The sequence below is a fragment of the Syngnathus acus genome, chromosome 3 (assembly GCF_901709675.1).
Source record: "Syngnathus acus chromosome 3, fSynAcu1.2, whole genome shotgun sequence".
Taxonomy (NCBI): domain Eukaryota; kingdom Metazoa; phylum Chordata; class Actinopteri; order Syngnathiformes; family Syngnathidae; genus Syngnathus; species Syngnathus acus.
The window spans coordinates 5,933,702-6,068,475 of record NC_051089.1 but is presented as its reverse complement, the minus strand read 5'-3'; the positions used below and the strand labels follow the sequence as shown (position 1 = coordinate 6,068,475).

The 134,774-nt window shown below is 41.4% G+C and overlaps 1 protein-coding gene across 3 annotated transcripts; it reads left to right on the top strand.

Moving 5' to 3' along the window:
- Positions 1-54,867: 54,867 nt before the first annotated feature.
- On the top strand, positions 54,868-132,857 carry LOC119120388 (protein unc-13 homolog C). 3 transcript variants are annotated; one of them, XM_037247231.1, is made up of 34 exons: positions 54,868-55,350; positions 62,806-67,028; positions 72,450-72,472; positions 73,027-73,073; positions 74,592-74,670; positions 77,489-77,494; positions 77,739-77,810; positions 81,651-81,870; positions 82,284-82,511; positions 85,023-85,164; positions 88,328-88,497; positions 90,377-90,492; positions 91,079-91,242; positions 93,222-93,378; positions 93,738-93,806; positions 98,644-98,733; positions 100,116-100,244; positions 103,449-103,582; positions 105,493-105,578; positions 113,741-113,867; positions 115,029-115,125; positions 115,751-115,894; positions 116,336-116,413; positions 118,345-118,422; positions 119,346-119,372; positions 121,541-121,629; positions 122,021-122,158; positions 123,493-123,616; positions 123,755-123,814; positions 125,200-125,280; positions 126,587-126,734; positions 128,357-128,449; positions 129,877-130,036; positions 130,763-132,857. In XM_037247231.1, exons 2-34 carry the CDS (start codon positions 62,975-62,977, stop codon positions 131,046-131,048), a joined length of 7,716 nt encoding a protein of 2,571 aa, XP_037103126.1. In that variant the 5' UTR covers positions 54,868-55,350; positions 62,806-62,974; the 3' UTR covers positions 131,049-132,857. The 3 variants fall into 3 exon arrangements, with proteins under 3 accessions (XP_037103126.1, XP_037103125.1, XP_037103127.1); XM_037247230.1 differs by having other exon boundaries at positions 123,752-123,814; XM_037247232.1 differs by lacking the exon at positions 119,346-119,372 and having other exon boundaries at positions 123,752-123,814.
- The last annotated feature ends 1,917 nt before the right edge of the window (positions 132,858-134,774 follow it).

Genomic DNA, 134,774 nt, shown 5'->3' with positions numbered 1-134,774 from the left:
GACTGACCAAGTAGTGGATCGTTCAAGATGAGTGCTAACACCACAGTAGCACAAGAAAGGACAATTACCCGCAATCTCGCCGACTGCTAGCGGCGCGGTCTTATGCAAGCGTTTGCGAGTGTGTGAGTGTGTTTGCGTGCGAGCACGTGCTCGTCAGCCCTTCGCAAGGCGTCAGGAAGGCCCCCCCCGTCTGCCCGGCCAGTCATCTGTCACCATTACAGGACAAAGGCGGCGGCATCTCAGGGCCATTACCAAGATTGCTGGAGATGATTTGGAGTGTCCTCCTCTGCCCAGAGAAAATCATTTCCTCACAAAAGGGGGCCGCCCTTCGACTCCGAGAACCCCCGAACGAACTAAAGTTCAGCCTCGGGTAGATGGGAGAAGAATGAATGAGGATGCAGAACAGGGAGAGGGAAAATAATTAGTGCAGTCCCTCCTGGGGTGAAGGAAGAAATCAGTACAGAGTAATCAACTCAAAGTGAATCCTGCCAGACGGAAATGTGCGCAAAGTAGGTGAGTAATGAAGTTGAATTAGCCAATTGCTCTGACACCTTTGTGTTTGGCGCACGCACACGGCGATACACACAAACTCACCACATGTACACGATTCTGACACACATAGATCATGATGAATTGTGCTCTTGGCTAGCCTAGATTGTTTTTAAGGTTTAATTCAGTTTCTTCTTGTGCTTGGATGAGCAGCTGTGTGTGAGCATGTGTGTGTGTACCAAAAAGAAAGACAGACAGACAGACAGAAAGCAAGAAAAAAGCAAGAAAGCAAGCAAGAAAGAAAGAAAGGAAAAAAGAAAGAAAGCAAGAAAGCAAGAAAGAAAGAACAAACAGGCATTATGAATTTCAGGTCTAATGTACTGCAGCAGGTCAAAGAGGTAGAGTGAGAGAGAAAGTGTGTATGAGAGCGAGAGAGAAAAGGGAGAGAGAGCCCATGTGTGTGTGAGGGAAAAAAAACAGAGCAAGCAAGCCTTTGGTCACCATGGAAATGACAAAACCTGATCAATACTCAAGGTTACGACCTCTATACCTTCTTCCCCACTTATTGCACTAGCCTAATTTTCCCATCCTACACCTCCTATCCATCCATCCCTCCCATCCCTCCTATCATTTATCCATCCCTCCTATCCCTCCCTCCATCTCTCCATCCTTCCATCCAGCCGTCCGTCTGTCCATCCATCCAACCAGAGATAGCCCCCAAAATCCCCATGCGGCTGCCAATAAGCCTCTAAAAGAGCTGTTGAACTGCAGTCGAGGAGAGAAAAGCAAACGGCAATCTCTTGTCCGTCAAATGCTCTTCTCCAAAAACCGTCAAACCTTTGTGAATGAACGAGCGGCACTAACGTTTGGCGTTGAAAACAAAATGGGAGAGAAAGCAAGGAGCGGGAGGATGACATTAAACCGGTTAAAACCCCTCAGCCGACTGCACCATATATGATTTGACAAAGGCCGGCAAACTATCTAAATTGCACGGTTTTTAGCGGCTCGGCTGCCTCGTGCGCCCACTGAGATGACTAGTGAGGCGTGAGGCTGTCAGCCGGCGTCAAAGCACCTTTCTCTCACCGCTTTCTTCTCCTCCTAGCCGTTATTGTCATCATCATCATCATCATCACTGCAGCCCTTTCAGACGCCAAACTTTGTCCCTTTATCCCCCTCCCACTTGTGCCTCTACCTCCGCACGCCACTGAAATTACCCTTTCATTTTGTTGTGCCATAAAATTACAGACTGGCCAAGATTGGACGCCTGTTTCTGACAAGGGAGGGAGGGGCGAGGAGGAATCAATGTTTTTCTCCTCTGTGTGTGTGTGTGTGTGTGCGTGTGTGTGTATGATCAATGTGGCATTTTCCACGTGTGTGTTGTCACGTCTCAGAGCGATCGCTGAGGATAATAATGGGGCTCTTGGTAATGCCAGGCTGCAGGGGCAAAGAGCCCCGTTTTACTGGAGATGGCAAATTTGTCCAATCAGTAAGTAGGAAAATGACAAAGTGGCGCTGGAGGTGAGTGTGGCAAAGTGCGCAAGTTGATCCCATCACAGCACAACTGCACAGCCTTGAAAGCCTCGAAACTCCAACGTCCCCCAAAGCCGTACAGTACCAGGCCAAAAAATGCACCTTAAAACCCAAACTACTTTTCCTCTTAAAACATAATAATAATAATAATAATAATAATAAAACACTTCTTCTTAATTGAGAAGACTTGCAAGTGGCGTCTTAGTGTCGGCGTTGGTGTTAGCGGAGACGGCGTCTGTCCTTATCAAGACTACAACATCCTTTGATAAGCCCGTCTGGTCAATTAATAACCCGCATCAATATTAGCGTGTTTGAATAAGGTGCGGGAGAGTACGAGCGTAATGCCGCCGTTTCGTTATCGGCCTTCATAGTTGACATTTGGATCCGCTGATACACACTCACTTCCTTGTTGGTTCAGAGTCAAAACAAACAGTGTAGCCTAAATCTGTTCATCCGCCACTCACGACTTTTCTCATGAAAGCTTTCTGGATGCTCGCCAGCTCCTTTTCACCTGCGCACGAGAGCGCTAAGGTGACCTTTCAGCCTCGTGAATGGCGCCGCGCCGCTGACGGACCTCTTCACCTGCCGCGGCGCGCTCTTTGTGGCGGCGCGGCCTGCGACGCTCGGACAAAAGAACAGCACGTGAAACGGGCGCGACTTTTTTTTCTCGCCGAGGTGAGGCGGGGAGAAATGGGAGTGAAAAGGGATGAAAACCTATAAATGAAAATCAATAGGAGAAGGCAGGAAGGCATGGGGACGCAGGGAGGCTTGGTAATGGAATAGACTAAAGATAAATAATGAGGGCAGCGGGGGAGCGGAAGGGAATGAGAGAAGAGCAAAAGGAAAGAGACAAAGAAAAATGACGGGTGGCACAATGCATTCATCCAAAGCGTGTTATGTGGCTATTGGAATTTTCAAACATTCCTTTCAGAATTTTCTCTAATCCGAGAGATATAAACAAAATAGTGATCTGATGCTCTATAGGGTTTAAGTCTGGTAATGAATGGTTCTAGAAAGCTGCTTGTGTAGCTCCGTCTACAAGTGCTGACTCGTGCAAAACATTTTTCAATTTAGACGCAGAAGCTGCTGAGTTCACGTGCTTGAGTCGAAGTGTGATAGAAAATGGATGGATAGATAACTTGGAATGAAGGTTTGTGATTATCAGGGAAGGCGGGTTGAGGGTTTCAATGTCTCCATCTGAACCTGAACCTCCATCCTGGAGTTCCAGTGTGCAACTCTCTGGAGTCTGGACAAGCAGCAATTACAGCCATCCACACGCACGCACACGGACGGACAAACACGAGCGCACACACGTCGGGCGCTCACAAAGCGCAGAGCAGAGGCCGGGCCCACATGCGATCCTTCAAAGAGTTTGGCTGCTATCGATTTTGATGCCAAGGTTAGCGGCTCATTCAGGCACAGAGGAGCTTTCGGGAGCGCGGCGCGGAGACCTTGAGCTCAAACACACGGCCGCAGAGCCACGGCCCGGGCCCTGACGGCGTCTCCGAGCGCAAATCATGGGCGCGCCGCAGAGACAAACAAACGCGGCGTACTGTGCGGACCGTGTGGGCCGTCCCTCCCACCCGTCGACTCCTGCGGGGAACGCGGAGCAGGAAGGAGGGCAGGAGAGTGTGGGAGAGGTGGTTGTTGTGTTGCGGAGGTAACAGAAGATTAGTTGTGTTGTTTTTTCGAGAGTGATTGAGGCTCTTAAATCCCCCTCCGGTGCACCTCCGGGCCGAAGCCGTGTTGTGCAATGCTCGGCGTGCGCTTTGTGCTGAGCTGTGCCGTTTTTCATCGCCGCACCGACTGCGATCCCGCCAATAAAATGTTCATCCAGCGCTGTGCTTAATGTGTGCTTCATCCGTCTAATGAGTCTTCATTATGACAACATCCACCACACGTGAACCGGGCGAGAGCGCCAGAGAGCGAAAATACTCAAACGGCCGGGTTGGGATCATTCGACCAAATCGAGGACTCTCTTCAGTAAATCGTTATCCTTTAACCGGGAGTTGATATATTATCACACTTTAGCACATACTGGACACGCCATCCCGTGCACGCGGATCGACACGCGTCAGCCTTCCTCTGCCGTCATCATTGCACCTTAATCCCCTCACAGACCCCTCGTGTTGCGCTTTGAACGTGGTACAAAGCGTGTCGGGGGGCTTAAAATGGCAGCACAAACACATAAGAAAAAATAGAAAAATAAAACCCTGCTGAGACTTTTGACCTTTCGGCTGGGATAACACTTTTCAAATGGCGCGCGAGGAATTAGGCTCGCGCATCCACTCCAAACGGTCCACGCCTTCCCTTCATCTGACAACTTTAATGGCCTTCACTTTTTTTTCCAACTTTTTTTAATACCGCCACGGCTCAAAAGGAACTGGTTGTTTTTTCATTGTAATTCATCTCCTTGACGAGTGCACTCAGTGATATAATTTTTTTTTCAGAGAATAAAAGCAACTCTGCAGTGAATAGGTCGACTTTCGTGCAAGAATTCAAACATGCTATGTGCAAAAAGTATTAAAAACCTTGAAGCGTATTAACTAAATCACGGCGCCAGTAATACAGCATATGACGTGCGGGATTACATCACAGGCTGCTTGTCTCGAGTGGTATTTCATGATATTGATTCCATCATTGCGCATTGAACGATGTAGGTGAAAATCAGATTGCGGGAACATCTTTGAGGGTTTTAGGGGTTCCGGGTTTGGGTGACAGGAAATCACACTTTTTACAAACACACATGCAAAATAAATGTCATCACTTGGCCAAAATGTGACAATAGTGGACTGTGACGCTTAGTGTGTGTGTGTGTGTGTGTGTCCGCTTCACTTCAACTGCCTTATAGCCCCCCGCCCCCCAAACACACACACACATTTTTCTTCTCACTCCTGCTTGGCCACTGAAGCCTCGGTGGATCAATAGCGGCAATTCTGGAGACATACTGCATCGCCATGGCAACCGCCCCCCGGTCCTTCCCGATGCTACGCTACGCATGAGGGAAATTACAGTCTGGCTCATTGGCGTGCTTGTCGTCTGGTCGTTTTGAATGGTTAGTCGAGAACGTTGCACACAAATGGCAAGTTTGACGTGAATGTCAGAAATTTGAGAATTTTAATTTAATTTAAATGTAATTGGTAAATTATAAACATTCTATGTACTTTATTTTTACTTCACCTCTTTGGGAAAAAAGGTCAGGCCAGCTTTTCAAAACGTATTTCTGTGGAAAATATTTGAGAAAACCTTCATAAAGGAATCACTGCAGGGCGTCTTATGAAATGGCTATGAAAGAATACTTTCATTAAATTTCTCTTGAGCGAAATTCCGACGCAAGTTTTCTTTCAAAGTGTTTAAAGCAGCTACCTGTGGCACATGGCCTCGGGTAACGTCCTTTCTAGCAAAGTCAAAATCAATGGCAGATTCATGAAAGACACTTTCACTGTCATTCAACACTTCAAATATTTCACCTGAGGCCATTTACACCTTCAGGGGATTGCGCAACATGGGGTGGGGATTGGGGCAAACATTTCTGCTCGAATATGTTAATAAATAGAATATCAGCTAAAAAATAGAAAAACCAAACACAGAATTAAAATAATAAAATGTGGATCACAATGATCGAAATAAGTATTGAAGTAATGGCCGCCGCTTGAAAACTAAAACTTTACAGGTCGGGTTGATCAATCTGTGACCTGAATATCATCGCTGTCATGTGGAAATCTCGTACGTCCCAATACGGTCAATTTCACATTTTTCTTCCCAAAAATCAATTCTATTGGTCTGCTCCATTATACAGCATGCATTATTAACCAATCAAGCTCGGGAACAAATTCATTCACCATATTGAAGTGTTGTAAGCCGCCTCTTTGCCCGCCTTGCAGCATTCGACTGAAAATTGAAAGCCAAATTTGTATTTCGGAGTATTAAAGACTTTTTGGGTCAGCATGAGCGCAAGTAAGTCCAAAGTTTCCAAATGATTATTTCCGTCATTATAAGTTGATGGTTTCATACACATCTTAGTGGGGGCTAAAACATGTTTGGATGTACTAGGAAGACATGAGAGCATTCTTATCCACCTGTCCAAACTTGAATCACTTAGCGGCTCATCAAAAGAAAATCAGGCTGGCACTGTGAGGAAAGAAAAAACAAGAAATCAATCAAGGACAAAATCATCTGCCACATTCACGTTGGATGATTCTGTGTGCTGAAAGGAGCCCAAGGAGAAAATAAAGCAAATATACACATCACACTGCACTCCTAATGATCAATACTTTTTTTCACATTTTTTTTTTAGCTGTAATGTGGAACATCTCAGAGCACTTCAAGTACTGAGAGGAGATCTTCTAAGTGTATATCTTCAATAAAAACAAGGCAAGAAGAGGTGAGGCAGTGCAGAAAGGTATGAAGAAAACTCTTTGAAAAGACTTTGTTGAGTTTCTTATTCACAATTTAGCTCCAAAGAACCTATACTACACTATATTGATATTCCGAGTACTACACTTGTCCTGCATGTTCAAAACTGTAAAAAAGCATGACGCCTACTAAAGTTGTAGTAAAAGGAATAAATTACTGCCATCTAGTGGTCAATCATAATATTGCAACGTAAAACTTTACAGTGCAACATGACAATTAAGGGGTATAAGGATCTGGTCGGCCCGAGAATAGACAAATATGAAACATGTTTTTTATTTGCCTCCCACAAAAAAAAGTATTTTTTAAAGTATTCAAGGGGCTACTGAAAGTGTTGTCACGGATTCCTAGTTGCTCACTGCTGATTGAAAGAACAAGCTGGGTAAACAATACCCCAAATTGAGTTTGCGACTGTGCAACATCCTTCATCAACATTTTTTCCCTTTGATTAAGATCCTCACCTGATTGCACCCCATAGAAAGGTGAGCAAACATGGCGTAAATTAGACGCCTTTAATCTTCCTCAATCGCTTAGAGGGCTGTGCATCACTGCATGTCCTCCATCATGCAACACAGACAAATGGCGCATCAGCATTCTGCGCCAAGACAGCCAGACGTGTTCCACCTCTACGGACAACTAAATCCCTCTCAAAAGACTAGCGGCACTCTTAAATGGAACCATTCATTCATTCTTCTGGGGGGTGTCCGCAGGACAGGAAGCACAGCTCCTTGTCAACACAAGCCACGCAGATTCAGGCAAGTGAAGAAAGTGGATGATGGACTTGCACGTGTGCGGCCATGCGCACAAACACCTGCAGCCACGCGCGCTTGCGGAGGTGTCGCTGTCTGGGTAACCTTGGTAACAAGTCACTACAGCACACTGGAGCTTATTACTAAGTGCTTGACCCGCGCCTTGGCCTGCTCTCAGATTGAAGGAGCCATTTTGTGATGGCCAAACCTAATCCCCGATGGAAGGCTTGTTTAATGGATTACTACCTTGTGGCTTCTGCGTGGCTACACTCGGGCGCGAGAAGCCTTGGCGCGACGCAACAGCACACAACACACGACGACGCCTGGAGATTCTCTTACCGAGCACGTTTTATTTTGTGGACCTTTCTATAAGCCTCTGGTATGACATTTCTCCCAGTACAGTATGTTGTTTGAAGTTGGGAACGGTGCAGAATGAAGTCGCGTGTGGAAGAATACACAGCAGACAAGTACGACACATTGAAATTCCAGACTCGTATTTCGCGCCTAAAAAAGTTCTGATTAGCAAACGCGCCGTTTGTACCCCTGGGTTTTCCCTTTTTTTTTAATCTGGTGGAATACCTTCACTGGCACTTAATACGAGCTAGCAGACAGGTTCACTTAGCGGCAGGCAGGCAGACAAAGAGGAGCCCGGTGGAAGCGCCGTTGGAGACGGAGCCCTCCCTTGAGCAAAGCCATTGACAGGACAAACATCAGAAGTCCCTCTCGTTGCCGGGGCCTCTCTTTCGCTCGTCAGTATGTCAAAGCACACCCCCTTGACCTCAACGTCTGAGTCCCCCCCCCTCGTCACACCAAACACGGAAAAAGGGGTGATACAGTCTGTGGTGACATTCATGCACGCTCACACGCAGGACATTTAGCCGAAGCTTGTGCGACAAGACAAACAGAAGAGGTCCGTGTTGAGGGACTCTTTGGGGACCTTCCAGAGTAAAGGGATCATAAAACGGGAAAAAATTAATTTTTAATTACCTGTCCAACACTCAAGTGTGAAATGACACAGCCAAGTATTCTCTTTGTGAGCTTCCTTTTTCTGAAAATGTGTCTGTGAGCCTCACTAACTCAAGAAGATTTTCATTCAACTATTCTGATAGCTTGGCCGGCTTTCAAGTGATAGCTGGAGCAATGCTTGGCTATGCTGAGTTTTGTGATCTGCACAAAAATCTGTAGCTGTCATTGCGGAGGCTGATTTCAGCAAGACGAGAAATAGGGTGCGTAAAGTGAGCGATAAATCTTGATCATTGTTTTATTTTGACAAAAACATGTCACAGACATGTAATGAAGAAATTGTTTTTAAAACACCAAAAATTGTCTCCAAATATGTCTCAGTTCAGGTCATAGGTGTGTTTATTTGTATTTTTTTTAAATAGCTTATACACGTGCGACAAATAACATTGTTTATATGGACCCCGAATTTAGAAACTTGAAAAGTTTGGAACCTGTGCATCTTTTAAAGCACGTTTGGACAGCATGACACTCGCAATGTAATCCTATTGTGAGGGAGCAGCACTTTCCCTGTCATCATTAGTCGAAGTTAAAATTCCAACAGCCTCTCTGAGCACGACGAGGGGAGTGCTCCGGGCGGGGGGAGGTGTGGCGGGAACTGTATCCCACGCCGGACCGGGACAGACGGGGGTGGCGCCTCTGCAATTTAATTTCGTTTAAAAATACTCCCCAAACATTGTTAGGGTTGCATTAAAGGATCCTGTGTTAAAACAGGCGAGAGGGCGCGATCGCTCTGCTCCGCATTATCCAGCCTTGTTGGGTTATGCTAGACGCTACACGCGGCGGGAGACAGCCCATACTAACTACATTAAATCCCCACTGTGTTGTTCGATATATGGCACCTGTGGATACACGTTTGCGAGCCGTTGTCGGTAATTACTGTCTGAACAGCAAAGCAAACAGACGCTGCCAGGAGCCTCGGACACGGTCAATGGGGAAGCTCCCCATCGGCAACCTTCTGAAGGAAGGCCAGGCCGCGTGGAAGTCCGGCAGAACTTCACTAATGTCAAAAGTTGTACTTTGCTGTCCACAATTTTTCCACATGAAAAATTCTACCTTCTGGCATGAATGTAAATGGAAGCAATCTCCACAGCTGCATTAGATGCGTTCCTATCGTTCTCTCAGAAGGAAGCAATTTTGTCGTCAAATAAAGATATACACTACCAACAAAATACAAAATATGAGGGCGGGGATATTTTGTGGTCCAAACATCATAAAGATGCAAAGAGAAACTCACACTGTTGTTCATCTTTCAAGGTTTGAGAGGTCATCCTTCTTCCGAATGCACAAATGTGGAATCCCTCAGCCAACCACACAACACCTTGGAAAAATTCATCTGTATGTGGCAAGTACATTATTGATTTTTTTTTTTTAACCCCCCCATCTCCCGATCCCTGCTGTCGAAACAGCGTGAGCGTGCGAGATCGGGTGGGATGTTTTTGTGCGTCTCTTCTATTTGTCTCTCTGTCATCGCTATTTGAGAAGGCTGCAAGCGCTCTGTCTTGATTTGCATTTGTCTGACTTCAAACCCCCGAACGACCACCGACATACTTTGTAAAATAAAGTTTTCCAATTTTCTCCTAGTAAAAGCTGAATATCGTTCATGATCATGAGGTAGGGCTCCGGACTTGCATTTTGCGCCTAAAAACAGTGCGAGTACATTTTTAATACACTCAAGCAAATCGTGGGTCAAATTGCTTCGACAGGTTAAAAATCTACAAAAAAATAAATAGTTACTGGATAGTTGTGATACCTTATTTGGCCAGGTCACCCTCATAATCAATCAGTGAAGACTAGCTCCAAAGCTATAAGATAACATATACTATGTGCATGTAATACAGCATAATAGAAATTAGGAGATAATGACTGAGAAATTGCAACAGACACACAAAGTATGGCCCACACACCACAGAGGGGTCAGAGGATGAGTCTCAGGGGTCTTTCTTTTTCCTTTTGTGTTGGTCCGTGCGGCCCGTGTCACTTCCGGCTAACAGATGGACATGGACCCTCCCCTTATGGACTCTGATTGACTCCCCAAATCAAGATGGATCTGGGCGCATTCACATTTGCACCCACTGAAAAGGCCCCGCACATTCATCAAAATGACACATGGCAGAAGAGGAATATAAGAAGTCGTCGAAGAAGAATTGATGAGTGTGTGTCTGCAATGCGGACAAACAATATGGCCAAATACAGATTTTCAAGAATGTTACTGTGTTTGGGTTGGTCACTGACAATTGCAAGTAGCCTCCGAAAACCTAGTTAATTGTTGTAGTACAAATATTTACCGACAAGAGGCAGTGTGGTGACACAGACTGCCAGAAAATGCAAAGCAGAAGAAAGAATAGAAGTGGAAGAAGAAATACAGAAGCGAGGCTAACTGTTGCTCATCGATTAGCGTTCTAATAGATGATATTAGATAATAGAGTAACTAGCAGCTTTCTAAGAGTTGCAGGACAAAACAGCAGTTTGATACTCTAATTGAATGACTTGAATGAATTGAATCCCCTTCTGGGATTAATCGTTGAGCTTAACCATGACGAAGCCATTTATCAGCACCTTGGGCTTTTATAAATTTACTTAATCTTCTTATAACTTTTTTGTTTTGGTGTATCATGAGACCCAGGTGGCGAAAACAGTGGCACCGGCGCGACTACGGCCTCTCTCCCTCTTTCGCAAAACGTCGAGTGCATTGCAGGAACAAAACCTTGCCGGATCAGAATGAGTCCTTTTATCAGGCGTTGGGCAGCCCAGTGGGAGACCTTGAGAGCCCAAACTGTGTTTTAAGTGAGACTGCAACTGGTGAGGCCATTATCCTTTCACTCTTGAACCTTCCTCTTGCCTGTATATGCGTGCACATATGTGTACCCATATCTGTGTGTGTGTGTGTGTCCTTCCCCTGCCTTGAAAGCCCCCGAAGCCTCAGGGAGCCGTGGAAAATCAATACTCTTCGGCAGCTCCCCCCTCTTTATTCATTTAATAACTCACTACCATTGCATTACTGTTCCACTGATCTCCCATCACAGAGCCCAGACTGACACCTTTGTGCTCTTTCACCACGCTGGAGTTTGATGTAATCAGTTCAACCTGCACCCTCGTGCCTGACACATGCGTCAACGGCGACCGAATATAAAAAAGGACCCAAGTCAAAGAGGAGCGTGAGAGGGAATGGGCTTACAGGAAGTGGGCTTCAAATGGGTGCGAGGTGAGCGGGGGAAAAAATGCGAGTGATGTGAGGACATCTGCACAATGGACTGTAATCTAGACCAGAAATTCTTTGTTTTTTGTTGTTAACTGATGATTTCAAATATTTTGCATTAAGCTAAATTGAGTAACAGAAATATGAATGTTCTGTAGGAATATTACTACAGTGCAGTTCTACACTACTACAAACTGCAACCAATCGTTGTTAATAACAGGAAATAGTGACTCAATACTATCCCTCAAATCTAAAGTGCTTTTTATGCACTTTGGTGTCTCAATAGATAAATAAAACGATTAACAATGAAAACCAGGCAGTTTTATTATTGTGGACTTCAGAATTGTCTTAAAAATAGACAAATGAAATGGGTTGGACAAAAATCACGCTTTCCTTTAACTGACTATTTTATTGCACGACCTTTAAAGTACGTGGCTGTAGGCAGCAGTGTCAAACAAAGCAAAATAAAACTAAACACAACTTTACACATGTGGTGATTATATACATCATCCCTGACTTTCTAAACGATGACATTAGCATGAATTCCAGTCAATTTCAGTCCAATCGTCACAACGTTGTCCCTGAAGCATTCTGGACTGTCAATACGCATTTAAAACATTTCGTAGCCTCATCATTTTCAAGATATTTCAGCAACGCAGTGTGTAAGCTTAAATAAAGACAACAACCTAATGCACATGACATGAGTTGTTGCATAATGTTCCTTTTCACCAGGTGAGGACTTTAATCTGTGTGAGAGTCACGTTGCTGCAAAATGTGTGTATAAGTGTGTGTGTGTGTGGCAGCGATGTGAGGTAAGGAGGGGTCGGGGGTGGTCGTGGGGGTGTGGTCCCCCTGTGCGGGGCTGTGAGCAGAGAGCAGGTGGGCTCGGGATGGAGCAGAGAATCTGTATTGATTGTTTTTGTGCCTCTGAGCTGTTTAGCCATTGTCGACGCTGCCTCGACCAGCTGAGAGGCAAATTGCAGCGTTTACACCGAGAGGCATTTTCTTCTTTTTTTTTTAATCCATTTATTTATTTTTTCCACCCCTCCCTCCGCCCACACTTCTCTTTTTTTTTTAACAATAGCAGTTGTATCTACTGTCTAGCATGTCTGAGGAATTCTGACCGCTTTATTCAGTTCACAGTCTTTGACGCAAGCATTCAGGAGAAAGTTTTCTTTTTTGTGTCGACCAACAGATCATTCGTTTTAGCACAGCTTTGATGTGCACTATGTGCATCCTGCTTTAATAATGCATACATGTGACACATCTCATTAATGTTTCATGCAATATTTCCCCTCACAAATATGTCAGGAGAGCTTCAATCAAAAGGGACGATATCAACATAATTACTTTGCATGTTCTGCGAGAATCTAATAGTTGTCCTACCTTGTGAAGTTTGGAGGTTTGCGACATTTCTTTTCCACCACCCTTGTATCAAAAGGAGTAGCATGTATTGCTGAATTCCTTGTCCAGTGAGTAGAAGTCATTGTCATTTTCATCATTGCTGAAGCTGTATCAAGAAAAGAGAGGAAAAAAATAGACTATAATTATTAAGTATGAATGAATGGAGACGGTCCCAACTCAAGATAAGTTTGTAAGTCATTTTATGCAGTATAAAATTAATAGATTATCTGTCTATGCGTGTTGCTCCACCATTTGTGTTAAGGTTGGCATTATTAGTTAACCCATCTGTGGCATTTTGCATTGTGTATGAGCATTAAGCTTGGGGACTTTCCCAAGGCAAAGCAAAGGGGGTTAAAAAAGGTATCATTTAGGACTTGTCATATACCCATAATGAAATATTTATCCAAGTAAAACAATTTGCACAACGGTAATCGGCATTCCTAAATAGTAAATTAAATTTTTTGCTCAACACTGCCTCCAAAGGTGAAAGTCTCCACTTTGATCACAAATCCATAATGGCAAGTGAATTTCGGAGATAAAAGATGAAGGAAAGCGCCGCTCCGCTGTGCAGCTGTACAACATCAACAGACAGGATGCAGACAAGCAGACGGCAGAGCAATGGGGCTGATGTTTTATCAGCCTGGAGCACAAAATGACGCCTGCGCCCGTTTACAATGTTGTTCTACCTGATAGCCGACGCCGGGCGGCTAAAGTGTGTGATTTGATGATGGTGCTTGAGCACATTAGGCACACACTGCAGTGTGTTTGCTCATCCAATCACCAGCAGGGAAAGTTAATGGCATGAGGAGCTGCTGTTTGCCAAACCCACCATTGATTGATAGCCCAGAGTGCCTCGATGCCTTCGTATTACTACAGTATGGTATAGTGCAGCAGTGGGCTACCACAGCAAAGACTATAGAGTGTTTGTGTAGTGTAAAATAGTCAAATATGGTCTAGTATTAAAGTCTACGGTGCAAGATAGGAGTTTGTATTACCCCGCTGAACATGACCAGTGACCAAGGACCAGTGTGTGTTGTTGTGTTCCAGCACGGCTCCATGCGGCGAGCCTGACATTAAATCATGAATTGTGCTCGTTTGCATGTGTACGTGTGTGTGTGCGCGGGATTATTGATCGGCTTACGCAGCTTTATAGCACTCTGTTGTAAATGTCATGTTTTTACAGGCTACTGTTTGATATAAGCGCGATATAAGTATTTGCTCGCCGGCGCAAATTGCGAGCACAGTCGCACCATTACTCAGCAATTAAAGAGGCTTCCGAATAGCTACTGTATGTGGCTTCCTGATGCGGCCAAGTAAATAAAATGCGAGCCCTGCACCATCTTTACTGCATGTGACGTTAAGTCCCTTCCTCTTATGTTTGATGTCAGTTTGCATTCATTTTTGTAAGGGGCGGTAATTTATACCTGCAAAATAACTGAAATAACACCAGTAGACAAATATACTCTTCATTCAAATAGATTATTTTCTCCGATCAGGAAAAAACAAAAGAAAGTAACTGAAAGGAAGTCTTATTTCATGAACAACAACTGTTCAAGAGCTGAGCCTATTTTGAATCTGTTGCTAACCAAAACAGCAGCATGTACCAAAGAACATGTTCAGGTGAATTAGACAGTCCTAAATGGTAGATAACGTGTATGTGAAACCTCTTCAGTCAAAGCTGTAAGGTGACACCCTTGATCACATATTGATTAAAAAAAATGGTTACTCACCGAACGAGTAGCACATATTTATAATATTAAGTGGAGTCCAACGCAGGCAAGTCAGACTGGTTTCATAGCCCTTAACGGAGGTAGAGCTCCTCTAAGTGGTTAAACTGTGCAACTGTGACTAGTATCTTATTGCACCAAGAAAAAAGTGTTTACACCTAATCTTATTGCATGTCAACATTGTTAAGAGTAAAAATGCTCATTTTGTCATTATGTTGCAAGGTCCCCATTGTTTCTGTAGACATTATGACCTAAGCCCTAGTAAATGAATATATTAATACATTATTTTTCAAATCTTTATTTCCAATGTTTTGGATTCTTTTTCAACGTTTCGGATTTTTTAAAGTGTTTTTTGAAATTTATTTTGTCTTCATCCTTTTAGAAAGATTTTTCAAGACTGTTTTTCTTCATCTATTTTGTGTGTTTTTATTTTTAACTTTTTTTCTTTAACATTTTTTGTGTTTTAAAATGTTTAAAATGTTTTTAAGTCTTTAATATCTATGTGACTGATGAACCGCGATAAATGTAGTATAGGGATTGTTACCCATAGGCAATGAAGGACGATTGTACACTTGTGAATCATTTGCATGATGTTGAGTATGTCAGACACGTTTTGTTTTAAGCCTAAAAGTGCCTGAGTGATGTCGAGAGCTCCTGGGGAGATCACCAGATGAGAGTGTTGGTTTTGTGAATATGCATGGCTCTCTGCATTAATTCATGCATGAACAAGATGTGCAAATGTCAGCAAACGATGGAAGAATGCATATACTATGACTGCCCGCCTGCAGAATGAAAAGCTGAGACTGATGTGCACCTTCCAGAAGCACGCAAATAAAAGCAGTACAGCACTGGTAAAAAAAATAAAGCAGGTTGTGCTCAATGAAGCAGGAAAAATAACTCATCACTTGTGTTACAGTGCCATCTAAAGATGTCAAGTGGCTTTGCAACTATTTGCAGCCAGAGGTGTTTTTTAATAACAAATATTTTATCACGTGACATTATTAATAAATCACAGTTTATTTCTCATGACAGCATAATCTTTTCACGTAATATGAGGAATACATATTATTATTATTATTATTATTATAGTAATCTTACAAATCATTTGCAACTATTTGATTAATATTAGCATTGGATTTGTAATTGAGATTTCTTTTCCTGAAAAAATATGGTCGTATGTTCGTGACATTGCACTTTCACCCCATTTGTAACCACAATCCTACACCAGTGGCAGCAATCTCATTAAGAGTAACTATGCCACTCCACCTCCTTTGTTGACCTCAATATACTGTAGAAGCAACGGCCCTGAGCCTCCTCTAACGAGCAAAGCATATTGTGTAGCTAAAGTTAAAGCAATTTTTTCTGATAGACAGCACTTGACCTGCGGAAACTCTTTTCCATTAGGGCTTTTCTTTACAGCGACTTCAATTTACTTGCGATTGTATCAGATGGCAAATGATCACTAACGTGACTGTGAAGGTTGTTTGGGTCGTGGCTTACTTTCATTTATACATATACATATATACTAGGGGTGTAACGATTCATCGATACACATCGATTAATCGATATAATGCTCTACGATTTGTTGGCATCGATGCTAAACGTAAACATCGATCTATATCGCCCGTTTTTGACCTCGGACATTAGACACGACTTTATTTTGAAATCCAGTTCATTGTTGCTTGCTTCCTCTTTCCGGGAGCAGTGCGCGGCGTGTTGTGTTGTGAGCAGAGCAGGCACGTGAAAGGGGAGGCGACAACTACGCGGCTCCTGGGCTGGTGCTATGGCTAGTGTCCAAGAAGACGAGGAAATTCGCTCCCCTTTGGGCTTCAAGTCATTCGTTTGGAAGCACTTTGTAATTTCCTAAATAAAGAGTTTGCAGTACCTTGTTGATTTTGCGTATGAATTGTTATAAATCAGGATATTGTTCTATATCGATCGTAGAGCACTATATCGTGATGTATCGTGAATGAATCACAGCAGGCTTTAAGATATCGGCGAATATCGTATCGTGGTTCTTTGTATCGATATGATATCGTATCGTTACAAAACCCGCGATTTACACCCCTAGTTTGTAACCCTAACCTTGATTTAAAACCCTAGTCGGAAACCCTAACCCTAGCTTGAAACCCTAATTAGCAATGGCAAAACTCCTTGGAAACACTGGTCGGAAACCCTAACCCTAGTTTTGAAAGCCTAGTTAGAAACCCTAATCTTAGAAACCCTAAAAGTAGTTTGAAACCCTCGTTGGAAACGCTAACAGCTTTAAAACCTAGTTTGTAACCCTAAGCTTGGTTTAAAACCCTAGTCGGAAACCCTACCCCTTGTTTGAAACTTTAATTAGCGATGGCAAAACTCCTTGGAAACCCTGGTCGGAAACCCTAACCCTAGTTTTGAAAGCCTAGTTAGAAACCCTGATCTTAGAAACCATAAAAGTAGTTTGAAAGCCTCGTTGGAAACCCTAACCCTAGCATTAAAACCTAGTTTGTAACCCTAACCTTTGTTTAAAACCCTAGTCGGAAACCCTAACCCTAGTTTGAAACCCTAAATAGCAATGGCAAAACTCCTTGGAAACCCTGGTCGGAAACCCTAACCCTCGTTTTGAAAGCCTAGTTAGAAATCCTAATCTTAGAAACCCTAAAAGTAGTTTGAAACCCTCGTTGGAAACCCTAACCCTAGCTTTAAAACCTAGTTTGAAACCCTAACCTTGGTTTAAAACCCTAGTCGGAAACCCTGAGCCTAGTTTGAAACCCTAATTAGCGATGGCAAAACTCCTTGGAAACCCTAGTCGGAAACCCTAACCCTAGTTTTGAAAGCCTAGTTAGAAACCCTAACCCTAACCCTAACTCTAGTTTTGAAAGCCTAGTTAGTAACCCTAACCCTAACTCTAACCCTAACCCTAACCCTAGTTTTGAAAGCCTAGTTAGAAACCCTAACCCCAACCCTAATCCTAACACTAACCCGAACTTTGGAAACCCTAGTCGAAAACCCTAACCCTAGTTTTGAAAGCCTAGTTAGAAACCCCAATCTTAGAAACCCTAAAAGTAGTTTGAAACCCTCGTTGGAAACCCTAACCCTAGCTTTAAAACCTAGTTTGAAACCCTAACTTTGGTTTAAAACCCTAGTCGGAAACCCTGAGCCTAGTTTGAAACCCTAATTAGCGATGGCAAAACTCCTTGGAAACCCTAGTCGGAAACCCTAACCCTAGTTTTGAAAGCCTAGTTAGAAACCCTAACCCTAACTCTAGTTTTGAAAGCCTAGTTAGTAACCCTAACCCTAACTCTAACCCTAACCCTAACCCTAGTTTTGAAAGCCTAGTTAGAAACCCTAACCCCAACCCCAACCCTAATCCTAACCCTAACCCTAACTTTGGAAACCCTAGTCGAAAACCCTAACCCTAGTTTTGAAAGCCTAGTTAGAAACCCCAATCTTAGAAACCCTAAAAGTAGTTTGAAACCCTCGTTGGAAACCCTAACCCTAGCTTTAAAACCTAGTTTGAAACCCTAACTTTGGTTTAAAACCCTAGTCGGAAACCCTGAGCCTACTTTGAAACCCTAATTAGCGATGGCAAAACTCCTTGGAAACCCTAGTCGGAAACCCTAACCCTAGTTTTGAAAGCCTAGTTAGAAACCCTAACCCTAACTCTAGTTTTGAAAGCCTAGTTAGAAACCCTAACCCTAACTCTAACCTTAACTCTAACTCTAACTCTAACTCTAACTCTAACTAACTCTAACCCTAACCCTAACCCTAACTCTAGTTTTGAAAGCCTAGTTAGTAACCCTAACCCTAACTCTAACCCTAACCCTAGTTTTGAAAGCCTAGTTAGAAACCCTAACCCCAACCCTAATCCTAACCCTAACTTTGGAAACCCTAGTCGAAAACCCTAACCCTAGTTTTGAAAGCCTAGTTAGAAACCCCAATCTTAGAAACCCTAAAAGTAGTTTGAAACCCTCGTTGGAAACCCTAACCCTAGCTTTAAAACCTAGTTTGAAACCCTAACTTTGGTTTAAAACCCTAGTCGGAAACCCTGAGCCTAGTTTGAAACCCTAATTAGCGATGGCAAAACTCCTTGTAAACCCTAGTCGGAAACCCTAACCCTAGTTTTGAAAGCCTAGTTAGAAACCCTAACCCTAACCCTAACTCTAGTTTTGAAAGCCTAGTTAGTAACCCTAACCCTAACTCTAACCCTAACCCTAGTTTTGAAAGCCTAGTTAGAAACCCTAACCCCAACCCTAATCCTAACCCTAACTTTGGAAACCCTAGTCGAAAACCCTAACCCTAGTTTTGAAAGCCTAGTTAGAAACCCCAATCTTAGAAACCCTAAAAGTAGTTTGAAACCCTCGTTGGAAACCCTAACCCTAGCTTTAAAACCTAGTTTGAAACCCTAACTTTGGTTTAAAACCCTAGTCGGAAACCCTGAGCCTAGTTTGAAACCCTAATTAGCGATGGCAAAACTCCTTGGAAACCCTAGTCGGAAACCCTAACCCTAGTTTTGAAAGCCTAGTTAGAAACCCTAACCCTAACTCTAGTTTTGAAAGCCTAGTTAGTAACCCTAACCCTAACTCTAACCTTAACTCTAACTCTAACCCTAACCCTAACCCTAACCCTAACTCTAGTTTTGAAAGCCTAGTTAGTAACCCTAACCCTAACTCTAACCCTAACCCTAGTTTTGAAAGCCTAGTTAGAAACCCTAACCCCAACCCTAATCCTAACCCTAACTTTGGAAACCCTAGTCGAAAACCCTAACCCTAGTTTTGAAAGCCTAGTTAGAAACCCCAATCTTAGAAACCCTAAAAGTAGTTTGAAACCCTCGTTGGAAACCCTAACCCTAGCTTTAAAACCTAGTTTGAAACCCTAACTTTGGTTTAAAACCCTAGTCGGAAACCCTGAGCCTAGTTTGAAACCCTAATTAGCGATGGCAAAACTCCGTGTAAACCCTAGTCGGAAACCCTAACCCTAGTTTTGAAAGCCTAGTTAGAAACCCTAACCCTAACCCTAACTCTAGTTTTGAAAGCCTAGTTAGTAACCCTAACCCTAACTCTAACCCTAACCCTAGTTTTGAAAGCCTAGTTAGAAACCCTAACCCCAACCCTAATCCTAACCCTAACCCTAACTTTGGAAACCCTAGTCGAAAACCCTAACCCTAGTTTTGAAAGCCTAGTTAGAAACCCCAATCTTAGAAACCCTAAAAGTAGTTTGAAACCCTCGTTGGAAACCCTAACCCTAGCTTTAAAACCTAGTTTGAAACCCTAACTTTGGTTTAAAACCCTAGTCGGAAACCCTGAGCCTACTTTGAAACCCTAATTAGCGATGGCAAAACTCCTTGGAAACCCTAGTCGGAAACCCTAACCCTAGTTTTGAAAGCCTAGTTAGAAACCCTAACCCTAACCCTAACTCTAGTTTTGAAAGCCTAGTTAGTAACCCTAACCCTAACTCTAACCCTAACCCTAACCCTAGTTTTGAAAGCCTAGTTAGAAACCCTAACCCCAACCCTAATCCTAACCCTAACCCTAACCCTAACTTTGGAAACCCTAGTCGAAAACCCTAACCCTAGTTTTGAAAGCCTAGTTAGAAACCCCAATCTTAGAAACCCTAAAAGTAGTTTGAAACCCTCGTTGGAAACCCTAACCCTAGCTTTAAAACCTAGTTTGAAACCCTAACTTTGGTTTAAAACCCTAGTCGGAAACCCTGAGCCTAGTTTGAAACCCTAATTAGCGATGGCAAAACTCCTTGGAAACCCTAGTCGGAAACCCTAACCCTAGTTTTGAAAGCCTAGTTAGAAACCCTAACCCTAACCCCAACCCTAATCCTAACCCTAACCCTAACTTTGGAAACCCTAGTCGAAAACCCTAACCCTAGTTTTGAAAGCCTAGTTAGAAACCCCAATCTTAGAAACCCTAAAAGTAGTTTGAAACCCTCGTTGGAAACCCTAACCCTAGCTTTAAAACCTAGTTTGAAACCCTAACTTTGGTTTAAAACCCTAGTCGGAAACCCTGAGCCTACTTTGAAACCCTAATTAGCGATGGCAAAACTCCTTGGAAACCCTAGTCGGAAACCCTAACCCTAGTTTTGAAAGCCTAGTTAGAAACCCTAACCCTAACCCTAACTCTAGTTTTGAAAGCCTAGTTAGTAACCCTAACTCTAACCCTAACCCTAACCCTAGTTTTGAAAGCCTAGTTAGAAACCCTAACCCCAACCCTAATCCTAACCCTAACCCTAACTTTGGAAACCCTAGTCGAAAACCCTAACCCTAGTTTTGAAAGCCTAGTTAGAAACCCCAATCTTAGAAACCCTAAAAGTAGTTTGAAACCCTCGTTGGAAACCCTAACCCTAGCTTTAAAACCTAGTTTGAAACCCTAACTTTGGTTTAAAACCCTAGTCGGAAACCCTGAGCCTAGTTTGAAACCCTAATTAGCGATGGCAAAACTCCTTGGAAACCCTAGTCGGAAACCCTAACCCTAGTTTTGAAAGCCTAGTTAGAAACCCTAACCCTAACTCTAGTTTTGAAAGCCTAGTTAGTAACCCTAACCCTAACTCTAACCTTAACTCTAACTCTAACTCTAACTCTAACTCTAACTCTAACTCTAACTCTAACTCTAACCCTAACCCTAACCCTAACCCTAACTCTAGTTTTGAAAGCCTAGTTAGTAACCCTAACCCTAACTCTAACCCTAACCCTAGTTTTGAAAGCCTAGTTAGAAACCCTAACCCCAACCCTAACCCTAACCCTAACTTTGGAAACCCTAGTCGAAAACCCTAACCCTAGTTTTGAAAGCCTAGTTAGAAACCCCAATCTTAGAAACCCTAAAAGTAGTTTGAAACCCTCGTTGGAAACCCTAACCCTAGCTTTAAAACCTAGTTTGAAACCCTAACTTTGGTTTAAAACCCTAGTCGGAAACCCTGAGCCTAGTTTGAAACCCTAATTAGCGATGGCAAAACTCCTTGTAAACCCTAGTCGGAAACCCTAACCCTAGTTTTGAAAGCCTAGTTAGAAACCCTAACCCTAACCCTAACTCTAGTTTTGAAAGCCTAGTTAGTAACCCTAACCCTAACTCTAACCCTAACCCTAGTTTTGAAAGCCTAGTTAGAAACCCTAACCCCAACCCCAACCCTAATCCTAACCCTAACCCTAACCCTAACTTTGGAAACCCTAGTCGAAAACCCTAACCCTAGTTTTGAAAGCCTAGTTAGAAACCCCAATCTTAGAAACCCTAAAAGTAGTTTGAAACCCTCGTTGGAAACCCTAACCCTAGCTTTAAAACCTAGTTTGAAACCCTAACTTTGGTTTAAAACCCTAGTCGGAAACCCTGAGCCTAGTTTGAAACCCTAATTAGCGATGGCAAAACTCCTTGGAAACCCTAGTCGGAAACCCTAACCCTAGTTTTGAAAGCCTAGTTAGAAACCCTAACCCTAACTCTAGTTTTGAAAGCCTAGTTAGTAACCCTAACCCTAACTCTAACCTTAACTCTAACTCTAACTCTAACTCTAACCCTAACCCTAACCCTAACCCTAACTCTAGTTTTGAAAGCCTAGTTAGTAACCCTAACCCTAACTCTAACCCTAACCCTAGTTTTGAAAGCCTAGTTAGAAACCCTAACCCCAACCCTAACCCTAACCCTAACTTTGGAAACCCTAGTCGAAAACCCTAACCCTAGTTTTGAAAGCCTAGTTAGAAACCCCAATCTTAGAAACCCTAAAAGTAGTTTGAAACCCTCGTTGGAAACCCTAACCCTAGCTTTAAAACCTAGTTTGAAACCCTAACTTTGGTTTAAAACCCTAGTCGGAAACCCTGAGCCTAGTTTGAAACCCTAATTAGCGATGGCAAAACTCCTTGTAAACCCTAGTCGGAAACCCTAACCCTAGTTTTGAAAGCCTAGTTAGAAACCCTAACCCTAACCCTAACTCTAGTTTTGAAAGCCTAGTTAGTAACCCTAACCCTAACTCTAACCCTAACCCTAGTTTTGAAAGCCTAGTTAGAAACCCTAACCCCAACCCTAATCCTAACCCTAACCCTAACCCTAACTTTGGAAACCCTAGTCGAAAACCCTAACCCTAGTTTTGAAAGCCTAGTTAGAAACCCCAATCTTAGAAACCCTAAAAGTAGTTTGAAACCCTCGTTGGAAACCCTAACCCTAGCTTTAAAACCTAGTTTGAAACCCTAACTTTGGTTTAAAACCCTAGTCGGAAACCCTGAGCCTAGTTTGAAACCCTAATTAGCGATGGCAAAACTCCTTGGAAACCCTAGTCGGAAACCCTAACCCTAGTTTTGAAAGCCTAGTTAGAAACCCTAACCCTAACTCTAGTTTTGAAAGCCTAGTTAGTAACCCTAACCCTAACCCTAACCTTAACCTTAACTCTAACTCTAACTCTAACTCTAACTCTAACTCTAACTCTAACTCTAACTCTAACTCTAACTCTAACTCTAACCCTAACCCTAACCCTAACCCTAACTCTAGTTTTGAAAGCCTAGTTAGTAACCCTAACCCTAACTCTAACCCTAACCCTAGTTTTGAAAGCCTAGTTAGAAACCCTAACCCCAACCCTAACCCTAACCCTAACTTTGGAAACCCTAGTCGAAAACCCTAACCCTAGTTTTGAAAGCCTAGTTAGAAACCCCAATCTTAGAAACCCTAAAAGTAGTTTGAAACCCTCGTTGGAAACCCTAACCCTAGCTTTAAAACCTAGTTTGAAACCCTAACTTTGGTTTAAAACCCTAGTCGGAAACCCTGAGCCTAGTTTGAAACCCTAATTAGCGATGGCAAAACTCCTTGTAAACCCTAGTCGGAAACCCTAACCCTAGTTTTGAAAGCCTAGTTAGAAACCCTAACCCTAACCCTAACTCTAGTTTTGAAAGCCTAGTTAGTAACCCTAACCCTAACTCTAACCCTAACCCTAGTTTTGAAAGCCTAGTTAGAAACCCTAACCCCAACCCTAATCCTAACCCTAACCCTAACCCTAACTTTGGAAACCCTAGTCGAAAACCCTAACCCTAGTTTTGAAAGCCTAGTTAGAAACCCCAATCTTAGAAACCCTAAAAGTAGTTTGAAACCCTCGTTGGAAACCCTAACCCTAGCTTTAAAACCTAGTTTGAAACCCTAACTTTGGTTTAAAACCCTAGTCGGAAACCCTGAGCCTAGTTTGAAACCCTAATTAGCGATGGCAAAACTCCTTGGAAACCCTAGTCGGAAACCCTAACCCTAGTTTTGAAAGCCTAGTTAGAAACCCTAACCCTAACTCTAGTTTTGAAAGCCTAGTTAGTAACCCTAACCCTAACTCTAACCCTAACCCTAACCCTAGTTTTGAAAGCCTAGTTAGAAACCCTAACCCCAACCCCAACCCTAATCCTAACCCTAACCCTAACTTTGGAAACCCTAGTCGAAAACCCTAACCCTAGTTTTGAAAGCCTAGTTAGAAACCCCAATCTTAGAAACCCTAAAAGTAGTTTGAAACCCTCGTTGGAAACCCTAACCCTAGCTTTAAAACCTAGTTTGAAACCCTAACTTTGGTTTAAAACCCTAGTCGGAAACCCTGAGCCTACTTTGAAACCCTAATTAGCGATGGCAAAACTCCTTGGAAACCCTAGTCGGAAACCCTAACCCTAGTTTTGAAAGCCTAGTTAGAAACCCTAACCCTAACCCTAACCCTAACTCTAGTTTTGAAAGCTTTGTTAGTAACCCTAACTCTAACCCTAACCCTAACCCTAGTTTTGAAAGCCTAGTTAGAAACCCTAACCCCAACCCTAATCCTAACCCTAACCCTAACTTTGGAAACCCTAGTCGAAAACCCTAACCCTAGTTTTGAAAGCCTAGTTAGAAACCCCAATCTTAGAAACCCTAAAAGTAGTTTGAAACCCTCGTTGGAAACCCTAACCCTAGCTTTAAAACCTAGTTTGAAACCCTAACTTTGGTTTAAAACCCTAGTCGGAAACCCTGAGCCTAGTTTGAAACCCTAATTAGCGATGGCAAAACTCCTTGGAAACCCTAGTCGGAAACCCTAACCCTAGTTTTGAAAGCCTAGTTAGAAACCCTAACCCTAACTCTAGTTTTGAAAGCCTAGTTAGTAACCCTAACCCTAACCCTAACCCTAACCCTAACCCTAACTCTAACTCTAACTCTAACTCTAACCCTAACCCTAACTCTAGTTTTGAAAGCCTAGTTAGTAACCCTAACCCTAACTCTAACCCTAACCCTAGTTTTGAAAGCCTAGTTAGAAACCCTAACCCCAACCCTAATCCTAACCCTAACTTTGGAAACCCTAGTCGAAAACCCTAACCCTAGTTTTGAAAGCCTAGTTAGAAACCCCATTCTTAGAAACCCTAAAAGTAGTTTGAAACCCTCGTTGGAAACCCTAACCCTAGCTTTAAAACCTAGTTTGAAACCCTAACTTTGGTTTAAAACCCTAGTCGGAAACCCTGAGCCTAGTTTGAAACCCTAATTAGCGATGGCAAAACTCCTTGTAAACCCTAGTCGGAAACCCTAACCCTAGTTTTGAAAGCCTAGTTAGAAACCCTAACCCTAACCCTAACTCTAGTTTTGAAAGCCTAGTTCGTAACCCTAACCCTAACTCTAACCCTAACCCTAGTTTTGAAAGCCTAGTTAGAAACCCTAACCCCAACCCTAATCCTAACCCTAACCCTAACTTTGGAAACCCTAGTCGAAAACCCTAACCCTAGTTTTGAAAGCCTAGTTAGAAACCCCAATCTTAGAAACCCTAAAAGTAGTTTGAAACCCTCGTTGGAAACCCTAACCCTAGCTTTAAAACCTAGTTTGAAACCCTAACTTTGGTTTAAAACCCTAGTCGGAAACCCTGAGCCTAGTTTGAAACCCTAAATAGCGATGGCAAAACTCCTTGGAAACCCTAGTCGGAAACCCTAACCCTAGTTTTGAAAGCCTAGTTAGAAACCCTAACCCTAACTCTAGTTTTGAAAGCCTAGTTAGTAACCCTAACCCTAACCCTAACTCTAACCCTAACCCTAACCCTAACCCTAACCCTAACTCTAACTCTAACTCTAACTCTAACTCTAACTCTAGTTTTGAAAGCCTAGTTAGTAATCCTAACCCTAACTCTAACCCTAACCCTAGTTTTGAAAGCCTAGTTAAAAACCCTAACCCCAACCCTAATCCTAACCCTAACTTTGGAAACCCTAGTCGAAAACCCTAACCCTAGTTTTGAAAGCCTAGTTAGAAACCCTAATCTTAGAAACCCTAAAAGTAGCTTGAAAGCCTCGTTGGAAACCTTAAGCCTAGCTTTAAAACCTAGTTTGTAACCCTAACCTTGGTTTAAAACCCTAGTCGGAAACCCTAACCCTAGTTTGAAACCCTAATTAGTAGGGGTGTAACGATTCATCGATACACATCGATTAATCGATGGCAAATGATCACTAACGTGACTGTGAAGGTTGTTTGGGTCGTGGCTTACTTTCATTTATACATATACATATATACTAGGGGTGTAACGATTCATCGATACACATCGATTAATCGATATAATGCTCTACGATTTATTGGCATCGATGCTAAACGTAAACATCGATTTATATCGCCGTGTTTGACCTCGGACATTAGACGCGACTTTATTTTGAAATCCAGTTCATTGTTGCTTGCTTCCTCTTTCCGGGAGCAGTACGCGGCGTGCTGTGTTGTGAGCAGAGCAGGCACGTGAAAGGGGAGCCGACAACTACGCGGCTCCTGGGCTGGTGCTATGGCTAGTGTCCAAGAAGACGAGGAAATTCGCTCCCCTTTGGGCTTCAAGTCATTCGTTTGGAAGCACTTTGGATTCCAAAGAAAAGATGGCTCAACGGACAATTAAAATTATTGCAAATAAATAGTTCAGTAATGCACTTTAAAGTTAATGGTATTACAAAAAAAGAAAGAATATTCATTTTTCTTTACTTATATGAGAAAAAATATAGGAATTCGATAAAGTTCAGTGTTAAAATAAGCACTTTGTATACTACAATACTCTTGTAATTTCCTAAATAAAGAGTTTGCAGTACCTTGTTGATTTTGCGTATGAATTGTTATAAATCAGGATATTGTTCTATATTTTTTATTTAAAAATAAAAATATAGATCGTGGAGCACTATATCGTGATGTATCGTGAATGAATCACAGCAGGCTTTAAGATATCGGCAATAATCGTATCGTGATCCTTTGTATCGATATGATATCGTATCGTGACAAAACCCGCGATTTACACCCCTAATATATACGTATATACACATACATATACATATATACACGTATACATATATATACATATGTATATATATATATATATACACCTGTATATATACAGGTGTATATATACACATGTGTATTTATATACATATATATATATATACAGGTGTATATATACATATATATACAGGTGTATATATACAGGCGTGTATATATATATATATATATATATATATATATATATATATTTTTTTTTTTTTTCTACTTCGTTCAATTATATATTTTTGTACTTGTTTTTAGTTTCACCTATATGTATGTATTTTATATTCGGGCAGGTTTTCCTGCAATGCAAAAGAAAATGACGGTTATTCAAATGAGGGGGCGCTCCTAATTGTATATTGAGTTTAACTACTAAATGTGGTCCAAATTGAAGCCTTACCAGACCAGTGTGCCTCATATTTGACACCACAGATCTTGATGTAATATGTATATGACTACTAAATTCCTGAAACCAGAAGACTGCGTGTGTCGCTTTTGACCACCAGAGGTTACTGTTATCCTGTCTACTCTACCCTGTTGCCATCACTTGGGGCGTTTCCCCACACATTCCCTCAATGGCTGGGAACATCCTCTCCTTTTTCAGCACACAAAGGCTGACACTAGGGCAGTCTTTTGGAGCAAGGTGATGTTACTCCGAATAAATAAATGACAGTATTGGCGGGGAATGTAGCTACCTGCTGAGTCGACACATTTCTTTTTCTTTGTACTGCAGGGATTCACAAAAACTGGTCGTCAGCTGTTTGTTGATGTCAAACAGACGGGGGAGCGCGTGAGCAAATTGAATCCGGGAGCTAATTTGGGGAAGGGAGTATTGACGAAAAGTGGAATGGATTGAAGGAAGGCTGAGAAGTGAAAAGAATGACAATATTGGTAAATTGCACGTTTGAGTTAAACATTGTGGACAAGCTTAAAGTCATGCGGGGGACGTATTGGATTTTGAGAGGTTGATACGTAGTGCATAGGTGCCATTTTGATAACACGACTTGACATTTTAATTCAGTAGGGATGATGACCGTAATTTACTGAGACTATTGACAGCTACTTCAAATTTGGTTGTAGCCAAGTTTGGCTTTGATCGCAAGTGAAAATTCAGATTATGAGATCCATTGCGGTTGACCACGACTATGCTTTTCTAACTAATACGTAATTCCGAAGACATTTTGTGGCAACTTTGTGGGACAAGTTGGAGAAGTTTGAGGCCATTTTTTGTTTAGAAAACGAGGTACATAAAAAGCATGCTTGGATGAGTTTAGTATAGAAGCACCTGGCCTCTTTTATCCACCCCTGATACCAAAAGGTAAAATATTATGGCATAATAGTACTGCAGATTTGTTTTGTTTTGAATCCAAATAAATGCCTTTCTCTTCATAAGCGCGTGAAAAAAAACTCCAAACAGTTGAGAAAACAAACATAAGAAAAAAAATTATTTACCTTTCTTCTGTAATCTCAAAATTCAAAAACAAGAATTCTTATCCCTACTAATAAATGCAAGCCCTGCATTGGTTTGAGTTTTTTGTTGCACACACAAGCGGAATGGGCTGCAACAGGGTATTTACTTTTTTAGCCTTCAAGCAACAGGGAAAGGTTAATGTCAGCCTTGTCACGAGTTGTTGCAATTGGAACGGATGAGTGGCCCCAGGCTGTTTATTGTGTGTGTCTGTGTGTAGGCTAGTAAAGACTATATACAGTATATACACAAGTGTCCACACACTGCTCTTTAATGCTGGTCACTGTGTCAGAGCAGGCCTGCCCCGGTGGTGTCATAAATTACAGTCTTCGGCGTGAGGCTGGCGCGAGAGCACATGGGCGACCTCGACTTATCCTGATTGGTCGGATGCTCAGCCTGCCGCGGAGGCGGGGTTCGGCAAATCAGAATATTGATCACACAGTATGTACATTAGTTGCTATGTATGGAGGCTCCCGTCAGGTTCAAAAGTATTTGGCCAGTGACGGGGTTTTGGTGGTTTGTATCTGAAATAAAAAATTGAGATTTGCCTTTAACCTGGTTTGAAAATTCTTATAGAGACCGCAAAAACATTTTTACTTTATTATTTTTTGGCGGAATTCTTGTAGTACCGTTTGGCATAAATATAGTTGCAATTTAACCACTCAGAGGAGTCGTACACCAGTTTCCGGACACAAAGCAATAATTAGTACTAACGAACTTAATCAGTTGTGAGCTGATGGCTAATTACGTTTCAAAGACGATGGAATGACCCTTGATTGATTACTCTAATTCATTATACGACTCTGTAGAAGAAATGTCACAAATCCAAGAGGATTCCTGCCACATTCTTCTTACCCCTCACTGCCGCACTCGCACATGTGAGATTTTATGTGTTGCTGCATTCCAGGGAAGCAAGACGCACATGCTCGTGACAGGCAAGACGTTCCTTTGGGGTATTGCGAATTCCAAATAGTGCGGCATTGCTCTTCTTTGACAAGGAGCTCAACATCTGCTGGTGAGGGCACCACTGGGTCCAATTCAGATGAAATGAAAATATATAATATCGTCTCCGTTTTGTATGTAATTCAATATGGAAAATGAATAGAGTATAAAAAAAAAAAATCTGACAAGGGTGATGTGGTTGTTCAACTCCCACAACACGCACACACACACAGCAGAGTTCCTTCCCAATGGGTAGCAAGGTCACTGAGCTAATTAGCATTCATCCAATCTTATTTAATCTAATAATGCTGTAATAGGAAACACACGCACATGCATTGTCATTAATTTGGTAGGGAGCAAAATAAAAAATGCATTTAGATGAAGTATTAATGGAGTTCAGCGTAGACGCGTAAACATAATTGGCGGTACCATTCTTGATTGCTTCTCTCCACCAGGAAGTCAGAGTAATGCCGCTGACAATTTGAGAGAATTTCAATTCTTATCCAACCCGAGCATCTGCATGACTTTAAGACCCCGGTCGAAGATACGACATTTTAAAAATAAAAAATAAAAATTGAAATAAAAATGCAATGGAATGACACTATCTGGTTTAGATTGCCATTTTTTATTTAAAGAGGATATATAATAAAAAATGACCTTTTCTTGATAATATAGAAAGACCCATGTGTGTTGCCCATGTTATCATTTCAAAACCAAAAGATAAGCAGAACTCAGTTCTGATTCGCATGAGCTTCTGATAAGCGGCACATACTTGATTACAGGGGGAAGTGGCGGTGGTGGATCGGGAAATATTAGTGTTTGCTGATGGGTCAAAGTGAACTGTTATATTTCCAGATTTTCCTGGCAAAAGGACGAGAGTCAGCTTGCCAACAGACAGACGAATTTGAGAGCTCCCTGGGATTTTCGTGACCGGCATAAATATGACGCAGGGTGCGAAGGCAGGTTAGGCCCAATGTTGGTAATTTCACAAATGAACACATGGTAGCAAGTCTGCAAGAGGGAGGGCTGCGCTGTAGTGAGAGTCGTCACAAATGACATCAATCATGGCCATATCAAAGCGGCTCCTTTTATTCTATTTGAACAGGGGGGTGCTAGTCACGCACTAGACTCAACCAGGTGGATACATACATATGTGCACTTGGCAACTGCTCCAAAGCCCCCAAAAAACTTAGCCGCCGCCCAGTGAGACAATATAAAAAAAAATAATCCAATATAATTCAGAGGCTTTGAAGTTCACATTATGAATGAAACTTTGTTTAACATCCACCACACATGTCCACAGAGCTCATAATTTGTTTCACTGAGTCTCGATCAAATCCAAGGACACATCCTTGCTGCACTGGGACACACATCTTAAATAAATAAAATAAAGCTGCCTCACCAGCATTAAGACTATTATGATCATTTACAGGGGTTACTTGTTGCCCCATGTGAGTGTCACTAATATGAACAGGGAAGATGACCGCATTTAAAGTAAGGTCATGTCTGCATTAATTCAGCGTTCATATGTATGGTATGCAGCCGCGAGATACATTAATTAAAGCAACGGTCAGTAAACTGTATGAAAACACCCTGAAGGTTAACTAATGGAGAAAGGAGGGGCAAGTCAAAGGTGCATCTGGATCAGCTATTAGAGGTTGTAAAGCACTTAAAAGGTTCAATGTTAAAACTCTGCTCGATTCTACAAGACTCAAGATACCCAAGCTGTACCTAATGTAGTAAAGCAGCCTCTACCATGTTTCACAGTGGGTAGTTCAAGGGCAATTTCAAAAATTTTAAAAAGTCTTGATGGCCCACACACAAACTCGGCATCTGATTTCAGATTTCAAACAACCATATACATAAAAGAAACTCATCCAAACTTGTAACCCAGGTTAGCTGATTAAATTCATTCATGAGGATAGGTTTGCAATACCTGAGTATTCGGATCAAGTCGTAAGGAAAAGTCATGAATTTAACATTTAAGGTTCAACCACCGGCCAGGGGAGATATTTAATAAATGCCTTCGTATACGATGACAGGTATCCAGCTGAGCACTCATGTAAAGTGTATCCAATTGCATCAACCTGTCATACGATGTAAAACCATCGAGCAAAATTAGTCTGAAGCGCAACACACAGCATAAATGTGTAATTTTATCTCCAATTCAAAGTGGTCAGAGGGAGCTTATGCCAGAACTGAAGGGATGAGCTCGGTGTAGCCCAAATGGCCTCGGCACCCACAAAGCACCATCGGGCTTCAAACTGCTCAGCTTTACAGTGTACTGACCAGAAGTAATGACTAATGTTCAAGTGCAACGAGGGGGAAGCATCAAGACTTTCTCAGATTTTGCCAAAGTAGACTTTTTGTTAGGCTTTTAGAAAACACATTTTAGGTCAAACTGTTCCTGCACTTTTGTTTGGGCCACCGCCAGAATGGTACAATAGCTAAAGAGCCGAACTAGACCATTAAACATTTCAACCTAAAAAATTCTCTTACTAAGAATAATTAAAGTAACCAATCTATTAGCTAAATAAAACATAAAAAAATTATTATTTTTTTAATAAAAATTTTTAAAAAATTCTAATTTTAAAGAGGAAGTGGCAAAATGGAAAATGGAAAAAATATTTCTTCACTGTTAATAATGTAAATAAAATCATTCAACTTCATATGGCTTCCAGTGGCTTTTGAGTCCATCTCGTTTAAAAGCATCAACTCAGTTTAAATGTTCTTTTATATTGAGTGGGGAAAAAGGGTTTGTCCTGAATCTGTGTGGAAGAAGCTAAACAGCTTTGATGAAGAAGAGGAAGAAGTGGTATCACCCGCAAGCGTACCTAACGGATTGTGTGTTGTGATGAAAGGTGACACCACTCTAAAGCAGTAAACATGGCCATGAATCAAAGTCTACTAAAGCTCCTTCTCCTCCTCTGTGTATCTAACATCAGTGTCGATTTGACACTTGGGCCACGCTCACTTTGGAGTCATCCGGATGAGATGCAGCGCATTTGTCACTGTGGTCACATCGCATGTACTTTTTATCTCTCTGTAGGTCTCATCACTTGTCAGCTTCCACACCGGCTGCTGCCTTACTGACTCGGTGGCTGGATGTGTGTGTGTTGGGGGCGGGGGTCTCATTACTGTGGTCGGCATGTTGTGGCACGGGCTGACGCGTTATCAGATTAGAGCAAAAAAATATCAATTTTGCACCTCTGATAATTGCTGACTTGTAAATGAGATTTCTACACTTCGACTCGTGGTGGAGCAAAAAAATGTCCAACAGGAAGTTATTTACTTCACTGGCGTGAGGGCCTCCACCAAGGCCGAATATTCAAATTGAAAACATATCTAAAACAATTCCTATTTTATCGTAAAATGCCTGTGACATTTTTCATCAAGAATCAAGAATTATCGCACACTTCTCACCCTTTCTTTATAGCCTAGCTGAAATTAGCCTGTTTTAGGGTGTGGCCTTGTCTCGGGTAGATGCACCACTGCTGACTAGCCCCTCCCCTCGAGAGAGATGTTATACGAAGCTAGTGTGATCTAAAAATTTTAAGGTAAAATACTGTGAGTAAAGTGATCCCACCAACAACAAAAACGACGAATCGAGGACTGGCTCCCACTTCATGATCTAGCATAGCAATCCCCAGACGCCAATAAGATGCCTATGACATCATTTCTGCATTATTGCTGGTCTCACACTGATATGACCTCACGGTCCAATAATCTGGAACTAGGGTATGATGTTTGAAATGAGAAAAATAGCTCATAAAAACTAGCCTCATACGCGACATCCATTTCAATCCTCGATTAAAGATGTTTCAGAAACTCCTCGTGGACCTGAATTGTAAATCCAGAGTAATACGATTGTTAAGCACTTAAAGTTAAAAACAGGAGCTCAATGGTGGTTTTACAGATCTGAGCAATACATTAAAAATAAAAATTTCAGTTTATTATAGACATCGCTTTCTAGCTAGAAGAGCATTATGGGAAGGGAGGGGTTGTGTGGCGCTAATACAGCCTCCGTGACAGACTTAAGTTCAGTCGAGTTCCAATTTCCTGGGGCATTTGGCTCCGCTAATGTTACACCTCTGGCCATCCAAACACAACTAAGAGAAGTAGCTGCGTGCATCCAACAACATTTTCATAATGGAACATTCAGGAGCCCTCGTTTCTTCTGCCATAATCAGAGTTGGGCAGATTACATTAGAATGACAAGTGAGCGTCGGCCATGTTCGCTTCCTCGGGTTGGGGTGGAGGTAGAAAATAGAAGCTCCTGAAGCGAATAGCGGGCGCTGCTGATAATTGTAGCTGACAAGCGGGGGAGCGAGCGAGGCAGTGGTTGCCGAGGTACACTGGGAAAGCCGCACTTCAGGGTTTCTGTCTTCATTAGCATGCTGCTATGTTTGATGGCAAGAGGAAAGCCCACCATGAGTGAGATGTCGATTGAGGAAAGGGCGTGTGCTTGGCGTGGACAAAATGGAGGCTTAAATATTTGTTGAGACGTTGTAAAACGTCTGAGAAAAACTGAAAAAATTCAAGTGTTAAGAAAGAGGAATAACAAAGTAACATTTTCAATAAAGCTGAAGTTACATTGTGTTTAGGCATCACTTTGCTGTGTTTGTTGGGCAGTTTGGATTTGCAAAACCAATCAAGTGGAAACAAACACGGGCTGTGAGAGGAAGACGAGCATGGCGATTCAATTTGTTTTGTGCTCTGGAGCTTTAATAGATGGAGCAGGGAAGTATTGGGGAAGAGAGAAGAGACAGCTGCCTACAAGAGACACGATTCTCCTTTTCATGCTTAACCTCACGCTAAGTCTGGCACACTTTTTATTTTCGACGGCATATTTGCAAATGAGGCAGGAATCATTGACAGTGAAGGCTGTCTGTAAATCATGCAACCTGGAGTTAAATAATAAGGCCCACTTTAAATTTAAAAAGGCCTCTGAAGGAGAGCACGTTTTTGTTTGTTTTTTATTTTTTGCTTGAAATAAACCCAATAAAAGTAATTTAATAAGGGCAGCGTGCTAATGACCGAATGCACGGAGGTTAATTATTAAAAAAAACTCTCCTACTATGCTTTGAATTTTGAACTCAATAAGCTTCACCTGTCACAAATTAATACGCCCCCACACAAAATAGATTTAATTAAAAAACATTTTTTTACTCATTATAATCCCTCAAAGGAAAATCGAACTCACACTCGGATGCACTTGCTAAATGCTTTGTTAATGGGCAAACTGTGTTCAGATATAAAAGCAGTCAAATTTGTCAAAGGATGAAAAGATGGAAGTGACATCACACATTTATTTGGTCTTGGAAAGAGGCCACTCACTATCTGGGCCAAAATTGCCCTTGGATGCCATCGCTGTTGGGAATTGGACACGAAGCGCCGCTCTACTTAGTTGAACTGGAAGTGGCCTCCACGCCCTCTTCAATAAATACGCTTGGAGGGCGGCATGAAGCAGATTGAGGTGAAGAGAAGTAACTAACGACCATTTGTTTGCAAATTAGAGAACTTTTAGAATGGCCTCCATTAAAAACTTGAAGGAATCATTTTCTTTTATTTTCCTCTCATTTTGCAAACAGTGAAATACTTTTGGAAGCCGCTTTCACAGTAATGCTACGATTTTATGACTCGAATCCTCATTTACTGCTAAATAAATAATTACATCCAAAAAAACAGCATTGTAGACGAAGATAGAGTCTATAAACATGCACATGGTTTATGTCCTATGAATTAGTTATGTCAGCACAATAATTAACTATTCAGAATAAGATCAACAGACTGCAGTCATGCAAATTGGTCACGAGGATGTTGTGACGAGACAATAAATTCCATTTAGAGGGTTGTGATTCAATTAAAATGCTTTTAGTACATTTGCTCAAGCTCAATATGGATATTTAATTTTTGCTCGTGATTGTTGTCTGTGTCGGATGAGGCCAATTAAACTTCTCTAGCTGCAATCTTGGTTAAAGTCCTCAGAGTGGCTTTAAACTTTCTTCGGGAGAAGAAGGAACCTTACAAGACCAGTGTGTATTTTAATTCTGCAAACAAGTATCAGTTATATAGCTTCTACTTTTTTTATAGTCATGTAAGAGTGATTAAGGACAGGAATAAGTGCGTTGAAACATGGATATAATGTTGATAGAATACAAAAGTGTATTTGAAATATATCCATTTCTTAAGGTTGACAAATAACTGACTGTGCTATAAAACTCAATATCAAGTGAATATATGTATTAAAATGTGAGCTCAAATAGCCACAGGATTGATTTGAAAATTGAAAATGCAACCTAAGCGAAATTATTAACTGCAGATTCTGTTTTTGATATAATATACTTGCCGAGAAGTTTTTCCATTACTTTTTTCCCTCGCTACACCAATGATTTGCCATCTGCAGCTATCGTAAATGGTACATTAAAATTGATATTTCAACTTCTTGCAACGACACTTTGGAACATCAATATTGAGCATAAATGCAGGGTTGAGAATACGACAGCGATCATGGCAATCTTTTTTTTTTAACTCTTCTTTGCAGTCTTAATACCGAGAGCCATTTCAAATTATTTTGGTCACACCATTTATCAACATGACAGGGTCGAAATGTACTAATATCGCTACTACAGATGAAGCTGGTGATATAATAATGACAAATATATTAGCGACTTAGATAGATACTAGCTAGATAGCTAGTTAGCTAGAAAGCTAGATCGATGGCCATAGAATATGCTTAATGTCTTAAAGTCCACAATACGTGGCACAATAACATATTCTTAAAATACAGTCTTGTATGTCTCCCAAATGGAATCCCCTTTCAACTGAAGTCCTTGAGAACAAAATGTGCGCAGACTTTGCAACAATCTTTCCTTGAAGTTCTAAAAGTTGGCAAATTCCATGCAGCGGTAGGAATATCAATTCTGTCCTTCCTTTGCTTTTCAGACAAAGCGCTCGGCGAGTGAAGATGACCTCTGCGGAGTACATGTTAGAGGGTGGATTACATCTGTTGTGCTTTGCTCTGTCGTGGATTTAGATGTAACAAAATCCCTGTCGTCCATAGAGGTCAAAGACAATTTGATAAATCAGCAATGTCCTGAATAAAGTAATCCTACTAATTTCTGTAACACTTAAAAGTGATACATGATCACTTCTCTAATAATGGAACATATATGAGGTTTTGGTTTCCTATGACAGCAACATGACCTGACTTTGTACCTTCAGGCACTAAATAATACAAGGAAGCAATTTGTTTGTTTTGCCAGCACAACTGTCCTTTTACAAAACATATCACGTGACTTGACCTTCCAGTGCAATTGCATGCTTGTTTACAGGCTACCGTATAGCACAGCGGTGGATATTTATAGTGCGCATATACGTAGTCCTCGGGGGATTGTGCAGGTCGAAGGTAAGCCTGACAGGAAGCAGGGATAACGCATTTGACTTCAGCACCACGGACAGCGCCATGGATTACCGATACGAAAGCAAAATCGAGCCACTGATACTACTGGAGCAAACAATCAGTAATCTCGCTCGCACAGCAGATCAATAACAAAACTAACTTGGCCCTGTGAAGACATTCTCTTTGCCAGAAGGGATGGTAAAAGGATCTTTATATTGTGTGTATATATATATATATATATATATATATATTTTATTTTATTTTTTTAACCACACAAGCAATAACATTGGGTCACGGTTATGAGATCACGTCGATAATAGCAGAAAGTAAAGAATTGTTGCATCGTTACCAAAAAGTCAATGTTTTATTTTTTTTGCATAGCATAATAAAGTTCTGCTAAAGTCATCACAGAACGAAAGCCAGTGTGACTTTTGCACTGTACTGTATATAAATGGTACAGTGTATTATCTTTGTGGTGTGTGTGGGGAGGGAGACAAGCAAAGTCCTGGCACTCAAAGGCATGACCAGGTGTCACTAGACTGGCCACACACCGCGTGGAATATAAACATGCCAACATTGGCTTTGTGCAAAAATCAAAATGTAAAAAGATGCAAATGCACTACACTTCCAAGGACATATTTGTTTGGGGCTCGCAAGAAAACACGCGCGTGGAAAAGGATTAGGATGTAGGAGCAAGCTGCTCGACTCTCCACTCGCGATTTACGAGGAACGTGAACAACATTCTGCGCTGCCGCAGCTTGATGCTAAAGGGGGCCTCCGGGGGAACTTGCACTCTCGCATAATGTACATCATCCACTTTATGGATTGCATAGTCTACGTGTATCCTACATGGAAAAACATTGGGGCGAGGTGACGGATGACAGAGACGGGAAATGGAGGACGAGTACAGATGACAACTTTGCCTCTGTGTGTGTGTGTGCGTGTGGTTTCACAGTGTTTTCATCATCAGGCTTCAAACGACAGCAAATCCCGCGTGTGTGTGAGTGTAAGCCTGCACACATGCGGACGCCCGCAGTGAGTGTACTGTACACGATGTGTGTGTTCCATGTGGAGTTAATCCCGAGTTTGGATGCGAGAATTACTCTCCCACTTGTACAGTGCTGGCGGGATTAATGCTGTCAGATTACATCTTGCAGGTCCTTGAGTTGGTGTGCGTGTTGTATGTTACGTGCACTATCGCGTGCTAGTTGTTTGTCATTTCATCGATGAGTGTGAAGTTTCAGCGGATTTTCTCACTTTACTCTTGATTTGAGCCCAAAAGGTATGACATAATGCTCTTATAGATTTAGAGGTTGGCGATTTGAATTTTCAGGGATTATTTCCACATATCCAAGCAAGAACTCGGTTAATTTTAAATCATTACACCCACGAATGCCCTACATATGACTGGAAACCTAAACACTTTTAGGATTTCATCGCCGTGAGCATCTAATTAGTGTGTTTTGAAGCAAAAAATAAACGATTAAAATAAATCATCTACTATAAATCAGACAGACTTGCATTTTGGGTTATTCGGCCTCGGGCCAAGTCTACGCTCCAAAACGTGGCCTTTGTAGTTACCTTTGTGGTGTAATGTGACATTTGAAAAGTGCCCGCACAGTGCTGCAGTTTGTCTTCTGTTGTAAATCATTTGGATGATTTGACACACAAGCTCTATTCGCTCCTTTCACATCATCATTTCAGCAGTAAGTGAAGTATTAAAATTGCACATTTAGAAGATTCCCGTAGATCTGGCAGTAAAGATGATGCCGTGCGCATATTGTACGCCAGTTCCCATTTCCTTTGCAGACTGCGTGCAGTCAGCAAGTGGTACACGCGACTCATCACTTCTCTCATCACTCCTGCACACGTATGCAAGATCATCCATAAGGTGAGTAAGAACACTTGGATGGGAACTAATGATTACGAGGTTGACACAGTAGGTTTTAAGGTGACGATTTCCCAATGTAAACGGTACATTGGGAATACATTTAATGACATTTAAATTTAAATTAGTTGGCAGTAAGTTAGCATCAAGTGTCTATTCACACATTGACAATACTGATGATTATTAGCTTGTAGCTAATTCTACTTTGAATATTTTTTAAGAATTGTTGATGAATATATGCATGTTTATTTTTAAAAATAAAAAAATGAAAGAAAGAAATTTAAGTTATCCCATGAATAGCATTTTCTTTTCAAACTAATCTAGGCAATAAAATTAAAAAAACATTTTCAAACATTTATTTTAATAGCGTAACCTATATTAATTCCCCACCTCACAGTACACTGATCATACATAATGAACCGATAAATGGGTTTGACTTGGATTTCTTTAGAGGATTCACTGTAATGTTTACTGCTGGATTCCGTGTTTAATGATGCCAGATGAAAAATATCCTAAAGGATTTAAACATCCTTATTTAATATGCAAAGAGGTTGTTGAAAATGCACATTTCTAGACTCAACATTCTCAATTCCCCAACTGAAGTCATGCACTTAAAATGACTCAAGTTACATTGGATACGGTAGGGAAACCAGTTGGAGCTCAAAAGGTTAGGAATCATCAGACATCTCACGGGGGATTATAGCTCGGAGCTACCGAGGAAGAGCGGTTACACTCAGGCCGGCTGTTCGTCATGAAGATAGAAAACCAAAGTCACACTCAAAGTCAGGCAACTGGGCCACGGGTCAAACATTGATTTAAATCGAAACATAATACGGGTTTGCAAAGGGGATGTCAATAGCGTGATTTTGTGTCATTTTTAAGACATCACTCAGCGACAGGATATTCACCACAAAAGTAAAATATTATTGGGAGGAGTGACAAACTTCTAAAAGATGATTTAGTTCAATGGTTGGGATGGTTGACATATTGTGGCATAGGTTGCTTAAAGAATTGATCATACATGTGGAATTGATTGTTGATTATTAATGTTATAAAAGGTATTGAAACAAAATGGAGGAGGCTACTTTGGGGTCTCAACAAGTATGCTGAATGGTGTAAGCAGTCTTATGTTTTGCATCGCCCGCCCAAATAACAAATCAAGTATGATGATCTCATTGGAGCAACACTACAATTGCGTGGCAACTGCTGCACTTTGCGTAAAGAAATTAACTCGATGAAACTGATCATTCATTCACCCAACTCACCCAACCCAACCAACGCATCACATTGGGAATGTGTCTTTGGCAAAATATATTTCCCAGGGGAAATAAATTTCATCATCACTCCAATCCATGTTTAAATCTATTAGTGTCACCATGAGCGCTGGTTGTTTGCCAATAGCAGCTATTTCTCATTGTTTACAAGAAGAACACGCTTGCCTTATAACACCAACATGCCCCTCTCCCCTCTGGCTGATGCTGTCAAGGATGGGCTGTCACCAGATATTATATAACATGAAATCTCCTTAAATCGCTTTTCATCCAGCTGAGGGAGTGTAGGCGGTAATGAAGACAGCCAATGCCACGTCGGACCCGGAAGGAGCCCGAGGCGCCAATTCGACATCTCCCTGTGGAGGGTCGACCCCAAAAACAGTTAGCATCTCACCTCCCACACACTTAGTTATTAGACTTTTTTTGGGTACTTTAGAAACTCTGGAGTTCATTTGGAAACACTTACTGATAGAAAAATAAATCCATTTTAACTGCTGTGGTTTCATACGAACGGCAATGAGGACTACAAAAAAATGACGAGCATGAAGATAAACCGATAGGTGAACATAATCAAAGCACAAATGTGATGACATTACAGTCATAATACTGTATATGGCGATTTTTTCTGTCTAAATATTACTACACGTGTTGCTCCTGATAAAACCGAACAAACACCACTTATTACTTCACTGGTTCTTCTATATCAAACAATTTGTTTTAGGTTCATTTACCTGACATGTTTCGGCGGGTTCTTCCGCCTTCATCAGAGTGTCACTGATGTGATTGTGACGCGTCTTTATCAGCTGATGGATGAAGGCGTGGCTCACCTAAAACAAATTGTTTGATATAGAAGAACCAGTGAAGTAATTGAAAAGGAAAAAACAAGATGAACCTAGTACAACAAACAGCACTTATCTTGCAGATCGCGTTGTTTGTTCATGGTACAGTCGAGTAGGTCCGAGCCAAACTAACAATCCTCCTGAGGCCTTTGTCTATCGTAACAATCTACATGACAGCAATCATCTGGTGTAATCTCATCGTGTTCTATTATTTAGCAGGTCCTATTGAACGTGCTTTACACTTGTTGCAAGGCATGGCAGGCTAGCATGCAACTCACCCCGAGGTTCTTCTCTGTATTCTCTTTAAAGCTGCCTCGTGCTACATTATTCATCGAACCCATCTGACCACTCAATAAGCTTGATAATTCACGCAGATAATGATATATTTATCAGTCAGATGATATTAGATCAAGAGACACCCCATGGATGATAAACGAGTACATCATACGACTTAATCGTTGTTGGCTGTCAAAATTAGTTGACGTCAAAATTTGAAGGTTCAGCTTGAAACAATTGAGGGGAAAAAAAGAAAGGAAGAACCACTTATGTATAATAAACAGAATAAAATAATACATTTATTTGTTTCAATGTTTTCCATTTCTAATTTTTAGCCATCACATTATTTTAGTTTAAACGAAACAATTGGAGACAGAGCCGATCTGCTGCGCCGCATGCTTCCACACGGACGATAAAAACAATCTCATGTCACTCGGATGTAGTAATTAGAAGACGAGTGACATTGACATTCAGACATTGACTTGTCTTATAAGCCAGCTGGGATAGAGAATGTCAAGGAGGTGATTTGCACTGTGACATCTCTTTTGACGGGTAGCATTTTGCTTTTTTAGGAGGAAAATTAAGCCTGAATTTATCTAACCTCTTAAGGAAAAAATGGCTTTCGCATAATAACAGTTTGCTCAACTTGGTCTGGAGCAATAATAATAAAATAATAAAATAATGTCTATCAAAGATAAATACAAGGCTTTATCTGTCTTTTGTATTTCTGCACAAAAAGTCTGAGTCTCAATCCTTGTGAGTGTCAGTTTCAGTTCAGTTTAAATTTCAAAAGTTAGATGTTGTATAGTTCTTGTCACACGCTTATCTTAAAACACTGTGTACAGATGTTGCCCATACCCTTTTGAAGGTGGAGGTAGAATGTCCAAAATGGAGGCAAGGAGGCATGCAGGCCGAGGGAGAGAGGCAATGGCAGGCAGGCAAAGGTGGTAGGCCAAGCAAGGAAAGGGGGGAGGGGGAATGGCAGGCAGGCAAACAGGTGGCACACAGGTACAAATCCAAATTGTTTGTAATTCAACTAAGGTTTCAACATAAAGGGTTCCAAGAAGTAAACTAAAGTTTGTTTTCTAAATTCCAAGTTTCAAGTTCCAAAATTTACAAGCTTGGAGCAGACTTGAAGTAGCTTGAAGCGGCTTTTTAGCGGTAAAAGAACTATGTCACTACAACCTTCTTTGTCTAACTGAGACTGACTACCAAGTGGGAGCAGCCTATTTCCCTGATCATGTGACTGATCAGGTGACCAAAGGCTTTGTCAAATAAAAGTCCATGGCCCAAGGCCAGCGAATCTTAAACAAAAATAAGAATTTAAGCTAAGGAAACTAAATTGGCTCCAACAATACTAATAATAAGAAACCCATTTTTTTTTGCAAAGCATTTCCATGGTAATACTTTTGAAAGTTTTCCGCAGGCATGATTGCAAGCCCGCGCAGACTGTCACAACCAGTTGCCACTGATGAACGCGGGCGAGGTCTTAAACACACATTCATTCGACGCCTCCGCTTGGCCACAAACAACGCTGACCTCCAAATGCAATTAAGCTCGAACCAGTGTTGACTGTCTGGAGGATAAGTTCATGTCTTGCAGCAGATACTTCATTTCATAAGATTGAACCCGATTGACGTCTGACATTCTCTAGAACGACTGACACAAGATGGCCAAGTTAGCCGAGATCAATTTTACTTCTCGGCAGAGAGTTTTTCTTCATTTCAAAGTAAAAACTGTTTTAATGTATCGAGCAAATCATTTTAAGGGGTTTATAAAAAGACTGTTTTGGGGGGAATCTCCAGAAGTTTCCAATAAGAGTCAAACAAAAACCGCATTTTTCATTTGATGAGACAAAACCAGCGCTACTCCCAGAGGTAAAGATAATAACAAAAATTGACAATGTTCTGGTTTACCACCTGTTCCCTTGTAATCAGTGATGACACCATGTGCTCCACTTTATCAGTTTCTCATTGGTTTCAGGCACTGGACCAAAAAGGGAGATGTATTCAGAGACACCGCAAAGGATGTCGGTAGATAAGAAATCAATCAAACGGGATCTTGCATAAAATGGCTTTCTTTTATCTCAGGCTGCTCATTTGTGCCACATTCCGGAGTGGCTCGGTTTCAAGCACCGCTCAAGATGTCCTTTGGAATGAGATGCTATCCTCACAAAAGACGGACGGAAACAGATTGGAAAGTTGAATCTTTGTTGGCTGTTGGGGAAGTACGCACGTGGAGTCGGTTGGCAACCGGTGATCATGGAGCAGCTGCAGATGTTTATCGCAAGCTCCTGTCAATCATCCCTGAGTGGCTTAGCCAACTTTCAATATGGCATGTCTTGGAGATTGGTTAAACCTAACCTAACCGTTGTGGATGGAAAATTACAAAGCCAAGGCTGCTACAAAAAAGCTGTTGGTTCCTAAGAAACATCAAGTTCCTGATTTTATGTGGAGTGAAACTCACTTGCAGAAACTACGTGGAACTGATTACATGGATATGAAAAGACACGTAGGGCTCGGAACATCCCAAAATAACCCCAAAGAGCCAAGCATGATCATCAAATTTGTTTGGGGGAATTTTACACAGAAATAGATAATTGGGAGGATCAACACACTCATCAATAGGTATTGACCTTGACGCCATATGCCGAAGCGGCATTCAATCTGATAATGGAGCCAGTCATTAAACGGTTTGTAGCGAACAACATAAGCCGTTTCTCGGAGAGTCTAAAAATAACAATGTCCATACATATGTGACAGCGTTATAGATCGAGTGAGGCCCGCTTAATGTGAGGCTAGCAACCACTTTACTCTATTAATTTATGTATACGCTGTCATTCAACTGTGGTTGCCATGGTTACCAAACCAAATGGATTACGCTAATGCCTCATATCGTAAAAAGGGGTTTTCTCAAGTGGAGTTTGAGGGAAGCTTCTAATTTGAGAATCCCGCACACACACACACACACACACACACACACACACACACACACACACACACACACACACACACACACACACACACACACACACACACACACACACACGAGACATCACCGCATCCTTTCCAACGTCTTCAAAAGCACTTCCTGAAAGGAAGGAGGGTGGGTTGTTTGTAAAAAGAGCTAAAGCAACAAGAAATCGGAGCTGTGATCTCCAAACTCTTCATTCATCTTATCCTCTTGGAAATTCCCTCCTGAAACAGAAGCCCCCTGATCTGCCTTGGGGGATTTGGGAGGGAAGGATGAAGAAGGGGCGTCGGGTGAGGCGGGAGCCGCCAGAGAGGAAGTGTGGCAAACGGAGGAAAGTGTTTACGAGCTATCAGGTTCTGACAACTGGAAGCCGCTCAGAGAAATGGTCTTGCCACAATGTTTTTGTCTCTTTTGTTTCTCTTCCAATAAGCGGCAATGTACAATTTCGCAAATGGACTTTTATTGTGGAGCTAATTATGTTGCGGTGAGGAATTGCCTGTGAACACTCTGAAATGGTGCGGTGCAAGCAAAAAGCCAAAGAGCTACGTTTCATTTGACACTACATCACCGCTAAAGACATCATGGAACCACTCGAGAGATCATATAAAAATGCTGTCTAGTGGTTGTGAGCAGTATTTGGCTTTTAGCAGTAAAACCAACATATGAACGGATGGGATGTGCGATGGCTGCTTGGATTAAATTGCAGGCATTAATTTGGAATTGGGCATTTCAGTGTAAATCCAGCCTTAACTGAGTAGAGGATTTTATTTCTTGATCCCTGTAATTGTTTTCCCATATTTACACAAAAAGACTTCACAATCACTTATTTCATTAAATCCTACTTTGTGTTTTTGAAATTTACTGCCTGTCTTTCCCTTTTTAAAGAACAATTTGTTCCCCCCCTCCCCAAGTGTTCATTTGGAATTTGCACATTCACTTTATCTGTGAAAGTCACGTGAATATTTCTGTTGGTTGGATGAAGAGGAGGGGGGGGGGACACAAGACGTGGGCGAGTGTCACGCCAGATTAAGTCCCATCGGTCTCATTTCTCTGGCAACCACACACCAGAAACCTCGTGACTTGGTATAGATGGTCACACAGACAAAATAGGAAGAGCAGAGTCATTATCATTATTCTTATGATCTCAGTCTTCCCACCTAAATTCCAGGGGGTGCATGCAAACCCCCCCCCGCCCCCTCGCATCTTCAAATGCACATGTACATACTCCCGAAGGGAACAGTGGCAGCAACCCAAACATGTGTTCCCGCAGGGTTTGCGCAAAGCTGTGAAAAAGACTTTGTATTGATTACTCGTTTATGTCAGAAGCACTTCAATTGCAGCAATCATCAATTAATTCCACCGTGTCGCTTTCGGTGGCGCATGCCCTTCACGTTGACCGGTAATCTGAGATGTCACCAGCTATCGCAGACAACTTGTGGCGTTTCTTTGCCGCCCACATCGTTCATAGCCAAAGAAGAATTGGGAACGTCCTCTCCCAAGGCACTGTAGATTGCAGCACTTGCATCAGCACACATTTGTCTCCCGCGTACAGTACACGAGCGTCTACGCTAACATGGTTACGTAAAGCAAATGCCATGAACATGTTTATCACATGAAGAGCCGCCGCCATGAGTCATGCTCTAACTTGCTCGTTCAGCACAAACAACAAAGGATGCCTCTTTCAGTTGGCTCAGATCTTTCATTATCAAAGTCAGAAAAGGCCTGATTGTCAGATGCCTCGAAAAGATTATCCTGATTATCTTGTGGTGTGGAATGTATAGAGAGTCGTTTTTCCTCCTTGATCTGCTCAAAAAGCATTCAAGCAGAAAGAAATATTTTAGAATTGTTTCCTCTGCTTTTTTGTTTAAAATCGGCATTATATGTAACACCCAAAAAAGTGCAGCAACGGAGGATGATCCACACGCGGAAATGTTGCGATACATGACCTTGGCTGGCGCTTGGAATCCGTTCATCCCATCCATAATTTCTCGAGATGACATCTGACGGCTCTGAGCGCCTGAAGGAATGCAGAATGCATTGCACAACACAACTGAACCGCACACACTTAAGGGAACATCCTTGGCTATGGAGTAAGACATTTACAGAGTGAAAACATTGCGTTGTTCCGCAAAGTCGAGCATGCTCACGTACAACAAGATTTGCCGATGGAGTTGTTGTGACAAGAAGGGTAATGGCATCTTCAATGCTGATGTGGTTTACCATTATGTCAATGAACTATGCATTAAAGGTGACCTATTGTTTGTACACAGTTTCTGGAGCGCCTGCCCACTCATCAAGTGTAAAATTCACCAAGAATTCAAGCTTCATGTGCACACAAAATATCCTCACTCATTTGTCCCCTGAGACAAAACCATCCCTAAAAGTGCCGTACAGTGGCAGGTGGGCGGAGTCACTGCTGATAACAACAAGAACCACCAGAGACAACATTTTCAGAATGTCCACTGGCTAGGTTGGCAGTGGTGAGTCAGGTTAGTTATTAGACGGCGACGGCGGACAGGGTCAACGACGGGGGTCGGAAAGCAAGCCGAGGTGAGAGCGTGACAGATGGCCTTTCTCTGGACTTCCTCCGTTGGCTGCACAATAACACACACACGAGGCCAGCAACCCACCACCATGTATGACTAATCAATGGCTCGCACATGACCAGGATATTGCACTTCCTGTTTATTCGAGCATGAGAAACGCGAAATACTACTAGACAGTCAATTAATACTTTAAAATGGTTGATCATTTTCACAAAGAATCGTAAATTGTTTTGCATTGTTTGGAGTATAGGGTGGAAGGCAATCACAAAGTGATTTGTACTGAACATTGCCAAAGTGCCCAATTATTCCTTGCAAAAGCAGTAATTTATCATTTTTGGAAACTTTTTGACATATTTGAAATATTTTACCCGCATATTTTCTTGACCTTGCCAAAAACTCTGCATGAGAGAAGATTGTGACAAAGATGGAGAGGGTGCAGTGTTACTGGTTCACAACAGACGTCTCAGAGTCTATAAAACCATTTTGTCTGGCAATTCACAGAATAATGTCTTTGGTCTAGTGATTCCAAAATGTGAGCAGAAAGATTAAAAGGACTGTTTAAATGCAAATTATAAATGAACAAGAAAGTGCATTTATGTATTAAACACGAATGTGAATTTTTTGCTCTTCAGCGTGTCGGAGAACAGCAAGTTAAACATAAAATCAAATGCTCTCTGTCATTAGCTAAAAGTGGAAAATCAATTAAAATACAAAAAATAAAAAGTGATTTTATTCTTCTATCGATGTCTCGCAAAACGAAGAACTTGAGAAATCTGTTAAGTGAGCATCAAAGGAGCTTTTCTTCGGCTCTTAATAGCCGGACCGCATAACACGTTCTCCCAAAAGAAAGAGCAGCCTCAACAAGGGGCTGTTAAGTGGATTATGACATTGCTGCTGAGGCACTCCACCAGCCATCGAGTTGATCGTCCCTCAACACTCGCCAATAGCGAGCGAGCGAGTAAGCCGCGGGGCTTTCTTGACGTCAGCTTATTTGCGCCCGCAATTATAGGCTGCAGTAAAAGCAACGGTCCCAGACTCATCCAGTAAATAACGGCGGAAAGTGCTATATTGTCGCGGCAAAAGTCGACAGAGAGATTAATAACTCGGGTCCATACTGTAGAAGTTGGCGATAATTGCTCTCAAGGGGAATGGAGGCTTGATGCATGCGTCCGATAACGGCGAGCCTATGAATACTGTAAGAGCAGCGGTGAAGTAAATCAAAGCCGGGCTGCATTCATCACACATGCTGGAACATCACTTCACTGGTTCTTTTATCTCAAACAAGATATTTTATTAGGTTGGTTTATAGACCTAAAATAGACGTCTAAATTAGGTTGGTTTATAGACCTAAAATAGACGTCTAAATTAGGTTGTTTATAGACCTAAAATAGACGTCTAAATTAGGTTGGTTTATAGATTTAATAGCCAGAAATAACCAATTCACATGTACGGATCAATATGCTTGTTAAACCCAAACAACTTCTGTGCATTATTTATACAACTTACAGCTTGTTCAGACTTCAAAATTCCAAAATATGATCATATTTAATGTTTTTAATTTAGACGTCTAGTAAATTGAGCCAAGATCAAGATTTTGCAAATTAATAAGGGTTGGGAAACTTGGGAAAATTTAGGGTCCCCTACTTTTTTTAACCTCTAAAATAAATAAATAAAGTAAATCTATTATCAAACTTCTAAATCTGTGTTGAATGACCCTACCTCGACAGTTTAGTTTCGACTATTTTAGGTCTATAAATCAACCTATTTTAGTCGTCTATTTTAGGTCTACAAAAAACCTATTTTAGGTCTATAAAACAACCTATTTTAGAGGTCTATTTTAGGTCTATAAATCAACCTATTTTAGGTCTATAAATCAACCTATTTTAGGTCTATAAATAAACCTATTTTAGACGTCTATATTTGGTCTAAAAATCAACCTATTTTAGACGTCTATTTTTGGTCTAAAAATCAACCTTTTTCAGACGTCTATCTTTGGTCTAAAAATCAACCTATTTTAGACGTCTATTTTTGGTCTAAAAATCAACCTATTTTAGACGTCTATTTTATTTTATTAGGTGCTTACTCTCTAGTAGCATGTTTGGGAACACCTCATTAGCATAATTAGGATTCCCTCAGCCACTACACAGCAGCAATGGCAGCGATTCAGACAATTAAAAATAATGTCAAGCCGCTTCTGATTTCCATTGCCCTCATTGATGTAGCACGCTTTACGGCATGCTGTAATATATACACTATATTACAACAGTACGGCACACAAACATAACCATAAGGTTTCACCCGCGCATAATCATCATACCGCATAAAAGACGTCGATACAGTAATGAGGCCGCATTTCATTTCCTCCCACAAATACACACAAAATAACCATAAAATGTTGCCATGCCCTTTATATTAAACACGCACACACCGGAACGCGCTCAGGTGCCGATGCTATAAAGCTTCTACAATGAGCGAGAGCGAGCGAGATTCTGATTATCATTCAAATGAGCTCGGCAAGAGTGTGCGGTGTCTGGGGCATCGCCGTGTCAGCAAAGCACTTCCTGTTTGCCGTTTAAGTCGCGCAGCGGGGCTGCGGGAGCAAGATAACGAGTATCACAAAGCGCGCTGGGAGATGAAAAATAAAGAAATAAATAACAAAAAAGGCAAAGGGAGACCCCCTGAAGCAGCGGCCGTTGCCCGATGTGGCATCAGTCGCTCGTGCCGCTGGGAATGCTGCTCCTCAGAAGTAAGATATTGTATGGAGGGGAGACAAAATATTATATCATATAAGCGTTAACTAGATGCTTGTTAAAGCTTTTATGGATAGGCTGTGATTTAAAAATGCTTATTAATTTCGTTACTGATATATCGCGTCGCTCTCACATGATTTCAAACGCTAAGACTTGTGTTTTTCACTAAATAAAGGCTGTCAAAAAGCTTGAGGTGGACTAAAACTTCCTTCAGGCCACAAATAGAGCAACTTTTTAAAAACAACCCTTAAAATCTTGGGGAGGATATGATTAAGTGAACAGTGTGGTCCGACCGCATGAGATTCAAAGGTGAGACATTCATCGGCGCCTTTAAAGGTCAGAAATAACGGTTGGAGCTGGAGCGCTTCCCTAATGATTCCTTTACAAGAGTTCAAAAGCAATTTTTTAGGTGGCAGTTACTTGCACTGTCAGAGGAACTCCACTGGGAGCCGGTCTCTTGCCCATGGCGCTGACTTCATTAAGCGAGAGGGCAAACTTCCTTGCATGTGCAATTATCTGCCATCTTCAAACTTTGTTCTGCACAAATAATGTTGCCTGTAATTCCACACGGTGAGTTTACCAGTTAAGACATCTGACAATTAGGCATGCGGTAAAAAACTCACAGAGCCATTGAGAGAAATTAGCAACTCACAAAATAGAACTTGATTGTTTATTTTACCACTGAACGGTTGAGTTAGTTTCCGAGTTAGCCTGCTCAATAGAAGCAATCATTTGGACTTTTTGCCTGTCAGGCACAGCGAGAAGTAAAAATAAGAAGAAATAAAATAAAATTAGAGACGCATACAGGCTGAATTATCGGGTTTAAGAGAACGATCTTTCACAAACTTCCTTGGAGGTCATTTATATCTTCGTGAATCCAGTCAGACTCCAGTGGATGAAAATTCTAAATATATAACCACTTCTAATTCATCCATCCATCCATCCATCCATCCATCCATCCATCCATCCATCCATCCATCCATCCATCCATCCATCCATCCATCCATCCATCCATCCATCCATCCATCCATCCATCCATCCATCCATCCATCCATCCATCCATCCATCCATCCATCCATCCACCCCCCCTCTTTTTTGCTCAAAACTGTAAATTGTCAGAATCTCAATGAAACAGAGAGCGTCAGAATTAAAGGCACTTGATGCTCTCTTTGTTTTATATGCCAAGCGATCAAGTGCATTTGTTAAGCAGTGCACGGCAAAAGGTACCTTGCAATAAACTTTTGTTATTTTTATCTGCAATGCAGCAGCCGAGCAAAGCGGGCAGCGGACTCTGACTGCGCCAAGGACTTAAGCCCCCACCCATTGATTTGGGAGCATCTCTATCGTGCTCAGAAGATCCGAAGAGAACACTCCATCTCCAAATGCTGTCTGAAATCCAGGTCGCTGCCGTTTCTTGATCCGGCATGACTAAGAAAAGTCAGCGTGGAGGCTTAAAGAAATCCATATTGGTTCCACCCATGTGAAGCCCTGTGTGAAAGGTCCAACGTGTCTTTTGGACAGCGTCTCTTGTTAAAGCTTTGTACAACTTGTGCTCTTCTTGTGGGAAGCCAAAGTTGTAAATGTTCTTTTGAGTGTCGTGCCATGTTTTTTGAATGATTAAAAAAAAAGATAAATTAAATTATGTGACTAACACTGCCCTAAAGTGACACAAAGTGATTTGCATTGGAAGCAATAATACAGTAAAATCAAATAAAAACTCCTTCACCCCAATTAGTCTGTTAAATTGAGATTGTGCTGTACCATAAAAACATATTAATGATAAAATATTAATGCTATCCATCCATCCAAACATACACGAGTTTTATACGTCCTAAAGGTGGACACAAAAATGTTTTCGTAAATGAAATAAAATACATTTTAATGGTCAGAGAAAAGTGGTTAAAACAATGCAACTAATATTACAGCACTGCTGATAAAGCAAAAGCTGGAGCCTATTGTTTGGGGTTTAATAGCCCTCTGCTCGGGGGTACCAAATCAAGTTTCCATATATTCCGTATATTCAACCAATAACATTGACTTGCTGAATCATTATCAATGATGAGATAAGGAGATATGAAAATAATGATGAAGCTGAAGGCAGCAGTGTCATCCTTCGAGGCACTCGGGGATTCCTCTCATAATAAATGAAACAATATTTTCCTTTAAGCCGGCGACCATGTGATGGATTTAGTGCTACGTGAGCCCTTTACGCTTCAACGGAGGGATTTGAACCTCCAAAGGAGCAACATGAAGGCCATCTGCTTGTCTCATTAGCGCTGATGCTGCAGCATTTGCGCCTCCAGAGGATGAAGGTCTGTCTTGGAAGACGCTTGAACGATATATACTCATCTTTTTTTTTAACGTGTGTGTGTTTCTTCTGGGTTAAGATGAAAGCTTCATGTCTCTGAAAGTGTGACCTTGGGGAATGCAAAAAGTCACAGCCTTGAAGCCTGTTTGAATTGAACGTGAATTGCCTGTGGTTTAGTTTTCTGCCTCTCGTTTTGTCACGCAGAGAATTTGTCAAAGTATTCGAAGGAAATATGAATTATGCTTTTGTGTACACGGTTAAAAAGAGTTCCCGGGTGTCTCAATAAAAGTCTCTGAACACTTTTTAACTTTTTGCCAAACATTCAAGTATGTGCCGTTTATCAGAAACTAACACAATGTGAGCAAATGCTAATCTCTGCATCCAGCTGTATCTTGAAAGTGACAGATCTTCCCCTAGTCTGGCCTCCAAGTCATGGGTGATATGTCAAGCAGTTACATCATTTTGGGAACAGGTCACATTTATACAGCTTGTGGGCAGAAACTCTGAAACCCAAACATATATGTAACTGGAACATACATTTTCAAACTTTGAAAACAAAGATGATTCAATTAAATTGTCTTGTTAAAATGCTAAAGTAGTAACGCAACTGATTCACAGGATAGCTAAAAGTAAAAATCCTTGAGTATGGTCTTACTCAACTACATGCGATCATTTTCTCAAACATTGATTGCTTTTTTTTGCATTTCAATAGTAGGTGAACTTTTCACAGCTGAGTGCCAATTAATGTTAAAAACACAAGACCTGTGAAGAAGCCCATATGTGACACCTCATCCATCATTAGAGGAGACGTATTACAATTTTAAACAGTTAGCGACATCCCTATGACATTTTTATCAAAATACGCAAAGGATCAAGAATTTCAACATATTGCACATCTTCTGTAGTCAATGATACCGATAACAAGCGCCGATACCACAAACATTTTCGATACATAATATTTCCCTCAAAAAACTATGACAGATGTTTTTTTTTTTTTAAAAAAGCTATACCCAATTATAGTAATTTTCCTTCAAATTGCAATTTTCTATCCTTGTATTTGTTTCATTTCTAACTGCTGATCATACACCAGCCCCAATAGGGCAACCAATACTGGTAATGGTCAACGTCGCGAGACCGATACTGCAAAATAAGTCTGGCATCAGCAACCTGGTCCCTGCCCATCGCTAACCCACACAGATAAAAACTTTTCAGACACTACACTGAGAGTATGTGGCACATGGCTACATTAGCCAACACACAAAAAACCCACAGCCACTGCTTGGACAATTTCAAGTATGCCGCTAATGCATCCATCCAGCAAAACTCAATACAGCTCTGCTGTTTTGGTTTTGACAATGACCGCCCAAGGCAGATGATGTTTCTGCGTGATAGTCTTTCACACAGTAGCCTCCAGTTCTGTAGTGCCCGTACAGTTCATAAAATACAGTGGACAGTTTGGAACAGTGCTTAAACCTCTTGAGGCCCATTTGAGTTAAAGCAAATGACTGCTTATTAAATCCAGTTTAATGGTTTTGGATGGAGTTTAAATGGTCACTGGAGCAGAGTGGATTTCTATTTTCTTTTCAGTGTTGCAACATGCAAACATTGGGCTGCAAATTCACAGGAATAAGAACTGCTTCGCTTTATTTCCCCAGTCAACCGCAAAACACAGCACTTGAAGATCATTTTAATAATCTGAGCTATGATGTGAAATAAACTCAATATGAAAACAAAAGACAAGATGTAATCACCGCTACAGATCGGGATGGATATTTGTATGCAGCTGTTCCGCTACAAACAAAGTGAATTCAGATATTGTACCGCGACGCACAAAAGACAAGAGTGAAAAAATTGATTTGCACTGACGCAACAAATATTTCACAACCGAATTCCTCCATTATGGTCTTTCTCAGACACACCTAATCTTCCCATTATCCTACTCTGGATCACATTAGACTCCAAGTGAAGCACGGCACATTGCTAAAATAAATCACTTGCTCTTCTGCTCTCTTTGGCTGAGCAATCGGGAAAAAAAAAAAAAAGTCAAAGCGGTCAGATTTGTTTGAGAGCGCAGTCACAGCTGTCACCAGCAGGAGGTGAAAGGGGGCCACGCACAGACCACTAGCATCCTCCCTCTCTCCATCTTCCCACATTTTCCCTCCTCCCATTTGACAGCGAGGGAATGGGGAGGGAGAGATGTGACTTCGCTGTGAGGCCAGACAATTAGTGGCTGCTGGAGGAAGGCAAGCTGACAGAGAGGGAGGGGAAGGGGGTGGGGGTGAGTCACGTGACCTCTCTCCATTTGTTGGTATCACAAAATGAAGGGCTCAATCAACATGGGGTGCACACATACCGACTTGCCTTATCAGTATTTTTAAAGAGGTGTCATTTCTATCAATACAATTAGAATTGTGAAATTCTATATTTACACCGTGACGCCGGGTTTTATTTAATACACCAGAGTGCGTCCGTGACTAATGTGCGAGGCGAATGAGCAATTAATGTTGACGTAATAAGAATAGCGCATGTGTGTGTGTATACTCTGTGCAAGTGTGTGTCAACATAGGGGATTAGTTTTAGGAACTCTAGGTTGGCTCACACAAGAAACTCAGTGATGAGAACTGACATTGTAAATCACGATACCATGATATTTTGGGGAAAAAAATATATGGGCTAACCTTTTCGTTGTCATTGTCATTTATAAGTTACATGCAGAAATGAAAATAAGACATACCTTCCGGATAAATACTGATCTAAATTGGGGTTTTCCCAATGTTGTTTCAGACTGACAAAAGACTCGTAAATTAAGTAGCGCTCTTAGTTGGGTGCCAGTGAATTTGCATGTTAGTATAAGTGAACGTTTATGAATACTGACTGATTAGATAGATAGCCCTATAAATCACAAAGACAAAATTCTCCCTGCCCCAGATTTTACTGCAGCCATAAAACTTCAAATCACTCTCAGGGAAAATGACAAAAATGGAGTTTGCCTGTTCTAGTTCTCTGTGATTTGTTTAGTAATTGTGACCTTGAAGTGTTTTTCATAATATACGGAAAATACAAAAATTTGGGGTCACTCACAATATCTGTTTTGTTAATAAAATCCAATAAATTAGAACATTAGTCCAGGAAAAAAGCTCGTGTTTCAAAAACAAGGACAATCAAAGTGACCCTAAACTTTTTAAATAGTAGTGTGGCAGCAAATCACAAAGTAATTCTTCTTGTTACTGTTCTACATTTGAATCTGAAACATTCTAGATATTCATGTTTTCTCACCACAATATGTTCTCGCCTTAATGCCTATTTTTACACCTTCCTGGTCTTTGCAATGAGTTTGCACACTTCGGTTTGTGCTGAAAGAAGGGGTGGCAAAAGAGAGAGAGTGAGCGAGTAAGAGAGAAAAGGGGAGGATGGCGAGGGAGTGAGCTTCATGCAAGGGAGGGGACAGACATTCTCCAAGCAGGGGAGCCGAGCTTCAGTCTGGCCAGCAAGGAGGAGAAGCAGCACCAGCAGCAGCATCTTCATTGCTGTCTGCCTCCCCCGATTACTACTGCCACTACTACCGCCACCAATCTGCATCCACCTCTCGGACTACACACACCCAAGACCGACACTAGAGGAGGTTGGAGTGGCTTTTTTTTTTTTTTTTTTTTTGGGGTAGGAGTGAGAAAGCATGCAGGAGGAGAGACGTGGAGGCGCAGCTGCAGGATGCGTGCTGTCTGACGGGCACCCAGCAAGCATGATGCCGCTGCTGTGAGAGGCTCCCGTGAGCTGCGCACCCAGCCGCCCTCTTCCCCTCCCTCTCCTCTCCCCTCCTTTCCTCTCCTCTCCTCTCCTCCCCTCACCTCGCCACCATCACCGAACAGCACTCATTTGAACGCGGGGACACGGAAACACCACCACTACCGGCGTCCTGCACGGGAACTTGACGCAAACAGGTATTTTTTGCGTGTGACATCTCCAAGCGTGCGTGAGGATGAATGGAGCTATTTCTTGTTAGCGCCACCTTCCATCCAGCCATTGTCTCTCTCTGTGAGCCTGTCATTGCATCCATGACATGCTGCTTGACCGGAATGCAGAGGGACCATGGAGATGGCACTCATTTTATTTCAAGAAGGAAAAAAAAATAAATAATTGGTGCACATGCTATGCACTCTCTCCTTTGCGGCTGCAATGACAAGTGCTCATCCTGCTCCTAAAAGAAATGAGCAAAGCATTGCAATGCTTTTGATTTGATTTATCCAAAAAATGCACAGATTTATAATCTAGGCAATATGATCTGAAGATGCTAACCCCCCACCCCGCCGTCAGTGGTGTGTTCCTCTCCCTCTCTCTCTCTCTCTCTCGCATGGGTGCTACAGAAAGCAATCATGCACATGTGTGTGCATGCATGTGCCAGATGCGACGCACACGCCCACATTCATCCACACTCCGCCGTAATCCGCGAGATCATGTGCTCCTGGAGACATGACGTAACACACATGCGTATACAGTAACCACCCCCCCCAACCGCTCACCCAATCCTAAAAGATGAGCACAAATGACCCCGATCTGGCAATTGGGAGAAATGGGTTAGCAAGAGAGAGTGGCACACATATTGCAGAGCTGTGTGACAAATGGAGTGGTTGAGAGTGCTCTGCTGATCAGATGCCCCTCAAGGGAAATGGAGGAAATGGGTCCCTGGATACTTGTAATGATGGCCTCGGGCTTGCTCTAGGGAGAAGGTGTGGCTCCACTCCTTGTTTAATTTCTTTTGGCGATTTCCCAAACTGGACTGGCACTAGGACCGCAGGAATTCTTCACACACGCATGCAAGATCATTTTTCGGCTAGACCTCATAAATTTGATTTTTTTGGGGGGGATAAGTAAATGTGAGTCAACACTTCCAGTTTCACACTGACTAAAAATGTTTAATTGTTAAGTCAGGCGATTTAGGGGACAACTTTAATTTGTGAGCCAGTAAAATCAATGAAATATATTGAAGGAAACATAGTATGCTATTTTCCCCAGAAATCAGAACAGTTCCCAGCTGTCTTAAAGGGAAACACTATGAATATTTACATTTACATTCCACCCAGAAAACCTATTTATTTCTTGCCATGTTTTTAAAGGAAAAAAAATATTATTTTGCGTGTGCCTTGGAGGCAGGCAGCTGACTCAGTTCCACTGCTTTAATTATTGATGTGGGCTTATTGGTGCTTTAGCCATGTTGTGCTGAGCTGACAGGACAGTGACGTTATTTACCGCTTTCCTGTCGCAAGATGTTCCATTTACCCTTTTCCCCTCTTTGACATTAAGGGCAACCTTCTGTGGTGCGATCACAAAAAAACTAAATAAGCCAAAGAAATGTTAATCAGGTTAACCTCTGCAATCCCCTCCCCATGAAAAATTAAAGTTGAATTTAAAAGGATTGAGAGAAGGAGTTTCCCTTAGCCGGGAAGCAAGTAAGCTGTGTTCACTCCCACAATGACGCAAACACCCGTTTCTAACTGCCCGCATGAAAAAAAACACCAAAAGACAAAATAATGTGCAAAATAAAGAGTGTAATGGACATCAACCTAGTAAACATTTTGTTATCTGCCTGTTTATGAAAACGTTAGATAACTGTACATGTCGCACACGTTTCTCCATGATTGATCTTCCGTTGCCCGGTTGCTGTTAAATTCACTAGTGGCGGTGTTGTTCATTTGCAGTTTGGATGCAAAGGTGTGAACATCTGCTCTGGAGGGAGTCTCATAATCTCCACAAGTCTCCAATAACACCAGGAGAAGTCACTAGAGGTGTCAGAAAAGTCACTAAATATAGCAAAAAAGTCATATGGTGTCAAAATTGAGGAGGTAATGAGTGTCCATACGTGAACTATCAACTCACAAGTTGGTTTCTCTTTTAAAATCAGGTTACCGTATTTTTTGGACTTTAAGGTGCTACTTTTTGCACAAGTTTGAATCCTGCATGGCTTATCTGTGGGTTTTTCATCATTTTTATGATATTGTATGATTTGTGCATATTCTCTTATATATGAAAATTAAACATTAAAACACCTTCGTCTTATAGTCCAGTGTGGCTTATATATGAACAAAACAGGATTTTCCCCTAATTTTAGCTGGTGCAGTTTACAGTCCAGAAATTACGGTAGTTGAGACTGAATCAACACCATGTCTGCTGGTTGCAGCCAAGTTTTGCTATTCAATCAATTCCACACACAGACCGAAATCTTAACCGTCAATAAATCAATGCAGTTATTATCATGGCTGTCCCCATTGCTTTCAATGGACCACAATAATGTGCCGTCTCCATACAAAACGACAAACCTCAGGTTATTTATACACACGAGGACGCAAGATCAGAACCTCTCACAAGCCACTCACGTTATGCTATGGCGAGAATGACAGAGAGGGCGACCAGCTGAGCTGTAAGAACATTTCACCTGTCTGACATAGTATGGCTGGGAATAAATGATCGTTGCATTCGCAGCTGGTCCGCTGGATGCGGCGGTCAAACTGATAAAATGCAAATGGGGTGCAAAAGATGATACAGACATCGTTCATCCCTTCTGCCTAATTCCTGCGTCATTACACCCTAACGGGACAATGCAGGCGATACCTCGCGGGTATTATCGAGTCATTTGTGTGGCGACGCTAGCTTGGGTAAGAGGCTGAATGCTTCATTTGTCAACGCCTAACATGCACATGTCAGGATGTTGGCTCCATGGAGCTTTGCCAGGCGGCGCACTAATTGTTAATCAGCACTCGTTTAAGACGACCGCTCTTTTACTGTGATTTGTTCAGACAGCAAGCGGACATGGAACGTGCTTTATGTTTTCCTCATGAAGGGGCCGGGGCGTATTCATTTAAGAAACTGTAGATTAGGGGAGGTGTCAAAGGCCCCGCCATTTTAATCACCCTTATTAGAGTCACGGGTGAGCTGAAATTCTTTCAGATGATAAGCACAGTTCACATTCATAGTATACACTAGACTGAAAACAGATCTGATTAGCTGGACCTGGAGGCCCGATATTTTGAGATTCAAACCCAGAAATACAGAAAAGAGGAAGGCATGCAAACCACTACAAAAGAATAAGATGTATTGTAATGAAGATGAATGGATGGATGGATGGATGGATGGATGGATGGATGGATGGATGGATGGATGGATGGATGGATGGATGGATGGACGAATGGAGGGACGGATGGAAGGATGGATGCCAAGTCAACGCAATGCATCCAACATTATTGCAGCTCTGCGTGGCTTTTGTTCTCTGTGTACTCTGGTCGAAAGGAACATGGCGGCTAGCCAAACTCGGTATTATTCAAATTAGTCAAACTGATATCGCAAAGACTGAACAGCCATTCAAACAGACACATTTACTTCCATATGCAGCTCACAAAAGATTTGACTTAGTTGTCATTTCTGACATGATGTCACTGCAGAGACGCAACCATTTTGCATATAAGCAATCAATGTGAAACATAGTGTCTATGAACTGAATAATTAGTTATTGTTTTTTTTCCTGAGGATGAAAAGGCAGGCATCTAAGGGATGGCAGAAAGGGCCCGGGGAAGCCCATTAGACCCCAGAGGAGTTAATTTGAAGGAAAAACAACTTGTAGTTTGGATTTATCGTTTGTGACTCCAGTCTTGGAACTTTTCTGACAGCCCTCAAAATATGTTTTGTTGGGCGGCTGGATTTGCCGAATTGGGTCACATACTACATCGTCATGTTTGAAATGCAACCATCCATTAGCAGTGAGGCTTATCCCTGAAACGGGAGCAGAGAGACTGGATCTATTTCCAGGAGACATCGGGAAGAGGGGCGAGGGGCGGCCCTTGTTCAAAAGATGAACGTCTATTGATTTTTTTTTTACATACTTCCATTCATGACTGAATTCACTGACAACACAGAAAGCTATTCCCGCCCCTTTTACCTTCACTTTGTTCATTCTAATTGACCTCATTTCACTCATTATTTGCCCCAATTTTAGGTTGGCTCCAGTATCCTCCCTTTTTCTGCTCATTACGTTATATAATTCAAGTGCGCAGATCATATTCAATCATTACTCTCATTTCAGTGCACAAGTCACAATACAGGAAACCACTGGAAAGGAACGCACTTATTTTAGATTGTGAGATTAAACTAGACATTTTTCCCTTTCCAATTAAGTGGTTCATCTGATGAATGTATAATGATAGTTTCCTGATTGTATTATCAAACTGGTTATGGATCATCAGTCACTTGACATCTAATCTTACACACTTTAAAGGACATATATCACGGTAAATTGACTTTTTAAAGGATTGTCTACAAATAGCTTGGTTACGGGATTTCCCGCCCACCCATCAAGTAGAAAACAAAACAACCTCCTACCTCCTTATCTGTTTCTGAAAACGTGTCCATGAGCAAGATGTTCTGTTCTGTCTATGTGTGGAGGAGATGCTAAAGAAAAAGCAAAAGTACAGTATTTTGGAATCATAGTTTGGGGTATATTTAGGCCATGTGTCAATTGCTCATTTGGGGATTTAAACAGCACTAACTTACTTTTTATGCACATAAGAGCAGGGAATGAAATCAAGAGCGTGTGAAACAGCCGGCTGGCTGCATTTGTGTCGGAACGGGAAATGCTACTGAGGGAGGTGTCAACAACACTCGTAGACAAGTGGTTGTTTGGAGGATAATTGGCAATCAACCTGTGCCGCCCTTCGGATATGAGAATGTGTTTCCCTTTTTGGTATGCCGTGAGCTGGTCAGGTGATTAGTGTTTTGGACATTTTTTTTATTGGATTACGATGAATGAGGTAGCAAGGCACAACAGTAAAGTTGCAACTGGGCAGTTAAACAGTTAGCGGGGAACTGGCAATTAAGTTATGTAGGGGAGTGTAGATTAGTGTGATCATTAGTTTATGAAGGTTTGTTACTCAGGGTGATGTTTTGAAATGCTTCATTCGAGATGACCCACAACTACTCATTAGACAAGATGATAAATGTGCCATTCACTGGAGTGCAAACCAGATTGTCAGAAATAATCTTGTAGTAGGATTCCAGTAATTCCTGAGGGATTGGTACTAATGTGCCCAACGAGGCCAATTATTAGACCCTGAGGTAAACCGCCGTTAGCCAGACATCAAAATATACATGTAGCATCAATATCATCATTTGAGTTTCATCGCTTATCAATATTTAAAAATAAATTAGATTTTCTAGACGTTAGTGTTTTGTGGCACTACGGTGCAGCCGCTATACAAATTCGGGTTATGTCACTGCCATATTAAAGGAAGTCAGTCATGAGCTGAGGACCCCCCCTTTTAGAATTCTTATCATATTTCTGGGCCAACAACCCAAACCGTAGGCGATATACAATAATATGATTAATGTACAACAAAAACTCAGAATAGTGGCAGTAATTAGAAATAGATTTTTTTTCGCCCTCTAAATTGTGAGCCTAATTTTGTCTGTCCTTTCCCCAATCAAGAGCCCTGAGGAAATATGTAAAAAAAAAAAAAAAAAAGTAGTTAAAGTCCTCGCCATCAAAACTCAAAAAGTATTTCTGATGAGGCTGGCTGATAAAACAAAAAAAGTTGGCGTTGAAAATGGAGCACTATAAAGAGCGTTATATATCTCCAGGCCTCTCTGAATTAATACCACGATAATGAAGTTAAAAAAAAATCAGACACTCAGATCCAATAAAAAGAAAAGAACAGTGGATGGAAGATGTCAATCAAGTGCTATCTGTGCCCACACTGTCTCCAGAGGAGGTCATTCAGTAGAAGTTGTGTAGGTGGGCTCTAACTGCACGGCTTGTGATGTTTCGAATGGAAACAAAGTCCAGGAGGAATGATGTTAATGGGTTAACTCGACATGAGGAAACTAGAAAGGTGTGCCGAAGAACCCTTAGTGCAACGCTGACTAACCGAATCCGACAGCAGTATTACGTCACTTCTTGGTCTGTGTGGCAATGTCAGGGCATATCAAATCTTTCTTTTTTTTCATGCAAGGTGTATGGAATGCTATCTATGAACCCAACCGACAGTTTCTGAAGAATCAGAATTTTTGAAAAAATATTTTTGGGGAAAAATATCGAGGAAAAATTGTTACTTGTATTAATTAACATAATAATATAAAACTTCACAAAAGGTGTCAGTATTGCAGGCAAGCGAACTTCACAGCAGTTTTAGTCATATGAACACATTAATTTGCTTTTTCTTTGGCTTTTGCTTGCTTCAACAAGGATGTAAGAAGAGCGGGTGATCATGAACATAAACCAGACGTTACAGAAAGTCACTGGACTCATTTGAAGCAGTATTATACTCTGTGTTGTCAAAGTTAAGGATGATTTGTAACTTAACGATACCTTTAATAACGTTAATTTGGGAGCGACAGTTACGAATCTGAGATCTAATTCATATTCCCATTATCATTTTGCCATTGAAGTTAGAAATGAGTATTTTATTATGTCTCTGTCCTGTTGTGATTTTTACTGTTCAGTTTTATGTTATAGAACCGAGTTTTGCAAAAAATGTACTGACACTTTCAGCAACTGGACAAATGTATTCAAAAGTGTAAAGGCGCAAACCTAGAAGAGACAAAGACCATTTTTTTCTAGGGCAAAAACTGTTCAAATAATCCGAATGTGTTTGACTTTAGATGTTCGACCCTTCCACGAATAAATGTCGCTCCTCCATATTTCACATAAAAATAACAACTAGTCAAATCTCATATCTAAAGTGCAAGAACCAACAACCATACATACTCCAACTGAAAGTACATGCTGATGTCCTTCTCCATTAAAGCTAAAAAGTGAGTCTATGCTTTACAGCTCTTTTGACAAGTGCAGGTCTTTGTAGGAATGAGGCTGTAGTAGACCGTCGTATCAACACTGTAAATCCCAGGACTAATATGAAGCAGCTGTCAAAACCTCTGGATGACAAACACCGCTCTTTCGACTCAGTTGACCGGGTTCTCTCATTGGTAAACAAACGGCTCCAGCAGCTTCTCCAGACTGTTTAAATTTTCAACACGCTGCAGTTGCAAGCGTACAGTCTGCTGCACACAAGTATTATCAACACATGATCGATTCGAATACTAAGCTGTACACACCGTGACTTTGCACGTGAAACAAATGGCAGCACAGATCATTAACTTTCAATGTTTAATTAGTTCATACGTCATACTTGCTATTATAATCAATAAATGGAAAGCGCTGCACTGCATCTGACAACTCCATTCGTCTTACGCCGGAGCTTGATTTGAGAAAATTAATAATTTGTCATCGTTTTTGCCTTTCATTCATTTTACCATTGACAAATGATATGTTCGCTTGCACTGTATGGCTGTATGAATGAATCATCTATGTTACAGGGCAAAACTGAACTTTAATGATTTTCTATTTCACATTTCAGGGGGATTACCTTTACTGGATTTAAACCGCACCGACAGTTGCATCACCCTACGGTGAAAAGTGGTCTGCTCTTCACAAAAAACAAGTTGACAATCTTCACAGTGCCAGAGCTCTCTTCTCTATCTACTCCTTCTCTTGTTAATGCTAAAGAGTCATCAGGGTTGCCATCCATGGTTTCTAACCTCATCAAGATTATATCAGCTTACATTGAAAAGATTTGCAAAGGAATGTTTACAAAGAAATTGGCAAACCCAATTAAGAAGAAAGAGAGAAGTAAAAATAAAGAGCCAACAAAATTGACCACAGACCTACATGCAAACAATCCAACGCTGTCTAATACAGTGAAGACCACTGTTAAAAAGATCTCCAAATGCTCCTCAGCACGTAACGTATCACTGGAAGACGACGACGGCAAGAACGATTGCTCATCCCTGTCGCCCACTTTCAGTTATCGCGTGGCCATCGCAAATGGACTCCCTAAAACCGCCCCTTTTTTGAATAACAACAATGAGAGCATATTTCCCGAGGTTCTTTCAATCGACAGTAGCTATTCCGACATACTGAGCGACGCGAAGCCAATACGGAGGCTGGATGAGCATAAATCGCACACTATGCCAGTAAGACGGAACCGGAAGAGCCTCATCAGTTTGGCTCCCTCCGACGGGAGCTCTGAGGGTGAAAGAGTGGAACGCTCCAGTCTGCACACTCTTCGGCTGGGAGCTCTTCGCAAGTTGAGGAAATGGAAAAAGAGTCAGGAATGTGTCTCTTCAGACTCGGAGGTGAGCAACTGGAGGAAGACCCTCGGCATCCGGAGCAAGTCCTTGGACCGGGCGGGACGGCAGCAGAAGAGTTCCACTCTGGAACCCGGCTCCTCCTCCACTGGATGCATCAGTCAGACACAGGATGTCATGGAGATGATTTTCAAGGAACTTCAAGGGATCAGCCAAATAGAGACGGAACTGTCCGAGCTACGTGGCCACGTCAACGCCCTGAAGAGTTCGATTGACGAGATCTCCAGCAGCGTGGAAGTAGTTCAGAGCGAGATCGAGCAACTTCGCTCTGGATTTGTCCAGTCAAGAAGGGAAACCCGTGACATCCACGACTACATAAAACAAATTAGCCACCAGGCCAATAATTCTACTCTGCGTTTCCTCAATGTTCCCGAAGAAAGGTCAGAGAAAACAGAACATCTTATTTATAAATTACTAAAAGATAAAATGGGTCTCGCCGATGCCCATAAAACTATTAAAATTGAGCTTGCTCACAGGTTAGGCCAACAACGAGAATGTTCTAACGCCAAACCTCGTCCCATTATAGTTATATTTGCAACACCCCAAGACAGGGATTTAGTCTTGAAAAAATGCTATAAACTTAAAGGAACTGGAATTACCGTTTTGACCGACAGCTTAACTCGGGAAGGAAAAGAGCGAAAGGACAAAGCAATGTCCTCCTCACAAACCTACGAAAGTATGGATATTAAGGTATCGGCAAAAGACAAAGTAGTAGAGAGCGATGACTGGGATTCCATGGACAGTGACAAGGAATTAGATGAGCTAAGCAGAAACAAATATGCAATGGTGATTTCAAAGCCCGCTCATAAGAGCAAATCAGAGAAAAGACGATCCCACGACCACAGCCGGTCAGGGGAGGAAGCGAGTTACTCAGGTGCAGTTCACTATGCCGATGACACATACTATGACCCCGACAAGCACGGGAAGGCTTACTACTCTGATGTGACCTCTGGTTGGCTCTCTCAGAGTGACTATTCCACGCCAAAACTCAGCCGCTCGGAATCAGACTGTTCAAAACTTTGCCAGTCGTACTCTGAGGATTTTTCAGAGAGCCAGTACTTTACGCGGGCCAATGGCTGCTCTCTGTTATCCTCCTCAGATCAGGAACTGTGGCAGAGGAAACAGGAGGATATGGCATCCTCTTGGTATGCTAGCCCCAGTCACCCACTCAGCCATGAGAATCAACCTTATGAACACAATGAGATTGAGACAACTGAGACTGTTGACAGCGGGGTGAGCAATGGGCTCGTTTGCATGTCTGGGGACAGAAGCCACTACAGTGGCTCCCAAGTTTCTCTGCAAGCTGACCTGTCACCTTGGAAAGACTGGCATCACATAGAACAAGGAGCTGATTCAGGTTTGGAAGTGTCCATAGAGGTCAGCAGTCCATTTGACCCCTCTACCATTCCAGGTTTTCCAGAAAATATCACTAAATGCCAAGAAGTTGATTTACAATTTGAAGGGGAGGAGGAGTTCATGATGCTTGACAGAGAGCCTACCCTGCCACCAATTACTACCCACATTATTACACCCATTGTGGAGCGTGAGTCCAGCAAAGCACATGTGCGCCAGTCAAAAGGGAGTTCCAAGGGGGTAGCAAAAGAAAGTGCAAAAGTATCATCTAAAGATACCTCAAAGGTTATAGCTAAAACAACAAACAAACAAATTAAAATTAAAGATGAAACCCCCAAAATACAGGAAAAGGAAACTGTAAAACCATCTGCAAAGACTTCATCTAAAGTGACTTCAAATGCCATCCCAAAAGAGCCTATAAAAGAGAAGAAATCAACAACAAAAGAGATTCCTCAGTCCTTCCCAAAAGAAAACTCAAAACCTACAACTAAATACTCCACAAAGCCGGCCCCTGAAGATGTAGCTAAAGTAGTGCCTAAGGTCATTTGCAGTGAGGCAGTTAAAGTCAGCAGAGCACCCCCAAAGGTTTCCCAGGCGATGACACCGAAACAAAGCCCAAGAGAGTCACCAAAAGAGAGCCCTAAAATCACCCCGATAATGAGCCCAATTTCAACTCCCAAGGAGTCCCCAAAAGAGTCCCCAAAAGAATCCCCGAAGCAGTCGCCTATGGTCACGGTTAGAGAACCCCTACAAGGTACACAGAAACTTGATTCTAAGGAGGTTACCAAAGAAGCTACGAAGGTACTGCCAAAAGAGATCACTAAAGTACAGAATAAGGAGAGCAACAACAATAAAATACTCCCAAAAAAAGATTCCAGCATTCCAATCAAAGAAGCACCAGTTTCTAAAGAGACCCCAAAGGTGTCGCTCAAAGAAGCCACCCAGGCATCTCCAAGTCAATCATCTCAGGTAGTCTCTCCAGATGGCCCAAAAGTAGTTGCTAAAGATGCCCACAAGGAAACCCCAAAAGCAGTTCCGAAAGAAACGTTTCCTGAAATCGATGTCAATCACAGCTTTCACCAAACTCAAAGTAAATCCTCAGCTATGTACCGCAGTCAGAGTGAGATTCGAACTGAAAAAGTCGAAGAGGTGCCGAAGTCATGGAGCAGCAGGCTCAGTATAGACCTCAGTGAAAAGTCGTTTGGGTTTGGCTTTGGTTCTACGCTGCAAAGGGCTAAATCAGCTCTAGAGGTTGTGTGGAAATCTGGCCCTCAGAATACTCCCGCACCTCCTGAAGAACCCACAAACCCATCTCCGTCATTCATGGGGCGTTTCCGCACAATCTCCACCTCCAACGCGCCCTCTGCACCAGACCCACCTGCTCACAAAGAACCTGTTAACTACAAACCGGAGGAGGCGGAGATAAAAGGTGCAGAGACGGAAGCCGTTGAACAATCAGAGGATGGTGAGACCCACTACGTTGAGGTGATGGAACAGGTTCTGGCTAATTTGGAGAACAGGACTAATGTTAACGAAACTGAAGAATTTGTGCAAGAATGTGAGTCTCCTCAGGACAATGATGCATTCGAGGACATCCAAGCTTCTCAGGACAATGACGTCCCTCAAGAGACCACAGAAGATTTCAGCACCACAAGAGACACCGAAGCAAGCCAAGAAGCACACGTCCTAGAATACGACTGCGGATTGGATGAGCAGTTTAATGAGGATTACAGTGAGGAGTATGAAACCAACGTGACCGAGGACACGGCCGAATACGACGCCATGGTGGAGTATTTGGATGTTGAGGAACCTGACGAGACAGAGGACAATGACATCACTGAGGAAATGGAAGAGGGTGAAGAGGAAATCGAGGAGATCGAGGAGCTGATTGAGGAGACAGCCGAGGTGTCTGAGAAAGTGGAGGAACGTGAAGAGGATGAAAGCAAAAACATAGATGAGGAGAAGCCCGTAGCCGCAGAAGCACCACCGAAGAAACGCGTCCGACCGACATTCAAAGAGGTTGCTCTGAGGGCATACCGGAAACAGATGGCTGAACTGGAGCAACAGATCCTGGCAGGAGGTAGGACTCCTTCACTTTGTTTACAATCACTTTGACATAGTAGCTTTTGACAACATGCAGGGAAGACAAAAATCTCCCAAGACATTATTATCCTTGATCTCTCAAAGCTTCACTTTAAAATGTATTTGCATCACTATTTGGAATTTAAAAAAAATCATATGACCTGGTTATAGTGACAACTATGACCTCCAATTGTATTTTGCTTGTAAGAAGTGAGGGACACGATAAAATTTGAATAAAGCTAAATGGTTTGTTATTTGGCAGCATGAGATGAGAACGCATTTGGCAAGCCACTGATCCATGTTAGAAAAAAAAAAACGTTAAGAGGCTACTGGGGCAATGAGGGCTGAGCTCATTTGATTTATAAGTTTTAGGCACAGGACTGTATATTTCAAATCAACTGTCAGAAACCACAGTTGCATAAAATATATAATCAGTGCACTACTGTAATCTCTGACAGTGCATTTTAACTTGTGTTGACTATTTCCACTAACAAAGAAGTGCCACTTTGACAAGACTGACTCACTAACAGACTGAATCACCCCTCAGTGTTGCATGTTCAGGGTGAGGCTTGCAGTAGACTCCAGGCATATGACTTGTAAGAAAACCGTGCAGCGGATTACTGACTTTTGGCTGTTTTTTTTCTTACCTTATTGACATAAACAGTTTGAGCAGTTTTCTCCTTTTAGTATGTGTTGTCTAGTCGTGTTTTCCTCTTGACTGCTCATGCTGGTTTCCACTGTATTAATCTGGAATACACAAAGAGACAGGATATAAAGTAAGAGACATGATCCTGCTTCAAAAGAACCTTAATAGTAGCACTCCAGAATCCTGATTGACCTTACACACATGCGGAAATCTTAAAGGGCCGTACGTTGGTACCATCATAACTCGAGGACCCCCTGTGTACTTCTGAAAGTTTAGGAGAAATTCTGAGAATGACATTCTGTTTGGGGAAGTTTCCGAAGACCTGACGAGACAACCTAAACACTCTAAAAGTTTGCGGACATTGCCCGGTGAAAACGGCTCGACTGAATAAGTAAAATTCGAAATCTGGGGCTACCACCTCCTCAATACCAGGGGCTCTTCTCTCCCTGTAATTGCATTTTTCATAGCCACACTTTCCGAAGAAATGTTGCACTAAGCATAAAAAGGGTGTACCTCCTTCAAACTTCACTAGAGGCAGACCTCTATAAATATTCCAAGCAAGGCTGACCTGGTTACAGAATGCCCTTGGGAGTGTGAATTAGCATCTGAATGCAGACACTGCTATAGCCAGTTGAAGAAGGGCGAGCTGGCAGGAGTGGCAGGCAGCGTTGCTGAGACTCCCTTCACAGCTCGCACACAGACCAGCCAGCACGCATCAGAACGCACTCATGAAGAGTACACACATTGGCTACATAGGATGGAAGCGTCAAGCTAATGAGGGGTGGAATATGCATGCGTGTGTTTGCAATTATGGCACTCTTTGCACCATCTGTAGTGAGTTGCTTCGTTTATCGGATGCACTTTTGGATAAGTACAAGCTACTGTGAATGGCAGCCAAATATTTAAAGACGTCTTGGGGTAGATTAGTACAGGGGTTTACTGTTTATGATGGGATTGTGTTCCAAGGTGGTAACTTAAAACTAATTTATATGTAAATCGGAACAAGGTGCCAGGTATTACGGAACTACTACACAGTTGAAAAATCTAAAGTTATGTTGAAGTCAGAGCTACAGGAAAAATCCCCTGTAAGCCCTGTTTTGATTGAAAAATGAAATATAGATATATTCTCACAACAGTAACCGGCAAATGTGTAAAATGATAAATTGAGGTTTAAAATAAGTTGAGGTTACATGTGTGCAACTTTAGAGCTTATTATTTGTTCAATGCTGCGGTGCTACTTCGGCAGTGTCTCAGCATGTAATGAATGCTGTAAGCAACCCGCAACTAATGACTCCAGGGTCTTTTCGAAGCTATGATTATGGGGCCCAGAGAGCTGTGAAGTCCCCAACCCATCTCTCTTTCTGTTACAAGTTAATTCTCATGGAAGTCGTTTGCTGTATTAGAAATGACAGATGTTTAATTACCTCTGCTGAGGAGGTTTTCTTTGGGGTAGAGGTATTTTTTGAGGTTTTTATGATGTCAGCCTGGCAGCGCCATTACCTCCACACACACATATACTATGGCAAAGCAAGGCATATTATGGCTGAAAAGGTATTTGGACACTGGCAGTTTATAGGATTAAACTGGACTCTGAGACTTCAGGAAAAGTAATTGTAATAATTTTTCCCATATGGCCTCGTTTGGATATGTATTATTCAATTTGACATCATCAGCTCTGGATCAGTACTCAGATTTCTAAATATGCACAGGACATATTTTTTCTTGAACTGGTGATCTTTAGTTGATTACCTGCATTTTAGGCTGATCTGCTCTGACTCGAGTCCCTCACCTCTGGGAAATCCTGTCCAAAAACGAACAGACACTAAATTGGAAGTGGTGACTTAGACCTGCAGTTGATATCCAGGATTAATTGAGCTTAGTATAGAGCAGAATCTGTCAGTCGCCATCTGAGACAGTACGAAGGAACCAAAGCTTAGAGCCAAAGAACAAAGCTTTTCGAGCTATGTGCAGACGTCAATTAAACTCCCAACAGCTGCCTGATTACCATATCTGTCTGTTCCTTCTTCCTGAAAGTATCTCCACCCAGAAATACCTTAGTGTCACTTTATGCACGACAGCTCGCTACCTCACTGTGTGGTTTGTCAATGAAAAAACTGATGAAGGTAAACAGTCATCTCGAGGACTCTTACAGAACCGCCACCACACATGGGTCAATCGCCCAACATGTCAAAAGAGTGCCGTTGAGTAGCCCTCGCCAACACTCATTGGCAGGTGAAGTGCTTGACTCGTGTCAGAACAAAAACCCTCATTGAAGCGAGTCCACTTGAAAAGAACCCAACAGGTTGCGGAAAATCCTTTCAACAATTTGTCATCGTGCTTGCCAAGATCAGTAATTACATTCTCAGATGTTACACCCTGAAGTCTCGATAGGCAAAGACAACAAACATTAATTCACTTTTCATTTGATCGCTCTGACTCATCCGGCACTCGACCCACCGAAGCATTCGTTTCATTTCAGATGAAACGCACTATTTGTTATTGTGTAAGCAGAGCAATTTTAAACTATGCTACAACAGTTACTTGCTGATAGCTTTTATTGATGACACCATTTGAAAATGTCATCCTTTGGCATCTCACTATTATCCTTTGTCACTTACTAAACAGGATGGAGTTTTCGCATGGCCCGGTAGCCTCACGCTCAGTGTGGTCCCTCTGTGTCAGTTCCAGGGTGCGCAACAGAGCATGAAGACCATTATTTAGCTGGTTTCATGCCTACAATTCTTTCTGAACCCAATGACCTCACTTCTTTTGAGAGCAGCACTGGCACTTGAAGTAAACCACTGGCAGCAGCTACAAAGGTTGAACGACAATTCTGACTGCTAATTTATCGTTGAAAATGTTTTGACTCTGTTTCGCTCTATGCACTTGCTCGCAACCCTGTGAAAAAATGGAATCATTGTATTTTCATTATCCTACTTCTGTCCTTTGATGTTGGCATGATCAAATCCTCTAGTACGATGTGACCTGACGTGCTAAGCATCAGTAAAATCCCTTCCATCAGTTTGAGACAAGGTTAGAGCTCGTCTCTATAGTACAGCCTTGTGTCATGCAGCTATTACTGAATTGGGGGCTTGTTTTTTGATTACGTAACAATTGGTTCACCCGCTCTAAGGATTTTTTTTTCTCTCCTGCCCGATGTGCGCCCGCCTCGGCCTGTATGAGTAAATAGAAACACACCAGCATATATTTGTGTGTCTGGTGTGTTCATCCTGGAGCGAATGTTGTGTATTTCCCGCTATCAGCCAAAAGCAGGCTTTTCTGCTCTGGTGAGTGCTGATCTACACGAGGTGTGATCACGCGTGTCGGTTCCAAGATGCTAAATTTACTGCCATTGTTACTCACGCCACACTTTTGCCCACAGCACGGGAAAAGACCTGGGGCGCTATCTTTGTTACTTTTTGCCCCCTGCGAGATTTAAGGCACCTGTGAAATGAGGTTCATCTCAACCGGCTGTAAGGCTTTTATCTCATGCAACTGTGGACGAGCGATGACTCAATCTTGTCAGGCTGCGGCTCAAAGTAGCTTAGCTGATTGCTGTCCGCGCTGCCTGCACACACAGCTGAGTGCTGTTCCTCCGCTTGGGTGCAGCCACATCCGATATATTGTGGCTTTGGCCGCACAGCAAGACCAGAAGTTGCACTGTTTACAAAAAGGATGAAAGTCTCAATGGGCAACCACCAGCGTTGATTGAAAGATGACTCAAAATAGAAAAGATTACAATTGTCTGGTTGAAAAATATTTTCTAGAGGTAGGTTCTGTCCAAGTTTCAGGACTAACTTGTCAGCCTGCATAATAATAAAATGATAACCCTTATATTGTTTGTTCAACCCCATTGCTTCAATACTGCCTCCTCCTGTTCAGAGCAAATAGGAGGAAGGTTTACATTGCTATGATTGGCAATGATTCCAGCAGTATTTCCAATCCTCGTTTTCATTCATTGGCATTTCTGCTAGGTGATTGCATTCCTGGGGAAAACGGCAGATTTAGTTGCTCCGTGCTCTCATATTTTAATCATTAATTGTCCTCTTGACAGCATGTCAACAGGAAACAAAATTGCATGGGGTTGTTGTAGTTACGGCTGCAATTTAATCACCCTCTTATGATCACCTGTGTGTAGTTTGTAGTACATAACATTTACACAACATCACCATCTATCATATGCCGATCAATTGTGGACTAATTACATCTCTGCGGTCCGGCCTAAGCTCTCCGAGCAGGTTCTTCTGCAAAAATTGCCATCCGATACCAAACCGTTCGCACTTGTCTAATGTAGCGTGTCAACATGCCTGGTAATTCAGGTGTTCGATCAAAGATGCCGTTTATATCGTGTTGCATTGATCCGGTATTTAACGTGCATGGTTGTTCATTTGGCTCAGCCCTCCTGTGTCATCAAAATATATATACTATATATATGCTCCATTTTGAGGTGTGTGTTAACTGCTTTACTCAGTAACAACTTTTCTCTATACAGTCGCTGATAAAAAATATTCCTGTCAAGGTGCCATGTATTTTAAAATTATAATCAAGATCAAATTGGGCCAGAAAGTGACAAAGCCTTAGATTTGCATGCATCTAAGACCGTTGATGAGTTTTCACTTATAAATCTATAATGATGTATCGCAATACACCAGAAAGTCTATGTTGTGACATTACCATTATCCTCACATAATGAGTTATGGCCCTATTCACTCGTTAATTGATTATGCAAGTAAGAAGCCCTTGATTGAATCTGCTGTCATTTTCTCCTTTCAGACTGCAGTGGTTTGGATACTCAGGTTTTAAGTCACTGTTCTTCTTGTACACGTGATGTTCACGCATGTGCATGTGTTTGTGTAAGCGTAGTGGAATGTGTCATCCATATACCAAATGTGAAAAGTCACTATACTTTATTTGTCAGGTGTTCAAAAGAAAATCCAGCATGTGTTAAAAAAAAAAAAATCCATGCCGTCATCCTGTCATAACCCTTTTCGCTACTCCTTTTTTTTCCCCGAGGAATTTGTGTGTAATATTATTTTGGTCAGTGAACAGGGAGCATTACACAATAGGCATATCTGGGCCCGAAGCACCAAGAGCGACATCATTTTCAGTCTTGAGCCCACAAATTACATTGATGTGGAATAATTTAGTCCATTTTCGCCTTTGGTGCTTCCCTCCCTTCCCGCTGTGCTCTCCGTCTTCTCCTCCTATTATACACCCATCATTTAGTTTATCCTGAATTGACTCCTGAACGTGGGGGGGTGTTTTGTTATGAATGAGCCATTTCGTGATTGGCCACGTAATTCGGAACCTGTGGTGGTTTTTAACAGTGCATTTGTCTTTTCTTTTGCAGCCTCGCAGTATTTTGGACCCCAAAGTGCTCGGCTTGCAGTCTGGAGGGTGAGTGGTAGCTCATGTCTAATCGGTTCACAGTTTCTGGTTGGGCTGTTTTTTATTTTACCCCACAAACAGAGGCAGCAAAATGTGACAGGATCTTTTGTTTCTCTGCCAGGCAGCCCCAATTAGTTAAGGTAGTATGAACCCTAGAATTTGTGAACTAGGGCAAGCTAAACACAAAGTATTAGAACAGTCAGGCCAATTTCTTTACTGTGGACTGTAAACATTTGGGCTTCACATTGAGGCATAGTTGTACTGGGACTGGATGCCAGGGAATTGAGGATTTCTAAAGCACTAATCCACATTAGTGTCACTTACGCTGGCTGACTTGGGGCTCCTGAATTGATCACCAACCAATCGAAGGGCACATGTATTTACACAAAGAACCGTTCTCACTCACGGTACCATCGAGGAACAATTCTGAGTCTTTAATACACCAAGGATATATGTTTTGGGACAAAACCCAAACAAGCAGAGACAGACCATACAAACTCCACAAAGGAAGGCCAAAGCAAATTTCTCATTGTTAGCCTATGAGCCAGAAATTTGATCCACGTACCTGCTCAGTTTTCTGCAATTTCCAAAAGTTACCAAAAAAGGTTACCACTATTTAACCCACATAACCCCAGCTCACAATTGGGCCATCTGGAGCACGACCTTTGCATAGAAGCAGCGAGAGTTAAAGCCCCCCCCCCCCCAGGGTGAGGCATGGACCCGCCCGGCTGCTCGTCACATTGTGTAACTCGGGGCCTGACACAAAAGGCTTGAGGAGCTCCAGTAACGCAGAGGAAGAACTTGCCGTCGAGGTCATTAGAGAGACTTTGAGTGACAGTTGAGGTGATGCCGCCCAGAGCCTGGTAGTGCAGGAACAAGGCTGGTGGGACGGCGGGGGAAAGGATGCGGATCAGGCCGATGGCGTGAGAGAATTGAGTCAACACCTAAATGTCACAACGACAGAAGCAATCGGCATCCTCGACAAAATGGGATATAGGAATTGAATTTAATGTCGCAACATAATGACTTGACTGCTGCGGTGGTGTCGGTTCCTACGTAAATCGAAATTCTGGGTGTGTCGCCACGGTACAAATTGATTTCTGAAATAAACGTGCTGCAATGAATCTAATTGGTTGGTTATTAAAATTAAATTAAAATCCAACCATTCCTTGGCATCTGTTGCAAAGAAACTACAACACCCCTGCTGTTACTACACTTCCTGGAGGAGCATTAAAGAAGCCACGGATGAGCCAATAGTTGAACAAACATGTTTTTGGGCTCTTCTGAAAAGTGATTTTGGAGGTACTTGATCCCGCCCGACGCCAGCGATGCGGCTTAGATGATCTAGAGCAGTACCACAATGGATTGCAATGAAGTCCTATCCAAAGGTGAGACAGGTGAAGGCAGGAGGCGTGATCCATGGTGCTTGTTGGCCCGCGTAAATCAAAAGTCCTCATAGTAGTAATGTCTCCCCCCGCGTGGCATTATTATGATATTAATACACTTTAAATCTGTCTGCTTCTCTAGGGCCGGCAGTATTCTTTACGGTATTGACAGCATGCCAGATTTACGCCGCAAAAGGACTGTGCCTCTTGTCCGAGACCTGGTGAGTCATCTGTCTTTAACGGGGTTGTGTGTGATTTATGTCAAAGCTATCTGAGTGACCTTACGGTGTGTCCCGCTGGTGGAACTCCACATTGTGTGAGTATCAGCTGAAGGAGCGGAATAGAAACGTAGCTTTACCGGCAACCTGATTATCATTAATTTTCCGAACGAGGAATAACAACTTGTAGTGCGTGTCGTCCCGTATAGTGCTTAAAAAGAAAATCTATGGGAAGATCCGAAATGATCACATGTATTCCACCTTGCACAATAGAAATAAACAATATAATGAGAAATAATTCCGAAAATCTAAATAAGATTACGACACTCTCCATCACACAATAGAGGTGTGTCAAACAATGACTGTCATGCAATCTTTATTTACTATAAACAAACAAATGGACTAAAAAAATATCTAGAGAATTCAAAATGTTGACTGCACATTTAGTCTTGAGCGATGCAAGCCATATTAATTAATTCATTAATAATGTGATCATTCGTCTTGTCAGTTATTCATGGGACCCGGCGGCTACATTGCGCAATAGAAATGAAGCGAACAGATCCAAATAATCTAGTCAGGAAATTTGCAGTACTCTGGCATTGTATAATGAAGTGATGAAACTCAAGTGCAAACCTCAGTGGATTAGACGACACTTGCTGTGTAAACTGGTTGCTTTGCAGGGACTACAGTGATGTGTTTGAGCTACACAGAAATTTAGATTTGTTAGAGCATGCTCCCACATTTGCTTTTATTGGCACATAATGTGTCATAACATACCCGACATAAACCCGACGCTCCACTTTAGCGACACACGATCGCCGCCTCTCAACAACAATGACGACAAATGTGTCTATTCTTGTTTGTCTGTGACCGTCTCTTGTGTATGTATGTTGCTCATCATCATGTACCTTAGCCGTAACCATGTAACAAAAAATAATTTAAAAAATCCGTAAATACTTTTTACTCTTTTAAAATCATGGAATAGGTTAATTTGAATGCTTGGATTACTATGGATGCTGATAAATGTTTATATCACAGTGAACAACATGAGTTGATGCTGTATTTGTCCATGTCTCTCATGAAATTAATAACCAACATTGTCTTGGTAAGTATGGGTTGTTGTCTTAATTATTACTTTATTTTTGTTAATCTTTTGGGATTTTGCGTGTATATTTTGCCATTCCTACATAAAACCCATCACAGTTATGGGTGATATTTTTCAGTGAGTTGTCAGATTTCAGCCTTTTTTTGATGACTTTTTCTTATTGTTATTGGATTCAACTTGAAATGTTGACAACTCAACCCAAAAATATATCTACGGGAGAGACTTCATTGACTCTTGATTTAACGGTGTGCGGCTTTTAAATCATGTAAAAGTGACGCTCGACAAGCCTTTTACACAAGGGATGAAGTCAGCAATAAAAAATTGGTGCCTGTCCCTCTCCCCCTCCCTTCTTGTCATGCGTTTGTCAATGCCCCCCCCACGCTCCCCCCCCTCATCTGCTGTATGATTGCTTCAGGGCAGCAGCAGCGGGGTTCACCAACATATCAGTATGAAGACGCACAAATAGAAAAAAAAAAGTCCAACTACGGAAATTGATTTAAAAAGCAGTGATATCGCCACTGATCAGATCCAATCAGTCATGTCGGATTGCCTGCAGCAACCTCAGCAGTGCTGGTGCATGTTGATTAAAAAAAATAAAAATAATCAAAAAAAACTTACATCAACGCTCACAGTTCATGTAGAGGTTCTTTCCGCCGTTCTCCATGGCCGTCTGTAGATCTTTACCATAGAAGAGGCTGGTGGTAAAGACCGGTCCACTATTGTCAGCTGTCAGTGTCTGTAGTGTGTGTGTGTCACCAATGGGTTCAAAAATTCAGAGGGTGTTCATTTTAAAACAAATGTCATTATCACATATATATGTGTGTGCGTGTCTGTGTGTATCTGTGCATCTATATTGGAGGTGGGACAAAATATCGACAGCAGAGGTTCTCAAGTACTGGTCTGTGGACTGGTATGGCCTTAAATAAATATAAAATAAATAGATGTGGAATAAATAGCGTGTATATATTTGTTTGTTTTTTGCAGCTTAGCGTATAATTGTGATCGCCGATTGTTTTTGATTGGTAATATACATACGCATGCGTCAAGTTGCCGGTCCAAGAAAACTGTACTACCGTGAACTGGTCCTTCGGAGAAAAGCGGTTGATGTATTGTATTCGAGTTACTTCTATTTCCATCGTAGCTGACCCCCCCAATCAATTATTCATACCATAACAACGATACCATGATCATAGTTGGCAGTGTACAGCATTGCAATTTCCTCTGCAATTCCCACCCCAGTCTACATGCGTGTTACCATTTGTGCGTTTGTGAACATCCGAGCAAGTGTGTATGCGTCAGGTTGGTGTATGTAGCACAGCTGGCTTCACCCGTACTGTCCGTCTGTGTGTGTTTCCCTCGGTGTTTCTCTAAAATGATTGTGCAGAGCATACAGCTGAACATATAAGACGGCGAGCTTGAGAAAAAAGTCAAGCATGACTGCAAATGAGTAATATTTAGTGCATGGATGGATTAAAAACACACACAAAAAAACATCATGCAATGGGCTTTGTGATGTCTGATGACGAGTTATCTGCCTAAAGGCTGTAAAGCAAAACAATCAGCAGTCCTGCATGGCAGTTAAGACACTTGTACGCTCACTTTGGAAAACAACGACTCTGCCGTTAGTGCTTTCAGTCCTAATTGACTTGCTGGAACTTGTCTAATTCTTTTGTGTCTCTCTTTCATCCTCATTTGGTGGACTCCTGGAAACCGCAGGCTTTGGTAAGATTCCTTTGTGTCTCTGCTCAAATTAATCTAGACTATACTTCTAAAGGTGGAACATAATCAGGACGCTGGCACGGATTGTGGAACTACTTTTCCCAGCTGGAGTTGGATTCTTATTTTTACATGTTCGTGCAGATGCATTGTCTGCCTGTGATAAATTGCAGAAAAGCTCTCAAAAATAGGTCATTGATTTCTTTCCTCCTCATCACCACCATGCACCTTGTTCCACTTCTGCTCACAGACCCTCACTGCTCGAAAGGCAGGCATCTCGTTTGCTCTGGTGAATCGCTCCACCCTGAACAACGAGGACTTGGTGAGTACCCGCTGTGCACGCTTGGCCTTTATTGTTTGGTTACAGCTGAGCTCTCAGATGAGGTTGTTCCCCAGACTGGGGAAGCCACGGGAGATGGTTATTTTAAAAGAAACCTAAGTGGCTCTACCGTTTATCAGCGCTGTGTGCCAGTTCTAAGAAATAAATGCCTCCCCCCCAAATAAACAGCTCCCTTTTGCCATTTGGAAACAAACAAATAGTTCTCCTGGGTCTGTCATTACCTCATTTCATAGATGCCATTGTTCACACATCACATGAAATATTTAAGTGCTGAGCCCATTAGAAATCCCTTGATAACCAAAACAGCAGCACTTACTGATGCATGTAAAAACTCTCAAACAGAAATATAGTGTGCGATCTTACACAGTATTAACGACAGTCACTCCACAGGTTTATGCTCATGTTTCTTGTTGGTAAACTTGTATCTCATTTTGCTGTATTTCATAATTAATGGCCATTTTTTTAAAAACAACATTTGCAACATGAATGGTTGATTTGTGCGTCATAAATTTGAATTTATTTTTAAACTGGGTTTGTCCTCATTAGGTTTTGTGAAATAACCCTACTCGCATGTCTGGCACATTTTCTGCCATTCATTAAAATTTGCTCCTGCTGTGTCAAATTTGACAACATCCAGTAATTATTAATAAACACCCAGCAACCATGGAAGGCCGAGCTACTGTAATAGAGAACAGGCGGAATGTAAAAGTCAATAGGAAGAGACACTTTTGTGGTGACCTCCAAAGCTGTCTCTGTATTAATTGATTGCAATTCGTCTCTCCCAGAGGGAGAGGTGGATTTACAGCAGGCAGGAGTGAGAGCACTTTCTCTGCAGAACAACAGGCAAACCAGGTTGAACTTGAGGCTACGTGAGAACTAAACTCCCTGCATTAAATATGGAAGCATTTCCAAAGATAGACATCAAGTATCCGATGCTTGTCCTGTATACTTATTTTAACATTTGCCCTGCAAATATAAAAAACAGAAACATGCTAAAAGCTACAATTGCTGAAAAAACTAACATGCTAACAGTCAGCATGTTAACGACTCGCAAAAACTACAAGCATTTCACCTCCTGCCTTGATGTCAGCGGCTAGTATTTCAAATGGGAATTGCTAACATGCTAACAACATTGCTAACAACTGGCAACCCAAGTACACTCGTCATGAATTAGGTCTATTGAGAATTGGTTTGTGAAGATATAGTAAGGGGAAAAAGTGTTTATCTTTTTAAGAAGATAATGCCGTTATTGACTAATTAAGGGATTGTTGTCTGTTGGAGTTGAGGTCACTATTTTATGATATCTGGTACCATTGTGGGAGATTAAAAGGATTTTAAAGACGGAAAATCCAGATGGGAGAGAAGAGACATGAAATATTCATTGTGTTTATTAGTGGAGCCGGGCTGCCCCCTTTTATAATTTGAGACTGTGCATCCTTGTAAGCAAGGGACCTAAAGGGGCAGCTGTCGAGAAGTATATTCGGACAGAGGGCAAACAGTGTTGTGTATTTTTGTGGTCGAGTTCCCAGCAAGGCTGCAGATTGTGCGGTTGTTGTAAGTAGGCCGAGCAGATGTCAGAGTTTTATCTGCTGCATTAAGTCCAGGAGAGTGCTTCTCTGTGAGGACTAGAAGAGGGGGCTGGAGGGCGGGCGAGTTGGGGGGGGGGGCTACGTACAGACAATCAAATGACGTTAGGGAGTGGATCCGGAGAAAAAAGGGTGATGAAAGAAGAATGGAAGGGGAGAAACACAGCGAGTAATTCTTCATAGCAGTCCGGCGGCGTTGACGTGAACGATCGGGCGTCCACGTTTGAACAAGCTGCCCCCTCACCTCCCGCGTTTGTGATGTCTCTCTATCCTACACATCCCGGCTGGTGTCTACCACTTTGTATTACCTTAAATGGATGTTTCAAATCAGCTGACGTATAAGACATCTGAATCATGTTTCCAGTTGATTAGCTTTTTAGGGCAGAGTGAAACTGTGTATGCGTCAGCTATTCGCAACTTTTCAGTTGTGGACAACATCAATACAAAGAACTTGGGTTGTGTTTATCTGTCTGTGGTCCAACCGTTTCACGACAGCCTTTGTGGTGCTGCATTTATCACAGTGATATCGATGTAATATGCATGACAGTGGGGTTAATGATTCAATAGAGTTAATATTCAATGAGGTAATTACTAAATACATTCAGGCATGTCGAGACCAAATCAAGATCAAGACTTTGAGGAGCTGACATCAACTAAAGACAAAGTCAAAATAAGGCCAAGGCAGGTAGAGGCCAAGTCAAGATAAAACTAGGGAGTTGAGATCAAATGAAGACGTAGACCAAGCCAGGTCTAGACCAAGGCAAGGCCAAAACCTAAGCAGCTGAGAGCAATATTAAGATCACAAGTTAAAAGGGAATTGATTCCTAACCCTACCAAAAAGTGGTCTTCAGACCCATTTCCAGACTTAGAAGAAATAGAAACTAATGTGACTTGAGTGTACCATTGGATTTTGCAAGTGGTTGTTTGGACAGAGTAGTTGACAGCACAGACAACAGGTGGTGAAAGGGAAAGGTCAAAGGGGATTCAAGGTTTTGACTCTGCTAGTGCCTTGCTCTCAGTTCGACTCGGTGTCTGTCAAACACTTCTGTCTCGCACAACGGAGCCAGGGTTACCTCACAGGGTGACTCACACCAGTGCTTTTCACACTTCTGCTGAGTGGTGTGATAGGCAGCATTGGGAGCACAGTGGATGAGAATTGTACTGGGTATTTGTTCTTTCCTTTTTCATTCATGAGGAATCCTGTGCATATGTCATCGATTGTGGCGGCAAACAAGCTAAATTACGTTCTGCACAAATCCCATTACCAGAATTCGAGTCCATGTAAAAACATCCAACTAAATGCTCAGTCCTGTATTCTGTTTCATATTTTTGATCTGAGCCTAAAAGTGATTTTTTTGGGTGGTAAATCACCGTTTTGTTTTTTTGAAGTTGAAAATGAAAAGAACACAATACACTGACTAAAAGGTATCAAAATATGCCTTCACAAATTATAGCAAGGGTGATCAACAATGGGGCGAAAAAAGTCTTGTTAAACCGTATTACAGAGGCTGTGAATAAATCTTGGACATCTGCTAGATCTCGTTGCCCTTAGATTAAAAAGAGAAATCTCTCAAGTCTCCCTTAGCGTTTCATTAAAGGTCCACTTGAGTTCAGCTCTTTGCATGAATCTTCGCGTTTAACCTAGCCTCGTTGTCTTGTCATCTGGCAGCATTTAATCATCTGGTGGTACGAGTGGGCAGTGTGAGCTGCTCTAAAGTTGTTTAACGCATGGGGAGGGGGTACAAGTTGAGATTTATCTCGCCTCCATGGATCCTGTCTTTCCACCACTTTCACTCCAACTCAATCTGGATCATTCCCATTTTTAAAACCTTCTTTAAAGCTCACATTGATTCTTCCGTCAAGAATTGGCAGGGTTTGCCCATTGTTGATGGCGCCACCGTTGCAGTAAAGCATTCTATTTGAGGAGGTTTCTGTCAAGACGGGCTTGTCAACGAGTGTTTCGGCACGGAGAGGCTTCAGTCTGCCAACCAGTCGATTGGAACAAAGCCTTTGGGGCTAAAGATGTTGTTAATCTGAGTATAATGAGATCTAAATCTGATTTACTCTCCTACGCTTTGAACTTTGCTATAGTTAGAAGTTGATCAAGCCAACTTGGACGGTGACAGTCAGGGGTACGCAAGTGCGCACGCGTAGAGAAAATAGTGAATTTTGCATCACAGTTGGTTCAATCTCTTTAATCCATGGTAATCCTTACACGTCTTTTTGCTCTTTTCAGAAACTTCACGTCTTCAAGAAGACCCTGCAGGCCTTGATATACCCAATTTCTTCCACAACACCACACAACTTTGAGGTGTGGACGGCCACTGCGCCCACTTACTGCCATGAATGCGAGGGACTCCTGTGGGGCATCGCCCGCCAAGGGATGCGCTGCTCCGAGTGTGGCGTCAAATGCCACGAAAAGTGCCAAGACCTGCTCAATGCAGACTGTTTACAGAGTAAGTCTGAAAATTGAATCGTCAACAATCAATTGAAAAAATTGTCTCGCTCAGACACTTTCACACATTATCCTATCCAATCGGTATTGTAATCAGGGTTGTCCCGTTTGTAACACTGTCGGATAATAAAAAAAAAGTGCCGCAGCATGCTAGTGGCAATCTATTCACAGTTAAAGGGATTAGCTACACCTAAACGTGATGCTTTGTAACAGTATGATACTAGCATAGCAATTTTTCTCCGACTCAAACAACGATTCATCCTTATCAGTCTGATAAGGATGAATCAAATCTTAAATTATGAGCCTTTTTGCAGATGAAAGTCAGTTCATCAAAAAAATTAAACTCAAGAGAGAGCTACTCTATTGTTCGGGGACACATTCTGTCTATAACTCCAAATCTGCCATCTCTTTTAGGGGCAGTGGAGAAGAGCTCCAAACATGGGGCAGAGGACAAGACCCAAAACATAATCATGGCTATGAAGGAGCGAATGAAGATCAGGGAAAAGAACCGACCCGAGGTGTTTGAAGTGATCCAGGAGATGTTTGACATCTCCAAGGAGGACTTCACCAGCCATCTCAAGACAGCCAAGCAGGCTGTGCTGGACGGCACCTCCAAATGGTCGGCTAAAATCAGCATCACTGGTAAGCTGTAGCTCCAATAAAAACAAGACACACGCTGGCTGCTTCTGGCAAATGTTAAACATGCCTAAAATAAAAAGCCTCCCAGAAGTACCGATGTGCAAGATTTTGTAGAGTTCATTCCTAGGTTAATCCCGCAACAGGATATGCTCATACACGTTTACACGGTGAGCTCTGAAAATGAACACACCAGCAAGCAGTTTGAGATGCCAATCAAAATGTCAAGCGCCTGAATGGAATTTGACACGACAGCTCTTGAGTGCACCTTCATTTTTTTTCTTTTTTGAATACGCATACATTTCGGGATAGCTCTCTCTCCATTTCATGGGTTATTTCATGCTTAATACAACCGAACATTTTCTGCTGGTTGTAAAGGGAAATTGACGATCCGTCCCTCATCATGAACTTTATCGTCTTTGCCAGCCTTTCTAGTAAAAATGCAATGACGACAGCAGAACCCGTTACTAGCTACGGTCGGAGTGCCATTGATAAAAATTCCCCATTCACAGATATTTCAATTAGGAAACTATAAACCAAACCCAGTCTTTGCCCTTTTTGTGAACAACACTTGGGCCAACAATAGAAGGAAGGTCAGCAGGGTAGCCTGATTCTCAGGACCCCAATCCATCTCTATGGTAACTGCTGTTTGTCAGGCTCAGGTCCGTTACTGCCCGTTTTGCAGTTTTGGCTTTGTCAATACATGAGAGAGCAGCAGAGGCCAAGGAAGTGAGGCACAAATAGAGAGCGCCAATATTGGATTGGAAGAGTGAAAACAGAAAGAGAGCAATCTTTTGAAAAAAAACCAAGGGTTGCCGCTGGCAATATCCCAAGAACCTATTGAATGTCCCCTTTTTAGAATGCGGGTATTGATTGGTTATTTGGTCATCATTCATGAAATAAGCAACGACTGACTCTGCAGCTCCTAGACAACTACCAAGATCTATTCTGCCTCTATGCTTCTTAATCTAACATCAATTAAATCTTGGATCTGCAGTAGATGATGATTTTTTTTAACATAATATTCTCAGTTCTTCAGCATATACTGTTAAATCTGTAGTGTAGTTAATAACCGACCATCGTGTTGTTTCATCTTGCAACAAGGTACAAGCTGAGTGAAATCTACTATATGGATCAGAAGTACGTATATATCATAGGAAGTCACACACTGTCTGTTTTCATTTGGAGCCATTCATTCCTAAACACTTGATCAAATTGAACATAAAACATCAACACACAGTGATGGCGATGAAAAGACAGCCTTTGTGTTTTTATGAATGAATGTCATTTTTACTACGATGGGGACCAAGTGACATATAAAGTTTCTCACCAGACAGCAACTTCCAAGGTTAAATGACCAAGGGGCCATCTAAAACCTTCAATCCTGGCTGGACTTTATTGAGGAAGTTAGTGTGACTGCAATCTGTTAGTGAAAGCAGAGATTTTCCCTGGATAATACACCAAAATAGGTTGTAAGACATACTTTGTTTTTTTTAGATTATGCTCTTCTACCACTGAAGACATCGTGTTTGTGTGTATTCTGGGAGTAAACGGGTCACCGTGGTACGACCCTCTCGAGTCACGCCCTGGATATACATCTAGAATGAATTATTTACTAACTTGTCTATTGCATATTTAACGACCCAGTGTCTCCATCACCCCTTTATGGAGCTGAAATATAACTGTCTTACTTCTTGCATCGTCGTCAGTGTGTATAGAAGTATAGGATTCTGAATCACTCGTCCGCTGCCCGGACAGAAGGTTAATTATGGATCAACTTAACACTGTGTGCAAAATGAAAGGAATATCCATCCTGTCAGTGAAGTCAGAGGTGATTTTTTTTTTAGCCGCTGGCTATTAAGCATGAAGTTGAACAAAAGAAGTGAACTAGTAAAAATATTACTGCTTGACGAATTTTCTCGAAACTTGAGAAAAAACATTTGCTGATGATTTCTCCAAACTCAATGTTGAGTTTTAAGTACATGTGTGATTTGATTTAAGTGTACTTGCTAATTACTTGTCCAACCATCAAATGTAAAATGACTCAACCAAATAATTATTGGGACACGCCTACTGAGCCTTGCGGTGTTTTTACAAAAAACTATTTTATGACAAAAATGCATAATGGCTCTCGAAGTAGAAGTAAGGAAAACAGACTTGTTGCTCAGAAAAGTAATCTCCATGGAAACCATCATGGGAAACACTTGTATGGCCATTTGTTAAGATGCAAATACAAAGACCAAAGCTAAAACCCAGCTTAAAAATTACATCTTGGAATACCTTCACCACTGTTTTATCCAGTCTGTGCACACACACCTCTGACATTTACCAAAGGCTTAGCACCAATCCTTGCACTGATACATCACAAGAGGGCCGGTTCATCAAAATGATAGACCACTGAAGTAGGGAATCGGCGATCCCATGACAATAACAGCAAGACCATTCCGAGTATAAGCCATTGTACATAAAATTGAGAACTTCACTTTTCTTAGCATCATTCACTTCTTCCTCTTCCAGTCATGAGTGCTCAAGGGCTCCAGGCCAAGGATAAAACGGGCTCCAGCGACCCATACGTCACTGTCCAGGTGGGAAAAACCAAGCGCCGGACAAAGACCATCTTTGGCAACCTCAATCCAGTGTGGGATGAGAGGTTCTACTTGTAAGTAGACACCTTTTGCACAATTCATTCTCTCTTTGGTTCCAGCAAAGGCTGTTTTTTTTTTGGGGGGGGGTGTCAATCCATTATTTAGCATGCAGACCTGTGTTATTAATAGTTTAGAGGAGCACAATTTGATAGAAGTTATAATTCAGCATCTGCAGCACAATATTGCTAAAACCGGTCCTGCTGCAGTTGTACAGAACCATCCATCAGGGTATGCACGGGAGTTCTTATCTGTGTGTTTTTTCCAACCAAATAAATTGCAGGTGACGTAATATGTCCTCCCTAAAAGTCACACCTATCTGCCTCTTTTTCTCCTGCTCTGAAGAGTGTGTGTAATAGTCCCAGACATTTCTTGACTGATTACTAGCTACCTGACTATTTTTGCTCGGTAATAACACCAAAAAAAAAGAGAAGGGAACACTGTGACCAACACATGGTGTGCAAGAGGAAGGCGACATGCTGAATATCTGCTTTCCTGTCCTCTTGTCCTTGGCTTTTGTGGCGCAGTATTTGCATTTGTCTCCGGTTAAGACTATAGATAAAATGGCATAGCAACAACACACATATTAAAGCACAACTTAATCATTTTCTACCCATTTTGGAGGTGAAAAGAAAACAGCCGTGAGTCATACGTGGAACAAGTCAAGGGGTCTTATCTGTTTACACCTGTGTCTATGTCAGCCTAATGGCTTTCGAGCACCTTCCTTTGTGCTGATAGCTGATGATGATGATATCGCTAATGTTGCTGCATTAAGTGAAGACGCATTGCATCAATGACGAGCTGGCTTCAGAGCCATTTATGCTCAGAGATGTTGAGTAGCAACCGTTATCAAACATGTTTAGTATTAGATCACTAAAATTTCACACAATGGCGCTGAGGACACTTTAAGTGAATTCTATTTATAGAGCATTTCTCCCGAAGAGTTAATATAAGATATTATATCTTATATAATATAAGAGTTAAATAATTAATTATTCAAACATGGCAATCATTAATTATTATAAGTCAATGAAAGGTCTGTGAGACAGTGAAAAGCAATTAGCAGTTGCAATTTCTAATGACTGGCACATTTTTTCTTTCTCATTTTCCATCTCAAAAGGTGAAAAACTGTCAAACATTGCAAATATTTCACAGCCAGGTTTGATCAAACAGGTAATTACCATCACATTCTGGAAAAAAAAGCAACAAGTAAAGCTCATTAAATACAAATTCATGATTGAACCGGAGGATGTATTTTAATCCGCAGAATCTCATGTTTAATGTGCATGTAAATATGTGGCATGGTGATACCGTATGACTCACAAGCTAGCGTTTGCGCAAGGGTTGTCCTCAGTTGCTCTATGGAAAGCTCCGCTTCCCAAAAAGCCCTTCAGCAACTGATATGTTGATAAATCTGTAGCCAGTGAGACGTGCATATTATGCATTGAGGCCGGTCACTGTATTCGGATGCTCCGAGAATGCTCTAGAATCACGCAAACGTCAGCACACATCTGGTTATAAACTCACTATTTTTATCCCCCGTGTGTTACGAGACTGAGAATGGCTCAAGCATCATTTTCTCTCATCAGCATTTTTTTTTTTCCCCAGCTAAAGTGTCGTTCCGTCGAGTACTCATTTCGGTAATACGAGTTAATAAATCGAGGTGAGTTGCAGCAGGATGGGATCGGGTGGCATTCATCAACGTACAACAATCAACATAAAAACAAGCAGGTCTTGTCTCCGAAAGCAGATTTATAGTGACAAATCTCCTCATGCGTTTGATGCCCCACGCTAGGCAACAATAGCGCTTGGCCAACCGTTGACGCCGAGCTCAACCGTGATCGCCGTAATGTGGGAGTCTGTGTGTTTATGAATCACTGCGCAAGCTCAGCTGTCGTTTTACTTGCCAGGATGCTACGCTCGAGTGAAGGGCTTGGGTTTAATCATTCCTGCGGCGGTTTGCATGCATCCTTATAGTTTATATTCTTAGATTAAGATCAACTATGACTGGGGCATTACGGAACAATGTGAATTTTTCTGATATTTTTTTGTACAGTAAAGCAGCACATTTTTAAAGAATAACGAAATTATATATTATATTATATTTTATTTTATTTTATTTTGTCTGCGTGAGATGTGAAATTCTTCATTTTGTAAGTTGGAAGTCACAGTTGTCTATGATTAGTAAAGACATAATAACCGTAAATCTTTCAATTTAAAACGCTTTATTGCCACCATTATAACCCAATAAAAATGAAAAAGTACGCTTGTGTGACATGAAACTCGTATATCACAAGCTAGTTTCTTCCGTAATCTTGAAATTGTGCATCTACAGTAAATATTTGTGCATGCAAAACAATCAAATGAAACTCTGTGATGGAAATAATAACTGCAACTTGCTGCCTTTGGCCCTTGCGCGCAACCTCCACACCTGTAATGAGGCTCCAGCGGTGACTGTCATAAAACTTTCCTATTACTACAGGGATGTAGATTAATAGAGTGATACATTACCATGTGCTTAGCAAAAAGCAAAATCCAAGTCGAGCGCAGCTGCAATCATGTGGGGCTTCCCAAAGAAAGGGATTAGCGTAGAAATACTGCAACTGGCGTTCCGGTGGATTTTGCACCCAAGACGTCATTAGTACACGTCCTAATCTGTTGGCTATAATTGCGAGGGCGGACGGTCTGACCCCGTCTTTAAGTATTGGGCGGTGTTGCGTTAGCCCGTCGGACAGAAGCGACGTTTATTTCACAATGTTTTCACAAATAGATAATCCTCCTTGTGAACGCGACGCAGTCATTCTTGTGTAACACGCAGCTCCACGCTGATGATCTTTGCATGCGCTCCGAGAGAGTCGTGCAGAGGAAAGGTCACGAGGCGTCTTGGGGGTGACGCTCCCTGACAGGCAGCGAACAAGATTCGGCATACACACAAATGAAATGCGTGCCCATTCACACAGAGATTTTTATCTTATGACAGGCAAGAATTGTTCTCAGTTTATAAAAAAAAAAAAAAGGGTTAGGAAATGTGCGTCTTATCTCCAATTGCGAATTCGACATTAAATCATTCTGCTCGGCTAAACGCCTCGACCCGATGAGCTGACAGCCAAACGCGACGCTGTGGAACACGACGCCGCTGATTGCTTTGACCGACATGTCTTTCCTTGTGTCGTCCCCAAGCGAATGTCACAACGCCACGGATCGAATCAAGGTGCGAGTGTGGGATGAGGACGACGACATCAAGTCGCGGGTGAAACAGCATTTCAAGCGAGAGTCCGATGACTTCCTGGGTCAGACCATCATCGAGGTCCGCACGCTCAGTGGGGAAATGGATGTTTGGTACAATCTAGGTAAGTTTTGTAACCGCAAATGACACACAAGACGATTTGACAACAAAATGCCTTGGAGCATCTCTTCCAACTACTAAACTGTGGCTTTTAGCACGCAACCAAGCCTGAAATACCGCTGTGCCAAAAGTACCTCAAGCGTCAAACATCAAAAGTGGCGGGCTGCCCAGGGCCACTGAAGCCTTCTCTGCTGTCCTGAACACTACAAGAAGTACAGAGAAATTTCCAATTATCATGAACTCATTCACTACCATTGACAGCTATAGACGTCAAAGATTCATTTTATCAGAGCTGGCAGGTAATGAAGCCATATTGGGTGGAGCAGTATTTCGTTGTAGGATATTAGGAAAATATTCTCTGAAAGTTTGAGGAGGATAACCAGTAACTATAAAGACTTCGGGTAGAGCTAATTTAAACAAATGCACCTTTTAGTCCATGATGCAACTTAATAATTTAAGAAAAAAATAATAAATCAAGATGCTGTCCCTTTAATTTCCTATCATTGTTACCGGCCATTCATCAGGCCACAAAGTTTATGTTCGACAAGCAAATAGATCTTCTTCTCCTGGCCTCTCTTACAAAATCCCATTACACAGTAGCCACAGTGTAACCATTATATCCGCTCCCATCCAATAACCATTATCCTCAAAGATAGCAGGATAAATTTATGGTCAGCTCAAGTGTGTTCCAAGGGAGCCCATCAATACTCCTCAAGTACCAAAGAACGCATGGGCTCTGTGGTTCCCAACCCAAGTGTTCCCCTATTTCCGCCCTGCCGTTGGTTCAAATATTGGCTTAAGAGGAGTGCAGACTGCAGTTAAAGTATTGTTTGTCTCTCTCACTAAATGGAAGCCATTTGCGCTGCGAGTGACCCCGTGCCCGGTGGCGTGGTTCAGAGTCTCTTTAAATACCCGCGATGAATGTTTAAAAGGCCTTTCCCGAGGTGGGTGATCACCCATCCAGCTGCTCTCCTCTTGAAGCCTCTTAAGTGCCTCTCCAGCACGAGGCCTCACGCATTCGCTTCGCAACCTTATTATTAACCAAAGTAAGGAGTAGCATGTCGCTATCTTTGTTTACCGCTGATATCTGCAGTTTACCAACAGACTAACTCAGTATGTTTTACCGTGCATGCTTTTATTTACATTACTCACACCAAAAAAGTAGCTTGGAAGACTCGGATCTTATCTGGACTCTTCCATAACAATTTCGTGTTGAATGACTTGTGGAAAGCTTCAGGTCGCATCCTGATTGTAAATCGTCACGTTTATGCTACAATCATTGACTTTTTGTCTCCGCTTAAGTCAAAATCGTAAATTGAACAGTTTTAACACTTAGGATCGTTGGACCAAATGGTTTTGTAAGCAGATAAGGGACTCCTGACTTTGACTGCTAGAAGGGGAAATGCTGAAATATGACCAGAAGGTCAAAATGGTGTGCCACACTTTACACAACACCTGGCATGATTAATGTTAATATTTTCTTGTTGATTATACACTTTTTAAGAGTACGACAGCATTGATGCTTTACAGTACATGAAGTCATCCAATCAATAATTCTTGTCTATTGCTCTTCTGCCTTTAGATAATGTGATTCATAGATGCTGGTTGATTTATGGGCACTGCTCTATAAGTCATGTTGTTATGATGCGTTCAAGGACACATTTACACAATAGAGGACTGTGACTGTACTGTAATGTTACACTCTGGAATTTGTCATTACGTTTAACAGCTTTTGCCAACGAATGGAACGAAGTGTCCAATACGGGTTCAAGAATAAAGTAAAACTTTTAACTCGAGTTTGTTTTATCATGATTATTATTTGAGGGTTTTCTATCACACCCTCAGTTCAGTTTCGTATTAAGCCGGCACGATGTGTTTTACAGATAAGAGGACCGACAAGTCGGCCGTATCCGGTGCCATCAGACTCAAGATCAGTGTGGAGATGAAGGGGGAGGAAAATGTAGTGCCACCTCACGGCCAGTACACTTGTTTACATGAGGTAACCTTGATAATTTCAAACTTTTATACATAAATTGTCACCTAACTGAGAAAAGTTTGAACATTTTTGTTAAGCTTATTTCAATTTTCTTGTGTTGGTACAGTGCAGACATCGCCACGGATGTTTTTATTTGTAAAATCTGAGAGCATATTATTCTCTAAATTATCTGGACAGTTTTGATGGTGGCTCAGATAGTAGATAGGGAGCCCTTATTCCCTGTGATGTCACTTTCAGTTGACAGCAAGACTTTCCGTCTGCGGGCCTTGAGTTGAACAGATGCTCTAATGCGTGCAGAAATGTGAGCAGAAATTGTAAATGTGAGTGGCTTGGCAACCAATTCAGGATGAACCCCGACTCTCGCTCAAGGCCAGCTGGGATCTGCCACAACTCACCCTAATTGAAGTTTCTCGGGATTCTTTCTATTTATGTGCACACACCAAATATTCTACTCCCTCAAATACTACACATGGTACTGGCCATATATTTGAAGTAACGGTGTGTGAACATGGAATGGTAGGCTTTCTATCTGCTACAGTGCAACAGTGACTCTCCATCACCGTGTCCTTATCTCCTATCGCACTCGCAGAACCTGTTCCACTACTTGACCGAGGGCAAGAACAACGGCGTGGTGAAGATCCCAAAGGTGAAAGGTGAAGAAGCGTGGAAAGTCTACTTTGACGACGTGTCCCAGGAGATAGTGGACGAGTTTGCCATGAGATACGGAGTGGAGTCCATCTATCAGGCCATGACGTGAGTCCCGCCCTGATCTATGGTCCCGTAACTCAGACATCGCTCACTGTCTCATCGGACAGAGTGGAGGGCAGAAAGAGAAAAGGAAGAAGATGATGACTATAGTAGTGTCTCCTCAGCATTATCAGAGCGCTGAGGACTATTGAGTTTCTAAGCTTGATTGATTCATTGCTGGCATCCAGCAAAAACTTTGAAATCTGCTTTGGTCAGATTGATTGTAAACACGCACAAACTATTTCCTGATTGATCCCATTCCGTCTCGCCATCTGTCTGTCCGTCTTTCTGTCCATCAGTCCATCTATAAGTGCTTAGGAATTTTACCTTTCTAGCTGAGATAGATTGTGACTTTTTCCTCAAAGGCCAAGAAGATATAAAAGTTTGGAGACATGTCTTCCTAAAGAGGCTCAGCGTTGGAGTGTGTTACCGTTCTATTCTGCGCTCACATTTTGCCTCGCTGCTCTCACAAATGTGACGGAGAATACATCAGTTTCTACAAGATCTCATTGATTGGGTTTCAAACAACATTTTTCTCTCTTAAATGCTTCAAGCTCAGAACCTGTTGAGGACGTTACAACTCACCATAAATACTTAAAAGGCTCAACCTGTCCACCTTTTTTTGTTCAATAACTGTCTCTCTCCGAAAATGTTTTCTCCTCTGCTCCCAGATTATATTCAGTGGGGAAAACAAGTCACTAAGAGGGAGTAATGGCTTTCGGGATTGAACTATCTGAGCACCACAGGATTTGAACAGATGGAATCATCAGTCACTTTACGTCGTTCTTCCTTTTCGCCCCCCTCACAACAATCGCCTCTGGCTAATTTGGCGTCTGAAAGCAGAGTAATTAAGTAGGCATTTGGATCAGAGCATGTTTGTGTGCAGCCTGTTCCGAGAATTTAGTCAAATGTGAAAACTGCATGTTCTTTTGAACTCTTCCACAATGGAAGCATAATAATGCTTCAAGTTCAGACATTTTCCCATAGAAAATGCTGCAATGAGAAAACCTCCTCGGTGAAAGCATCGGTAAAGCAAAGCAGCTATTTTCAGGGGTTTTGTTGGATTCAGCAGGGTGTTTCACCTTTGCTATATTCTTTTTTGCATTCACGTAAACTTGTGGATGACAAAACATTTTTATGCCCTGCAATGTAGAATAGCACAGGTTTTATAGGCCCTGCGAGCAGTCATGCAGATGCTACACCATTCATGTATTAGCATACCGTCCTCATTTCAGAGAAAATCTGGGCTGTGGCTGAGTTTCCGCAATTCACGCCCGGTCTTATGAATGTGTGAGCGTGAACTTATTTCATGTTCATGAATGTATAATGATGCTTTTTATCGCTCAGAAATGTTGTTTGGGAGCAGTGGACAGGAGAATTGCAAATTGAATGCTTTACCCTCCTGTTTCCATGGTAATGTTGACTTAAGTAGAAATGTTTTTTTTTTAGAGAATTAGCTGAGTTTGAAGAGTTTTCTCAAGGTACACTATCAGCTGAATTCCAAACTCTGAATAGCCCATATGATGGATTAATCTAGTAACTTTATGTTTATTGTAACATGCTGATTCCAAACGGCTGTTAGCATCTGTTAGATGCACAGAATGACTATATTAGTAAATAAATAGACAAATAAATAACTAGAATTGTGGTTTTAGTAACACCGCAACAATAAAAAGCTTTGATTTACTGTCCAAGCAGCTTGATTTGTTTCATCGCTAATGCAAAGGCTATTCCCGCGTACACACCTTTGCTTTCCCACACACCTCTGCATTATTCATTCAGGATCCTTCAAATATGAAATCACTCATCAGAGGGAACATCAATAATACAGTGATTACTTAAGCGCAGACCGATTCATAAAGTTATCAAGCTGCCAAGGTATTTAGAGTTCATTTGCGTCGTTTCAAATCGTTTACGGGTTTATTGTTCTTAATTGTGTCCACGTCCCAAAATGACTCACAATTGGCATTTATTTTCCATGGCAGGCATTTCTCCTGCCTGTCCGCCAAGTACATGTGTCCCAGTGTGCCGGCGGTGATGAGCAACCTGCTTGCCAACATCAACGCCTACTTTGCCCACACAACCACTACCACCACAACTACCGCGTCAGCTTCGGATCGATTTGCCGCCTCCAACTTTGGGGTAAGTGCGATCACGCTTTAATGTAAATCTGGAACAATTGGAATAGATGTCAACCAAAAGGGTAATATCTAAATTCTCCATGTGAGAGCTCTGTGTGGCCTCACTGATGTCACATTTTTCTTCAGGCTATAAACTATTTGCACTTCTGCTGTTTGAAGTCAAGCTAAGCATTTAAAAGACTGCATTTGTTAATGTTTTCAAGTATTTGTGTGTGCTGGCCAATTGCACATTGAGATATGCGACAATTTGTAAGGTATCAAATGACACTTCCAAACATTTCATTCAACAAGCAGTGATATAATTGTTTTGGTCCAATTCCAAGTTGTGACTAAATCGTAATCGATTTTTTATCTCGACAGAGGGAGAAATTTGTGAAATTACTGGATCAGCTGCACAACTCGCTGAGGATCGACCTGTCCAAGTATCGGGCAAGTCTCAGCTCTTACTTTGTCTCATAAGTCAGCGTGATGAGAAGTGTCCTTATTAGCCAACTCATTTGGCAATTGTTAAAATTGTTGTTTATATGAATGACTGTGCTTTCAATGTATTGCGCATTCTGGGTAAAATAAGACTGATATGTTTTATATTTACGTCTTCTATCCTTGTCCCGTTATAAAAAAATTTCATTGGTGATATATATTGTACAGCCATCCATCAATTATGTTCATATCCGCTTTGAAATATGTTCTGGAAACCATCAAGAACGCTCTATCAACAACAATGTGGATGTGTATGTGTGAAATGAAACAGAATCAAGGTCACTTTACAATGCCCCATATGATAACCCCTCGGGTCCCATAGTAATAAAGTCAATCAAAACACAGACGTGTAACCTTCATAGCATCGTGTCATTGCATCGGAAGAAAACAAAAGCCAGAGGGGAGGCATTTGAAGAGGCTTAAATGATCAATCACACCATTACTTTGGGCAAATTATAGAAAGACAACATTACTGAGTCCAGAAGGAAAAACTAAGTGAGCCTGCTGGTCAAATTAAGTCAAACAGCACCAACTAAAAAATGTTTGCAAACAATGTTGTATATTCCCAATATAACTTTAGTGGTTGTGTGCCGGGATTATAAACATGAACACACACAGCATTGTGGAGTGTCCACATGTCCTGTCGACTGGAACGTAGCTGTGGGCTGTTTATAAATGCAAAGACCATTTTGGGGCAAATAGTGGCCAAGAGCATGAACCAAACTGGCTGGAGGCTTTAGCTATTAACATTTTACAGAATAGAAAACAACAATGAGTGTACACACGACTCATCACGTGTTTCGGTTGTCAAGTTGAACTGTTAACTATTAGTATCTAGCAATGGACAGGTACGACGTAGTAGATATGCCAATTGTCACATGACCAAATTTAGAAAAAAGGTTAGAGGACTTCTGTTCACACCACAACCACTAGCAAAACAATGGGTCGATGCTTTGAAGCTGAATTTGCTAAAATGTATTTTTCTTTATGGCTGATGTTTTCGGACCAAAGTCACATTTATTTACACAATAATGATTTGCGATGTGTAAACTGGAACAGAGCCTAAACATGGGATATTGTCATTTTTGGGGGCTCTTGAAGATATCTTGTGACAATTAAAAGACATTGTACACAATTAAAGCTCAATACAGGCAAGTTTATGTTGACGTATTAGTGGTATACAACTTAACATGGACAAATGATAACACTGAAATCTTATTCCTGCATATCAGGCCAACAAGCAAGGTCATGGGCTACCTCCAATGACTCAGGGAGCATGCATGCTGAGAAAACTACCGAGTGCAAAATGAAACGTGGCAGTGCAGTGGCCTATTTTCCCACAGGGGACTCAATTGGCTGTTTGTTTAAGCTACAATATGTAGATTCACTTTTCATGGTCAGTAGTTTGGTGACTTTCCAACATTTGTTCCCGAGCACAGATGTTCCACTGTATGTAGAGCATTTTCCACTTGACCTGTTAACGACACGCCGCGTGTTGGATGACAGGTGCAGGCGTTGTGCCACTCTCTCATGTTTTATACCCTCCAGGCAGATCTAGGGAGGTGCATTATCTACCTCACAGGGTGTTCCCATGCATTGATGTGATCTATTTGTGCAATAAACTACAGTAATGCACAGTACAGCGATGCTATCGCAATTAGGACTTGGCCTTGCGTCCGCTGGGTTTCTTGGCAGCAGCATGCTGGTTGTAACAGCCAACAAATCTCCTTTAAACTTTTCTGGATTTATCATTCCATGCCAAAGTGAGAGCCCTATTGATTTTTCAGTTGATATACCATCAGAGATGGGGTGGTAGGGAAGATCGGCGGTCAAATTGATAGCATGATCATTGTCATCTATCTATCTATCTATCTATCTATCTATCTATCTATCTATCTATCTATCTATTTTAATCTAATCTAATCTAATCTAATCTAATCTAAAATAATCCCGCTAGCTAGCTAGCTATCTGGATTCGATAGCTAGCTATCGAATAAAATTGCATTTCCTGTAGTGGAGTTCGGAGAGCTCGTCGGTCTGCCAAAGGTGCTGCACTTTTCTACTCAGGCAGATTGAATTCTACACATTTAGTACATAAACGTCTAGAACAATCCCATGAGGGCTAATCTTGTTAGCTCCAACACACACATCCATACACATGCAGGTACATTATGACCTCTCACCCCTTTTTTCTTTTTTTGCCCTCCCGTCTCCGGATGCATGCACCTGAGTACCCCACTCGGATATAAATGTACAGCTGGTGGCGCCGTGTAGGGTTAGTGAGTGGGTGAGCACCTTGAGAGCAGCTGATGCTGCAGCAACAAGAGGAACAATGCGGGCAACAATACAAAACACGAAGATGGAATGTGAGGAGACGTGATTGCACGGAAATGTGACAGGACTAGATTGAAAACAGGCATGCTGTGTGCATGTGTGGGTGGGTGTTGATTGTGCCTTTTATTTTCCCGCGGACCAGCTTCTTGGCAGTGACGTTCACACACAACGAGATCACAGAAAATCACCTGCCGGCACCACCCTGCTGTGTCCCTATCACACACACACGTGCGCAGTATTCATTCTCGCTTTCATTCTCTCTGAGCAGAGCCAATCCACAACAATTGGAAAGGAATACGATTCCCATCTGGCTCACTCGGCCATTTTTTTCTCCCCCCTAATGACATTCCGTGGGAGATTGAGTTTGCTTTTATAAAACAAGAGGCCTTGACTCAGAGTGGACCAAAGTGACCTGATGTACGGTGACACCTTATGTACCCTACGCGCCGTCCCCCGGGGGATCGGCAAGGTTCTCTGAAATCCTGCTCGCTGTTTGGACACATTGATATAAAGTCACGCTTGTTCAGCAAACACCCGTGGGAATTGTGCCCTTAAATTTGAGTGAGTGTTGTATTAGAGTCAGCTGAAGGGGGGAAAAAAACATTTTTATGGTTTGCTTGGCACTGTTGTTCCCTCAGTAGTAAAAACGCGGTGGTTATTTTCTTTACAAACTTTCACACATTAAGTAAAATGTGGTAAAAAGTTTGCATCAATAGAAATGTGTTTTCATTTATTTTGTGGGAGGTGGCTAGATACACTTTGCTCTGCTTTTTAGACACACCAACATACAGACTTATTACAAATTGTTTTTACCGTGTGCATTATATCGACTTCAGGTCGGGAAAAACAATTTCACATTCTTGGCATGTTTTATTAAATGCATGCAGCTATCTTCCACTGAGGGATATTTATTGGTCTATTAGGAGAGACGGATTTCAATTTTGTGTTCATCATGACAGGAAATACATACAATGGAGAAAGGAGTATGTTTCAAGTCAAATACAAATATACAAATAAAATGAGGCAAACATTCTTCTTGTTGATAAACGTCACCTTGTGATGAGATTAAAAGAATTTTTTTGCACCGTGACTCTCCACCCAATTTATCATTGTTCTACTGATAGGAATAAAGTTGACACAGCTGCAGCGATTAAAATATCTTGTCACTGTGTTACTGAATATGACACCGCGGAGGTGATAAGAAATCGCATCGACGTATGCTTCGGCTTAGATAGCAAATCATGTTTGGATCTCTTGCTGCTGATATGATTTTGACTTAGTAAATAATCCAAAGCGGAGACATCTATGCATAAAGTCACAATGCAGCACTCAAAGAGATCCTAGCACAGAATTCCCACTCCCAAAAAAGGTATAAGAAACAAAAAAGTCTCTTACAACACATATATAACACCACCTTGAGTGAATCGACTGCAAAGAGGTCCCGAAAGACACATAATACAGCACGGAGTAGAATTGCGTAGCATTTTACTACAAACCATGATAGCATTATTAAACACGTGTTTTGCTGTTGGCTGCCCCAACACGGTCATTTCAAGAACTATGCCAGATGTCACCATCCACTGCCGCTCTGTGGAGTCTCAAGTCCATGTTGCCAATGGACTGATGATTTGTTATAAATTACATGCCCTTTAAGATAGCAGCTTGTTAATGACGTAGGAATCTTTCACTAAAATATCAAGTGACTGACTTGAAAAGCGTTATATAAATTGATTATTATGATTATTATTATTATTATTGTCATTATAATCTTTTTTTGGGATTTTCTGGCTGTGATACCTTTGCATCAACCCTCATCAGATGTCTCCACCCTTGCTATCATGTCACAATGCTAGCTGGCTACATGTTAGCAGCCGTATTATCAAAGATGATAAACCAAGACCGCATTTGCAGAAGCCTTCAACAAAGTAGAAAAGCCGATCATAAAGAAAAGAATAACAACTCTGATATTTCACAAACCTAATCTGTGTTTGTTGAAAACCATATTTTGGATTAAGTCCACAATGTGCCGCTAAGGTTTTGATCCTAGGTGTGTTTTGGTAGCAAAGCCCGTGGCTGAGAATAATGCTCCAACTGTTGGCTGTGCATTGATTTTAAAAGGTAGAGGAGGCAGAGGAAACTGGCAAAATTGTATTAGAGCAGAGCGAGCGAGAGAGGGAAGAAGATAATAGCGTATGGGTGCCGGAATGCTGCAAGGGATTTAAATGCTCGCCGTCACACTCCCGTGCACCGCCTGATGGCTTCATGGAGCCGAAATCGAAGTTTTCATCACAGGAGACCTCCCTGGTCTGCTAAACGATTGGACGGACATTCATTCGGTTATGACTGCAGGGCGTTAATCTGTAATCCATTTTAATATTTTGGGCCTAAATGACAGTGAGGTGGTAATGGCTTTTGAAATCAGTTTATTTATTTTACCTTTTCTCTATTCCAGGACAATTTCCCCGCTGGAAACCAAGATCGTCTCCATGATTTGAAGTCAACTGTAGATCTTCTGACCAGCATCACCTTCTTCAGGATGAAGGTATCAACGTTTTGGTTGAATATACTCAATTTTATTTGTCAAGTAGGTGCAAAAAATTAATTCTCTGGATCCAGTCGGGTGTCCAGTCATGTGGACTTGGCCTTGCCTACCAGTATCGACTATTGTGGGTGGTCTTGTGTAGGTATGGTAATTAATTTAAAAAAAATTGATAGAAATGAAAAAACAGTGTTAAATGATGATGGAGCACAGTAATAACTAACATTTCTCATATTCTGTCACATCTGAGCTTTTCGTGCAAAACCTTGAATTTCTGAAACTCAATACTGCTCGCTTGCTTACAATCCTGCCAGCGTTTCATTGTAAACATTGATTTGGAGCTCCTTTCATTTCACTGTATTCAATTCAATCCCACAATTCCTGATATCTCATAATTTCCTCCACATTCCACAACACCACAGGCCATTGAAAACCAAATGATGTTTGTTCCCACCAACTCCTTGACTGGAGGCTTATGCGATGGCTCCTATACAGCAAAGCCTCTAAAAATGCTTCCAGCTACCTCTCTTTGTTTCCTCACACTCGCCTCTCTAAAGGGCGTGTGTTTGAAAAGGTCCATTCAGCTCCCACAGCTCAGAGAGGCATAGCTAAAATGGCATATATGAGCAAAGGAATGAAAACTGTCACCTTGGCTTGCCACGGTTTTTGCTCTGTTGTCACGAGCATGTCGAGCATTCTTACATATGCACGAGCTGCGCTGCACGTCAATTGTAGTATGCATAATGGATGTAAGTGGCTTGTCCTTTTCCGTCAGGAAGTCATATACGTATAAACACACGGTTGGAAATTGGAAGGTGATACCATGACATCAGCAACACACTGAATTACCATAAAACCATAAAAGTCCTATTAGAATAAGCTGTCTCAATACATTTGTCTTCATACTTTGTGTGGCAGTTAACAACTAAAAGAGCAAAGTAAGGAACATGAATAATTTGCAGAAATTATACATGGACAGCAAGCAGGACACATTTTGAAATGCTAGTCCATTAAGGGATTACAAAATTTACAAATCTGCTGAAGCACATGGATAAACTAATGCTCTACCAGGCCCTGTTATCTAATTGATCTGAATGGGCCGGAATTGCTGCTTTCTTTAAAAATGTATTCACAGAACGGGTGCAATATCGTAGATGGTGTACTCGTAAAATGGACGACAAAAGGGCCCGAGTTTAGTACGTAATTGTCAAGTGTTCACTCACATGTGTAGACCACAAAGTGATTTGATTGGCTTTGACTGAAGACTAAGAGATGTGGTTGATGAGATTACCTCCAGCAAAGGGCTTGGACCTTCACAATCTACTCAAAGACTGAAAGGCTTCACTTACATTAACGGTCATGTGCATGTGTGTGTGTTTGCGTAGGTCCAAGAGCTCCAGAGTCCGCCCAGAGCCAGCCAAGTGGTTAGGGACTGCGTGAGAGCCTGCCTGGATTCCACGTACAAATACATTTTTGATAACTGCCACGAGCTCTACAATCAGCTGCTGGACCAGGTAAGTCTTTGTCAGCTTGACCGTGTACACGGGTTATTTTTGCAGTTAAATGTCATTAAAAGAGGGAAACGTATTGGCCTAGAGGTTGTCACATCTGGGGTAAATTATTCTACTTATGGGATTTATTATTAAATTAAAAATAGAAAACTGATACTACAAATAAAATCTACCCTACCAAATAAAAGTTTCGCCTGTAATAAACACAATGCAGTTGAGTAAATAAACACAACCAGCTATTGTTGAAATAGCAATGGTAAATCTCTTGGATGGCAATTGAAACCACAACACTTTTGGCGTATCCAGCAATAATTCAAAATCTTAATTATTAATGCGGAGTGTAAAGTGAAGCAAAACAATAAGACGAGTGCTATTGCGAACATTATTTGTGGCAACATAATTGCATTTGTAGGGATATTAAACGCATGAGAGCCCTTGCGTTGTCGTGGCGCTTGAAAAACAACATCAGCAAACGCATGCTAGTAAACACACCCTCATGCAATCTCAAAGATTTGCTTCCAAAGTCAAACAAAATTTACGGCTAACGGTGTGAGACTTTAATAATGAACTGAATAAAGTATTCACTTCAATTTTACTTCCTGTTTAACAGCTCGGATGACATCAAATTGCAACCTGTCTCTCATGCCACATCATTTCCCACCTCCAGTCTGCAATAAAAATTATGTGGAAAGACTCAAAGGAGACCAACGAAGCAACAGGCAGTGTTTATGCAATGTGCAAAAATAACCACCTTTGAAAGTCTTCATGAATATCGCCGGCTTGCCGGGACCCCCTGGAGGTTCTTAAATGAGCCAACGGAGAAACACTGCCTCACTTGGCTGCACTAAAGACATCCGGGTGTTCTCGTTCATTGGCCACATCTGGGTGGATTATCAGGCGATTCTTCTGAATCTTTATGACTGCCACACCACGGACGATGATGTCCGTTTTTAGTCTATAATGGGATCAAGCGTTCCGTTTCTTTGAACTGCCAGAGGTGTTGCAGGCAATTATCACTGTAGGCACATTTGCTAATTACACCCTTTTGCACTTGTTTTAGGGTAGACAGTTTGGACGAAGGAAAAAAAAAAAAGGCACTGCCCTAAAGCTAACCCCAGCGTGACTATAAATTATTGTGGTCACAGACACGAGGTACCCTCACTGTCGTCGTGGTTACAAGTCATTTGGGAGCCCCATCTCGTTACGAGGCAGGCCGAGACGTAGCCCTGACACAACAAGGCGTCTTGCGTAACGTGACAGCCGAGCTGGCCGCTTCCGACCGGGCATGAAATAACAAGAGGGAGGGGAGGGGTGGGGGGAGTTGGGGCTTAACGAATTCTAGCATCCTCACGGTAAATGGATGCTTTCAACAAGAAAATGCAGGGAGATCAGTCATAGTAAATGACAACGTTAGGGGAAAAATGTGGTTCATCCATTTTTGAAGCTTGTGGAACATTTTCACTACACTTCCCTCCAAAAATGTTGGAACAGTGAGGCTAAATCTTTCAGTTTTGCTGTGGACTGAAAACATTTGTTTCACACTAATGAGAAGTCCACTCTGTGCCATTCTATTTTAAATGACAGCTAATCAGTTGTGCGAAGACTTGATTTTCCCTCCATCCAAAACTTCGGCTATGCCCTCTGCTTGCCAACACCTTTCCAAGAAATCAAGGGCGTTACTAGAAAGCAATCCTTCCATTTGGACTCTAAGTTGGAGTTTCACTGTGAGAATTGATGAGGGGATTTCATGGGGAGCCAGTTGCATGCAAATGCTGAGGCTACAAATTGGGACCCCCATAGATAGTGTCATAAAAAATAAAAAGAAACAACAGCATGCGACTTAATCACGTCCAACATTGTGATTATTGTGACTTGAGACAAATACAAATGAGCAAAGGGAGTTCTAACAGAATACAAAATGCAGCCCGTAGAGCCAACCTTCAAACGTGTCCTTCACTTTCGTACCTGCGCGGCGAGAATTTTGCATGACTTAACCCCCCCTGCAGGGACTTTTCATTATTCATGTTTCCATATTGAACATGTTTGCTCACGCAACTCCCATTGCTATCATTGGTTGTTAGTGTTTAAACCTTCAAACATTTGGAATTTCCCAAGTTGATTAATACGGAAAACATTTTGAGGAATTATCTTCAAGAAGAAAATCAAAACAAGTGTCTGATTAACATTCTGTGCCATGTTTCTGTGAGAATACGAAACGAGCCGGTACAGTTATGCGTTACCTCGGCGACCAAGACTGGTTTAGGAAATACTGACTCTATGATTTGTTGTTGGTCATGTCCTTCTATCGACCCGGCCACATATCGCTCATATTTTCACTCACTGTAGCACCACTTCAACATGAGTCACTCAATCACACTTTGGTGTGAATAGAAAATAATTTGTCTGGCTGCTTGTAGACTTTTTTTTTTTTTAACACAGAGAGGTAAATATCCCCTTTAATTCACTCTCATATAAAGTGCTTTTTATTTCTCCACAGTATAATATTATTGTTGTTTTTTTTTTGTCTCCAGCTTGTTAACGTTGGCAGAGTCTAAACGAGCAATTCCCAAGTCTCGAGAGTTGGGAATCGAAAGCGCAAAGTGCCCCTGAATATTTTGCAGCCACAGAGCATTTTTCACATCTTAACACAGAAGAAAATGCAAATGAGAAATATAAGAACGAAGCGTCTATCTGAATGACGTAATCCCATTTCATTACTCTGGCAATCCCAAAGCCAAATGATTAAAAGTAAGGCAACCCAGAATCGAGTGTAACACGATCGTCATCATTCGGGTGAGATTAAACTGGCTCGCCCTAGCCCACACTGCGAAACACGCAACGGAATATTTTTGACACGGCACCTAAAGTACAAAGTTAATCATTGACACCAAGGAATAGATGAATGCATGTTGTAATTCCAATTCCTCTGTGTGCTGCATCAAAGTCAATACGCTGAAGGTTGTGAGATCATTCGTGCTAAATAATTCAGGAACACAATCGAACCGCTTTTGCCGTTTCGAACAATTTACATAAACAAATGGATAAAAGGAAAGAAGTCAATTCCCGGGAGGCTATGTCAAATATTATTTGTCATTGTCAGTGGAGCTATGGATTTGCATGGAAAATACACAGTTGATGATTCTGCTGCGGTCTGAGAAAGTCATCTCGGTGACGTAGCCTAAGGTTTCCTGAATTCTTTCCCTGCAGAGCCGGAAGCAGGACCTTCCACGCGAGGAGCAGGGACCATCCATTAAGAATCTGGACTTCTGGCCCAAACTCATCACCCTCATGGTGTCGGTAATCGACGAGGACAGGACGGCCTACACGCCCGTCATCAACCAGTATGTACTGCGATACACTCATGAACTAGGGACGGTCAAACCAATCATTAAAATTGATATAGTACCTTCACTTGTTTTTTTTTACTTTGACATTGAGAGTGTGTCAAAAATCTCTACTGCTTCTACTGTTATTTAAAACTAGAGTCAGGGTTTCAAACTAGGGTTTCAAACTAGGGTTAGGGTTTCAAACTAGAGTTTCAAACTAGGGTTAGGGTTTTAAATTATCGTTATTTATTATATGGTAGTTGCATTTACAAGGAAAATGCATTGCAGCGGAACTTGCTCCCACAGTATGAACAAAAGTCATGTCAAAGTAATTGAAGACGTGTCCATTTATTACTATTGTTGTTGGAAGATACTGTATGTGCCCTGTGGTTGCCTGGTTACCTCGTCTCTTGATCATATTTCAACTGGGATGGGCTCTAGCTCACTCGCAACTTTGAAAAGCGGAACCGCTACAGAGAATGGATGAATGTGTTGATTTCATCTCGTAATCAACCAAAGCAATTCAGTGATGGCAATTCCTACCATCAGTCTTGCGACTTAATTGAAAAGTTCCTTAACAATGCATCGACTAAATAGTAGATTGTAAACGCTGAGCACTTGTTGCACATTCCACGAAAACAGCAAAATTCACCAAAGCAGCAAATGATCATCCCCCCATTGCTGCCCCACTTAAGCATCTTCCATACCCTCTCATCCTTTTGTATGCATTCATATTTTTAGCTCATTTTCTCTTCTTCTGCGGCTGGCTGATTTACGATGCTCATTACGACTGTTTATGCCCTGAGCTTCCTTGCCTAGTCTCTCCCACACTGCCTAATGATAGCTCTGCAATAATTATATCTATTCTCTCCATTTTCTCTTCCTCTGGTCAAGTTTCAGGACTGTAAGGACCCGCAACTGTTCCGTTATGGTAGAACGTTAATGTGGGCTTGATGCCAAATAATAAAAAGCGACTTAATCTGTTTTCAATTATGAAAAGATGGATTTTTATTTTGCAGCGATAACTACGTGTTTAATGATGCCCGCTAAAGATTAGAAGCTTTAAAGACTATTCCCAAAGAAAGACAGATATCCCGCATATAGATTGTTTACCTCGCATGGCGACAGAACACATCCACACAGATTTACATTTTGTTTATGTATGCTGAAGGTATAAAGCGTGATAGACGTGAAAGCAGGAGGAAGGATTGTTCTAGGGATCGTTTTTATTTCCTTCGTTCACCGCTCACATTACAAATCCGCCTCCTCGTCTCGCTTAGTGTTTATTTTGCGCATCGGAGGCATTATGCTTTCCGCTGGGGAAAAATACTTTGTACTTGCAAAAATCAACGTGAAGGATTTCCCGGAGAACTGACCTTTCCCCCCGCCAGGGAGCCCTTCATGTATTAATGTCCTCCCATCATTGTCCGGGAAGACGGATAATTAAACCGCTGATGTTTTGCATTCAACCTCTAACTGCCACTCGACAGCGTTCCAAGGAGCAGATTGTTTGGTTGCCTCTATCTCAGATTTATTCTTATTTCATTACGCATAATCAATGTTTGTTTCATATGGGACAGACCTGATTAGCTGGATCGGATCAGCAGATAGATCAGTGAATGGTTATAATGTCATAATTTGCCGCTCACTCAATGATATTGATCAGTTCCATGAAAGGAGACATTGCAGCTTGTTTACTCTTGGGGTATTCTTTCCTGCCATTGTTAATAATCCAAGTTTTCTCATGATATAAATTCATTCTTTACATTCATTTATTCTCTGGTCATAATATTAAACCTTGTTACACAGCGGGAAACCTTGTCAAACGTATCATTTTGCAAAATCATTAAGGTTTCTTCTTGGGCCACCCAAGTTGTAGTTCTCATGCAATGAATTTGAAAATAATCCATTTCAATTTTTGACAGGTTTCCGCAGGAGCTCAACGTGGGTAAAATCAGCGCGGAGATTACATGGAACCTCTTTGCCCTGGATATGAAGTACGCCATGGACGGTGAGTCTAAAACATTCCAAAAAATATTGGCTTGGTATTTCAACGCTATACAATGTACCAAAAATGTTTCAAGCAATTTGTTCGTCAAGCACTAATTACTAAATGCGCTCATCAGGTATGAGGTAACATCGACAATTTCCTTCATCCTAACCTCAAATCCATTTGCTGTAGTCACAATAGAGCTCATCAGCTGGTCTCATCCACACTGCCCACTGATTACACACTATTGATTCACACAATCTGAGTCGAGATCATCAACTGATTGTGGCTACAATCCAAATGCTCACAATAGTAACAGATTTTATTCGATTTTTTTGGTCTAAGCATTTTGTGGCACACATTTGTGACTATAAGTGATTAGTAGCAAGTAGTTCTGAAATATGAACTCTATCCATCTATTCTATAATCCATCACCTTGTGGTAACAAAAATACTTTTCTGGACTGTCATTGAAACCTGAAAACAGGAGTTCAAAACTAATAATTACAACAATTTAATTAAACTGATTAACTTAAATGTGTCATGTGTCAATAAGCTAATTAGTGTTTGTCCAAACGAGGCAGCCATCACAGAACAAATCTCTGAGCTGCTTCCATGCCACAAGACAGATGTTTCAGGTTTAAATGTGGCTTCTAGCTTAAAATCCCAAAGCCAAAGCTCCTGCTACAACATCTTATTCCCCCGAAAGACAGCAAATACCTCCTGAAGGTGATTGAGCAAGCTGTTCCTGTTAGGTTAGAGTCCCGCAGATCAACACCCCCTTAGGATATGCGGATCGGCAGCGTGTCAGTGGGATACAGAAGAGACTTTTGAATCAATCTAACAATAGATGTGTTAAACTACACATGTGGGGCTCACCACTTTTGAAAGTATACACAATTTTTACATATTGTATAAGAAGTTAGGCTAACTGTTAACTTAAACTGTCAATCAAGTAATTGGAATGGATGGACGAATAGACGATACATTATAATAATTTTCCAACCAATTAAGTAAAAATGGATGATTTCCAGAGGGAGTCCCCTTTTGAAACATCGGAGAATCTTAACTGACTTTGATCAGAAGGGCGCAAATATTCAATTTAAGATGGTGTCGCCACATAGCACATGCTATGCATAGGTGCACCTCATTTGTCTTGCCTGCCTGATCCCCTCATGTCAAAGTCGGCCTTTATGGAGCTAGAATGCCTCCCAGTGTGTAGTGATACCTTTTCCCTCCCACCAAGGACAGGTTGGCACCTTCAATACCACATTTAATTGACTGAATGAAATAGTTACGAGTTCGTTTATCGAGGTCATCTTTTCACCCTCGCAAGGAACCGTATGTCGTTACTTCAGCGAGTGTTCACACAATGCTGAATGCCTCAGGATGAGCCAATCAGAAAAAAATAGTGCGAAAAATTTCAAAACAATTATGAGCTAACAGAAAATGTAAAAATATGATGATGATGAGGATAAAGATTTCCAAGCTGTTGAAATTTGGATGGATGTATTAATTGTTTTCTTTGGCTTTTGAAACATACTTCCTCCCCATTCATTGGATATTATATAATATAATTATATTATATTTATATTTAATATATGCATTTAAAAATATATAACACTTAATTCTAATATTTAATTTTATTTTTAATATATACATTTAAAAATATAGAGTATTTAATTATTTATATATATATATATATATATGTTTGCAAGAATATATATATATATATATATATATATACTTGCAAACATGTACCTTCTGCACAAAACAAGGACACTAAAACTTTTTCTCTAATAATGACAGTCAGAGATGTGAAACTCAAATATCGAGGGTTGTTAATGCCCTCACAGCCACAGCGTGTACCTGCTGCTGCTGCTGCTTTCTCCATGCCACACCGTCCTGCGTTGCTAAGGCAACCAGCTACCAAAATGAAAGCGCTGCCAATTGCAGCCGTACAACACACACAAAAACACGTTCACACACATATACACTGTAGTTGTGACATACATAAGAGGCTACTTGTTCTACATCTACTTTCCATGGGCCTCGTATGGATTTCTTCACACTTGAGTGTTGAAGGTAGCACTGTTTCATTCAGTGGGCCATAATGGATGCAAGGAGTGAGAAGCACTGAGCTGCTGATGTCAGACACCTAATGGAAGTCAGTCACGGGGGGGTCGAGATTATGCAAGAAGACCTAAGTGAGCCTGAAGGATGCCGCCATGTTTGTTTGTGCGCCAGAGAAAGAATGAATAGGAGAGAATAAGAAGATGGAGCACGCGTGCCAGCACATGAGCATGAATTAATCAAGGCTTTGAAGCATCTCCTGCTTCCTGCAAAGAGGGCCGTCTGCGGTGGCAGTGCGGCTGTATAAAACAACTAAATGGGGATGATGCTAATATTAGCATCTCTGTGTGAATGTGAATGTGTGAGAGAGAGGACAAAGAGAGCCATAAAAAGACAGAAGGGGAGGGTGTGAAATAATGAATGAGCACACTTCCTTGTGCTTCCTCATTCGCGTGTTTGCCGGTACAGAGGGTGGTTTTAGTGCAAAGTCAATTTCATAGGCCACCTTTTTTTTTCCCCAAATAAAAAGAAGCCGCTCAAGTCTCACCCTGCATGTCAACTGTATCCTAAATCGATAATAGTTGTGAAATCCAGACAAAGCAGTGTCCCAAAATGGATTTTGTTCCAACTGACTCGTTTTACTATTTTGTTCAAGTTGATTCAGTAAGTTAAAAAATGCAGTAAAAAAAATTCCTGCTTTTTTTCTGTCTAAACAGAAAAAGATTTATTGAAATTTAAAATGGGGAAAAACATATAGTTTATTGAAAACTATCCAATACAAGGATGATTATTTAATGAACGACAAAACCCAAACAAAAACTTGATACAAACACAACAAGTGGAACACCAAGCGTTTGTCTCAATATGAAAAAGTAACAGAATTACGCAATAAAAACGCCAACAGTATTTATCTTTGCTTTACCTCCATTTTAAAAGCCCCGGAGAGTTTAAATATTGTTGCTAGTTGTGTTCGCACTGCTTGAGTTTTTTCCCCCCCTGTTGCCGCACTGATATTCACCTTTGTATGATGTCATTTCAAATAAGTGAAAACATTTGACATATTGCCAAAAGCATATCGCCAGCTGTGCCATTCGCTTGAGCTGCAAAATGTTTGTTTACGGAGTAGACGTGACTGGAGTGCGAGGCAATTAAAGTTTCTTTCACTTCCCAAAGTCTGTTCTGTGCGGAAGCTCGCTATGCAAAATCCAAATACATTAGCGTCAACCCGTAGTAGTTTTCCATAGATGATCCAATATTCATAAAAAAATAATGAATTCAAAAAATATTTAATAACTGCAGCCCTATTTGCACAGTATATTATACTGATATTATAATTGTTCACATAACTCATCTTGCTCCTTTATTAAAACAGAGCTGGACTGGAATATATTTCAAAGCTCCGAGAATAAATGCTGCAAAGCTATCGTAAAGATATTTAATCGCTGTCACTAAAGCGCATCTTTTAACAGTGCAAAACTCTGGCGGCCATTGCCTCATATCCCGCCTTTTGGAGCGGCTTCATTAAACATAAATGAATGACGTATTGCTGTAGTTACCGTAGCATGAATTCATCAGCGCTGGGGTCTGTCTCGCCAAACCTCATCACAGCTTTCCATTGCTACACTTCATCTCTTTGCTTTTGCTTTCTCTTTGCGACATTCTGTTGTTGTTTTTTTAGCCAGATTGTGTACTCGATGGAATATGTGTGGTCAGGCCTGGGTTTTTGAATTTTATATTCTGTTGCTGGCGTATTACTACAAAGATTGTGATGTAGTAGGTGCTGCTGTTTTGGTTAGCAACAAGTTAAAACTCCTTTTTTTCCTGAAGGGAAATAAGAGACATCTGTTTGAGGAAGATGTTTGTTTTTGTTGCTTTATCAGGATGATGCACCCATCAAATAATTGGAAAACGGTTACCATCTCATGAAATATTATATTTGCAGCTGTTGCTGGTATGGCTGAACACATTGGAAACAACAGCTTCAATAAAAATGAATTCTTTCCTCAAGCCACTTTTTTTTATTCCAATTTGCACAAAACAAATTAATGGCATTATCGCTTTGTATATGCCTCCAGTCATCCAGTTTTGAAATTGGCTGCCAAAACACCAAATAATACCTTTTTATCTTTGAGCTTGGGAGGGATAACTAAGGTGCTAGCTACTCCTCGCTAGCTACTGATTTGCATCAATTCCTGAATAGATTCGTGAAAGCGATCTAATGAAACAAGTTCTTGTTTTGCTGCTTTAAAATGAGTCAAGCTAAAAACTGCAATGAGTCGCATGCCCGTCCAATCCTGTGGAGGGTCACTGGATGTTAATTGGAGTGAGCCGCGACACTTTATATGTACGCCGTTTAAATCAAAGATGTCGAAACAAAGATGGGTCCCATGTGAGTCACTCAGTCCCGGTGGGGGGGCTTCAGACAAGATGACATCCTCACCAGGGACGCTGAGCCAACTCCTCCCTCAGGAGAGTTGGCATTGTTTAATCACCAGCGGGGTCACAAAAGAACTTGTTTCCCAATCACAGGCTTAGCAACAAACGGAACATTTGTTTACAGGCATGCGGCCAAACGTTTTGGAAAACCACTATGAAGAGGGACAAAAATACTGTTTGTTGTGGTGATTAGTCATTACTACATTAAAAACGGGGCAAATGCCAAGTCCAGGATATTTACTCTACACAAACGTTTGTCTTTAGAATTAGTACGGGATTCCCATCACTTTCTGTAGTATCAACAATCGTTTTAACAGAACATTCACCATCAATAACTCTGAATAGAGACTTGAGAAAAATACCACATAAATGGATGACATGTCAAGAAAAGAGAATAGCATATTGCAGCGTGTCCTTCTCTCGTCTTTGTTCAACATTCAAACATGCACATGCAGGCGGTTGCTTTGCCGTGTTGCGGCGGGAGAGGACCTCATGAGAATGGATTTACATAAGCAAGTATGAATATGCACCGACTGACCTTCACGAGCGACAGTACAAGCGTGGTGACGGGCCCGGGCCTCGGAAGATTGTTCTCACCGGACACTCCATTAGGTACCCCCCCGGCTTACAATTGCCAGTAAGTGAATGAGGTGAAGGCAAGGGAGTGTTTTAATTGTTAATGCGGTGCGCCGTAGGGTGTATTATTAAATACACAAACAAAGTCACTTGTCGCTTACATTCCCGATTGAAACTGTCGGATGTAAATCATTTAAAGCCTTTCTAAAAATGATGCTTATGACTCATTCGGAAGAAGTCACGCAGCCTCAGCCGTGTTTTACCGCACCACTCCCGCTGGCCTCGTTTCATTTCCCTCGGATTCTCCCTTCTATTCCAAGGCCCCGGGCTGTAGTGCCAGTGAATGAAAGGAGAGGTCCCTTTAGCTTCTATGTGAAGGCTGCTTTGGTTGGTTTTAGAAGACATGAAGGGAGGGGGGGGTCTTAAACTGAGCTCTGAATGACAACTTCAAAAACTTAAAAAATGCCATGAACCACTTCTGTGATTTTCCGACCATTTCGAGAACAGTTGCACTCCATAATTGAAAGGTACTGACTTTAAAGAACTCAGAAAGATGGATAAAACATTCATGATGTTATAATGTATGCAAACACACACTTGATAAACACCTGCTGACCTTTTCTTTAAAACAAGCATCTGCTCCTTGTAGATTGCCAGGTGACTTTGTGTTTATATTCGGACAAAACTGGAAACATGGCGCTATAGTGGTTAGCACAGCTGCCTCATGGTATGAGGTTCTGAGTTCAAATCTTAGCCTACATGTGTGGAGTTTGCATACTCAAGCTTCCTATTAATGTAAAAATTCAAGTGATGTTGGCCGTTATCAAGAAAACCTTGGAAATTAAATTCTCGGGAGTTATTTTTGTTGAGGATATGGATTTGCCTTCTTGGAGAAACAACCTACTATCAAATTTTCCACCAAGTGAACTTTTACTTTTCTCTGTGTAGTCAAAAGCAATTGGCCCATAACGGTAGGGTGTGGATGGGAGCAGCGATCCCAGAGGGCAAGTAACTGTAAAGCGTTGTCTGGTTTCATTTCAGGAAGGATATTGCAGAGCTTTTAAAAAGGTCCTCTACTGGGGCTCCTGGGATCCCTGCCAAACTGTCAAAATTCATACACAATTTGAACTAACGCAACAGTTGGGAAGTAAAAATGAAAGCATGCAGCAAAGGAAATAAAAAGGCTTTGCTCTACAAACTGCAGAGTGAGCTTTTTTGTTGTGTCACAACTTGAGACTTCATGATAAAATGAAAATGAAAACAAACGTGACATTTGCTGTGCAGCTTCTATTTTTTTACGTTTTTCCTGTAAAAGCCACTCATCGCCCTCGGAATCTGAATTGCTCTGGTTATTTGAATGCAACAAGCGTGTGTATGTCAAAATTGGTACTTTAAGCACCCGGCAATATTTTCTTTGGGTTTAAAGAAGAGTGTAGGATGGCAGGCTTAGTTAGCGCTATTCATCAGGCTAAGCACTCATGGCTCTTATCAGGATTAAGGCGTGACAGCTTGAGTGCAACGAGCTGGATTCCAACAGTCTATTCAGTTAACGTCGAAGCGGTATGAGCTAAATGAAAGCAGCTATAGATTAATTCCTTCATATTGTTAACGTCTTGAGCTCTGTGTTTGACACGATGCCCTGACCATAAACACGATCTCGACGGTTTCCACCTACATCGTACGTACGATCTCTAATTTGATTGCTTAATATATATCTGAGAATTTTTTTTCTTACATATATTTACAATGAGTATAATTAAACTACATCAGGTTGTGATTTATGTAAAAATTCTGGTTACATTGCCACCATAGGAACAGAACTCGGTAAATCCAAGACGTTCTGTATTGGAAGTCTAATTCAAGTTACAAACTCAGATGAATTAAACTATTCTAAAAATGATTCAGCCGTTAAGACTATTCCATTCACATCAATCCACTTTCCATAGATAATTATTGACAACCCAAGAAAGGTTTAAGATTCAAAGCTGAGGAAAAGGAATGATGCAGAAATGATGTCACTGCATTGCTAGTAAAAAGTGCTTACTCACAACATGAAGACAATTTAGTCATACTCTGCTCATCAATCTTGAGCCTGTGCATTTTGCTGCTTATTTTTGGCAGTATTTCAAGTGATGGTTTAAAATTGTCTTTTTTGAGACGAAACAAATGCACCATTACCTTTATCGTTCCACTGCAGGAACAGTAAAAAAAAAAAAAAAAAAACAGCTCAGCACTTACTGTATATGCTGTTTTTATAGTCTTAGTCATATTTCAAATGCGAGATATAGGCTAGGTACAATTCAAAAGTTTGGAATCACTTAGAAACAGCAGTATTTTTCAAGAAGAGCACTACTTTTTCCTATGGTTGGGGAGTGACTTTGTGTGTACTGTTTCTATCAAAACAACATCTTTATATCATCCATATAGTTGCTGTTAGTCATTCAAAGTTTCTGTCTCGAGGCCAGCCCCAAGATTACCATTCCAACAGCTTAATTGGGTGGCTTATGCCAATTATTTTACTGGCCTAAAAATTATCATTCTGTACAAGTTGTACCTCGCTACAAGGAGCTGTTAAATGTGTCACATGGGAAAAAACAAACTTTTGAAAAGAAATTTTGGGGTAAATGCTTAAAAGTCATTGTTTGGATTTCACCTGTTCATTTTGAAACCATCCCTTCATACATTCACGAGCTGATCCCACAGAAAGGTTTAATTGTTCCAAAATGTCTGAAACAAGCCACACTTAATGATTGAGCGGCAACGTCAGCCAAAGACGGAAGGATTCATCTGGAGTCATTCAAAGGCTTTCTAGCTTTTCTAAAGAGAGCTTTTGGCTGCTTTTTATTTTCTAAAGCTTTCAACAACTGCAGACTGTTGGCATAATTGTGCCTGTGAAGATGTTTGTGTTAAATCAAACACAGCTACCTAAGTCTCATATCTATAGTGAATACGTTTGCACATTTATTTGGACTACGAGCGACTTAAAAATAATTTTATAGGTTGGAATTAACATCCTTTTTTCTGCAAGATTTACAATTTCGACATGGAGTGTTTGCACTAACCGTTTTTCCCTTCCCTGTGTTTTAATCTGCATTTCAGAGCACGATAAGCACCGCTTATGCAAAAGCACGGAATACATGAATCTTCACTTCAAAGTCAAATGGTTCCATAATGAGTATGTGCGCGAATTGCCAGCCTTCAAGGGGGTTCCTCCAGAATATTCTCTGTAAGTAACATGCCCTCTTTTCCGAAAATTGTACAAACACTGAACGGACATACTCAAAATGGATGACGCGTGAACCGATGCTGTCGTTGTGATTTATCAGTGCGAAATAGCCTAATGGACTTCAATTGTGATCAAACCGTGCCAAGATTTTTGCATCCGTTATTTCAGAGACCACTTTAAGGCGCCGCAGAAAATTAAGCATGTGTTCAATATACGGTTTAATGCATTTCCAAGATGACGGAGAGGAGGGGAATGTCAATCAATGACTTTGGCGCGGCTGATTTATCAGCGCAGTTGGACAACTGCGGCAGACGCAACATTGTCTGGGACTTGATACTCTTGGCGGGAGAATCATAAATTAAATGTTGTCAATGTTCAATGGAATACACAAAAGGAGGGGTGGGACATACAGGAAAAGTAACCCTGGTGGAGGTCTCAATAGCAGAAAATAAAAATATGTATTAGCAGTTTAGCAGTACCTTTGAGATTTTTTTTCTGGTTAGGTTTTTTTTTTCGTACAGTATTTGGCCATCAGTCATTGAAATACTGATATATTTACCGTAATTTTCGGACTATAAGTCGCACCGGAGTATAAGTCGCACCAGCTATAAAATGCCCAAAAAAGTGAAAAAAACCCATATATATGTATATAAGTCGCTCCTGAGTATAAGTCGCCCCCCCACCCAAACTATGGAAAAAAACCGCGACTTATAGTCCGAAAATTACGGTAATATAAAATATTTTTTACAAAAGTTATCCTGGCAAAAACTGCTTTAATATCAACACATTGGACAAAAAATATTCACTTGCCAAAACAAATAGTCAGACATAGGATATATTACCGCTTCAAAATGTTGAAGTACCACCATAAACTTTTGCTTTTAAGATGCATGAGTGCAAAAGACATCTGCCGCGACACATGGTGCTATCGGTCGTAATGCTAATAAGACACCTAGTGATGAGCAGATTTGTTGAAGGGCAAAATTGCACCAGGCAACTAATTGAAGTCGTCTATTAAAGTGGAAGCTGAAATTGAGCAATTATGGGGTGTCTTCTAAAATGAACTTCAAATAAAACCATGCCGAGTCTAACGACTTCTTCTCCTGACTTCACCCGAGCAATATCGTGACACACATTGCAAACCTGTTATTTTCTCTTGAGGTGGTTTGAGCCGTTTGTCATTCAGTGGCTCGACGAGAATGAGGATGTGGCCATGGATTTCCTCAACGGTGCTCTGGAGAGAGACAAGAAAGACGGAGTGAGTAAAAATGAAAGAGAGCGGGGAAAAAAAAGCTCCTTGTAGTTCTCAATGACTTCCTTGCTTTATTTAAATGGACCAAGGACAGCCCCGCTATGAAGAATTGCGCTCCTCCAGGAGGACAGAGTCTCTTGGATAAAAAGGAATTTTTCACAGACAAGAGGCACTCTTTGCCTCGGGTTGCACGCACGACAAGAATATGAATGGAACGGAATAAAACAAAAAAAAACCTGCGATTTCAAGGAAGAATAAAAAGGAGCTGGCAGTATATTAGAGAATGAGAACAAGGAATAAATCTGTTTGCCTTCTGGCACCCTTCTTTCCTGTCAGTATTGCTGTATATTTTATATTAATGCAATTTATGAGTTATTTTTTTTAGAAAAATGCACAAAAACTGAAATGACCTCTTTTATCTTTCAAAGCTAAAAAAAAAATTGTTTGCCATCATTGTCATTCATCATTGCATAAATAATTAAAAGTAAATAAATCAAAGAAAGCTGAATTAAAGTAATTTTGGATGGATGCATGAAAAAAATCTCAGTCAGTGGAGTCGAGTTTTTTCAGAGTTCTAACTGACATGACACTCGGATAAAGCAAGACTACATTTTGAAGTTTCTCTCCGCAGTTCCAGCAGACATCCGAGCACGCCCTCTTTTCCTGTTCTGTGGTGGACGTGTTCACGCAGCTCAACCAGAGTTTTGAGATCATCAAGAAGCTCGAGTGTCCGAACCCCCAGGCCCTGGCTCACTTCATGTGCCGCTTTGCCAAGGTCAGATTGCTTGTCCGACAACAGATTTGTTTGCTTTTTGAAGCTATTTTCAAATAGAAAGTCGAAATATGTTCCAGACTGTGCCATCATAAAATCTACTACTTTATATTCACTGTACAGACTTTGCTTCAATATTGTTTTTGCTTATATAACATTCATAACCATCATAGAAGTCTAAAAAAAAAATAGGTCATCACTGTTAATCTTAAAATGTAAATTTGATATATGTGAAGGTGATTTCCCTTTTTTATACTGCATCAACCAAGTTTAAAAAAAAAATCCATTGGCATCACATTGTGTACTGACTGTATTGATCTTTCATGCTTTCAGGACAGCTGCTTGTATTTTTTTTCCAAAATATTCCAGCGATTCATTAAAGACAAAGGCAAAGAATTCTAATTAGAACTCTGATTCTCTCCCTCCCACTCTCCCTTCATACAGACTATCAATAAAGTGCTTCTACAGTATGCCGCAATCATTTCCAAGGACTTCCCTTTGTATTTGAACAAGGAGAACGTGGTAAGTGCATTGTGTTGTATGCAAATGTGACAATGACTTTTTATTCCAAGATACATATTTTAAGTCTATCCAACTTTAACTGCAAATGGAATTATTCTCAGTTGAGTTTAGCACGGTGAGCCCTAATGCATTAAAGCGTAATTACTCATCTGGTGGCCCAAAGTTGTTGTATTTTCTGGCCTCTGTGTCAGATTTAATGTGACAGATGAGCAAAGATTCAACTTTCGGTTCCTCTTAGGACCCAAATTACCCCCAGTGGTCTTTGCGGTGGCGTTGCAATATAAATCAAATGGTTACAAACTATTTCTGTATGTTTTGACTCCGGAGAAAACGGTTAGCCTGCTCGACAAATAGATGACAAAGAAAAAAGAAAAGTTATAAGGCATCTGAGCGGTGCGGTGGCAGCAATCCATCAACTACAATGCAATCACGATAATGATGTTTGTTTTCTTTGTACTGTGACGCAGAGTTGATAAATGCGAAGATGCAATTAGATGACTCAAAGATATACTTACAAGTATTGTTGCAGTGCATTGATAAATGTCATGAGCAGAAAAAGAACGGCCTAACAAACACCCCCCACGCATATGGAATCAGTCAACCTGTCAGGAACACATTGTGCTGAATACTCAGTGAAGATTAAGAGATGTTCTATAAAAGTAGCCAATTTATGTACTTTTTCATCTTGATGTTGTATTGTGAATGTTATGAACCATACATGTTGAAAATTATGCTACAATGTGTGGGTGTGAGTCGTTGGCAGGGCACATACTTAGAAAAGAAAATGAGACACAATGGCTCCTTGGTTTCACTTAGTTCCGTTTCTATAGCAGCAATATAAACAAAATTTGTACACTGAATGCATCGCTAACCTTCTGGAATCGTCTCGGAGTACTTAATTAACACAACTGCCTCCAACATGCCCACTGATTAAAAAAAAAAAACTGAGATGCTTAGAGATAACCTTTCCAATAATGTACAGTATGTCTTCATATACAGTAGGTGAATCTCAATTAATCTAATGTTCTTAGTTAAAAAAAAAAAACAAGATCCGATTTTGCATGTTCTTAAAGGGGATGACAAGTCAAACATTTTTGCATCTTGTGACCGTCACATGACCAAAATCAGACAACAGGTGAGGAGTGACCGTTGTTACCTTAGACACTGTGATGTCATTTTCAGTAAACAAAAAGTTTCAGTACAAGACAAAATGGGACCTCAATGAGATGGATAAAGAAAGACTGCTCAATTATTCAGCTTAAAAAAAAAACATTCCACAGACGCATCCACCATCCTACAAGTTAAGCCTTCTGAGAATTCCTCTTCTTCACTCTCTAACAACTCAATTCAAATTTGCTCTTCGATCCAAAGAAGGAGAACTGCAAAGGAAGATGGAGTCATTACCGTATGTGCAGAACGTTTGCCCAGTCTGCTTTTAGGGAGTTGAAAGGCAACAATCACTTCTGTGTGGTTAACACAATCTTAACTTCATCCATTACATCTCGCCTCCTTTGTAAAAGCACCGCGGAACGTTCGCCAGACTTAAAACTGAGAATTACTGGCAGGCTAGCATAAAATGTGTCGTGATTAATGTTCGTCATCTGTTAAATTTGTCAGGGAGACGAAAAATCGATATTGTCCGGGGTTATTCAGCGCAGGCATTCTTCTCCCTGTAGTATTACGTTACTCTGCTGACTGACAATGTTGTGAAGACGCATTTCTTGTATAGATGATGTGTCGGGGAAATACAAACTGATGGATCATTGCAAATTGTGTGTTTTTTTATTTTGTTTGCGTCTTATGTTGACATTTGAGTCGAACCGCACAAGATGCTCCTGCACAGTGGGGCACTGTGATTCATTTTAGAGAGACGTAAACATTAAATATGTATTCTCTGCTGATGCCCATTTGTTTTCAAACCCTCTCGACAGCCCTGCATTCTTCTCAACAACATTCAGCAGCTCAGAGTCCAGTTGGAGAAGATGTTCGAGTCAATGGGAGGCAAGCAGGTCTGTCTCTTTTGCCTTTTTTTGCCCTTCATAATGAATTACGAGGACAAGGCGCAGTGGTTGGTTGTCAGATTCCAGATGCTTTGAAGAGATTCCGTGTCGTTCTCAAGGGCACCAGAACAGACTCGCAATCAGCTAGCAACGGAGGCAGAAACCGGCACATTCGGTCGGAGAAATAAGCGCTAGGTCATGATTATGTAAATGATAATTTTGGGTGACATTTATTGGAAGTGAAAAGGCATTGACCCCGACAGTGTTGTGCTGTAATCCTTTGCTCGCTTTCTCCGTGTAGCAGCCTTGTCGACTAATCTGCCTCGTCAGTTAGCTAATGTCGTATTTCCCGACTCTTGTCTCCGCTTGCAATCTCAAACCTGCTCACCACTTATCCCATTTGTGATTACGCCAACCATGCCAAAGAGTCTAGTTTTATGTCATTGTGGTCAATGGGCAGCTTCTTTTTTTTTAACGTAGTAGACCAGGCTGAAATCTGGGTTTGTATTCGTCAGATGTGATCAGTTCCTCTAGTTTTGCTTTCCCTACCTTAATACCTTAAACATAATTTTGTCGATCAGTTTGCTGGTACTGCATTACTTAATTGGAAAGACCTTAGGTCAGGTGAGCCCTGTCTGATGGATTGCAGATATAGGTGAGGCGGGACGACTCGTAACAGCACAAGATTTCCCCCAAATCTGTCAAATAGATAAACCCTTGAACTGTGTGCGTCTCACTACCGACCCTGGAGATGCAGCCCCTGTGGTTTCTTCTGACTTGAGTGCATGTTTCTCTAGAACTATCTAACACCTTCTGTCTCGCCTTGCATTTTGTCTTCTATGGTAATGCCCCCTCCCACCCCGCCGGTCCATGATCCCCACCTTTCTCAATACCCCCTTCCTGTCTTCCCAATATGTGCTCTCTCTCTCCAGGAGGAGGGGGTTGTGTCCTTCTGTAAGGTGTGTGTAATAGGACCCGCCAAAAGCCATTTTCCGCCATTTTCCGAATGATGTCCAAAAAAAGCACGAATGCCGCCACTTGTCATGCGCTTTTTCTCACTCCACCACACCCCTTTAGTATGAATCACCTCCAGCAGCATGTGCCACGGAGCATATGGAATCTGAATTGCCCATCTCCCCTCAGGACAGGCTGCTCGACCTCACCATCACTGGCACTGTAGGGTTAGTGGCTCGGAAAAACATGCGTTACCATCTTTTTTTTTTTTTTTTTTTTTAATCTTGCTTCCTGCCCACCTCTTTGCCAGTCTTTTGAACACTGGCAAATAAAGAAACACGTCATAGCTTGTTGACCACCTCCCCCCACCCCCACCACGCCCCGCACAGAAACCTTTTAAATTAGTCTGGTTGTGGTTTGGATGAGGTCATCCAGGCCACAGCTACAAATATTCACATTAAGATTTCAAGAGCATGACAAATATTCACCTAACTTCACGTTTCTAGCTATGACGCGGCAAGCAGGCGCTGACCTAGTTTCCTGACATCCACAGATTGCTTTCAGTCTTGATTGTTCAGAATTTGGTAGGCGATGTTTGGTTTAAACAGTGGTTCATTGACCCATTATTTACTCGATAACTGCATTCAGAATGGCTCCTCACGAGCAAGTGTTGAAACAGGCAAATGAAAGCAAAGCTTGGCTGTTGTTGATAGGCTCGAAGCCAAAAGAGAGTTTATTCAGTCGGGAGGTGACCGCCACAAACGGCTAGTTCACATTCAAAGCTTCTTTTGAATTCAGTTTGCCAGAATAGGATGGACATTTTTTACTTTGAGGATTCATACAAGGAGATTTTGTGGTTACATTCGGTTATACCTAATTCAAGGAAAGTACGGTATTTAAATTACTTCCTAATGTTGTCTCAAAACTTATCGGGGAAACAGACAGGACTAAAGGATTCGTAGTCTTCCTTGAAAGAAAATGTAAAAAAGAACAAGCTACACAGACATGACCCACAGATGATATGGAAGTAGCCGATCTGTGACGATCGCTCAGAAAACGGCATTACAGGCAAGACTGTAACCTTTGACCAAAGTCTCAATGATCATTTGAAGCCAGAATCGAATTTTCAGCTCCCAGGGTATGACGGTGTCCTTGGGTACAAAACACCAAGCTTGTATTTTCCTCACTAAGATTGTATTCTCAGAAAAAAAGAAATCAATTCCAAAGACTACCAGACAACAGATTAGAGGTCAAGCAAAAATGTTGCCCAGGCCATTGCGACTGATGCTTCCTCACTGTTTTGAGCTATAAGAAATCAGCATAGTAAATGTAAACTGTAAAAACAAAAAAGAAATACTAGAAAGAACCCCCAAGAAAAGGCTTTCTAAGCTGAGTTCAAGGGTGAGCACCAACATCTGCTACTTGTGACCGTCGGGCACCCAGGCAGTAGTGCATCAAATGTATGACTGAATCAGAACAAGAGAACGATAACATCTGACAGTGTACATAAGTTATTTGATTCTCAACTTGAATTGGATCATCTTGTTTTTGTTTACCCTGCTAATCATCTTGTTAGGGTATCAGTACTTGTAGACCAATGTTTTGTTCCTCCCAAGCAACTACAGTCACTAGGACATCGATGCGAATCGGCGCACTGCTCAGTCTTTGCATTTTCCATTGAGAATCCAAATGAAGTGGCTCAGATAGTGAATGTATGGCTGTTTTTATTGCGTGGCCTATTTCTCCAGCTTATACCGTATTTTTTTTCTTTAATGGCCAACTGAAAAGGGAAAACATGACGGACTCATTTAAAGTAGACCATATAGGAATTCACTGCCTTATCCTTTCCTTGATCCTCTACCCTCTCAGCTGTGACTACTGTACAGCACGCACTAGTGCACGCGGCGTCACCCATGTGGACGCCTTCTAGCTGGCTGCTTCTTCTTTGCCAACGCCATGTCTTATGGCCGCGCTCGGCTCGGAGCCATCCATTTGTATTCAGAGCGATGCTCGGCACAGATGGCACGTAGATCGAGCGGGAGGCAAACAGGTTACCCTCCCCCCACCCCTTTTCATTCCAGCTCAGGCATCCTGCAGAGTTGTAAGGCGGTGTGGCAGATCTGTGGAGTGCAACCATGCAGTAACTGTCCATCTTCTTCTTGTACCGCGACAGCTGGATGCAGAGGCCAGTGACCTGCTCAAGGAGCTGCAGAACAAACTCAACACCGTGTTGGATGAGCTCAGCGGTGTCTTGGGCTCCAGGTGAGCATTAGCGCAACCCATGTAGAAACTTCTCGTTCGGACTAATTACACCGCTAATCTGCTTTGCATCGCACAGCCGCAATCTTCATTTATAATTTGACTCCACGAATGCATGTATTTGCAATTTGGGAGAAAATGAAAACTCACAGCAGGGGCAGAGTCGAGAGTTAAGAGTCAAACTCCGACCCTAGGAACTGTGCGGCAAACGTACTGAATTCTATCACACTGCCCTACCTACCGGAAAATTGTTATAGAGTTAAGATAGCGACCTAGCCTGTTCCTGAAAAATAGACCAACTGCCATTCAACCTCATGTTTTCCAAAAAGCATGTCCCCAAAATGTCATCACACATCATACGGAAACAAGTACATGCTCCATTTCTGTTCCTCAGTTTCAAACCGGTGATCGAGGACTGTGTGAAGCAGATGAACCAGGAGTTGGTCCAGATGAAAGGTTCGGCCAAAGGAAGTAACGCCGCTATGGATGCAGAGACTGTCCTTCGGCCTCTTATGGACCTCCTTGATAAAAAGTAGGTATCATCTAAAGCGCTTTGTGTCAAATGTTTTTTTTGAATACTCCAAGCCTTGTAAAAAAAGTAGACGGTCCACAAAATGGCCCACCGACCAAAGTTTGAACAACATTGGTAATATTACTATTAGGGAATCTTGCTCCCTGCCGAGACATGAATACTGATGTATACCTCTTGGTAATACAACTCACACAACTATGAGTGGGAAAAACAGATTGTGTGAAAGACAAGCCATTCCTGAAACAACCATTGAGATTATAAATATTTCATCTGAGGTTTAGAAATCCCTCAGCCATTGTCAAAGAAGCATAGAGGTCAACAGAATTTTGCAGAGGGAATCCTCTTTATAGTATGGAAATGCTAATCCTCACTCATAATATACCTCGATGACAAAAAGGGGTACAGTAGGAGTTCATTTCTGCCCCTCAAAGTAGTGATCATTGAATTCAATAATACAATTTACGATGACTGTATACCCCCGGCTATTTCATGGCAATAAGGATTGGGCCCTGCCGTGAATAAAAACTCGGCTAAACTGATGCCCATCTCTAAAACGTTAAATAGATGCGGGCTCATAATAAAACATGAATTACTCAAAAAGATAAACGCTTTTCTCAAACGTAAGCAATCTATGGTGAACCCACAAATATTTAGATATTCTGTTATTCACAGAATGCTATGTAGTAAAAAAATGGAAAAAAAGTCATTTGCCCCCATCTTTTCACATCTTAATGCAATTACAAACCTTTGGTGTCAATGACAATTATACTCATGGATTTTTGCTATTTTCGCTCATATATTAATGATACGCTGTTAGCTCAATAACATCGAAAGCGAGCCATCTTAACAGGAGCAGCCTTCAAGATACATTTATACGAGTCTAACAATCGCTCTGACCAAACCTGGAATCCTTCCACTCCACCCGGTTTGACTGATTGGTCTGCCACGATGATATTAAGCGGCGGTTTCTTGACTCGGGCAAAATTGATCCATGGAGCATTGTGTGGCATCGATGGCAAGCGGCCAACACACTGCAAGGCCCTTTTAACTCTTCATTCTTCTTTGTTGTTGCTGCATTACATTATTTTCTTACAAATGTTGACTTGTAAAAGGAATTTTCATGGTAATAAGATGAAGTGTGAATCGTTTACTGGGGGGAAAATCCCCCAACCACACACACTTTATGGGGAATTACTCCGAGCGAATGATGTCGGACTTAAGTTGAAAAATAGCGTAACGAGTGACTATTCACTCTCATAAGCTCTTGACTAATCTAAACAAATTTATGAAGATGTCAAGCAGCATTTAAAACACTTTTTAACACCTCTTTGCAGTTTGATGTTATTCGCCAAGATTTGTGAGAAGACCGTGCTGAAACGTGTTCTCAAAGAGCTTTGGAAGATCGTGCTGAACACAATCGAGAGGACCATTGTTTTGCCACCGCTGAGCGACCAGAGCGTAAGTTTTTCTTTTTCAGAGAACTTTTACACTGATTTGATTCTGTTGTATGCCAATAATGTATTTCATGGCAATGTACTGTACCATGTGTTATTTTTGGTTTTATATGGCAAATAAGTGTCTTTTGTCTTCCAGCAGCAAGGAGCTCAGATGATTTTTAATGCAGCAAAGGACTTGGGACAATTGTCCAAATTGAAGGTAATCCAGTTTCTTCACTTGCTTCGTAAATCTTTTTGGGTGATTTATAATATGGGACTATGCTCAGGTAATTTGTGATTTACATTTTCAGATACAAGTCCAGAAACAAACCCTCAAAGCGCAACACAAATCATGCGGTCCAATTAATATATTAGGTCAACATTTTTCTGTATGTCCTCAAGGATTTTCGCTGCAGCGGTGCAACATTGAGTGCATGTAAAATATGCTTCACGCTTGTATTCACACCGTGCTCAGCAAGATTGTGCAACGTCCGAGAAGGAATGCTAGCTGACAACATCTGTTAAAAACAAAATATGTGTCCGCCACTACTGCATCTCAGCACCATCCAGCCAAGCCAGTCATGTTTATTTACAGATGCGACATGAGGAACGAGAACTTGATAGGTCAGCGTTTAACCTGCGAATGACGCAACAGGTGCCCGCTTTAATGTATGCTTTGAATTCATTCAAATAGTCAACTATCCCACCGTTGTTTGTGAGACTCTGCCATCCTTGGAGGCAGCGACATCTGGAGAGGAGCGCACAGATGGGCGTGTGTCTGTACCTTTCCTCGAGCGTTAAAGACGTTTATCATCCTCTTGTTAATGCTGGTCATGAGTCATAATCATCTCGTATGAAGGATTTTCAGAATGTGTACTAGTCAATTTTGTTGGAACAAATGGTTGCCAGGGGCGTTTATGACTCATCTGCAGTAAAAAAAATGTTACCATAGAAAAGCTGTTGCCTCGGGAGGGACTGCTGTTTTGGCTAGCAAAGGAGTTCACTTAATGTCAGTATGTGAGCGTTGGATTTGAATTGCAATGATTGCAGCGATTGCCCTTCGAGTTTTTTCCTAGATAAGGAAAAAGGACTCATCTCTGACTGTTTAAAGTGGTTTACCACGTCATTGTGTGTTTGGGTTTACCTTGCCTCATGTAGTCGATGAAAATGAAATGGGCGCGGTTTGGCACCTGCCTTGCATTTTAGCGGTGATGTTGATTAAAGTGTTTGCAGCCTCACGCTGGCTTATGGAAATCAATTGAAAGCTGTCTCTGATTAAATGCAAAATAAGAAAGTCAGGCAAGGTTTTGCGTTTCATCTACAGGTCCGTATATTAAGGACCGGATGTGCATTTTCTCTGCACTGCACCATAAATATCAGTATAGGTTGCATTATAAGTTGAGCCATTTAATAACAACCTACTATACTTTTTGTGCTGCTCGTGATTAAAATAGTTTTTCCCATCCTGGGACATTATGGCAAAGTTCCTGTTCAAAATGTCAAAATGAAGTCAATTGCAACGCCTGCAGTTATGGTTCAGTTCAACGAGCGATTCAATCGTAACTTTTTATCTGCATTTATCTTGATGTTCGCGTCCCTCCGCAGGAGCACGTAACCCGTGAGGAAGCCAGGAGTCTAACTCCACGTCAGTGCGCGGCCATGGACCTCGTGCTTCCCACTATCAAGGTGAGTTTTGTGTCCAGGGAGCCATCTGAACCCAGAACCAAAATATAATTGACCTTTTAAGGCACTGTGGATGATAAAGAAATAACATCCAGCGGATTTCTCGGGCATTTTTGTGATGCCACCACAGACAGTTTTGATGAAGAGGTAAAAATGTTGGTGTTATGGGGAGCTGTGGCGCAGCAAAAAAAAAAAAAAGATTGATTGCACCAACTCTGAGGCGACTACCCTGTGGTTTGGATCAATCCTGTTGGCGAGATTCTTATCATCAAAAACAGTCAGTTAGCGCAGTTCAATATTGCTTTGGGGAAGTTACGCAATCAGACTGATCTAGCACAACTCTTGTTTTCCTCTATTGTTACAACCTCAAACCATTTTTGCTAAAAGAAAATGACAGGATCCATTCCCATAAAAATCTTATGTCCTTCTACATAGAAGCTGGATTATACATGTGCTAGGATTTAATCACACTGAACTTTAAACCTGCCTGTACTAATGGACAGAAAAATGCGCAGAGGCATATAAGAGTCCACACATGACATGAATGTGAGCTCTGGAGACATATTTCCAATAATGTACATTTGCTCTCGCCTAACCTCCGCCCTGTATAGAATGATAGAGAGGCAGCTGCTCCACCTCGCAAACCAAGTTTGATATGCTGGAAATGTCTTTTATTAGCATTCCAGCTAATGGAATGCACATAAAAATAAGAGATTATGAAAGCCCAGAATAGCTCTCACTGGCCCAAGCACTGATAGAGGTAGATCTCTCCCTATAGTGATAGTGCCATCATTTCAAGCTGTTAAACAAGCATTTGTAACAAAGTAATTAAAACCAAATGCCATTACTGTTCCACTTCAGTCCCGTAGATTGCAATAATGCGTGATACAAACTGGCTGTCAATTGCAGTACAATGAAATGTCATCCATTTGCTGAATCTTTAGTTGTAAGTGAACATCAAAATGCCAGCTATATCCCCTGACCTGGATTCAGAACAAAATGTATTAATTTGCAGGTCTCATGCCAAATCCTAAATCAATAAAGCGACTGTCTATTAAGGTATGTATTTTTGTGGACAGACGTAACCAAAATTAAAAAGATCTATTATGTCTTTTATTCTCACTTTATGCTTCCATCACATTTACATACATGCTAATTAGCTGCAAATGTGGCTTAATGCATTTGCCCACCCCCTGCGTGAGTAAAACTGCAACGGTTCCACATATCCCCCGAGCCATTTGCAACAATCTTACAACACTGTGTCCTATGTATACCCTGAAAATGTATTTGTTTGTTTTTTTCCCTCTAGCAATATTTCCATGCTGGAGGAAACGGTCTGAAGAAGACCTTCCTGGAGAAGAGCCCTGATATGAAGTCCCTCAAATATGCTCTTAGCCTTTACACTCAACCTACAGATGCCTTGATCAAGAAATATATATGCACCCAAACCTCTCAAGGTAAGACAACCCCCTACAGCAACCAAATCTAATTTACTTTTGAGATGTTGTTGTTGTTGTAGCATAACTGTCAGAGGCACGGAATACGTGAATACTATGAATTCATAAATTCTCCCTCCATCATCACTGGCCCACTTTCATTCTGTTTATATATCAACCTCTCCTCCTCTCTGTGTAAAGCAGATGAAACATCTCCTATATTCAAGAGGGAATTCAGTCCAAGTTGCTGAAGTGTATGTCTCACACACACACACACACGGGTTGCATCTACTCAGGCAGCCAGGCAGAACGAGCAGCCCCGCCTTGCTAACTAACGGCCTGCCTTTCGATATAGACACAGCAAACCAACCAATCAGTCCGTGTTGGAAAAGAGTGAAGCTGGTGAGCCGGCTGATGGACATTAGGTCAGCAAACAGGATGGCGAGGCGCTGGCTCACCAACGCTCCTTCATTAATCAACAACAGCTCCGTCGCTCATGATGCCGACACATTTAGATCCCGGTGTGCGATAATTTATTCCACAGAAGCTAAAGTGTGTCGCGCCAGCGTCAGACTACAAGACAAACTTGAGTGTGTCTCCCCTTAAAGGTCCCTAGATTATTTTGTGGACAAAATTTCTGTAATGGGTCACTTGGGTATTTCTGCGCCTAGACTCCCCCACTGGAAAAATTAACTGGTATTGAAACCCAATAATATCCTATGATGCTAAACGCAGAAGCCACCTGATAAAGATAGCAACGTGTTATAGAATAGCAAGAATAGAGATTCACATTGTACTTAAAGGTTAAACTTGTCAGTAAATGCAATGCAAATTCAGTTGATCAATATCTGACAATGCGCTTTATCACATTATCAATATTCTGTCCCTTAGACATCCGATTTGTACTTGAATTCTATCCCCGGATGATTAAATTCTCCTAATGTAGCATTAAACTAATGGCTGAGTGTAATATTTCAGCTGGAATGTAGCAGCTGTGTAATTGTATTAGCACATTCATGAGCTAAAAGTGCTGTGATGTTTTTTCTTCTTTGTTTTACCAAAGTTCTCATCTTAATTATGCAGCGAGGACCCCTCCCACTCAGAGTAGCGTTATAATAAATCACTTGGCTCGTTTCTTCATTAGCGGCGTAACACACGCAGCGTGTTTGGCACATATCGATCAGCTATGGGCCAGACATGCTCCATCATCCGTCGTACGAGAGCCCACTCACAGCCTTCTGGCGTTCGCCATCCGTCCTCACTTTGCTGCAAAGCGGACGTGCTCAGCAATCTGATCGAAATCGGACCTCTCTGGCTACTTGTCTTGGTGTTTCGTTGGCATTTTGGCAGATGATCTCACTGTGAGGGAATATTTATTATTTAGTACATCCCTTCACACCACATTCTTCTCCCGAGGCTTCAATCCAGATTGAATATGTCTGCTTTTTGTCTTTTTTGTCACTCTCCTCACTTTTCTTGTTCAGCCTTGAGCAAAAGGAAACATTTTAGGCCAATGTTGTTGAAACAAGTGTGATTCCCCTGCAGGGTTTTTTGGAGGGGTTTAACTTGTTTGGTTGTTGTTTTAGTCTTGGCTACGTCTCATAATTTTAATTCCGCTCTGTTTTTCTACTTTGTATTTTCAGGTCAGTCAAGCAATGGCTCAGTGGGCGAGGTGTCCATCCAAGTGAACCTCATCTCTCACCCGGGCACCGGCGAGCACAAAGTCAGCGTGAAGGGTGAGCTTTGGCGCACCCGTCATTTCGATTCAAATGTATTCGCGCTGGCTCGCCTGAAGGAACTCTCGATATGATTGTGCTGCCGGGGCCCCGGAAATGAATAAGCACCGATTGACGGTGCTTGTGGCTCCATTTAGAAACAAATATACTGTATTAGCTCAGATGGCAGTCAGGGCTGGCCAGTTACTTAACTGCAGACGGGGAAAGCATTGGCATTAATAGGGGGAGCCATTTCTGGCAATCTAATAATATTTTTATCCCCTGGAAAAAAATCATGCTCGGCAATAGTGAGCTATCTGTTACAGTAGATCATTAATGATGTCATTTACGGTACAGTGAACACTAGAAAGAAAAACACTTTCAATATGTGGGTGGGGCTTTTGCTGTTTAATAACCCGTCCAATCAATTATGGTTAATGGTCATTCTTACCAACAGGGGGCAGATGACTCTTAAGCATTTACCCCCTGCTGCAGCATACTGTCTCACTGCGCTGATTCTTTTAAATGGACATTTTTTTTCCTTCTTTTATCTCCCTGAATGATACACAATGTCAGCAACTGTAATGACGACATGTTCATAGCCTTACATTTATCATTATTACCAGGACAGTGGGGTGTGCCATTAGTGTGTTATTACACCACACAACACAAGAGGCTGAGTGCTGCTTTTTGCCCTAATCTTCCATCATCAGCCCTTTTTAGTGTTCACTCTCAGCCACAACATCAAAAGTGAAGTTACATTCGGATTGCTTTATGGTCTGTAGCAGCCACTGTGCCAATCAGTCATGTCTGTCTCCATGGTGCCGAGCAAATAATACATTGTGGTATTGTCTGGACATCTAAAAGTGCCGTGTTAATAAAATATATTTTCCACTCAACAAAAGTCTGTTCGGCCAACTGTGGATTTTCTTTTTGAAAATCCAGCCTGCAAAGCCAGTTGTATAGAGCAATGTGAAATTTGGTAGGCAAAAAAATATATGATTCAGATGTATAAATCGTACCTGGTGAATACAAATGTTAATTGTATCGTTTGCCATCTGCTGAAAGAGCATTGAGATTTTTTTTGTTAGTCGTAAAAAAAAAAAAAAAAAAGAAGCAATTAAGTGAACTTGGTCGAGTGGTTGGGAATCACTGCACTGAACAGACAGTTTCTGTCAATGCACAGCAGCAAAGTTTGTTGATTTGTCATTATAGCATGAAAACTTCACAAGGTCAAAACTTGAGCAAACACCTTATGAGATGACTGACTACACCGCCCTTCAAAGATTAATAGGTGACGATTTCTGCCAGAAGTAGTAAAGTTTACGTGCAATAAGCCTGCTTCTTACAATATCCTTCAAACCTTTTACTTGCATCTAAGTCTTCCGATTCAAGGGTACTTGTCATAACTACCCAGAGCTTTAATTCCGCCTTACCTTGTGTATCAGTGGTCGGCGTGAACAACCTCCAGTGGCAGACCACCGCCATGTTCCGGCCATTCGTCGAGGTCAACGCCATCGGGCCGCACCTGGCTGACAAGAAGCGCAAATTCAGCACCAAGACCAAGAACAACAACTGGTCTCCAAAGTACAACGAAACATTCCAATAGTAAGTCATGACGGGAAGACACCGTATCATGAATCTACGCGTTGGCAATCTCCACTCAATCCAAGCCAAGGTATCAGAGGGCAGCTGCCGTCTTTATGGACTTTATAGATTCACAAGCATCCTAATTAGAATTTGAACACTTGTTGAGTTGCGAGGAATGATTAGAACAATGGCCATGGGGTTTATTAGTTCATCAATTTAGCCCAGGAAACAAGATTGAATCAACCAAACAACAGAGTGTCTTTTCACATTTTATTGACAAAAGTATTGGGAAACCAGGAAATTTCACCTGCAGGAAGGATAAAGAAAAGAAATGAAAGAATTGGTCCACTGCCATTGCAGCTTCAGGAGAGCAGTTTTCGTTGTTATAGAATTGTCATGAATAATGGTGCAATGGTGCATGCAGTTTTTACTGCATATATAGAATGTTATAAGGAAAAAAAACAAAAAACAAATCTAGTATTATTTTGGTGTTTCAGTTGGCATTGGTTCCTTTGTTATAAATTTTGGACATTCACTTTTCCATTTTGGTGCATCCCAACAAAGATCAACCAAGTTTTTTTTTTTTTAAACTGTACGCAACAGGCACTACGCTATGAAGACTCTAAATTCTGACAACCCAGGCTAAACTAAACACATCCCCCACAATGAAAACTCTCATTGGAGAAGACGAAAGGTCAATGTTAGTTCAAGATCTTAGCTTTGCATTCCTTTTCGCCCCCGTAGCGTCCTGAGCAACGAGCACGGGCCGGAGGCATACGAGCTTCACGTGTCGGTGAAGGACTACTGCTTCGCCCGTGAGGATCGCATCATCGGCATGACCGTCATCCAGCTGCGCGAGCTGGCCGACTCGGGCAGCTGCGCCGCCTGCTACCCGCTGGTGAAGAGCATCGCCATGGACGAGACGGGCCTCACCATCATGCGGATACTCTCGCAAAGGACCAACGACGAGGTGGCCAAAGAGTTTGTGCGTCTCAAGACGGACACGCGGTCGGCCGAGGAAGTGTCGTAATGCAAACGGAAGGGTGTGTGTGGGAAAAAATAAAATGCAGTATTCCTTCCGAGTGGGTTTTGTCCTACAGATGAGAATGATTGGAGGGTTGTTCTACTTGAGAAGATCCAAAGCAGGAAACGAGCGAAGGAGTTGTTTGTTTGTTGGTTTGTTTGTTAGTTTTTGTGCATGTGCGTAAGAAAAAAAAAACATCTGTTGGAATGTTCATTTGACTACTCAAGTACGTACAAGTGTTTACTGACCGTATGCTTACTATTAAGTACTATATTCTACCGGTTACGTTGGAGCAGACAGAATACCTTTTGTACACTTAGTCTTTTTTGAAATGAGATTTGTTCCAATAAAGTGCCAAACCAGTGGAGGTGTAATAACAACAACAAAAAACTAAACTGAACAAAAAAAGAAGAAAACGTACAGGAATTAAGGCGATGAACTTAGTATGTTGGAAAATTTGCTCGATTATCCGGTGTAAGTCACTTTATGACTGTGTGGCGTTTGATTGTTGCAGAGTCAGTCTTGTTTGTTTGTTTTTTAAATATGTTTTGCCACCCAGCAGTGTTGTCTTGTTGCATTTTTCAATTGCAGTCGATATTTTTCCATTTCTGCTACCCTGCATTCTCATTTGTTGTTTAATTTTACATCACTTACCACTCAACTTTGCAAAATTTATTTTATGTCTTCATTAATTGTTTTTATTCTTGACACATTGCACTGTTACACCCTTGTTTTTGTAATTTATATTAGTTTTTTTTCAAAAAGAACAAAATGAATTCATTTTTGGGCCACTCAGCACTGTAGCGGACTCCCTTATTCATTGTACTTTTATCCACCCACACGGCTGTGGAAAAACCCGTTTTGTTTTTTTGCTATTTTTTTTAAATCTGGAACTGTTGTGTAATCCCTTTTCCCCTCTGTATATTTAACTTTTTGTGTTTCACACTTTGTTGTTTTAAAGTTTCTTATTTTATTACATTGTATATTTGTTTGTCACAGCACTGTTGTGGAGTAAGTTGTTTTTCCCTCATTATATTTTTCAAATTGATTTTGTTTTTCCCACCCAGCTCTGTTGCACGTCGTTTCTCGGTCGCGTCTCTCCCATGTTCCCACGGTAACACCGAGCAGGGTCCCGCCCCCCCGAGCCTTCAAACTCTGAATCGAATAAGTCCAGCACCAGGAAATAACATTTGGTTTTATCTTATTTTGAAATGGCGACGACTGCTATTTAAACCTTCATACTAGGTGTTTGCAATTTTATAACCATACCAACAGATTCCAGAAAGAATGGATAAGTTTCTTGTTTGTTGTCCTTTTCCATGTTTATTTGAAACCGTTAGCTTCTGGCCTTTCTGAATGACCACTGTGAACATGAGCTTTGGAAGGCAAGCCTACGGCACATTATTTCATATATTTTCGGATCAGTTTAGTTCCTGATAAACTGCCAAAGTTGTTTAGAATCTTTGTACAAAAAAACACAATCCATTCCATATATGGAGCTATATATGTACATGTGGTCCGACTGTGCATAGGGTGATGCCGAGACTTTATTTTTTTTATTTGCTGTGAAGCTGTAATGATAGCAAAATGAGAGTTGCACATGTTCCTTTAAAAGAGAGAGAGAGAAAAAAAACACTCAGCTTCTGTCATTATTTTTCTTCTTCCTAAAAAGGAAAGAGTTTAACATTTTGGTAAATATGCAACATTCCTATGTATTGCACTGATGGCAAATTGTATGTCATGTAAATATATTTAGTGAGATATTGTACAAAAAGTCTACTTTTCTTCTATGTGCATAAAGTATGTGCAAATGTGGTCACAAATCTCGATCATTTTGCAAAACAAATACGCGCTTGAGCTATCATTTGCAACACATTTTATTTAGTTAACTATTTTTTTTTAATTTACTCAACTATAAATGAGAGAGTCAAATATTTGCTTGTTTTAAAATTATATTACCAGAATATTCCGATTTAATACTGTACACATAACGACTAAAGACAAATACATAGTAGCTAGTTTAATAAATGCAAGGTGAAAAGCATGCTGATAACACCATTAACCTTGTATGGAAAACCACAAAGCGATCCCGATCTTAGGGCAATATAAAGAAAAACATAAAAATCATCATGCCCCTTGACAATGTTTTAGTAACGCACTTATTAGGTCTTGTAAAGGTGTTATCAGAGCGTTCGGTCCGTAGTACTTATCTTGACGCAGAGACGGGGTCGACCAGATAACGTCAATCAGCCCGAAAGCAGAATTATTCGTTTCTCATCCCAGAAATGCGCAAATTGACAACAAGCAGGGAAGAAAGCAGTAAGTGATAAAATTGCGTTAATGGAAGAAGCCTATTTTGAAACTAATCAACATGTATTCTCCCACCGTGATGTGGCTAAATAATATTTCCAAAAATTGTCAAATTTTTGTATAAACATACCAAAAATAAGAATGAACTATACCAAAATCTTACTTTGAGACTTGAGAGAAATAGAGATCAACTTTAGTTTTAAGTTGTAATATCACAAATCCCCACTCGATGGCAGACATTGTTTGCAGATTTGTAATATGCAGAACAACCTACATTATATTTTAGAGGGTTGATTTCTTTGTAATTTTGCTCTTAATGTTGGTTTCTCGTTCATCAGTTTCATATAGTCACATATTTGTGTGTATATGTCAACACGTACACAAACTGTCTATATGTAGCATCCAATGTGGACTTTGCTGTGCCCTTCAAAGACGAATGCTGTTTATTTTTCAAGGGGAAGATTGATGGGGCTTACCTCCAGGGATGGATTACTCGTTCACAGACAGATTATTTTTTAACAGGCTCGAAAGTGGACCATTTCAAAGTGTGTCGAAACTTTATAAAACTGATACAACTTGCTAAAGTAAACATATAAAAATAATAAAAAAACTAAAATTGCAAACCCCTGAATAGGAAAACAAATGTGCTTTAGGCCCTCCGCATACTGATTATTGGTATTTGGCATTTTTGATTTGTTGTTACCTAAATTGCCGATTCAAAATTTGGAATCGCTGCAAAACTAGCCACTTATTGTCCGTTACTTATGAATACTGCTTTGAACAGTTCAGTCACTTTCGGCCAAGCATACCTGCACAATTTAACGAGTTCCAATACAAGAACCCAATTAAAGATTCAGCAATGTCTTTCAATTAACATTGACATTTAACTATAGGTTAACACGTCATAAAATATGAGAAATACGAGACGCAGCAGTCAGTATGATGCAGTGCAGTTCTACACCACCCATAAAATAATGATGGATGGAATTTTATTTGATTTCTCCACCTTTCTTGCACTTGGCCATAGATTAGCAAAAAAAGAGTTTTGATTGGAGTTGTAGTCTGCATTGGTTTAGGACAGCACTGCATCGCACCTCAAACCTTCATCATCTTTGTCATTGAGTGACAACAAAACAAGATCATAAGGCCATTAGATGAGTGCCATTGACCTCCTGCCGTTTGCAGCCTCGATGATGGAGTTGTTGAATCCTCGAGGGGCAGCCATGCATTGTGCCATGCCATGTCATGTCATGAGCGCAAACAATGCTGTAATTGATTCCGCCGCATGGCAGTCAATTGCCGACAAGGTCGGGGAAGCATCATTTATTCCTGCAACACGCTCTTCTCAACTGACTCACGTGTGCCCGTTTGATTGAGATTAAAACGCCGATTCTGATTGTGAGTCGATTACACTCATGGTAC

Excerpts from the sequence above, each read along its gene's own strand:
- LOC119120388 (XM_037247230.1), top strand. The coding sequence starts at position 62,975 with ATGGTTTCTAACCTCATCAAGATTATATCAGCTTACATTGAAAAGATT. Across the intron at positions 113,868-115,028 it reads GTTCCTCCAGAATATTCTCT|GTGGTTTGAGCCGTTTGTCA; the intron begins GTAAGTAACATG and ends TTTTCTCTTGAG. Across the intron at positions 118,423-119,345 it reads AGTCAATGGGAGGCAAGCAG|GAGGAGGGGGTTGTGTCCTT; the intron begins GTCTGTCTCTTT and ends CTCTCTCTCCAG.